Genomic DNA, 144,179 nt, shown 5'->3' with positions numbered 1-144,179 from the left:
TTGCTTTGAAATAGTTGAACATTTTTTTCATTGGAAATTTCTTGCTATGTATAGGAGCAGCAATAGTTTACTTGAAGCTATTGCATATGTACCTACTGGAAGTGCTACAATAGTCTAGAATGTACCGAATTCAACAGGTTCTTAATTTTTTTGTGAACTACTTTTTGTAATGATGTTGTTTCAATTTAAGTCTCAGACTGATGGCAGACAAATTCCAGTATTTTCCATGCCAAATTTGACTCCATTCTTGCAGCAAGTTCTCAGATCCGCAAAAGCACCTGGGAACTGGATTTGGTGTGCTTGTTAGGTGCAAGCTTGGGAATAAAGTACACTATTTATAAAAATGGCTAAAGTTGATCTGTTCTGGTATGTAAGCAAATTTTTAGCATTACCATCCTTTTTTTACACTCTCATTCTTCCCTGCTGCCCAAGTAGTCAAATAACCTGCTGACGCTCATTGTGTGGGTTGAAATATGAGATGGCCATTTGAATAAAGGTGGCACTAGGAATCCAGGGAACCATACTCCAGTGAGAGAACTTAACAAAAGAATTATGTACTTTGTTTGGGTTTTGAATGTTAGCAACAGTAAAATTACTGCTCTCTGTGCCTCGTTAATGGAAAACCAGCTCACCATTTCCTCTTTTTTTTAAAAATCTGCTTTCAAATGTTCCCTTTATTGATGACACAGTTGCTGGCTGATTTGCATCACTCGGTGTTCCCTGAAGCTTCCAGTGATTGGTTTTGGAATTTGTTTTTCTTTTAAAGTACACTCACCTGGCATTGAACTTTACTTCTGAACTGATAAAGTAAATGGCTGAGTTTTTTTTTGTCTAGCTTCTCTGATTTGTGTTTATCTTGGGTGTGCCTTGTTTGTTTGAGACTGTTTAAAGAATACTTTTTACAGGGTACATTGCCTTCCATATTGGTTCCCGAAGTCAGACTTTCTTTTGTACAAAAGTGTGACACGCTCAGCTACTTTTATTTGATTTTATTGAGATCAGTCAATAAATAGTTTTGGTTCAGGAGATTGTTGAAAAGATAGGAAATATTATTTCACGTAAACATGTCTGCATATTGAGTTATAGACTATAAAGCCCACCATACCAAACAAGAAAATATTAATGACTGTGGAATTTGAAAGTAACAAATTAGATTAAAACTGATTTAGAAGAGAAGAAATGGATTTCAGGAGTTGCTGGCAACTTGAGTGGTTTGTGTGTTAAGACACATTAGTGGGATCACCTCACCAGTTCTGCTGGCGAGGATCTGCTGATGTGGAAAACATGAGGGACCTTGTTGACAGTGGTGGGACTGGAAGATCACGCCAGGCCGTAGAACGCGCCACGTGGTGGAATGGAGGGATGTAAAATACTGCCCAATGTACCCCACAAGCCTGCATTTTATACATTTGTTTGAAAGCATCAATATATAAATGTAGGGTTAAAAGAATGTCCAAATGCAGTGTTAAAATAGGAGGAAGAGTTAACTTTTAAGTTGTGTGGGGCCAAATAGTCCTGGTTGTGCAATGGAATTTTCACAGTAACTTCATTGCAGTGTTAATGTAAACCCTACTTGTGACACTAGAACCATAGAATCCCTACAGTGCAGTCCCATTTGGCCTATTGAGCTTGCACTGAAAACAATCCCACAGAGGCCCTAACCCTGTGAATCTCCCTGACACTAAGGGGCAATTTAGCATGGCTAATCAACCAAACCCACACATCTTTGGATAATAAATAAAAAAAAAACATTGGGAAGAACTTCCAAGATGGAAATGCTGAAATGGTAGCGGAGGAGTTAGTTGTAGTTCTGCACATTTTGAGTTGGAGTACACAATTTATAGCCCTAAATAGGTTACTGTTAACCAATTAAACAAATACATAGATTAAATTGTATTCACTTCCATTGTTCAAATTGTTATCAGAATCACATGATTGATCTACTTTGCATTGCATTTTTGAGAAAGAGAAAATTCTACTCGAATCCATTAGATGTTCGAAGTTGCATGCCATCCTGACTTGGATCTATTGCCGGAACAGTCTTGCTTTGCCTGCCATGGAATCAGAGCGGGCAAGGGGTGGAGAATGGAAATATCAGTTAACTTTGGGAATTTCCAGTCTCACTTGAGCAAGGCTGTCAAGTTTCACCCTATAATCTGTTTCTTCAGTCACTGGATCAAAATCCTGGAACTCTTTTCCTGACAGCACTGTGTATGTACCTGCACCAGGTGGACTGCAGTGTCAAGAAGGTGATTCACCACCATCTTCTTGAGGGCAATAAGGGATGGGTAACTAATATCACCCTTGCTAGCAGCATCCTCACACATATCACTGAGAGAAAACTTACTGTTCCCTACCAGAGTCTGAACATAAAATTCAAAACCTATAACAGATCACCTTCTGTTTTGCCAGAAAAATTGGAACTAAACATTACACTCCTGCTTCACTCCTCACTAGCTTGTGTTCAGAGTTTCCTGATTAAGAGGAAGTTTTTGAACCCGTAACGTGCATCTGGGGAGCTCTGAGAACGTAATAGTTTAGCTGTGTGACCACACACTACGTAGTATATTTAAATAATCAATGATCAGGGTATTTGTAAAAATAAATTTCTCTGGAGTTACTTTCAAACTGGGTCTGGCAGCATTTACTATCAAGTCTAACTGGTGAGGAACATGGCCTCAATCAGATGCCCTCACTTTGGTAAGATGGTGACAGAATCTGATCAGAGTGAAACAGGGGGAATCGTAAATTGTGCAGTTAATGAGAGGTGTAGAGTCCTCAGTGGGAAGTATTGGGAAAAAAGCTCGATGGGAACCAGTGATGTAGCATTAGAATGTGGGAGCAGTTGGATGGTGTTGAGGGGGTGTGGCAGTGATGGGATGAAAGTTTCAGTGCTGGAAACTTAATGTTTTTTAACATTGTAGTTTTGGAATATTATCGTGAGGGCATGGAAGAATTAGGAAGAATGTATGGATTTGCAATTATGGCACCATGGAATGAAGAAGACATGGGGCACAATCTTGCCAGCTGTTCACACCATGCTCCCACTATAGCGAATTTGGTGTTTAACCAAAACTCCATTCACTGCAGCGGGATGGGAAAATCCTGCTGGTGTGAATGGCTGTAACATTCTGGCCAAAGAATCAGATGGTGTTGATATTGAAGGAGAAATAAAAACAGGAAGTGCTGGAAAAATACAGTAGGTCTGGCAGCATCCCAAATTTTCAAGTTTATTTATTAGTGTCATAAGTAGGCTTACATTAACAGTGCAATAAAGTTACTGTGAAAATTCCCTAGCCGCCACACTCTGGCATCCTTTTGAGAATACTGAGGGAGAATTTAGCATAGTCAAATGCAACCTAACCTTTCAGACTGAGGAGAAATGGGACCAGAGGAAAGCCCACGCAGATAGTTACTCAAGCCAGGCATCAAACCTGGGTCCCTGGTACTGAGACAGCAGTGCTCTATCTGAGGAGAATGAACCAGGTGCAAAGTTCCAAATCCAATATGACTCCCCTTTTGAACTCTAGCATCTGCATTATTTTGCTGCCATCACATTCTTCTAACTCATTTATCATGCTTTTGTTTTCAAAGACCCATTCATTTTGTCCCACTCCTCTGCACATCTTTTCCGATTATATGTTCAGTTCCCTCGTGAAAGTTGCTATTGCACTTACTTCTACAACTCTTTCAAGCAATGCGTCTCAGATTTTTTTAACAAAATAATTCCCATTGGCTCTGCTACCTGAAGAAATGGTATCTATTTATTTACTTAACAATTTTGAATGCCTCTCCTAAATCTCTTGTCCTGCTCTTGTCAAAAAATAATTCAATCTTCTCTGCATAATGCGGGTCCCTCAGCCCAGTGTCATTCTAGTAAATCTCTGCTGCAGACTCTCTCTAAAGCCTTGGCATACTTTCAAAGGTCCAGAACTGAACACAATACTCCAGCTCAGATCTAACCAGTCATTTACAAAATTTTGTTTATACTTTTGTGCCTATGTATGAAGTCAAGGATCCTGTGTCTACGTGTTTTTACCAGTCTTATTTCACCATCTTCACAGATTTGTGTATGTGATTTGGGGTGCCCCCGTTCCAGTATCCCCCTTCAAAATTGCAGCATTTTGTTTATAATACCTCAGCTCGTTATTCTCAATGTATCACTTTATACTATCTTAAATCTAATCTGTTGCCTGCCCATTTCATTGTGTTTTTGATGACAGGAACAGATTTCAGTGATACAATGTTTACTGAGTAAGGGCTTGGGTTTCTGGAGCACAAAAAGAATGATGGAGGATTGAGGTTTTTAATTTATTCATTTTGTAGGATGTGGATGTTGCTGGCTGGACTAATGTGTATTGCCCTTCCTAAGCACCCTCCATTGCAGAGGGCATTTATGAGTTCATCACATTGATGTGGAACTGGAGTCATATGTAGGCCAGACCAGATAAGGATGGCAGATTTCCTTCCCTAGAGTACATTAATGACTTCTGCAACTAGTTTTGTGGTGAGCGTTAGACTATTAATTCCAATCTTTCGTTGCATTCAGATTTCACCATCTACACTAGTGGGATGACCATGTTTGACCTGACTTGCATCAACTAACTTTGAAAGAAGTAGGGACGGACCTGAAGCCTTTCTATTGCTCAATATCTTGCAGGACAGGCGTAGGAGAGGGGAAATGTCCCAATGGAGGCTTTGGAAAATCCAGAAACTTTATCAGAAATTTGAAACAATTAAAATTCCGTGCAAGGTGGGCTGTCAATTTGCATTTCAATGCAAATCTATAAATGCATGCACTTCGCATGTGGTAGCAATCAAAACCCATCCTAAGGTAGTGGGTATTTACAGTTCAAATATCCATTGTCCTTTTCAAGGGATGACCAATTCACTTATTAACCAGAGCAAAGATTCTGGTTGATCTGTATATCAAAACATTCCCCTTCTTTCTATACATGATTTGTCTCTGTTAGAACTGAACAAGTGAATCAGAAGTTATTTTTTGCATTGGTAAGTCTTTGAAAAAAAGGAATTTTTTTAGCTTTAGGTATCTGAAACCTCTTTGAATTTGCCCATGCTCTATTTATCTGTTTAAAGTTGCATAAAATGAGTAGTATGGAAATGCTGGCTCTTTTAATGCATAATCAAAACTCTGCTGGTCACAATGGAGAGGGAATGGCATAAACCTGGAGTGCAATGGAGGTGATGTGCATGTGATAAGGCAGATGGATAAAATTGCAAACTACTGTTTGAGGTAATTTTGGAACACAAATAATTGATCAATATGCCCTCTGAGGTCTAACTTCCTGTGCAGATGTCGTTTTACCCTGCAGTCTGTGGTTAATTAAAGACAGTAGATAGCACTTTTTTTGAGTTGAGTCAATAAACGTCAGCCATCATTTAATTTAGAACTGAATTAAAAACTTAATCTAGGCAGTTTAAAAGAAAATTATTGTGGGTAATGATACTACTTTAAATGTGTTTGGTGTCGTGAGCATTATAGTATGACTTGTTTTCTGGATCATTTGCGTTGCAGAGTGTAATGTGTAAATACTGGACCAGATTTTACTGTAGAAATGAGGTCAAATGGCACAAGCTTTTATTAAAGCATAAATGGCACACAAGTGGTTTCATATGAAAATCACAAAATTGAGAGTGAGGTCCCCTGCTTTTACAGAAGGTATGCCATAATATTATCTCCCAGACTCAGTGTTGAAACATGTGAACAACAAACTTGCTGTACTGCATGATGTACCCACTAAACTGGTCAGGGAAAATTAAAACTTGTCCATTCTAGTGTAATTGCATCATAACCAGTGATCAGTCTTAATTACTGCAAATGATTTCTTTGGCATTGATGATTTGCTTAGGATTATGGAGTCAGGTTTACAGCATGGAAACAGGTCCTTTGGCCCAACTTGTCCATGCTACCCCTTTTTTAATCCGTAAGCTAGTCCCAATTGCCCACGTTTGGTCCATATCCCTTTATACCCATTTTACCCATGTAACTGTCTAATTCTTTTTAAAAGACAAAATTGTACCTGCCGCCTCTTCTACCTCTGGTAGCTTGTTCCAGACACACTCCACCCTCTATGAAAAAAAAGTTCCCCTCTGGATCCTTTTGTATCTCTCCCCTCTCACCTTAAACCTGTGCGCTCTAGTTTTAGACTCCCCTACCTTTAGGAAACAATATTGTCTAGCTGCTCTATGCACCTCGTTATTTTATAGACCTCTGTAAGATCACCCCAAGCCTCCTATGCTCCAGAGGAAAAAGTCCCAGTCTATTCAGCTTCTCCTTTTATAACTCAAACCATCAAGTCCTGGTAGCGTCCTAGTAAATCTTTTCTACATTCTTTCTAGTTTAATAATATCCTTTCAGTAATAGTGACGAGAGTTGCACGCAGTATTCCAAGTGTAGCCTTACCAATGCCTTGTACGACTTCAAGGTGTCCCATCTCCTGTGTTCAATATTCTGACCAATGAAACCAAGCATGCCGAATGCCACCTTCACCACTGTATCCATCTGTGACTGCAGTTTCGAGGAGCTATGAACTTGTACCCCTAGATCTGTTCTATAACTCTCCCCAGTGCCCTACTGTTAACTGAATAAATCCTGCCCTGGTTTAATCGACCAAAATGCATCACTTTGCATATATCTAAATTAAACTCCACATGCTTTTCATCAGCCTACTGGCCCAATTGATCACGATCCCATTGCAATCCTAGATAACTTTTTTCACTGTCCACTATGCCACCAATCTTGGTGTCATCTGCAAACTTATTAACCATGCCTACTAAATTCTCATCCTAATCATTAAGAAAAATGGCAAATAACAGTGAACCCAACACCGATCCCAGAGGCACACCATTGGTCACAGCCCTCCAGTTTGAAAAGCAACCTTCTACAACCACCCTGTCATCTGTCATCAAGCCAAATTTGTAACTGTTTGGCTACCTCACCCTGGTTCTCATGAGATTTAACCTTATGCAACAACCTACCATGTGGTACCTTGTCAAAGGCCTTACCAAAGTCCATTTGGGCCACATCAACTTCACTGCTGTCATCTGTCATCTTGGTTACCTCTTCAAAAAAACTCAATCAAATTTGTAACACATGATTTTCCATTCACAAAGCCACGTTGACTGTCCCCATTCAGTCCTGGTGTCTCTAAATGCCTGTATATTCTGTGTCTCAAATTACCTTCTAATATACCCACTACAGATGTGAGGCTCATCAGCTTGTAGTTTCCAAGTTTTTTCCTGCAGCCCTTCTTAAACAAAGGCACAACATTTGCCTCCCTCCAATATGCAGGCACCTCACCTACGACTATTGACGATTCAAATATCTCTGCTAGGGGACCTGCAATTTCCTCCCTAGCCTTCCACAATGTCCTGGGATACACTTCAGGTCCCAGGGATTTATCTACCTTGATGTGCTTTAAGACTTCCAGCACCACCACCTGTTGTAAGTAGACTCCTCAAGACATTATTTATTTCTCTATGTTCCCTAACGTCAGTGGTTTTCTCAACCGTGAATATTGATGAGAAATATTCATTTAGGAGCCCCTGCTTTTAGCAGTATGGAGTCTCAATCTTTCAGATCTTGATTATTGTGGGAGATTTACAAAATAAAGTAAAAGTTGTTCCTTCCTGTGTTGCCTCGCTCTCTTCTCTTTGCCTCCTTCCTTCATTTTCTGATTTCAATTTGATTTAACATGAATAGTAATACTCTCAGATTCAGACCCTTGATGTTAATTGCTAATTGGACAATATTCAACTTGACTGATTGTGGAGATGGACTGTTTCTTGCTCTGTTTACACAGATTCTAGGCCCTGATAGAGGGTGCTGCATTGAAAAGGCATTCTAACCACTCAGTGCCAATCTCAATCCCACTAGTCTCTGGGCAAGTGATGAAATCCTGGTGCCATTCGTTTACTTGCCACTGAGGTCAAAGTCCAGCCCAATGCTGTGCTCCTTCCAGCTTTAATTTTAATCCATGCATTGTGTGCTTTTTGTTGTCTTTAACAATGTTGTTACTGAACTTTAATTATTAAAATCATAAAACATTTAAAACTGGATGATCAGTTGTATTCACTACAATTGCTATAATTTCCTTAGCTAAAACAGCATCAATTCAAGTTGTCAAAATGCTATCATATTTTAAGGAATAAGGAAATGAAACCAGATACCAATGATAAACTCACCTTTGTTAATTCCTATTTGTAAGTACAACAAACTATTGTCATGTTACAAGAATGCTGCCTGGTGTGGTGGGTGTGAGCTGTGTGTAAAGATTGGATAAGTTCAGGCTGTTCTCCTTGGAGCAGTGAACTAATAGAGTTGTGTAAGAATATAAGGCACACAGGGTGGGTAGGAAGGCACTTTTTCCATTAGTAGTGAGATCAATAACCAGGGGGCAAAGAGGGGAGTTGAGGAGAAACTTTTCACTTACAGGGTGGTAGAAGTTGCAAACTCAGAGTGGTTTAGTTAGTAACTCTTCCAAGTATTTGGATATTCATTTGTGTTGACATAACTTGCAGGGCTATGGGCAAAATGCTGGAAAAAAAACCATTACTGTAGTTATACCTTTAATATTAAACACCTGTGTCTATTTACCCATCCTACCCAGGGGCGTTTCAATTTAATCAGCTGTTATTAATACATTGAGTATTATGGAGCTTTGAAGGAGTTCTGAACTATGTCCCTTTGTCTTTGTTCAAATTGTGTTCTTTGTAAATTGAGCGAGTGACATCATGAAAACTTCAGATATTTGATCATCTGAAGTTTACTAACAAAGTTCTTAACCTCACTGCTACCTTGGTCTTGTTCTGGAATTCATGTCCATAGAATCTCTACAGTGCAGAAGGAAGCCATTCGTCCCATCAAGTCTGCACCGATCACAATCCTACTCAAGCCCTATTCCCATAACCCCTCATATTTACCCTACTAATCCCTTTGACTGTAGGGTTAATTTAGCATGGGCAGTCAACCTGACCTGCACATATTTTGACTGGGATGAAATTGGAGTACCTGGTGGAAATCCATGCAGACATGGGGAGAATGTGCAAACTCTACACAGATAGTGAGCCATGCTGGGAATCAAACCCAGGTCCCTGGTACTATGAGGCAGCAGTGCTTGCCACTGTGCCACCCTGTCTCGAAAGATATGGGCACCCAGTAAACAAATCCATATCATGTGAGGTGTCTTCATATGGTGCACCTTTTCTGATGACTGAAGAGTTCAGTCCTTGAGAAGCAGATTCTGTGCTAAGTACCACACATGAAGCTACCAAGTGTCGTCATGGGTTTTATATTATTTCAACATTGGTATCTGTTGCCAAGCTGCTGTAGCCACTGGTCGTCATTGCATGCCAGCCCATGGGAAGTGTGGTTATTTTCTATCAGCTACTGACTCCCAAGATGTGATGACTAATGTCTGTGGCCTTCGTGTCATGCTTAAGTGGAGCTTTTGGCATCCTGCCAGTTGCCTTATACCGCCTACCATACCATACATAAAGTCCTTGGGTACGTGACCACTTTCTGATGTGCCAACGTGCCATAGCCAATGAAGCCACCTCTGAATGCTGATAAAATTGGAGTTCTGTGTTTCAGAGGACTGCTGCATTTAATGCTTTTGTCTTAGAATTATAGAATCTCGACAGTGCAGAAGGTGGCCATTCGGCCCACTATGGCTGCATCAATTCTCTGACAGGCCTTCTCCATCTGCCCTATTGCCATAACTCCATACGTTTACCATTGCTAACCAATCTAACCTAAGCACCATGGGACACTAAGGGATAATTTGCCATGATCAGTCTACCTAACCTGAACATCTGAGAGGAAGCAAGAGCATCCGGAGGAAACCCACAGACACGGGGAGAATGTGCAAATCCACACAGTTACCCAAGGCTGGAATTGAGCTGAATCCCTGGCACTGAGGCAGCAGTACTAACCACTGTGCTACCATGCATCTGCGAGGATATAACCATTATGTGCCACAGACTGTGCAGATGGGAATTGTTGAGCTTCTTCCTTGGTGTTTGTAAATCCACCATATTACAAAGCTGGAGAACAAGTTGCCTAAGAACACTGGCCTTTATAAACCAGCATGGTATAGGAACATAACTGTAACCTGTGGTGTTCCATTCTGACACTATCACACTTATTTCTATTTCTATTGGAGTTCAAAATATTTGTTGTGGTCCGCACAGATTTTCTTTTGCAAATAGTTTAATTTGTTATTGTGCATATGAATGTCTTTTTTTATTTTAAAGGGGTGTTTAAGCCGTTGAAAAATTGTTTAGTTAAAGGACCTTGTGTCAGAATGGAGCCATTTCCATTCAGCTCGTTTTTAAAAAAAAAACTGCATTTCACTTTTGAAATCACAAGAAATTTTTCAGCTTGCTTGTTTGCCTGCCTTCTGAAATCAGTGCTCCATCCTCCTGATGTCATCAGGCTGAATGTGTTCTGTGTTTAATTATGGCCTAAACTGACTGACTTTGAAATATTTGTCTTGCCTTGTGTCTTGAGCTATGAATAGGATGGGAGGCCTATTGAGTAAAATTACAGGGATGCTGAACGTTGTACAGCTGAGAATTTATCTTCATCTTGAACAAAAGAAAGGCAGCTCAGGCTGTATTATTCCAGACAATTGACTCATTACTTCAGATTAAATGCAATATTAATGGCTATTTCCCCACTGTCTCTTTGTGATTCTTTGAATTTGCATGTTTTTTCAGGGATGAATATCTGTTTGCTGTTTACAATTATTACTGCATAGTTTGTTTGCATACCTTTTGTATATATGCTGTTAACATATTAAACACTGGGAAACAAAATCTTCAGTTTAATTATTTTCATGTTTTTTCATTCTGTCTGATGTCTAACATCTTGAACTAAAACTAAGCAATGGCAGCTGTTTCTCTAAGGCTTTTGCCAATTTTGGTTTATATATCACAACCTCAAAGACATTTAATGAAGTGAATCAATGGTAAATTGCAGGTCAGAATAGTTTTGGGATTGCAAACCTTATTTGAATTCATGGTTAACTAGTTGTTTGTTTTTGTATCAAATTTGAATCTTACTGGAAAGAAAAGACGTGTTAAAACTTTTTTGTCAGAATTCTCTGGCCATTGATGCCGACAGAATTCTCTGGTCCCACTGACAATGCACTTCCTATGGGTTTCTTGGTCGAGTAGAGTGGCTTCCATGGGAATTCCCACTGGTGTGACTGGGAGGATGCAGCCATCAGTGAATGGCATGCCATCTCCCACTACCAAGAGAAATGCTGAGGTCAGGCCAGCAAATCTCGCCCTTAGTCTTGTCCTCACCAGGACAGCTCACAAGAAATGACCAACAGTTTGAGGAGACTGATTGGCTGGCAAGTGGAGGAGTTGACAGGGAGAATGCAACATGGAACAGTTAACTGCCCAACTTTGCTCAAATTCAAACTGGGCAGGTCAACTCTGGCCAAGGCGTTGTCCTGGGCATGAACCAGGAATGACTGTTCTTCAAGCTTTTGCTTTTTTGAAAAAGGTGCATTGTGTGGATATGTTCCTTCTGGTTGCAAGGACCAGATCCTGAGTTTGAACTTGTGGCTTCTAGTGTTTTACAATTGAGCCACACAGTTGTGTGAAACTTACTTTCTGAATATTTTACGGTCAGTAGCTTCTACATCAGCTATCAAATGTCACACTGAGCAATATTCACTTCCAACGTGGTCACTGTAGATGTTGCAGGGAAGGAACCTGAAGCCTTTCTACAACTTTTGTGGAGGGTGGTTTCTGCCTTGGCATCTCACTGAATTAAGTTATCTTCTTCCATTTATTCATGAATTTGTCTATAATTTTTATGAGACTGTTAACTGACAAATCAATACCCTTACAGCTTGATGTGCACAATCTTTCTGTCATTAATGGGAGACCAGCTATCAAATTGCTTATTTCCTCAGTTATGAGGAGACTGCATCAAAACTAGCTCATTAGTATCCCAAATATCTATCTTTTCAATCTTTATCTGCAGAAATACACTTTGCTTTTAAAACATAATGTTTAAAATAAATCAAACACTTTAAATAGAAAAATAATCAGAAGATCTTGCGACACCAATAACATTACCATCATTGAGGGAGCCCTTGGTTATTGCACAACTTCAAAATGTGTAAACACAAGCTTCCTCTACACATTTCTTCATAAAATTTCATTGTTAGCATATGTGGCAAACATTAGTACTGCTACCAGTTTCTCAGCAGCCGTAGAAAGTGAAGTCCTTAGTCCCTGAGGTACAGAACTACAGTTATTTTAAAAATCCTTTTTAAAATGCGCAACACAATTTAATTTTTCTTTTTCTGCTAGTCCTCATGATGAAATAGCAGACTCTATTCAGTTCTCATGCCTTTACGTTGTGGGTGAGATGGAGAGAGCCACAGATTGGAATCCAAGACGCACAACCTTACAGTACATTGGGGCCTTTTGTTAATTAAGACTTTCTCAGTGAAGTGATTACACAGGATAACGTTAAGCTATGCAGTCACAAAAACTCAGGTTGGACTCTTCTAGATGCTGTTATCCTCCTTTGAAGCAGGATAAGTGATATTGGGAATCCTGGATGAGGGATCGGAGAACTCTGTTCAAGTTCTAAAGTATTTTTTGTGGAACAAAGGAAGATTGGACTTGGTGGGGGAGGGGGAGCCATTCAGCCCTTCAAACCTGCTCTGCGATCATGGTTGATCTGGTTGTGGTTTCAATTCTACTTGCTCGCACCCTCCCCAATAACTCTTGTCTTCCTTGTCAAACAAAAATCTGTCTAATTCGGCCGTGAACTCTCCGACCCCATTTATTCCTACTGTCTCCTCATCATGATGATGTCCAAGAACAAGGAAAATTACAGTAGAGGAACAGGCCCTTCAGGCCTCCAAGCCCGCACTGGCCATGCTGCCCAACTGAACTAAAACCCTCTACCCTTCCAGGGACCATATCCCTCTATTACCATCCTATTTGTGTACTTGTCAAGATGCTCCTTAAAAGTCACTATCATATCTGTTTCTGCTATCTCCCCCAGCAATGAGTTCCAGGCACCCACTACTCTGTTTTTAAAAAAAAATCTGCCTTGTACTTCTCCTTTAAACCTTGCTGCTTGCACCTTAAACCTGTGCACCTTAGTAATTGACTCTTCCACCCTGGGAAAAACCTTCTGACTATCCGCTCTGTCCATGCCCCTCATAATCTTGTAGGTCGCCCCTCAACCTCTGTCATTCTGGTGAGAACAAACCAAGTTTCTCCAACCTCTCCTTGTAGCCAATGCCCTCCAAACCAGGCAACATCCTGGTAAATCTTTTCTATACCCTCTCCAAAGCCTCCAGATCCTTCTGGCAGTGTGGTGACCAGAATTGAACACTATATTCCAAGTGCAGCCTAACTAAAACTGCAACATGACTTGCCAATTTTTAAACTCATGCCCTGGCCAATGAAGGCAAGCATGCCGTATGCCGCCTTGACTATCTTCCCTACCTGCATTGCTGCTTTGAGTGACTTGTGTACCTGTACACCCAGATTCCTTTGCCTTTCGATGCTCTTAAGGGTTCTACCATTTACTGTATATTTCCTATCTTCCAAAATGCATTTCCTCACATTTGTCCGGATTAAACTCCATCTGCCATCTCTTCGTCCGTCCTTTATCATGAAAATGGTATTCCCTACTACGTGCTGTTATCTTGCATTGTAACCTCTTGTCGTGGCACCTTATTAAATGCTTTTTGGAAACCCAAGTAAGCCACACCTATAGGTTCCATTTTTTTCACCTTGTTTGTTGTTTTCTTGAAGACCTCTAATAAATTAATTAAACACTGGCAAGAACTCTCTGGCTTTTTGCTCTGTTGGGATCTTCTGGTCCTGCTGATGGCACACCCCAGTTCTGAGCTTCCCAGCAGCATGGGGTGGAGTTAATGAGAAATCCCATTGACACCGGTGGGACCAGAAGATCCTCCCAGTGGCACACTGCTTCCCATCACAGGATGGACACCAGAGGGAGGTCAGAGAATTCTGCCCACTATTTTCTGTTAACGCTGTCTGATCACATTCTGATTTTTGAGTATCCTGCTATAAAATCCTTAATCGTGGGTTCTAACAATTTTTTTTCTTCCTCCTTATGACAGATGTTCAGATGTTGGTTGAGAATATCTGGAGTTTGGCTGACATGCCTTCCACATGGAAGTGTTTGTCAACACTTCCTGCAGACGCATCCTTGACAATTAGTCACTTGGGTGAAATATCTGAAGGGTGTTTATATCATGGAACTGTTACCTAGATATGACTCCTTGAGCCCAGTTCATCAGTCAATGAAATCATGGCTGAACTTCTACATCAGCTCTGCTTTCTTGCCCTATCTGCATATCCCTTGATTGCGTATCCTCTAACCTGTTGATCTTCATCTCATACATACTCAACTGAGCATCCTTGTTGCTCCAGGGTAGAAAATTCCAAAGATTTTCGAATGGGAATTACTGTAACAATAGCAGTAGTTATTTAAATAATTTAACACAAGCACTATTTCATAAGAAAAAATTGGGGATTGTATGAGTGAACTGATTTGTAGGAAAACTTTGAACAAAGTTATTCTGTTTGTCTCTATAGCTCTTTTCATTCTACCTAGTTCTAGTAAGAATACTCTTTCTTGCGCTCCCATCTGCTTTCTCTTTCTCAATCAGTTAGAGGACTAGAAGGAGAAACCTTTCAGCTGGAGTTTCTGCTGGAGTTTTATTGCAGCAATTCAAAACTAGCCCCAACTATCCTGCTTTGTACCCCTGCTCTATATCTTCCCCTGCTATAAGAATTTCTGTTGTTCACTGTCCGCTTTGATCCTGTTGGAAAAGCATTGTGATCAAGCAGTCCCTTAAGTAAAAACGTTTCTCCTAACCCCTCACTACTTTTGTGATGCCTTATCAGTCATTTCTCACCTAGAGAACTCTTTTCCTATTTCTTATATTAAAGTCCTTCAAAACTGAAAAGGATTCATCAAATCTCCTGCAGCCTTTGTTCCTGTGGAAATTATGCGAGTCACACATGACCTATATTTTTTTCATCCTGGTCAATCACTCTGACTTGAATGTTTTTTATATAATGTGGTGCTTAAAACTGCATGCAGCCCTCATGTCCCTATTTCTAAAACCAAAAATGAAACTAGAATGAATTTTCTAATCAACTTATTTATTGACACTTGCATTCTTTAAAATATGCATTTAGAGGCAAACTGCAGTTGAGAGTCAACATTTAGAGCTCCATACATATGAAATCGGCCCAGTTGCCTGTGAGCTCGACGTGTGGGTTTTCAGTGATAATGTATAGACACAATTGTGTTGTTTTGTAATTGCTGGTAGCTGGAACTAAGTTTTATTTCCTGTTTGTAGGACTCAATCATTTGTCATATTTTCCATGGGCTGCTGCAATTCTAGTTTAAAAATATGTGGTATCTATGTTGTCACGTAGCTGTGGACTGAGGAAAAGTATCAAGCAGCTTTGTTAAAATTTTAATCTGAAAATGTTCTGTCATGTTTCATCCCAGCAGCCAAACTTGTCTGAAGTAACGTTTCTTGAAACAAACTATTTTAAGAAAAGTACACTATTGTATCAATCAAATTATTTTTTGGCACTTGTCATTAAATTTAATGGCAAGCCTTGCATGTATCAAACTGGATTCTTTTTACAATGCAACAGATAAAATTAATCATATCTGCATATTCTGAGTATGTATTGTTGGCAGAATTACTCTGCCATCAATACAGCATATCAAAAGGAGTTGACGAGTGGAAGTGTGTTCCCTTGTTTAGAATTTGGGCCTATTTTTGATCTTCCTAGAGACTTTCTTAATTCAGCCAGTTTTTATTCCAGACTTTTTGTCTTGCACAAATGATGAATTTATGTAAATATTTTGCAATTGTGTCATTCTAATGAATTTCTCATGGGAAGGGAGTGTGTGAACAGTAACAGGCTGTTATTTGTGTTATATGCTTATAAGCAACTGTGTATTTTCAGTCTGTACATGTATATGTTACGTTTTAAAAAGAAATTCTCCTACTTTGGGTGTAACATTTTTCACATGAAAACTCAGATTACTGCCTGAAGGTAATTTATGATCAGTTGTAATGCCTCTATTGAAGTCACTTCTTTGTATGGTTAACTAATCTATCTTGTGATCTTTGGAAGCCATTGGAAAATATGTCAAATGCGATACAGCAGGGACTATTTTTGTTTTTTACATTGGTACATTGATGTTCATATTGAGAAAGGGGGTTTCCTTGCAGCACAGCAGAAACACCTGATGCCAAAATCCCTTTTACTTCAGAATTTACTACTGTAAGCATTCTGATGTAGGTAACTGCTGAGGAGGAACATTTAGCTGGGTGATTAATTCAGCTTTTACAATTTAAAAACACTAGGGTAATTCTGGAGCAGAAGAACTGGTGCCTCACTCATTTCCTCATTTGATAAATATACTTGGCATGCTCGTGCAGCAGGAAGTAGACTTGTCCAAAAATACAGCAAAGGTGGGGTCTGTGAACCACAACTCAGTTGTGGCGTCTTCAGTACGTTTTATTTCTGTACTCGAACTCAATGCTAACTCTTCTTTCATTAGCCCCTGCTATTATCAATGCATGAATGGGGATTAAGAGTTATTTTAAATAAATTGGGAACAGTTCTGCTCTGTCCATGTACATTATGATGAGCTGAATAATTATGAAACATGTCTACAGTATTTGTATCCTCGACTCCATAAAAAATGCATGATTTGAAAACTCTTCCTAGTAACGTGATTTGCCACTGCCCTTCCTTTCACTCGGAAGTTAACCAAGGAAAAGCCGATTCAGAAAGTGTGAAAGTGAATCGTTACTATTTGCAATTTTACCATCTGTCTATGTAATGGCCAGTACTTCCTTTGAAAGATGATATTTATTCATGTACTCTTCTGTTCTGTTGCAAAAAAAAGTTGGCAAACTTTTTTTGAAGTCTCTATTTTCACCTTCAGACTGGTCAATTCAGATCATTGTAAATAAGAGCTGTATGGACAAGTTCAGGAAGCTGAACTTGAATTTTTTTAAACATTCAAAGGATTTGGCAATGAGGGTGATGTGAGAATACCAGTAAGATATCAACTTGTGTTGGAATGCCAAGGCTGCAATTATTGTCTGTTGCGAGTTGGACTAAATTGTTGGTGTGCTCTGCCTCTTTGTACTAGTGTGAAGATGCTGGCATTGAACTGTATGCCCAAGCTATCAGAGGTGCGTCAACACCAGATTCATCAACTGCACTAAGATAGCCCTGAACATCACCCAAGCACAACGCAATGCCAGCCGTGCTCTCAAGACCAACCACAACATTGTCATCAAACCAGCAGACAAAGAAGGGGCTATCGTCATACTGAACAGAACGGATTACTGCAAAGAAGTACACAGACAACTGAACGACAAGGAGCACTACAGATGCAGATCCGACCAAAGAACACACCCGTCAACTCAACACTCTGATTAAGACCTTTGATTTGGACCTTCAGAGCACCCTCCGTGCTCTCATCCCATGTACTCCCAGTGTTGAAGATCTATCTCTACTGCCTCCCAAAGATACACAAGGCAAATAGACCTGGCTGTCCCATCGTACCGGGCAATGGGACCTTGTGCAAGAACTCCTCCAGCTACGTCGAAGGCATCCTGAAACCCATTATACAAAGAACCCCCAGCTTTTGTCACAATGCTACAGACTTACTACAGAAACTCAGCACACATGGAACAGTTGAACCATGGACACGCCTCGTCACAATGGATGTCTCAGTGCTCTACACCAGCATCCCCCATGATGATGGCATTGCTGCAACTGCCTCAGTGCTCAACGCCAACAACTGCCAGTTTCCAGACGCAATTTTACAACTCACCGGCTTCATCTTGGGCCACAATGTCTTCACCTTCAACAACCAGTTCTTCATCCAGACACACAGAACAGCCATGGGGACCAAATTCGCACCTCAATCTGCCAACATCTTCATGCACAGGTTTGATCAAGACTACTTCACCACACAGGACCTTCAACCGATGCTATACACTAGATACGTTGATGACATTTTCTTCCTTTGGACTCATGATGAACAATCACAAACAACTATATGATGACATCAGCAAGTTCCAACCCACCATCAGACTCACCATGGACTAGTCTCCGGAATCGATTGCATTCTCGGATGCACGCATCTCCATTAAGGATGGTCACCTCAGTACCTCACTGCACCGGAAGCCCACAGAACTTCACCATGCTCCATTTCTCCATAAACATGTTAAAGAAGCCCTTCCATGTGGCCAAGCCCTCCATATACACAGGATATGCTCAGATGAGGAGGATTGCAACTGACACCTCCAGACGCTGAAAGATACCTTCATAAGAACAGGATATGGCGCTCGATTCATCGATCGACAGTGAAAAACTGCACCAACAACCTCAGAAGACAAACAAGGGACACAGTGAGGAAAGTACCCTTCATCGTCCAGTACTTCCCCGAAGCAGAAAAGCTACGACATCTTCTCTGGAGTCTTCAACATGTCATTGAAGATGAACATTTCGCTAGGGCCATTCCCACACCCCCACTTCTTGCCTTCAAACAAATGCACAACCTTAAACAGACTGTGTCTGCAGCAAACTAGTAAAAAGTCTGACAACACCAGGTTTTAGTCCAACCTATTTATTTGATAATATTCTCACTAGCTTTCGAGGGGACTGCCTCTTCGTCAGGTATTCACCTGACGAAGAGGCAGTCCCCTCGAAAGCTAGTGAGAATATTATCAAATAAATAGGTTGGACTAAAACCTGGTGTTGTCAGACTTTTTACTGTGTTTACGCCAGTCCAGCGCCGGCATACCCACATCATGCAGCAAACTACCCAGCCTTCAGGAGAACAGTAACACAACAACCCTGCCACAGCAACCTCTGCAAGACATGCCAGATCATCGACATGGATGCCATCATCTCAAGTGAGAACACCATCTACCAGTTATACAGTGCATACTCTTGCAACTTCGCCAACATTGTCTACCTGATGTGCTGCAGGAAAAGATGTCCCAAGGTATGGTACGTTTGGGGAGACCATGCAGACGCTACAACAAGGGATGAATGAACACCGCTCGACAATCACCAGGCAAGACTGTTCCCTTGCTGTTGGCAAACACTTCAGCAGTCATGGGCATTCGGCCTCTGATCTTCGGGTAAACATTCTACAGGGCGGCTTTCACGACATACGACAACGCAGAGTTGCTGACCAGAAACTGATGGCCAAGTTCCGTGAACATGAGGAAGGCCTCAACCGGGATCTTGGGTTCATATCACATTATCTGTAACCCCCATGACTTACCTGGGCTTGCAACATCTCTTACTGTCCTGTCTGGAGACAATACACATCTCTTGAACCTATGCTTTATGCTATTCTCCACTCAGCGTCTGCATCTTTAAGACTTGAATGGCTGTAAAGACTCGCATTCTAATCTACTAATCAGTATTCTGTAAACTGTGTGTGCCTTTTATATGCCCTGTTTGTGATCAGAACTCTCCACTCACCTGACGAAGGAACAGCGTTCAGAAAGCTAGTGCTGTTTATTACCAAATAAACCTGTTGGACTTTAATCTGGTGTTGAGACTTCTTACTGCTTAAACTGGAGCAGCTGTACTGATGGTGTTTCCACTGTGGTGTTGCTTTAAATCCATTCGTTTCCCTTTTTAGTAAAGTGCAGGATCCATTGCAATATTCTACACCGTATTCAACCGGTGTCTGAACATGATATGGAGATGCCAGTGTTGAACTTGAACTTGAATGGACAGATGAGAAGTCGCATGATACCAGTTATAGTCCAACTGGTTTATTTATAATCACAAGCTTTTGGAGCACTGCTCCTTTGTCAGGTGAAGTCAGATGCCTGAGTAAGATAACCAGAATTTTAGAAGCAAGGAGGAACTCAACAGCATGGGAGTGGAGCTGGAATTTGTTAGGGTGAGTGATGTGTTCCTGAACTTCAACAGAACTGGAATCAAGAGTGAATCTTAAACTATGGCAGACTGCAGAACAAGTGCTGACGGTTTACAAAATTGTGGCAGGCTCTGAAGGTGCATTGAGAGTGCAAGACTTCAGCCATTGGGGCTAGAATTTTCCTGTAACTTCTGAGTCCTGTGGTACTAGAGAATTAAATCCTTGCACGTAGTAGTAAAAAGCATTGAGTTGTAGTACCAGAGATTGGCAGCAATTAGGCTTAGATGACGAAGCACTAGGAGAAAATTTTATCATTTTGGCAACTAGCTTGGAACTTGGAATTTGACAGCTCTTCCAGCTTGGATGTTATGCTGAGCGTTGTGGTGGTGGGAGATAGAGGGAGTAATGGGGCTTGTGTCTGTTGCAAAAACACGTCTGGTTGGAAACCTGAAGTTACTTCCATGAAAGTGTGCAGAAATTGCCTGTTTGAGGTGCATTCTTAGTATTTCTAAGGTTGGACTCTCAAACTATACTACAAAAGAAACTTTCAGCAAAATGGGCTTCGATGGAATTGCTGAAAGTCAATTTCATGTTTGATGTGAAAACAATGTTATTAGAAAATTGTTCTTTACGATTAACAAAGAATGACATCAAGATGAAGATTACAAAGATGTGCATGCTAAATTACCTCTTAGTGTCCTTAGATGTGCAGGTTAGGTGGATTAGTCATGGTAAATGCACATTGCTACAGGGATAGTGCAAAGGGGAGGGCCTGGTTGGGAGAGTTGGTGCAGACTTGGGCTGTTTGGCCCCTTACACCAAAGGGATTCTGATTGCTTTATATTGGGGTTAGGCAACCTACTTAATAGATTTATCAAAAAAAACACCATTTCTAAGGCCTTTTTTCATGGCTGGGTTTCAATAACTGTCTTTTAAAACAATGGGGAATTGCTAGCCAACCATAATACACAACTTGCATTCCACCTAACTGGGACATAAAGGGAATAGACACTTGAAAGGCCTTTTCAGGAGTTTGCAAAAGCCCATCTCCTGTTGGCTTCCTTGTGCTCTGCTCATGCAGCCCGCCCCCTCAAGCATTGGACATGGATATGGCAGGGTGACTGTCAAGGGAGCGTGATGTATGAATAAGGGATGTGATTTACCTCGTTAAATTTGGGCAGTAAGGTCAACAAACCCGTTCTTTGATTTAATCTCACAAAATTTGTTGGATTTTTGCTGATCTGGAGTGTATATAGTGGGACTCTTACAATATTGACAAAATTTACAATTAAAACCCTGTGACAGCCAGATGTTGAATAGTAAATTTAGGGAATTAATTTTTACTCATCCTCGTGTGGTTGTAAGGGTCAGAGTTAGCCTCAAGAGGAAACAGCTTCTCTATGCCTACCTTGTCAATTCTTTTTATCATCTCAAATGCCTCAAATAGACTTAATTAGTGTAGTAGTGTACAGGTTATTTAGTGTGTGCTTTCTTCACAAGGATTTAATCAGGTTGTGTGTGTACACTTCAACATTTTCAATTAATTGGAAACTATACAAGGGTGATTTTAATCTTGTTACTTCATGCAAGTATGCTTTATTTATGTGTACAGTGCTATAACATATACAAGCTGTGATATCATTGAATCAAACTGACGTTCCTGGTATGTCCCTGTTGATCAAGTCACAGGTTTCATTATATTTATCAAACTATGAAACATATACAGCTATTTACTTGAGAAGGCCTGACTTGTGGGTTTCATAAATGTTAAATGGTTTTTAAAAAAATCCTTAGTTTGCATATCTTCACAACACGACATGTAGATGCACTCAGGATTGAATGTTGAAATGGGTGAACTTTTGTGTAGTGCTGAAATATTTAATTGAACATCAGCAATATTTTTCTTTTAATTTTTTTTCTAGTCCCAAACCATGAACTATGTTGGACAGTTACTGGTAACAGTCAAGGAATTGTACAAGGGATTGAACCCTGCAACACTCTCTGGATGCATCGATGTGATCGTAGTCCAACAACAGGATGGCACTTATCAATGCTCACCATTTCATGTTCGGTTTGGAAAGCTGGGGGTACTTCGATCAAAGGAAAATGTGGTAAGTTTCCAGTTATGATTCATAAAGCTAAAGGCAATGATTAAATGAACTTGAGCCAGTATATTCCTGAACTTGTCACATCTTTTTCAATTTGCAATGTAGTGTTAATCTTAGTGTAGTATTCCATCTTGGAATGATACAACCCATTATGATGTGTGATTATGTTGTTAATTTATTATGTTGCCAGTTCGCATATAGTTTTCAGAAACTGAACAGTTCCAAGGCTTTTCTACTGCTGTGCTGATGATAAAAACAATATCTGAAAAGTGGGTTCAAAACAAAAGATGAAAATATTGGATTGTCAAAATCTTTTAGTATCATGTATAGTATTAAGACTGGGGCCTAAATTTTGCTCTGTCATTTTGAAATTGAAAGTTTGAAGTTCAGGGTTGAGAAATATCTATCTGATTGCATGGAGACAACAGTCTATATGAATCAGAAACCTTTTGTAGAAAAATATAAAACCAAAAATGCAAGACTTTTGTTGGAATTTGTGGAAAAATTGTCCACGTTGCAGGGAAAGTTGTGCGATGGCAAATATTCTATTCAGAGTTTAAACAGCCCGCGTATGAATGACAACTCAAACCTCAACTGAACAGACCCAACTGAGTAAAAAGGAAGATGCAGGGATGTGGATGAATGAGTTTTGTTTATTTTTCACTTTATTATTTGTTTTTTCTCAGTCCTGTAATGAAATAAGGGAATCTCCATTTGATTCAGTGTGATGTAGAACTGTTTTGAAGATGTGAATTTTTTAAAAAGATGTTACACTGCTTTTTTTAACCTTCCTGCCTCCTGTGTTTAGAATAATCGAATATACAGCGGCAGAAAAAGATTAAAACAACCCACTCCCCTCCCCTTGAATCCAGTGACCCTCTATTCTAGGGACGAGGGTCTCTCTTATGAAGAGAGATTGGGCAGATTAGACCTATACACTCTAGAGTTTAGAAGAATGAGAAGAGATCTATGTGAGGCATTTAAGATGACAAAAAGGATTGACAAAATAGGTATAGAGAAGCTGTTTCCTTTTGTGAGGCTAACCGAGTGTTGTTCCTCACAATGCTTGTTCTCTTGTGTGAAGTAGTTAAATCAGAATGAGTTGTCTACCTTTCCTCCTTTTGGGTACAGATCTGTGTCATAAGAATTAATAGAGTAGACAATTCAACTCCTCGAGCCTGTTCCACTATTCAATGCGATCATGGCTGATCTCAATTCCACTACCCTTCAACTTGTTACTAATTAAAGATCTGTCTCAAATTTACTTGATGTCTTAGCACCCAATGCATTCTGGGATAGTGGATTTCACCGATTCATGAGAATTCTGAGAGAAGTAATTTCTCCATCTGTTTTAAATCTGCTACTCTAAACCGAGATTGCCCCACAGGAGGAAACATCCTCTCTGCGTCTACTCTATCAATCCATATTAGCATCTTGTACACCTCAATTAGATATCCCCTCATTCTTCTAATCTCTGGAGAATATAGGCCTAAACTGCTCAACCACTCCTTCAATCAATCTAACAAACCTCCTTTGAAGTACCTGTGATGCAACTACATCCCTCGTCAAATAGGAGGACCAAATCAGTGCACAGTACTCCAGGTTTGGTTTCACTAATGCCTAGGAAAGTTGTGGCAACACGTCCCTACTTTTCTACTCTCTTCCTTGAACAATAAATGCCAAAATTTCATTTGTCCTCCTTAATGGTGCATGGAGTGTACCACTGCACCGCGCACGCTGGGTCGGCCCAAGGTTTGATCGCTAATCTCAGCTACGGAAGCAGAAAGAACATTATAGCCAGCAAAAGAAGAGAAAAAATGTTCCTGTTCCTGGAATCCAGCTGGCTGAGCAGCCAGACGTTATAAGCATTTAAACATCTTGTGATGTTTCATTGCGTTAGACACAATATAAACATTTGTACAGAAATCAGTTTAAAGTTGAGGACCAACCTGGTTGCTTCAGTTTGTGCTTTTGGGACTGATTTTCCAGAACTCAAAAACCAATTTTGGGATCCTGGAAGCAGGCACGAAACCTGCTTTTATAACTTGTGTCCCCTGTTTAGGAAGTAAAGTTGAAAGAAAACAGAGGATTAATTGAAGGAAAGAAATGGGACAGACTGACATAAAGACAGTTTAAAATAATTCCCAATTATCATGTTTTCCTCTTAAGTAGCATCCATAGCTTTCCACGAGTCTTAAATGGGGAATTGAAGTCCAAATCCCAGCATGTTCTTTATTTAAAAATGGGAGGCTAAAGGTGAATGTTTGTGAACAACGCTTCAATACAAGAATGTAATAAACTCCCATATTGCAAAATATTTTTTTGGTTTTGCATAATGAATAAACATTGTCCAAATATTTGGCAAAGTTAGTATGAACAACTTTACTGGATTGAAATGCAAAATGCCTTAATAAAATAACACTGAAAGCAGTTTGAAATCTTGTAAAACTGGAAATGATTTGACAAATTATGACTTGTAATGATGTTTCTGTGCAGTCTCTGCCAAGTACATGATTTAACTGCTGTGAGATTATCTTGCTATGACTGCATATTGATTTGAATGAAGTGACCTGGCAATTTTGGAAAATGTACCAACTGTTCAGTAAAGGAGTAATTTCCGTCCTGACCCTGGGTATCACCTACTGTACACTTGCCATATTGAGTACGATTGAATTCTTTAAATAGGCAGTAATTGTTTAAAAATTAGTCCCAGCATGGAGATGACCAATTTAGATGACTCTTCGTCCGAGCTCCGATGAAGGGTTACCTATACTCAATGTTGGCTCTATTTTCTCCCACAGATGCTGTCAGACATACTGAGATTTTCCAACATCTGTTTGTTTCCAACATTTGTTTCAGATTCCAGCATGCATAGCATTTTGCTTTAATCTTAGTGCAATATTTGGTTTGTTTTTCTACACTTAAAAAGGGATTGTGTTTCCCCTTTTTCCCAAGACAAGCCAGGGATCGGTATAGCTGCTGAAAATAAACTATTGCTGTCCTAACATGGTCGTCACCTCTACATGTGTAATCCAAGACTTATTTTCGCTGATCTACCTTGTTTATCAAACATGCCTGTAGAATATAAAGAACTCTCTCTGCATTTTGCCCATTTCTTCCTCCCCATCGGATACTCTTTGTCTACCATTATGCATATAAAAGTTCAAGAGGTATTAAAGCACAGGTGTCACACCATTATCTAAGTGAACATTGTGAATTGCATAATGGAATGGATTATAGACTGGTATGATACTTCAACTCTAGCTAGTCAAACGCAGTCTAGAAAGTTGTGTGAAAGAACATCAGGAATCACAGCAGGAGTAGATTAGAAAATTCCTTGAGTCTGTTTGACCATTCTCTATTATTGTGGTTGGTCCTCTGCTTCCATCTCAATTTTCTGCAGTCTGCTGCATACAAAATGAGTTTGGGGATCCTTGATACAGTTTCTGATGGGCCCGTGCAGCATACATCAGCAGTGTGAATCATCAGTTGGCATTCTCGCTTAGAGGACACAGGACAAACATTGTGGGAAATGACTATTGTACACTAACAGGAAGATATGCTTTTCTCGGGATGGAATCTGAAGAATATTTAAGGGGTGTAACACAAGCCATGCTACCCTGACCTGGGAATGTTTGATATTGAGAACTGAAAAGAAAGCATTTATTCTCTAATGTCAAAGCCTTTGACCTTTTAATGAGCACAATATTCACAAATGTTTTTTAAAAAAATAGATGTCTGAAGTAAACATTTATGCCGTTAATTTATGCCAAAGACTCCTCTTCTGACTCAACTTTGACAGAAAACCCAAAGAAATGGCCAATTTTCTGAGATCTCCACTGATCGCCCACCAAAGCTACACATATTGCGTTAGCTGCATCTTGTTCTTCTCTCGAACACCAGTGGTTTTGAGAATCCTGTAATTAAAATGAAGAAATTAATTCTGACAAACGTCACTGCACAAATTCAGTTTCAGCATGTGACCATGGGAAAATAATTTTGTCTTTGTGCAGGAAATGGGAATCAAATACTTTTTCTAAAGGGAGAATGTTTTTGTTTGTGTAACTGCTATAATTGCATACATATTCAATTCCTCAACATCAAAGATCTTAAAGCAATTAGCTTTGTTTTATCACTAAATTACATACACTGAACTACTTGGCTAAGTTGAACCTTTTGCTTTAGGGGTGTCTTTAAAACTGTGGGGATTAAATATTGCAGCTAAGGTTACAAATGGAATCAATTTGCAATATAATTTATGCTGTGGAAATCACTTGCCAATTTTCTCTTGTTCGTATCTCATCTACACAATTATAGGTTACATGTACAAAATGATTAACATGTCAAATGCAGATACTAGCGCACAGAATAGGCAGAAAGCAGCTCTTCTAGTTGAACTTGAACTTGTATGACTGAAATTCAACACTAATTGTCGTAAAAATATTTGGCTTCTGTTGTACTGTTATGAACCCCCCCCTGATGTTGCATGCGAGGGGTATCCCAAAGCCAGAAAGGTAACTTGGAATACCGATTGTTAGTGGTGTATATTTTCAATTTGGAATATTGTGAGAAAAGATATGCAAACTGGGGAGGAACAGTCCAATCGTTTTTGATCAATTAATTAAGAATATTTATTAACTTGAAAGAAAATATACAGCAAGAAAGACTTTAGTACACTACAACAGTGCACTTAGCTACACTAATAGCTGTTCACATGCAGTGTCTCTTGAAATTAACCCTTGTTGCTAATTACCTATGTTTCCTTAACTCTGAGAAGCACCCCTTTTCCCAAACATGATCCAATACTCAAATAAATCCAGCAGAAAGCTGTCTTCAATATTCAGCATTGGGTAACACACTGGCACAGTGATTAGCACTCTGGAAATTTAAGTCTAATCACATTTATAAATCTTATTCCTCCTGTACCTTTTGATGTATGATTTAAAGCACTGTACAAGTCGATGAATCAGATTCCTCGCAGTGCCAGTACACTAATGTTCGAATTAGAATGTGGAAAACTGTACATGACCTCAGATGAGAGAGTGCGTTACTTCACTCATTGTTTATATGGAAATATATAGGGATTGTGCCAGAGGACTGGAGTGGCTAATGTTGTTCCTGTCTTCAAGAAAGGAAATAGGAATGACCCTGGTAATTATAGGCCGTTTAGTCTTCAGTGGTCAGTAAGCTAATGGAATGTTAACTTCCAGGGGATAGGACTTATGACCATTTGGAAAGATGCAGCTTAATTTGGGATAATCAGCATGGTTTCATGAGGGTCAAATTTCCTGCCTGTCAAATTTCCTGCCTGTCAAATTTGATTGAATTCTTTGAGGAGGTAACTAAGCGTGTAGACTAAGGTAAAGCAGTTGATGTCGTAAACATGGATTTTAATAAGTCATTTGGTAAGCTTCCCCATGGTAGGCTCATGAAGAAAGTAAGGAGGTGTGGGATATAAGGAAATTTGGCCGATTGGATAAGTAACTGGCTGGCTCGTAGAAGACAGAGTGGTGGAAGGAAAATTTTCAGACTGGAGGCCACTTACCAGCAGTGTACCACAGGGATCAGTGCTGGGTCCTCTGCTATTTGATTTTTATCAATGACTTGGAGGAGGGGACTAAAGGGTGGGTTAGTAAATTTGCTGATGACTCCAAGATTGGAGTAGTGGATGAAGTGGAGGGCTGTTGTAGGCTGTGAAGAGACATTGATAGGATGCAGAGCTGGGCAGAAAAGCGGAAGATGGAGTTTAACCCATGCAAGGTGATTCATTTTGGTGGAACAAACTTGAATGCGGATTACAGGGTCAACGGCAGAGTTCTAAAGAATGTGGAGGAACAGAAATCTTGGGGTTCATATCCACAGATCTCTGAAGTTGCCACTCAAGTGGATAGAGCCATGAAGAAGGCTTTATAGTGTGTTAGCGTTTATTAACAGGGGGTTTGAGTTTAAGAGCCATGGGGTTATGCAGGACCTTGGTGAGACCACATCTGGAATGTTGTGTTCAGTTCTGGTCACCTCACTATAAGAAGGATGTGGAAAGATTGGAGAGCGTGCAGAGGAGATTTACCAGGATGCTGCCTGGTTTGGAGGGTAGGTCTTGAGGAAAGGTTGAGGGAGCTACAGCTTTTTCTTTAGAGTGGAGGAGGATGAGAGACGACTTAATAGTGGTTTACAAGATGAGGAGGATAGATAGTCTCTGCATGTCCAGTCTATTTGCTCTGGTGGATGTAGCTGTTAGTAGGGGGCATAAGTTTAAGGTTCATGGTGGGAGATTTCAGAGGGATGTCTGAGGTAGATTCTTTACTCAGTGGTTGGGGTGTGGAGTGGACTGCCTGCTGTGATAGTGGAGTCAGACACTTTAGGAACTTTCAAGTGGTTATTGGATAGGCACATGGAGCACACTGAAATGATGGGGAGTGGGATAGCTTGATCTTGAGTTCACTTGTAGCTTGGCACAATATCGAGGGCCAAAGGGCCTGCGTTGTGCTGTACTGTTCTATGAGCAACTGTTTGGAAAATATAGATGTCCAAATATAAATGAGATGCACTGTCAGAAGTCTACAGATGTGCGGGTTAGGTTGATTGACCATGCTAAATTACCCTTTTCTGTCCCGAGATATGTAGGTGAGAGGGATTTGAGGGGCAAATATGTTGTGTTATTGGGATAGGGCCTGGGCAGGATTGTTGTTGGTGCAGACTCGATGAACAGAATGGCCTCCTTCTGCACTGTAGGGTTTCTATGATTCTATTGTCACTTTCTGGACAGGACAAATTCAATTGAAAGTACCAAATACAATAAAATTGTGTACTTGGGTGTATTTTGTTCCTAAACTTTGCAGTTGTAATGTTTTGTTCTGTAACAATCCATGTTATAGCTACCGTGCTACATTAGGGCCATGTTAGGGTGCCACAGTAGCACAGTGGTTAGCACTGCTGCTTCACAGCTCCAGGGACCTGGGTTTGATTCCTGGCTTGGGTCATTGTCTGTGTGGAGTTTGCACTTTCTCCTCATGTCTGTATGGATTTCCTCCAGGTGCTCCGGTTTCCTCCCACAATCCAAAGATGTATGGGTGAGGTTTATTAGCCATGCTAAATTGACCGTAGGTGCATAGGTTAGAGGATTAGTGGGTAAAATATGTACAGATATTGGGTGGGATTGTGGTTGGTGCAGACTTGATGGGCCGAATGGCCTCTTTCTGTACTGTAGGGTTTCTTTCTTTCTTTCTATGTTCTTTTGGACTGATCATATTCTATTCAGTGATGGGATTAGAAAATTAGTTAAGTGCTAATACATTTCTGAATGCAGTTTGTGATGAACTGCATGAACTGTTGCTATAATTTAACAACTCCAATATTGAAGCAGCCCATGCTACTAGGGTCTGAGTAATCTCCAAGTTTGGACAGGCAAATAGCAGAAACAATGACATTCAGGTCCCCCACCGTGGAGTCCTCCATAATAATCTTGGGATTCATGGTTAATGGCAAACACATCAATGATGCAACCCACATAATCAGGACAGATCAGCTCACCAGTCTCTCCAATGCCTGCAATGGTCAAGCTGATGGAATGTTCCAAATGAATGCACCAGCACCAAAATTCAAGTAGTATGGCATAACCTAGAATGGGGCATCTGTTTGCTCCCTGTAGTTAGATCTCGGCCCTCCATCACCAATTCATTGTGGCTGCGATATGTACAGGATGTATTGTAACCATTCACCCATGCTTAGTGACCTCTGCCAATCCTGCACCCCCTTCCAACAGAAGAACAAGCACAGCAACATCAAGGGGATAAAATCATCTCTTGATTTCCTTCCAAGTCGTGCAGCATCCTGACTTTGAAGTGTATCACTGTTCGTTCCTCACTGAGTCAGAATCTTGGAATTCCTGACCCAGTTAAAGAAAAGGTACCATGACCATCTTAGGCATGGATAATAACCACGTCCACGTTGTATTGTATATGTGATTATGATAGTTAACTATGAATCCTGTTTTCCAGTGCAGCTTTTATATTTGAAAGAAATCATAATGGCTTTAAACTTGGTGCATGGTCCAGGATTGTACTGCATCATTAAACCAAAGTAAGATGCACGGCTGGTGTGGAGAGTTCATAGAAACCCTACAGTACGGTAGGAGGCCATTCAGCCCATCGAGTCTGCATTGACCACAATCCCACCTTGGTCCTATCCCCGTAACCTCATGCACTTATCCTAGCTAGTCTCCCTGACACCAAGGGCAATTTAGCATAGCCAGTCCATCTAATCTGCACATCTTTGGGAGAAAACAGAACACCTGGAGGAAATCCATGCAGACATGGGGAGAACATGCAAACTCCACACACAGTGACCTAAGCCAGAATCAAACCTGGGTCCCTGACACTGTGAGGCAGCAGTGCTAACCACTGTGCCAGCGTGCTGCCTGTATACTCCATAGGCTCCAGACAGTGAACTACCCATACCAGCAGTTGGTAAACTGAGCCTGTTCAACACAATAACAGCAAGTGTTAACCTGGACCTTTATTTCTCTGAATCAGATAACAGAAAATAGAGTAAGTTCCTGTCTAGCTGCTTGTGTACTTCAACCAAACACACAAATGGAGTTTTGGTTAGAATAGGATTTTGAATCTAATTCTCCATTACTAAAGGTCAAAGAGGAGTTTTATTGTTGTGAAATCCTAAAGGCTGTTTGATTCTTGCCACCTATTGTGGCTTTGAATCCACAAGTGTTGAATGTTTTTAAAATGTGTACATTTTTGCTCCTTGTCAAACAGGTAGGTGGCTAAGATCCCAATAGTACAACTAAGGTTTAAAATTCAGAGATTATTCCAGGGCAATTCTGGTCATTCTTGCATGTTTTGCCCTCCATAAACTTGATGTCATCCAAAACTCGGCCTCTGTTTGCAACCCACCAAATTCTGGTCACTCTCTAAACCTCCTGTTTGCAGACCTGGTTTGGTCACTTTGTTTTTTAAAAAAATACGAGACCTTAGCCTTGTTTTTGAGTCCCTTCATAGCCTCAATCCTCCCCCTTTCTGTAACCACCAACCCCGACAATCATCTCAGCTATCTGCATACATCTAATTCTTGCCATTTGGGCATCCTGGATTATAGTTGAATGTCTTTGGTACCTAGGCCCTAACCTCTGGAATCCCCTTCCTAAATCTCTGACTGTCTAAAACCTGCCATTTTGACAAAGCTTTGTTCCCCTTTATTGCCTTATTTGACTCTTCAAGCTTGTTCTATAATGCTCCTGTGAAGCATCTTGGGACATTTTACCTATGCTGAAGGTGCTATGTAAATATGTTGTGACTGTGATATAATGTGTTTTGTTTTAATGCATGTTTTGGCATAATGGTTAAGGAATTATCTGCGGGGGTTTGTTTTAACTCTAAAAATTACTTAGTGCCATTTTGGGACTGATTGCAGATTGACATCGAGATTAATGGAGATCCAGTGGATCTGCACATGAAGTTGGGAGATAATGGAGAAGCTTTCTTTGTACAAGAAACAGAGCAAGAAAATGTATGTATCAATTTTAATTTCATTTGTGAATGTTTAATTGAAATATGTGGTGGTGTGTTTGTGCCTTATGACAATTAGCTAAGAAAACTGCTTGCTCATTTATCCAAACCTTTTAAGTTAAATGTTGACCTTAGCCCTCATGGCTGACGATGTTCCATGTACTGCATACTATCTAAATGAAATTCAATTGGAATCCACTTAGTTTCCCATTCTCCCCCCCCCCCCCCCCCCCCCCCGACTTTATTTGCCACAGTATTTAGTGCTGCAGTAAAGAGAAGAAGCATAGATGAAACCACCAGTGTAACAAGTACTGAAAAGGGTGGGGTGGCAAGATATTTGTGGGTGATGGGTATTTGATCGTGATCATGTGCATAGTTAGAAAACGTTGTGGTGTGAGTGTGGGTAATGAGAAAGAAAGCAGATTTAGTAACAAATGAAGAATGCTAAATAATTAGCTCAGTTACCATTGTTTTCAAATTATTTCGATGTCTTGATTTTAGAGCTATAAAGATCATATTTAAATAGAATTTTAATAAATAATTCGGTTCACTGAGGAAAAATGGACTGAGAATTCACTGGGAATCCAGAAAGTGTGTCTGTGGGTAACTTTCAAGAATGTGAAATTCCTGGGCTGCTGCTCCATCATCAAGCACAAACTTGACGGCTTTTTGGAGCTATAGATGACCAGCACTGTCCCAGGTTGGGCAGCCATCATCAATCACACATCTCAGTTGGCATTAGTAGCAGCAGCCAGGTGAAGAAAAGGAATATTGGAGCAGCTCAATACTCTTCCAACATGCCTGAGGAAGCCTGGGAATAACTCCCTGGAAAAAGAGCTGGGTACATGATTTCATCTTGTTCTTGTTGAGTTTCAAGGTGATCAGACCTAACTAAACAATTACACACACATGGATTTCAGAATTAGTTTCTTTTTGCCTTGGTTTCCCCAATACCATTGTGCGTGTTGATTGGTATTATTTTACTTAAATTTTTAAAAAATTCATTTGTGGGACGTGGGCGTCGCTGGCTGGGCAGCATTTATTGCCCTTCCCTCGTTGCCCTTGTTCAGAGGGCAGTTGAGTCAACCACATTGCTGTGCCTCTCGAGTCACCTGTAGGTGATACCAGGTAAGGATGGCAGATTTCCTTCCCTAAACGACGTTAGTGAACCAGATGGGTTTTTCTGACAACAGTTTCATGGTCTTCAGTAAATTCTTAATTCCAGGTTTTTTATATTGAATTCAAATTCCACATCTACCGTGACGTGATTTGAATTTGTGTCCCCACAACATTAGCTGAGTTTCTGGATTCATAGTCTAGTGATAATGCCACTAGGCCATCGTCTCGCTCCCCAGATATAACTGTTGATTGGATAATGAAAGCTGGGATTGTTTCTTCTAGAAGTGGGAATTAGTGCAGAAATTTGAAAAGCTGTGCTGCAAGAATTGTATGAACTTTTTTGTCTGAACCTCCTTCCTAATTTATTTTTGATGTTAAAAGATGTGGCAGAGACGTATTAGTGAGACTGCCACCCAAGTTGTCACTCTTATGTATGCACAGGGAAGAAGCTCTTTTCTGCTCATAATTTTGTTCAGTCAGTGACAAATTTAAGAATCCTGACAAGTTTTGATGCATTCAAGGCCAGTTTCACAGCACATGGGTAGAAGACAGGCTGTTGCGAGTTAGACTACGAATGTATTAGGCAGCCTGTCCAGAGTCATTAGTTTTCTGCCTGCACCCAAAATGAAAGTCACCCTCATTCAGTTTTGTTTCCCACATGTATTTGGTGATCAAACAAAATAAAACAGCTCCTTTTGAGGGGGGGGAGGTGAGGGGAAAAAAACTGGGATTTTTTTTATTGAAAATGTATGTTCCTGGTTTTATGGTCCTGATTAGATCCTTTCAAGATAGAGCAATACTGCCAAATGTAGGTAATATAAAAGATTTTTTTTGCCATTCCATTTTCTTCAGAAAGGAAAAAGTCGCCACAAGCCTATCTAAGGTCCAATCATACCTATTCCATTTTTAAACAAAAATGAATACTGCTGCCATTCAAACTAGTGCTCCTCAATCAGGAAAAATGCCCCCCATTGACTATTTTTTTGAAGGAAATGATGGGGAGCAAGAGATGAAAGCTTTGTTGAACTGGTGTAGTTGAACCGTTCCTTGCATGTTCGGAGACTGATCTGCAGCGATTACACTTGCAGCTGGTTGCTTGGGGCACGTCAATTCTTTCCTTTATTGTCTAAGAAATTGGATTTTAAAAAGCTAACGAGCACAGAGTTGGCTTTCCAGATATCCACTGCTCTTTAAAGAAGGCGCTAAGGCAGGAGGTTACCCTTCTGCTAAAAAGAGTTGCTTCCTTTGTTGAGAACATATGTTTTGAGCAGCAGCCAAGACATGTGCCTTTAATTAGAAGTTTTGAATAGACCTTTGTAAGAAAGTATTCTCGCCATCCTCTTGATATCATTAGCAGATGATTTCTATGGTTTCCTTCATTTTGCCTTTAATGCCCTTTCTAATGGCTTTGGGTCTAACAAATTTGTTCTACTAGAAAACTATGAACTGAAGCAAGATCTTGTACTCTAAAGGTGACTATGCTTCAGGAAAATAACCTTATTAGGATCATACATTGAAATTATGGAGGAGTTTTCACTATCAGTAGTTTTCCATCACTTCAGGAAATTACTAATTCCATTTGCATCAAGACATTTTGTATCTGACCAAACTATTAGTCATTCACAGAAATAAGCAATAATATATAAACATGCATGTGGACAAGTCCGCTCTGTCATGTATTAGGTTATGGCTGATCGGAACTGAGCTACAACAGATCAGCCATGATCTTATTGAATGGCGGGGCAGGCTCGAAGGGCTAGATGGCCTACTCCTGCTCCTATTTCTTATGTTCTTATGTTATGTTCTTATGATAGTAACCTGAAATCTGCATCCCGCCTACCCCCAATACACTATCATCCACTTGTTTGCCAAGCACCTACTCATCTCTGCCTTAAAAATATTCAAAGACACTGTTTCCAGCAACTTTTCAGAGTTCCAAAGAATCATGACTGAGGAAAACAATTTTGCCTCATCTCCATTTTAATCAGACAGCCCCTTAATTGTTGAACAACCCTTAGTTCTTGATTTTTAGAACTTCCTCAAGAAGAAACAGCCTCTCCACATTCACCCTGTCGAAACCCTTCAGGATCTTTTATGTTTCAATCAAGTCACTTCTTTCTTTTGTCTCTAATAGGTACAAACCTAGCCTGTCCAAACTTCCCCAAAAGACAACCCATCCACTCCAAATAATAGTCTAGTAAACCTTGTCTGAGCTGCTTCCAATGTATTTGTATTCTTGAATAAATTGACTAGTGCTATACTCTGTACTCCAGATTGGTCTCACTAGTGTCCTGCACACCTGAAGCATAACCTTCATAGTTTTGTGTTCAATTTCCATCATAGTTATTAGCTATCCTAATTACTTGCTGTAGCTGCACATGAGACTTTTATGTATCATGCTCTAGGACACCCAAATTCCACATCAGAGCTAAGTACCCTCTCGCCATTTGAATGATATGAAAGGGACTATATGTCTAAATAAAAATCGTATCTTCAGTAATGTAGAGTTGGATTTTCCTGCTTCATGACAATGGGATTGGAGGCAGAAGAGTGAGAAACTTGGAAGTTGCTGCATTGGGGCACCTCCCTGACTCATTTCCACCCCATGGGGTATTTCTGTTCCCTGCACAAGAGGGCAGGCAGCCAGTTAGAAGTTATTTTGCTGTCTGCGGAGGCTGCCAACTTGATGTTGAGTTGCCCTTGGATCCTGGATCTGCCTCAGCAGCACCAGCCTCAAATCTTTTTCCACTATCCTTAATAGGGATGCTATCTTAATTAGGAAACCCTCTCTGGGAAGATTGTGTTGCTGGGAGTCTTCCAAGTGTTTTGGGACCTCCATTTGGCCCTGCCTTTAGAATGCCAGGTCATATTGTAAAATCCATTTGTCTGAGCAATCTTTTAATTAAAAATAATTTTAAACATTAGCTCAGTTTAAGTGATTCGCCTCAGAATTGCCAGAATAATTTACAGGAATCTATTCTTTAATCAGCTGTAGGAAGGGCAAGCTCACCTGTGTAGTCAGAAATCTTCCCACATTCTCTTCCACCCCAACCTGCACAAACTCGCTTCCCAGCACTTTCCAGGCAGGTTGCATGTCTGATTCCATTGGTTGTAGGCTCCATTAGAAATATTCAGCCGCAAATAGAATATAACCAAGGCTGCACCCTCTAAAGGTTTGGGACAGCCCCCATGTTCTGAGTGATATGGCCTAATGGTGTTTATTTTGTATTTTTTTTTAAAAAAAGATGGTAGCTGCTTAATACAAGGTGCAGTAAAAGATATTCTTCAGAGGTTGTGTTTAGAATTTTTATTTCTATGGGCTTAAATGCTTGCTTTTAGGATACGCATCTGAATTTGAGCAAATCTAAAATAGACACCAGAATGGAACAAATAGTCTTTAGTTTACAATTGCAATGATTCTACATTTTAAAATGCAACATGCAAACTGCAAAAGAATTTATAGTTAAAAGGTGGTCAGTATTTTCTTTGAACTTGTAACTTTCCCCCTGCGTCTGAACAATATCGTAAAAAAACGATTTGCCACATTCAGTTTTTAAATTAAAAACTTGCAATTTTTTTGGTATGTTTGTAATTTATGCTGCAACGACTTTGCAACTTGTTTCTATGACTAGGAGAAAGTTCCTCCTCACCTGGCTACCTCGCCCATTCCTACAGAAGAAGGGCAGTTCTTCAAAGATACGCAGCTGAATTTGAGCAAATCTAAAATAGACACCGGAATGGAACAGGACTTGGCGAATACAGTTCAGGGCACAACTTCGGAGACCTCAATCTGTACCAACTCAGTAAAGAAGAAAAAACGGAGGAAGAAGAAATTTAAACCAGATGGCAAAAAGGAAGACCGTGCTCCATCAGCTGGCAGTGAAGACATATTTGAAATGGATATGAGTTCTGATGAAGACCAATCGACACATTCTCCCAGGTAAAAACTAACTTCTAGTTTGTAATTCTTATTCCTTGTGCCCTTTACTGAGCTATTTGTGATTCAAAAACTAAGTTTTCTAAAAAAGAAAAATATATCTTGAGGCTAAATATATCTTGAGTCTATTGTAATAGAGTTATGTAGTAGACCTATTTGAATGTCAACCAATTTAGTAATATTTGCAAATAACCTATTTTAGATTTGTCTTTTGTAGAGTTGCACAACTTCAGAGCCAGCAATTGACATTTTTGTAATCTGCTTACTAAATTAAACGATCCTTGTTATTACATTCATTTTCAGTAGTTACTGAATACAAGTCTATTTTTATCATAGTCATCACTATGTATTTACAATTCAATAGAAATAATGAAGTCTACAAGTCACTAAAATGTGTAGTTTGTTGATAGTCCAATCTATTCTTGCAGTCTTTAGTTTCTAAAAATGGAAGGTCACTGATCAGAAAGTTCTATTTTCTTGAGCCATTTGTAATGTAACGGGTCTGATTTTGATGAAAATGTAACTGTGCACTATTCAGACACCATTGTTAGTGTGCAAATTGGTCAGGAACAGATACCTGATGAACTGCAAGTTTCTGGTTGTTTGCATCTTGGCTTCCCCTCATTTTCAGAAAATTACTGCATTAGTGCATGAATTGAGATGCAACTTTGAGTAATTAATAACATAAGGACCTTCTACAATGTGATAATTGCCAGTGACTATAGAGCAACCTTTCATAAAGCAGCAATCAAGTGTTAAATCTCGGTCCTTCAGTTTTTGAATTGTTTTAGGAGACTTTAAAAATTTTTGGAAGAAGACCAGGGAAACCTTTTGATGGAAGCCTGATCTGTGTTTGATTCATTGGTTAGTTGGGTAACACAGTAGCTTCAGAGTTCAGGAAAGTTAAATTATCCAATGATCTTTTGCTCATCGCCTTCCAGTGAGTTCTGGTGGAAAGTGACCTACTTTGGCAGTTGTGATAAGACCAACCTTAACTATGATGGTCTATGTGATATAATAGCCTTCCTGTACTTAGTGTAGACTTGCGTCTTGGTGGCAAGACAAACTACTGGTAGTCACCATATTCTGACTGCACTTAGTTGTCTAGCTGGGTGCTGCAGAAGGACTTGGACAGGTTTGCAGAGTGGGCAAAGAAGTGGCAGATGGGATACAATGTGGAAAAGTGAGGTTATGCACTTTGGAAGGAGGAATGGAGACATAGACTATTTTCTAAATGGGAAAATGCTTAGGAAATCAGAAACACAAAGGGACTTGGGAGCCGGTGTTCAAGATTCTCTATGGTTTACATGCAGGTTCAGTCAACAGTCAGGAAGGCGAATGCATTCATGTCAAGAGGACTAGGATACAAGAGCAGGCATGTCCTGAGGCTACATATGGCTCTGGTCAGATCCCATTTGGAGTATTGTGAGCAGTTTTGGACCCCATATCTAAGGAAGGATGTGCTGGATTTGAAAAGGGTCCAGAGGAGGATCACAAGAATGATCCATGGAATGAAGAGCTTGTCATATGAGAATGGTTGAGGACTTTAGGTCTGTACTCATTGGAGATTAGAAGGATGAGGGAAGATCTTATTGAAACTTGCAGGATACTGCGAGGCCTGTTTAGAGTGTATGTGGAGAGGTTGTTTCCACTTGTAGGAAAAACTAGAACCAGAGGACATAACCTCAGACTAAAGGAACAATCCTTTAAGACAGAGATGAGGAGAAATTTCTTCAGCCAGTGTGGTGAATCTGTGGAACTCTTTGCAGAAGGCTGTTGAGGCAGGTCATTGAGTGTCTTTAAGACATAGGTTCTCAATTAATAAGGGGTCAGGGATTATGGGGAAAAGGCAGGAAAATGGAAATGGAAAAAAAAATCAGCCATGATTGAGTCTGCTCTGCCATTCAATGGGCTGAGTGGCCTAATTCTGCTCCTATGTCTTATGGTCTTATGATTATGGTCTTAAGTCACTGCCTTCTGGAGAACTGGGAATCAAGTATCACCTTCACTTAATTTAAAGCATCTGATATTCTGTGTTTAACGATTCACTTTTTATATGCAAACTTTTGTGACCAGAAGCCATGATGGTGTAAGGGGACGGACCGGTTGATTATGATGCCCGTTTAATGTACTCAATAGTAAAGATTTCGGAATTGTTATTTTCATTCCTTGTTTGTCCCTATTTATTTTGCAATGAATTATTTCTGGATCACTAATCATTTGGTTGCTTTGCTTTGTGTCAGAGATTTAACTTGAGTACTCATTAAGTGCAACTTGAATGGAGCTTTGTGCAAGTGTTTGTTTCCCACCTCCAACTTTGTTTCTTTAGACCTATTGTTTGTTCGAGTGAGAGAGGGAGAAAAAGCGTACTTTCGATACTCAAAAGGACATTACAGTTTTTGTTCCTCGGCGTTTGAATCCAACTCTACAGTATTTTTCAAAATTCATTGTAACATTATAGTCCTCCCAATTGCATTTAGAGGCTTTTTGAAGTTTTAATCTGCCTTTTCAGCACTGTCTGTTGCCAGAATGTTCTTGACGTTGTTGAAAGCAATCATCATGGAAGTCCAGTCATTTAGAAAAATTTGAAGCACTTGCAAATATTTTCAGTCTATTATATAATTGTCACTCTATGAAAGAACGTGCTGATGTTATAAGGGTGAATAAAAAGCATTACACGTTATTGTTTATGCAGGGGGTTGACATACACCTCTTTAAAGGACAATGAGTTGAAAGAATCTGCAGCCTTTTCCCATGAGGTCAATTACCCATTTTCTGATGGTGACTGGTCTCCGATTGGGAGGTATGTAATACGATCTTGTATCAAAGCATGTTATAACTTTCTCCATTGATTGTCCTGTAAAATCTACATTTTAATAAAACATATAATTCATTGGTGGCTCAGACTCTCAAATTGCAGACATTTTCCCTTGTGATATATAGCCTGCAATTGAATTATGTTATCTCAGTCATACTGATCAGTCTAGAACAGATTGGACATTCTGGCTTCCCCAATTCTTGAAATACCAATGCCATGACACCAACAAGTAATGAAATCATAGAATCCCTACAACGCAGAAGGATTGCCGTTGAAAACTGACTCTCTGACAGAGCATCTTACTCTGGCCCTTTCCCTATAACCCTGGACACTAAGGGGTAGGTTAGCATGGCCGGTTACCCTAACCTGCACATCTTTGGACTGTGGAAGGAAACCGGAGCACCTGGAGGCAATCCACACAGGCACGGAGAATGCGCAATCTCCACACAGCCACCCAAGCCCAGAATTGAATCCAGGTCTCTGGAGCTGAGAGACAACCGTGTAATCACTGTCACTGTGCTGCCCATGTATATGTCGTACATCATGCAAGTGTCTGTAATGACTTTGAATTTCATTTGAAACTGACGTGAGCATTGTGATTTCCATGCAGAAGGATTATATTGCTGAGCACAAAGGGTCAGCTTAACTGCTAGGTGCACCAGAAAATCCTAGCATAAACATTTGTTCATGCCGAAATACAGTAGGTTGAGAATCATTTCTCACTTCAAGTCTTCAGGCAATTAGCTTAGAAATGTTTAGAATATTGTATTCACAACTTGTTCATTCATGTTGAATCCCTTGAGCACCTCTGGTTTTTAAAATAGAATTAGTATTTGACAAAGTTCCGATACTGTTTACAAAATAGCTGTATTTTCCAATTGCGGCAATCCGTTTGTGCAGAACTGTGTTCATGAAACTCTCCCATAGATTTGCCACAGTTGCATACTTGGTGCAAACTTTGCTTGCAAGAGTGGATCTGATTTAGCTGAAGCTCATTTTGTTTTTGTCCAGGAAGAAATTTTGAACGACTTTTACATAAATATTTTGGCAATTTTGCAAGTGCTCACTTTAGCTAAGTGGGCAGATACACATCCTGTACTGCACCAAGCCAACAGACCAGGAAAGTTCCAGCTTTGATCCTTGATCTTATCAAGTTGGCAGGTCTCATTCTAAATAGCAGTGGAGTCCTGTAATTGGCTATATTTCTTACTCCTAATTGCTATTCAGGAAGTTCCCATATGATCGTTGTTGGCAGCTGCATTCAAATACTGTTAACTACTTTTGAGTTGCTACTTACATGAGAACATAAGAAATAGGAGCAGGAGTAGGCCATCTAGCCCCTTGAGCCTGCCCCACCATTCAATAAGATCATGGCTGATCTAAGTGGATCAGTTCTACTTACCCACCTGCTCCTCATAATCATAACCCCATAACATTTAAACCCTTCTTTGTGCTCATTTCTGGTGAAGCATTCTGTCATCTTGTTACTGGGCCAGGGGTCTTGATTCTTTCGGCTGCCATTGCAGTAATGTGTGGGTAGGATGACTTGTGTTGGCTTGGGCAAGATCCTAAAAAGCCCACTGTATGTATAAAAAAAATTACCTAAGCTGTAATTTTTAGAAGGAAGATAAAAGGAAAAGTGTTACATTCCAGTTCTATTTTGAGCCATGACTGCAGAAAACCCTTGTGCATAGTCATATTGAGAAAAATATAGATTGCCAACTTAGCCCAAGGCTCTCCAGTGTCAGTGTTTTAGATTCTGTTTAAATTAACTATGGTACAAGACATTTAGAACTGTTACTGTCAGATTTGTTTGCTTGTTCCAAAGTATGATGTATTCCATTGAAAATGCAGTTTCTCTCTCCTTTGTTTTACTTTCATTTAGCATGTCCATTTCCCAGCCCTCTTCTCCTAAAAGTGACTCTGAATTAGTGGTGAAACCATCTGATATGATGATGGAGTCCCACATGCGGTGGGCGTGGGGAGGATTTCCAGAATCAACAAGGGTAATTAATGAATTTAATTGAATTCTTTTGCATTACATTTCCTTCTGGAGTTACATTTTGACATCATTAGAATGAATATTCTTAAATAAAACTTTCAGATATACGTTAGATGGTTAGCATGTTTTCTTATTGAGATATTGCCTTAAATGTAAATGCTAATTTTGACATTTATAAAGCTCTTAAGGGGGGAAAGCATCACTTGTAGAGTCAGAGGTTTACAGCATGGAAACAGGCCCTTTGGTCCAACCTGTCCACGCCGTTCTTTTTTTGAAAACCTCTAAGCTAATCCCAATTGTCTGCATTTGGCCCATATCCCTCTATACCCATCATACCCACGTAACTATCTAAATGCTTTTTAAAAGATAAAATTGTACCCGCCTCTACTACTACTGGCAGTTTGTTCCAGACACTCACCACCCTCTGAAAAAATTGCCCCTCAGGACACTTTTGTATCTCTCTCCTCTCACCTTAAACTTATGCCCTCTAATTTTAGATTCCCCTGTCTTTAGGAAAAGATATTGACTATCTACCTTGTCTATGCCCCTCATTATTTTATAGACCTCTATAAGGTAACTCCCTCAGCCTCCTACGCTCCAGAGGAAAAAGTCCCAGTCTATTCAGCCTCTCATATAACTCAATCTGTCAAGTTCCAGTCACATCCTAGTAACTCTTTTCTGCACCATTTCTAGTTTAATAATATCCTTTCTATAATAGGGTGACCAGAACGGCACACAGTATTCCGAGTGTGGCCGTACCAATGTCTTGTACAACTTTGAGATCCCAACTCCTGTGTTCAGTGTTTTGACTGATGAAACCAAGCATGCTGAATGCCTTCTTCACCGCTCTGACCACCTCTGACTCCACTTTCAAGGAGCTATGAACATGTACCCCTAGATCTCTTTGTTCTGTAACTCTCCCCATCACCCTACTGTTAACTGATTAAGTCCTGCCCAGATTCAGTCTACCAAAATGCATCACCTCGCATTTGTCTAAACTCCATCCGCCATTCATCAGCCCAGTGACTTATTTGATCAAGATCCCATTGCAATTGCAGATCACTGACTGTCCACTATGCCACCAATCTTGGTGTCATCTGCAAACTTACTAACCATGCCCCCTGTGTTCTCATCCAAATCACTAATATAAATGACAAATAACAGTGGGCCCAGCACTGATCCCTGAGGCACACCGCTGGTCACAGGCCTCCAGTTTCAAAAACAACTCTCTACAACCACCCTTTGGCTTCTGTCAAGAAGCCAATTTTGTATCTGTTTAGTTACCTCACCCTGGATCCCATGAGATTTAGCTTTTTGCAACAGCCTACCATGTGGTACCTTGTCAAAGACCTTTCTAAAGTCCATGTAGATAACATCAACTGCACTGCCCTCATCTACCTTCTTGGTTACCCCGTCAAAAAACTCTCTCAAATTTGAGAGATGTGATTTTCCACTCACAAAGCCATGCTGACTGTCCCTAATCAGTTCTTGCATCTCAATGCCCGTAGTTCCTGTTTCTCAAAATACCTTCCAACAATTTACCCACCACAGGTGTGAGGCTCACTGGCCTGTAGTTCCCAGGCTTTTCCTTGCAGCCCTTTTTAAACAAAGGCACAACATTTGCCACTCTCCTATCTTGAGGCATCTTGCCTGTGACTATCAATGATTCAAGTATCTCAGTCAGGGGACCCACAATTTCTTCCCTAGCCTCCCACAACGTGCTGGAGTATACTTCATCAGGTCCTGGGGATTTATCTACCTTGATGTGCTTTAAGACTTCCAGCACCACCACCACTATGCTACCATATGCTAGGAAGTCAGATAAATTAGCAGTTTTCAGAAGGACAGTGGTTTAGAAATAATGGTCATGAAGGCATTTTAATGGTTAAGTTTTTTTTAAAGGTTGAACTGAAGACGCTGGAATTTTTAAATCTTGGTGTTAACTGTACTGACTGTAGAATTGAGATCTTGCAAATAACCTTCAAATTTTAAAGTGCAAGGGAAGTCATTTTCATGATTACTCCTGGTGTGACATACTACTACATACAGAAATAAAATGATAAGGAATAAATGGAAAGAAATATAGGAGGAAAAGGGGTTGTGTTTCTGGAACATGGACAAATTCTAGAATAATGTGTTCTGTAAAGATTGGGCATCACCCCAATAGCATTGAGACCAATACCCTTGCTAGGGAAGCAACTACTGCTTATGGAGACCCATTAAATTAATATGGGAAGGGAGGGTTGAGGAGAAAGAAAAGCAAATGCCAATTTTCTACATAGTGAGCATTGAAGGCAGAAGCAAAGAATTCATGATGAATTTGTACAAGTGAATCATGAGATCACTTAACTTTGAAGTGAAATGAAATATGCTATCACTGGAGAGAAAGGTTAGGAGTGATTTCTTTATGTAGATGAATTGCTTTGTCACAGGATGTAGTTAAGACTGATTATTGCCTTTTCTTGGGGACTAGTTGAATAAATATTTTTAGATTGATTACCAATGTATGTAAATGGTGCAAGGATAGTGTTTCTCATTGATGCATCCTAGCATGTGGTTTTGCACCTTTAGTTTTGGGCATTCAGTAAGTCATGCATAAATTCCTCGGGTCCTTCCAATACTCAGCATCGTTGAATGCAACCCTCCATGCTGCACTATCTTACATGTAATGCAGAATGACATGCGTCATTCTGCATTACATTGAAATCTGTCTGTATTCTTTTCATTTAAGTTTCTTCCATCCAGCTGCATAACCTGCATACTTAAGTTTTCCCTACCACCTGACCAGCCAAGGCTTCCATTTGGATTATTGATGGCAAGGATTGGCCATTGGTACATAACACTGCATCTTTCTTTTCGTTCACTGAAGAGGTTTGATGTGCAACCATTTTTGATTAATTAAATTAAATGTTTCATTCATGCTTTTTGTAAGTCAGCAAAGGTGGAATTGTTTCCTTAACGTACATGAAATTACAGAATCTTTTGGTTTGAACTTAACAGGTTAACAAAAGGGAGAGGCTAGAACAGCCAGAAACCTTCAATATTACGCCATCTGAAAGCACTCACTTCAGAGTCATCCTTAGTTCTGATGCCATGGGTGTGGATGTCAATGCTGGGGAAGTCGAAACTCATCAAGTGCTGAAACCTGAGGCTAGAGCACTTATGAGCATTGGCCAGACAGTTGCTGACAGCGAAGTTGCATCTTCTGAGGAAATTCCCATTGAGACACACTCTCAATCCCCACAGAGTATCCCAGCAACTGGAGCCTCTATAACGTCTCAGATGGACAGCGCTCCTACAGTATCTGAAACACAGACTCCAGCTGTTACAAAATTAGACTCACCGTCAAAGACAAAAGGTAATGGCTTTGCAAACTGGCCCCACTGCTTATTTTGATTCTGTATAGGGGCATGAACAATTACTAATTCAGCTGTAGTACTGATTAGTATTGCTCGTCGAGGGTGAGATATCCAAAAGAAATGTTTTTTTGGAGATTTTCAAAAGTCTAAAACTTTAGTTGATTTCCTTCCGAGTGTTGCTGGAGTCCTGAGGTATCTGTAGAAAAGCAGTGATTAAATTCGACTGAAGCAATGATTATTTATATTGTGGTGTGGACCAGTGCTTTCTGGTGTTAAACACGCCTCAAGGTCTGAATTTTGCCAGGTTTCTGGACTGGGAATCCAGAAGTGAACATAGCGGGATATTGTTCGCAATCTTCCTGGAAGTGGCCAATTAAGAAGTCAGCTCTTGAGTCCTGTCTGATTTAAGGTGAACCAAGAGGATTATAAAAAGATTTAAAGACACCATGCTAGCATCCTGGGTTGGCCACTTCCAGGCAATGGCTGGGCTTTGGTCATCGTGAGGATTCTGTCCACTATAAGGATGATTCTGGCAGTGCCACTCATTTGGATCCAAGTGAAGACTTATTAAGCCTAATTAGTACCCACTGCTGCTGGACAAGAACCTGGCTCCAGTCAGACCCTGCCTCTGGCATGAGATTTTCCTACTTTCACACCTATCTCTGCAGGACTGAGAAGAACAGCCCAAGGTATCCATGTCCACTTTGAAACAAAGTTGTGCTTTTGTAGTTGACTGTCTTGTGTGCTTTCAAAATATAACAAAATTGTGGGATTTGTTTTAAAGGTTTTAAAGTGTGCAAGACTATAGCCAATATTATGTTTAGTTTCAGTTAATCTTGGATAGGTCATTAATAAATGTATGACATGTTCACTCCTCTTTGCATGCCAATGACGCGAATCATATACATAAGAACATAAGAAATAGGAGCAGGAGTAGGCCATCTAGCCCTTCGAGCCTGCCCCGCCATTCAATAAGATCATGGCTGATCTGTCGTGGCTCAGTTCCACTTTCCCGCCCTCTCCCCATAACCCTTAATCCCCTCTCTTATCAAAAACCCATCAACCCGCGTCTTAAAAATATTTAGCGAGGCAGCCTCCACCACTTCAACGGGCAGAGAATTCCAGAGATTCACCACCCTTTGAGTGAAGAAGTTCCTCCTCAACTCCGTTCTAAACCGTCCCCCCTTTATCTTGAGGCTGTGCCCCCTAGTCCTACTATCCTTACTGAGCCGGAAGAGTCTCTCCACCTCTATCCTATCCATCCCATTCATCATCTTATACGTCTCAATGAGATCTCCCCTCACTCTTCTAAACTCTAACGAGTACAAGCCTAGTTTATTCAGCCTCTCCTCATAGCTCAACCCCCTCAACTCCGGTATCAGCCTAGTAAACCTCCTCTGCACTCCCTCCAAGGCCAAAATATCTTTGCGCAGGTGCGGCACCCAAAACTGCACACAGTCCTCCAGCTGCGGCCTCACCAATGCCCTATACAGCCGCAGCAAGACCTCCCTACTTTTATATTCAATCCCCCTCCCTATGAAGGCCAGCATCCCATTTGCCTTCCTGACCACCTGCTGCACCTGCAAGCTGGGTTTTTGCGACTCATGCACAAGGACCCCGAGGTCCCTCTGCACCGTCACCTGCTGCAGTTTTTCGCCACGTAAGTAATAGTCCTTCCTACCATTATTCCTACCAAAGTGGACCACCTCACACTTGCCAACATTTAATTCCATTTGCCATTTCCTGGCCCATTCGCCCAGCCTATCTAGATCCTTCTGCAGACTCTCCACACCCTCTGCACAATTTGCCGTTCCCCCAATCTTGGTGTCATCAGCAAATTTCGACACCCTACACTCGGTTCCCTCCTCCAGATCATCTATATAAATGGTAAAAAGCTGAGGCCCCAGCACCGACCCCTGGGGCACTCCACTAGTCACCATCCGCCAATCCGAGTAGCACCCGTTGACCCCCACTCTCTGCCTCCTATTTGACAACCAATCCTCTATCCACGCTAACACCCTACCCCCAACTCCATGTCCCTCGACCTTCTGCAATAACCTCTTGTGAGGTACTTTGTCAAACGCCTTCTGAAAATCCAGAAAGACCACATCCACCGGCTCTCCTCTATCCACCGCCCTAGACACATCCTCATAGAACTCCAGTAAATTTGTCAGACACGACTTCCCTTTAATGAAACCGTGCTGCGTCTGCTCTATCAAGCAATTCCCTTCGAGATGCCTCGCAATTTCCTCCTTAATGACGGATTCTAACATTTTACCTACCACAGACGTTAAACTAACCGGCCTATAATTCCCCGCCTTTTGCCTGGCACCCTTCTTAAACAATGGCGTAACATTAGCTGTTTTCCGATCTTCCGGCACTTCCCTGGAATCCAGTGACGTCTGGAAAATAACCACCAAGGCATCCACATATACAAGATCTGATCCCTGAGCTTTCAAAATTCTTAGACCTGTGCAGTGGGCAAAAGGGCGTACAGAATTCAGAGATTTATGAATAGAGGTGGGATGAATGGCATCCTTCTGTAGTTATGTTGTGATTAACTATTCCTTACTCCCCTTGCACCAGGAAAGCAAAACATCACAAGGAATTAGGATGTTTACATTATTTAAGAGTCTGGAAAACTGTTGGATTTAACACTTATTATTTCTGTTATTTAGTGTAACATTTTGTATTTGTGTAGGTCTCCATAAACGAAGTCAGCATCAGGGACCAAATGACATTTATTTGGATGATTTGACTGGTTTGAAACCTGAAGTTGCTGCTCGCTACTTAAGGTTTGTGTTTTTGGGTTTTGACAACTTCCAAACTGGTTAAGCAATCCACCCTTTTTTCAAATTATTGAACAATTGCTGGGATTCAGTTTTCTCTTGTGAGCAGAGTGATGAGAGATTCAAGGGTGGAAATGAATCCACCCTTGAATGAATCCATGGTCTGGCTTTTACTCCGTGTCCATGCAAGTCGCTTGTACCTTACTTGTCTGCTGAAAGGAGTTAAATTCCATTGGATCAAGAAGCTCACTAGTCATCAAAGTATCATGTTTGGTTTTATTGTATATTTTCATGCCTAATCTGAAATCTTGCTTCATGTTGGTCAACTACTGTGGTGAACAATCTTCGGAATATCTGTTCTGTTGCCAGTAAAATCAGCAAACAAGTGAATTCACCAAGCAATTATGCAGGGAGGTTACAAAGGGACTTCTGCCCGTATTTCCCTTTGTTCATTTTTATCCTTTTTGTATAGATAATGATTGCTGCTACCTCTTGAGCTGCATGTTATTTAGATGTTACATTTATTTGATGAATCTGATGTCCATGTTCCTTCCTTCCTTGACTTATGACAGTATCATTTTTCTTATTAATGATGGTTTAACAATCCAGTAACTATAAGAGGGGTGACGTGGCTGTTACTGTTCTTCTGATTGCTTCCCCATATTTGTGACTGTTTCTACAATCCCACATTGCAATGTTCCTTGATTAGCATATGTACCACTTTGGACAGAAATGTTTCCAATAAAACACATTAGGGAATGGAGAGAAACAATTAATCCCCAGCATGAAGCAATGGTAAATATAGCCAATTAAAAAGTGACACATTGTTATTGGTTAGGAAAGCTTTGGAAAACATTTGTTGTCTGCCATCTTGATTTTCCCACTAAGGTGAGGACTTGGTACCAACAAAAAGTGAATTCCATAAGGAAGATGTCAGAATGATGGAGATTAGGTAGCAGAGGTACAAAGTTTGAAAGGAGGGAAATTAAGGTGACATGAATGGGATAGCTGGGAGGAGCGACGATGAAAGGCTACGAGATCCGTTAAGAGGGCAAAAATTGGGAAGCCAAATAACGTGCTTGGCTGGAGAACAATAATTGAAATTTCTAAGTAAAAATAGATGTAGGGTGAATTTGGACTAAACAGGTAGCATAGAAAGATAGAAAAACTACAACACGATACAGGCCATTTGGCCCACAAAGTTATGTCGAACATGTCCCTATCTTAGAGATTACTTGGCTTACCTATAACCCTCTAACTTACTAACTTCCATGTACTTACCTAAAAGTTTCTTAAAAGACCCTATCAAATCCACCACCTCCACTGTTGCCAGCAGCCATTCCACGCACCACTGAGTGAAAAACTTACCCCTGACATCTCCTCTGTACCTACGCCCCAGCACCTTAAACCTGTGTCCTCTTGTGGCAACATTTCAGCCCTGGGAAAAAGCCTCTGAATATTCACTCGACCAGTTCCTCTCAACATCTCATACGCCTCTATCAGGTCATCCCTCATCCTTCATCTCTCCAAGGAGAAAAGGCCAAGCTCACTGAACCTATCTTCATAAGGCATGCTTCCCAATCCAGGCAACATCCTTGTAAATCTCCTCTGCACCCATTCTATGGCATCCACTTCCTTCCTGTAATGAAGCGACTAGAACTGAGCACAGTACTCCAAGTGGGTTTGACCAGGGTCCTATATAGCTGCAATGTTATCTCTCGACTCCTAAACTCAATTCCTCGATTGATGAAGGCCAGTACACCATTCGTCGTCTTAACCACAGCTTCAGCCTGCGCAGCTGCTGAGTGTCCTGTGAACTCGGACCCCAAGATCCTTCTGATCTTCCACACTACCAAGAGTCCTACCATTAATTTTATATGCTGTCATCCTATTTGACCTGCCAAAATGAACCACTTCACACTTACCTGGGTTGAAGTCCATCTGCCACTTCTGTGCCCAGACTTGCATTCTATCAATGTCTCGCTGCAACTTCTGACATCCCTCCACACTATCCACAACACCTCCAACCTTTGTGTCATCAGCAAACTTACCAACCCATCCCTCCACTTCCTCATCCAGGTCATTTATAAAAATCACAAAGAATAAGGGTCCCACAACAGATCCCTGGGGCACTCCACTGGTGACTGATATTACAACATGTGGTCTGGCTTTTACTCCAAGCACCATGCTTGTATCTATCTTGTCTGCTCAAAGGTGTTAAATTCCATTGGATCAAGAAGCTCACTAGTCATGAATGCACTCCATGAAACAAGGTTCACATTCAATGGAAGTTCTCTCTTTCAAGTCTCCCAATGCTATTTACAAAATGTCCATTAGTAATGCACTTCCAGCACATTGCATAAAGCTGGAGACCAAGTAAGGAAGGATGGTCATGTAAAGTTAGTGTAGTGTGATTTATTTGGGCCTTGTAGTTACCAGGTTGTCTCAGTCCTGACAGATTTCTCTCTCTGGGTGAGAGATGGATTGGCTGCTTAACTCATCAACTTTTTTGTCAATTTGATCTCAACAATATACTTTACTTCAAAACAATAAGGTTTGTTGATGTGAGCGGTACTGGAAAGGTGATACAATTGCTCGACACTCATTTCCCTGTAAAGATGGTGGGCCCCTTAACCTGCTCAGTTCCTATTGCCCCTATAATGAGTTGGGTGTGGAATTCCAGGATATTAACCTCAGTGATGCATGGCAAGTTACTGGTATAGCCCTTTCCATTAATGCACTGAAAATGACCATCTTTTTTTCTCTGTAGTGAGTTTGACAGCAATTCCAAACGATGGACTGAATCAGACACTCGCTCTGATTCTCAGTCGCCACAGTCGGTGGGAAGTGCAGCAATGGATAGTGGCACGGAATGCCTCTCTGATTCAGCAAATGACCTGCCAGATCTTGTGTTCTCACTCTGTGGAGGCCTCAGTGAAAATACTGAGATTTCCAAAGGTACAATAAATGATGGAAACTGAAGACTTAGAAAAATTGTGGAAAACTTCAGTGCATGTTTTATGTTTTCACTCATTCTTAAATTTAAGAGGAAGGAGATGTCTCTTCGTTGTCCTTCTGCTAACAAGATTAATAGTGTGCCTGCAATAGAAACAAACCATTGGCTTCACTGGTCAATAATGGTGTTTTTGTTTCCTTCCACCCCTCTTCATCTCACTGTCAGCCTAACTTCAGATGACAAGAGTGTGTCTGAGACAGAAGGTGAAAACTGTTCAGCAAATATTTGACCGTGTTTCATTACTGTTGAGGACTGAGCTGAAGGCACAGACTCGGTCGACTCACTTTGATGATCTCAGCCAGGCTGCTGTTGTCCAACACGCTCTTGTGTGACTTGAAAATATCAGCTGCAGCTTTTGTGATTCATGTGTCGATTTCAGTATCAAGTGACAGATTGGTGGTGATTGTAGAGCCTGTGATATGCAAAGCTATCAGCATCCCCCAGTGTCGGTGCTGGTTGATGTAGGTATGACAGCATTCTGGACCATGACATTTGTTGTCCTGGTGCTGATGGTCAAACAAACCACTTTTTTTGGGCTACATTATAATAATTGCTGCTTAAACTGTCACTGATCAGATTTCTCTCCATTTTTTAAATATGGAAATGATAATAGATGAGTAATCCATTAATGGCACCTTCTCCAACTGCCCTGCCCATTCTTCTTTTTCAGATAACAACCCAATTCCCTCTTGAATGCCTCAGCTGAATATGCATTCAGGCAGCATATTCCAGATCCTAGCCACTTGCTGCATGAAAAAACCTCTTCCTCCTGTCACCACTGCTTGCTTTTTGCTAATTATCTTAAATCTGTGCCCTCGTGCACTGAGCCAATCTGAAGGTGAATGTCAGAAACAAAAGGGTGAATTTCATCTGAGTTTTTCACGAACAGCTTGGGATCAGGTTTTGATCCAGAGAAAGGCAGGGCAAGGAAGTAACTTGGATGAAAATGGCATTCACCTGCATCTCTCAAAGGGAGAACAAGAGATAGGTTAACATATTCAAATAGCTCCCTAGTTAATAGGTAGTTAACATCTAAAGGGACAAAAATCATTCAAGTATTGAAATAATTGTTAAATGGTGTCTTGCATTCTTTTGCAGAGAAATTCTTGCAACATGTTGTTACCTATCATGAATTTGCAGAAAATCCTGGGATTATTGATGACCCTAACCTTGTTTTAAGAATTAATAACAGGTAGGGTATTTAGTAATATTGTCTTGTGTTCTCTTTATTGCATGTGTGCTTGTATGAAGGGAATTTATATTTGAACTGAAACCATGTTTTTTGAGCACAATTTATGTACAAGTTGCTGTCTTCTCTTTTATTGTTATCAATTTTGTATACTTCTAATGAAACATACCTTTCACTCTCCAATTTTAAATCATTAAGTTAGAAATTCTGACCAACTAGGCTTTATTTTCAAATCCAACAGTTTGTATTGCCTTGTACAATTTTGAGTTTTTAGCAAAGACATATTCAAGTTTTTTTTAACTATTGAATTGAAGGAATTAAGTAAAAGCACTTGAGGTCCTGGACATTCAGAACACTTGGGAATGGCAGGAAATGCAAACATTTAAAATAGGTGAAAAATGGGCCCAGTCAAATTGCTTAATGTATGTTTAAACATGTCGCATTGAAAATGAGGCATTTCACAATGTATTGTGCTGAATTAAACAGATAGAGCAGTTATATGCAGCTTTTGACTTCTATGGATCCCATACGTATGTATTAATCCACCCCTGAATGGTTCAGTGGGTAAATTCCATATCCATTGCGGTACTGAGGCATAGCATTCAGAAGCATTCCAGTGGTTGACTCTGGTTTGTTAGCTTGTCTGAACTGGAGAGGTGAGGGGGTCACAATCGTCTTGGCATTCCTGGGCTGGCTCGCTGGAGTAGAATATGAACAATTGTATTGCTGGCCGTTGTATTATGGGAAAGATGGGGATTGTATGCCAGCTGGAAATGACGAGGAACCTGGAGTGTTTAAGCATAGCAACAAATGGACTTTTGTTTCTCAGTTATGCCTGTGTATGCCTCTTCTGAAATTCTGTGAATGACATTGAGTTGAACTTTTGAGATGCAGCTTGTTTCTTTAATGTAACCTTTTGATTAGTGAAAGACCCTTCTCAGCTTTATGTCCAGTATCCTTGCTACAGCCAGAATTATGACAATCCCACATGTTTTCTTTTTTGCTGCAGACACACAGTTTAAGTTCTCTTCTTTTTTCTGGAGTTATGTAAAATATCTAATTTTACAGATACTATAACTGGACATTAGCTGCTCCCATGATTCTCAGCATGCAAGCTTTCCAAAAGTGTCTACCTAAGGTAAAGAAAAACACCTTCAATCTTTTTGAGATCACTTCATATTCAATTTGTTGCAAATAAAATTAGAATCTAAATATAATTGGTAATAGTGTTTGAGCAATGAACCATCTGTATTATGAACAGAATTGTGTTTCAAAATCCATTGTATTGGTTGCAACACTAAAATCCTCCACGTGACTCCCTGCAAAGATTTGCAGGAAATAAGGATGTCATGATGCCAGATCCATTGATGACTCTGCATAGAGACAGAAATTCCCTTCTGGATGACTATAAAAGGCCAGTTAAGTCCGGTGTTGGCTGGTGATGATGGCCAAATTTACAAGAAGTTACAATTCAGAAAGAGACCTCTTGGCCAAATGTACTTGCATTTACTCTCTCAATAATCGACTTAATCCTATTTTCCGGCCATTCCCCCTACCATTTTTTTTACTAAATATTTATGCACTTCCCCCTTGAAATATACAATGGATTTGTTGGCAATAGTCTTTCTAATAAGCTATCGTAAGTTCGAACAGCTCCCCAGGCTTTTAAAGTAAATCAGTTTGATTATAAATTTATACCCTTAGATTACCAAGCAGTGAAAATAGTTTATTCCAGTTTACATTATCAAAATTCTTAAGGTCACCTGCAAGAAATTTTGGACATGCAGTAAATGAAATATTGAGGTGGATTGTTTTCATTTGGTGCTCCTGTGCTGATGGCTGTGAAGGCTGATCCTTGAGAGGCAGTTTCTGCCACAAAGTGGCACATAGTAAATTGCTTAGTGACATTGTTTTTGGTGTTGGCATTTGATGCCACCCTGCTGTAGCTACAGATTGTCATGTTAACCTAGAGAAATGTCACCATTTCCTCTTGCCAGCTGTGTATTTGTCAGATGTGATAGTTGATGTTTAGGGCCTTGATGTTGTGTTTTCGAACATGCTTGAAGCAGAGCCCCTGGTGTCTTCTGGTCACCTGACTGCAATGTTCTCACAGGAGGTAGATTATAGAAAGAATAAACTGTGCCGTTGGTTCTTAACCTTTCCACCAGAGGGCACCAATTTAAAGTGGTTAAAAAAAATCAAAGGCATCATGATGAAAACTATTGTGCAGTGAGTGGGTAACATCTGAAATGCACTCCCTGAAAGTGTAATGGAGGCAGGTTCAAAATGGAAGTGGATCTCTAAAGAGAGATTTGCTTTGCCACAGGGGGAATGGAATGGAGGCTACTTGAGCTGCTCTTGTAGAGAGCTGACACAGGTGTGATGGGCCAAATGGTTGCCTCTTGTGCTATAACCATTCTATTATATATTAGCAAGTTAAATAATGCAATGTAAATTACTTCAGCTATCTGCAAAGTATCCAAACTCTCTGAAGAAACTGGAAAATATGATAAGTTAAACAAACCTATGAATGGGAAACATTGTTTTTGTCTAATTTTGTTGTGTCTAATAGATCTCTTGTCATGTTTTTTTAAAAAAACACGTAACTTCTATACCTGTAGGCAACAATTGATGATTGGGTGAAAGTGAAGATGCCAAAGAAGTCTGGCAGGTGGTGGTTTTGGCGCAAGAGGGACAATGTTGTCAAACAGGTATCAGTATTGCTGATTTGTTCCAATATGGATGGAATGGGGTAAATTGGACAGTTTTTATAGTAAGAGGTGTGTTTTTTTCCATCATTGCTCTTGGTGATTACATTGTGGGTTATAACTTCTGAGTTTCCCAAAGTACCCTGAGGATGTGCTCAGGAACCCCTCTGAGTTTCACAGATTGAGTTTGAACAGCAGTTGCCCAGAACCGCATATCCATTTGGCAATTGCCCTGCGCTGGAAACCATTGGAAAATGTGATTGAATTGCAAGCTTCGGGTGGCCTGATGGTTATACCATTAATAAAACCTCTTCTAACTCTGGCTAACTGTTGTAAAGACCCAAACCGAACAACACACCCCCTTCCACCCCAGTGGATTCTTTCTCCCCTTCTCTTTCCCCTTTTCCACTCCCTCCAAAGAAAAACACGGATTCTCCCATACCTGACTCCAAACCCACCTTAACCCCAAGGTTTGATTTTTTTTTTCCTCCCAACCTTCAATTTCCCCCTATCCTCCAATTCCTATTGACTTGGACATTTACTCTCCCTTGGTCTTTTGAGAGATTTTAGGGTTCTAATTAAATGTCTCAGTTGTGCTTGACCTAACAAGATATGAATAACTAGAATGCATGAATCAGTTGAAGTTGTTAAGCAAAATTCTATATAGTACTTAACACAAAGTGACAACGTACAAGGAGTCTGTGTTGCCAGTTCAGGTGATATCTTCCTCTTTTCTGTCTTTGAGCTGCTCCCAGAAGTCACAGTGACATTGTGCCAACAAAGATTCTGATTTTGCAACTTTTATTCCTCCTCCTTTACTTGGGAAAAGTCCAAATTCACCTCATTCTTTGACTTAGGGTGCACCCTATTTCTGCTGTGGGTCACCCCCACCTCTAGTCGTGGATATGACATTAGCCACAGTGACTAGAGACAAGGGAATTAAGGGTTATGGGGCGAAAGTGGGAAAGTGGAACTGATGCACTTCAGATCAGCCATGATCTTATTGAATGGTGGGGCAGGCTCGAAGGGTTAGATGGCCTACTCCTCCTATTTCTTATATTCTTATCATCTTATAAAGACTAAAGACAGACTTTCATCCCTTGCTTCCATTGGCTCCTAGAGTTTACGTTCTGTTGCAAGACCAAATTACATTTCATTTAGATACAATAGTCACAACCAAAGTCATGTTCTTTGTCAACACAAATACTGAAACCATTAACAGAAGTGGTTAAAAACATTTCCTATCATATTATCAGGAAAAATAATAGTTTCTTTCTGGTACAAATCAGTTCAAGTAATGCATGGTTTGCTTAAACATAAGGGGCATGATTTCTCCCCAAAAAGCTAAATGCCCAGCAGGCAGGAATTTGTCCCACCCATTTTTTTTGGATGAGCTTAGTGGAATGAATTCCAGGTGGAAACTGGCAATAAATGCCAAATGACAGGATCAAAACTTTTTAGTAGCCTTCACTGCTGCCAGATGTGGGCAAGAAGGGAAAGAGAGGATTTTTGATAACCTTTCCTGAGCAGATTAAAATGTTGACTGGACTGTGTATGCTCTGTGAATTGTTAAATTGAAGACGCGAACAGCATTTTCTCATTCTATGGTTTCTTGTGATGATCGCTATAATAATGGTTTCTATGTGCTTTTGCACAGCCTGAAACAAAACAAGAGAAATCGAACGAAAACAACAAACCTGATCAAAACTCTTCCACCAGCAGGTAAGTATTAACATTTCATTTTAACTTCTGGTAAAAAATGATTTTAATTAAGCTGCATTAGAGTTTCTTTATATTCAGGCATTCTTGCTTGTGGAGGATTTTTCACGTTTTCCTCACCAGGAGCCACATGGTAGAAACCTCTGCTCCTGTTCTGCAATGTCCATAGGTTGGGAGGAAACTCCTCTCTTTCCTAGAAGGAATACATGTATCAATGTAGTGGAGGGTGAGAGGAAGGAATGTTCTTAAGCTGATTAAAGAAATGCTATTACTTGCCCTATTTACATGAGTACCCTGTGGAGGACATCTTTCCAATTTGCATTTCTAATCGCTTCAAGTTCAGTGGAAGAGTCCATTGAAAATCTATGGACAAGCATAATGAACAGTAGCATTGTTCATATCTACTGTTCTGTCAGTTAAATTAGGTTCTGTTCAATTTTAAAATTGAGCAATTTTACAAATTGAAATGAAAAAAAGTTTCTATTTGTTTACATCAATTAATGTCATATCCATGAGATTTGTGATTCCACTTGAAGTCAGCTCTCATAATAGAATTATGATATTGGATACTCTTATGAAGATTATAAATTCTTGCTTGCTCTTTTCCACCATTTCTGTGAATGTGTTTTTAACCCATTTATCAACATGTTGATTAGATCCAAAGAAGGTGACTCCTCGAGTGATGAAGATTCAACTAACTTAAGTGGACCAATTACTAGTGATCTTAGTATGTCAGAGAGCACAAATCAGGGATGTTCCATCTCTTACAAGAAGTCTCTGCGATTGTCCTCGGAACAAATTGTAGGTATTTTTCTCATTATATGTTGGCCTGTTTTAGTTAATTAGAAATGTGCTGGTGCGCTATTATGTTTTACCCACTGGTGTTGGATAGTCAGAACTACATTGATCTTTTCCTCTTTCATTCAATGCAGAGAGTCTGCCTCTAGAAAGGATTGAGTGGTTAGTTGCTATTCTGAGACATTTGTGCTTGTGCATGTACTGAATTGCAATAATAATTGTCAGATAAGCTCAATGTAACTGAAATGGATTGTTGTCAGTATGTTTACTTTCAGAAACAGACCCTACAAAATCCTTGTTGGAATATGATTGCAAAGCAAATTTTTCGTCTTTTGAATAGACCAACAACTGAACAGACATAAAATAGCATTTACTTCCCTGGAGATTTTCTATCAAAGCTCGTGCAAATATGAGGGTTTTGCATTCAAATTCAAGTAACCTTTTCCATTACACCAGCCGCCGTTTTCCAATCCTTTCTTGATGCAGTCATGATGTCAGAGGACTAATGTTGTACCTTTTTGAGGATAGACTGAGTAGTTAAAGGCCAGTCAACCTAACCTCAATAGTGGGCAAGTTTTTGGAGCAAAGCAAATTCTGAAGAACAGTGTTCATTTACAAAGGCAAATATCAATCGTTGAAAGTTAGCATTCTTTTGTCAAGAAAAAGTGGTGTCTGACTTGTTTGAATTTTTCTGAGGAGGTTAGTATCGCTGCCTCTCAGCGCCAGGGACCCAGGTTCAATTCCAGTCTCGGGTGACTCTGTGGAGTTTGCATGTTCTTCCTACATCTGTGTGTTTCCTCTGGGTACTTCTGTTTCCTCCCATAGTTAAAGGATGTGCAGGTTAGGTGGGTTGGCAATGTAAATTTTCCCCTTATTTTTCAAAAGTGTGGGGGTTAAGTGGATTAGCCATGGTAAATGCCTAGGGTTACAATATAAGGCAGAGGAAAGGGCCTGAATGGGATGTGCTTTTGGAGAATTGGTGCAGATTTGATGGACTGGATGACCTCTTTCTGACTGGGCTTCTCTGGTTCTATGTCTTATCGGAGCTGAGATGGCAACAGAAGTGCAGCAATTGACCTTGGATGTGAGTTGAATAATAAATCAACTTAGAATTCTGATTCCTATCCTGTCATCTGTTGTTGATATGGATATTGGTCATGGGGCACCTTTGGGCATCTGCGGAATGGACATTACAGGAGTATGGCTGTTATCAGTGTAACCCTGCTCCAGGATGTCATGTCAGGAGGATTGACTTAAAAAAAAACTTGAGGTATGTTATTTATGCAGAACAGTCTTGTTTTTTGTTTTAAATACTGTTGTGTTTGCATTCCCTAGGCCAGCCTTAAATTGAAAGAAGGGCCAAATGATGTGGTATTTAGTATAACGACTCAGTATCAAGGTACCTGTCGCTGTGAAGGAACCATATACCTCTGGAACTGGGATGATAAAGTCATCATATCAGATATCGATGGAACAATAACCAAGTAGGTTTTGTAGATGGAAGCACCTGTATTTTAACAGCACTTTATTTTTATTGGGTGCATACATGGAACATCATATACAAGATAATAGTTTTTAAAAAAAGTTGCTTGAATGCAAAGATCTCTCTAATCCTTGTAATTTATGTGGGCTTTGCTCCTGTTTATGAATAAAACAACATCATATACAATGTAGCTGGTTGCATAATATAATTTAAAAGAAATATATAATATACCATCAGTCCAGAACTTTGTCCAATATGACTTCAGCCTCCAATCCAGTTTACTGGATTTTATCTGGTTTTATCTTTTGTCAGAATATGCACATGTTTTTGAATTAATGAATTTCCTGTATTGGTGGACTGTTTTAACACGTGCAGTTGGAAATGTTTTTGGTTTCCTGCACTTCCTCTTGTTAATTTGCTTTTTGAGCTATATTTTTCATTTTTATATAGCTTGACTGTGCTCTGTGGTCATCATTAACCCTACCCCTTGAACGTTGTACAATCTAGTTGCTCTTTTGTTCTGTTTCATTGTCTTTTTTCAGTATCCATGCCCCCAGAATGTTTCTATTACGACACTGAACAGCTTCTCGTAGTGATGTTTATAAGTTTCCACTCAACAGAACCAAGATTTTTCAAAAGGTCATCTGCTTTATAGCTCTGTTCTTCTCCTTGTCGTTGCTGTTTGTATCTGTTCTGAAAATTGTGTGCGCGCGCGCAGTGTTGTTAAATTTGATTTAATTCCTGCTCTCCTCTTTGGCATTATGGGGTTGCTGCAAATCTGTGGGTCTTTGAACCCTAGCAAGTGCTGGGATTCTTCTGACAGAAACATCTCTCAGGGCCTCAAAGAGATTCCACAATTTTTGGTAATTCATCTGAGTGCTCACCATGGATACATCTCTAGCACCTAACAAATCAGTGAAGGTGGAATAATTAGCATTGATCACTAGTGTATTCTCCCTTGTTTACCAGACCAGGGTATCTGAGAGTGCCTTGCATCCTGTGGCTCGTATTCATTCCTCTGCTCATTTAATGCACCATCTAGTTGGTGAGTCACAAACCAAGGCTTCATAAGACCAACAGCTTGGGTGTTTTTTTTTTATTACACCTCCCCCCAAGTGTGATGCCTTCAATTGAAGAGACTGTGTACTCCTTTACTGGATAAACAGGCATCTTTCAAGTTGTTGTAGATTTCTTAACTTACAAACTAAGAAATCTACACTCACCAGATACTGTCATCGTAGGTTGGAATTTCCATGTCTGTACAACAGTATGATGAAAGGATCTGCATAGGGCAGTCAGTGTTGTGTGCCAGCTACACACACAGCTTCCCATCACCAGTGATTTTAGTAGGAATTTTGACAGCCCTGAGGGTAGCTGGTTCCTCCAATATCCTCTGACAGATCTTACCTCTCTCTCTACATCTGCTTCTCCTTTTGCCCCACACATTTTCCTTGTGGCTGGGTCCTGAACCTAGTACTTGCTCCAGAGAAAACACTTCCATTGGACTCATAGGAATGCATTGCATAGCATTACAAAGTATATCAGTTAATCAATGATATTGTTGAACTGCCTACTTTACCACAGTCTGATATCTTAATGGTTAAGTGTGTTACTTGCAGTGTTACAGTTTGTATCTTACCTCATTTAATATTACTTGTGATGGGCCTATTTAAAACTTAAAATAATGCATGAATCTATTTACAACTTTAGACCTTAGTTGTTTTAGATAATTTGTGATGTTTGTGTTTTTGTAGGTCTGACGCCTTAGGGCAGATTCTTCCTCAGCTCGGCAAGGACTGGACCCACCCGGGGATCGCCAAACTTTATCATAAGATTCACGAGTATGTCTGGCAATTGTAACTTAGCTAAGAGTTTGTAAAAGGGTTGAATTGATTTTTATTTTATTTCCCTTCACCTTTGCAAGTCACTTTACTCCTTAGTGAGAAATTGCTCCATGGCATTGACTGCCCTGAAATTCTCCTCCCCAGTGATCTTTATTTATTTAAGTCTTGACTGCTTACCCACTTGGAAAGCAAAGCTAAATGTGATCTCGCCTGGCATCCAGAAATGCAAACTTTCAGAAGTGGTGCTGGACAATGATCAAATGGGTAGCTTGGCAGACTTTCTCTTGCTCTCTCTCTTTTTGTGTGGCCTAATAAATATAGCATTGACCATGGACTAAATTTCTCATCTGTATGATTCAACTATTGCCTGGATAAGCTAGTTAAATGATTCAAAAGTATTAAAAGTATTTATTGTGGCTATTGAAGAGTAATGGCATTTCTGGCCCTCAACGTTCCTGAGAGCTATGCTGATATCTATAACAAATGCAGAGATCTGTTGTATACCAAATCATTATGCTTCTATATTTTAACATCATATTTTGAAATATAGCTGGTCCTAATTTTGTTTGCTGTAACAGATGGGTGAATGGAAATCTAAGTTATTTGATAACATCAGTATCCCTTCCATATTCGCTTGCAATTATACTCTGATTGTAAAACAAATAGAAACCACTTAAACTGCAAGCTTTCAGTCTATTATTTCCAATGAACAGATCGCTTTGGCTGCCATCTGGTTGAGATTCAGGAAACATGCCATTATTCATTTGGTTTTGTTAAATCGTTGAGGACAATTTTAATTTGTTTTCTATGCTTGATTGCTTTGACGAGTTGGAGTTGCACCTCTGGCAGCAAGCATAGCAGCCTTAAAGCTATGGTGGAAAGTGTGGCTTATTCATGACTAAATGTTGGACAAGCAATCTGATAGTAAGGAGCAGTACAGGTGTAAAGAAAAATGGCAGAGTAGTATTGTCAGCATACATGTGGAATGTGACCCCATGTCTGTACATAATGTCTCTGGGACAGCAGATAAAGGAGAGGGAGCTAAGGATGATTCACAAGGGACTCTGGTTGTAATGGATGAGAAGAGAAAGCATTGCTGGAGATTGAGGTTCAGATGGAAATGAATGGCACTAAGCTGAAGCAGTTTCCCGATCTGGACTACAGAGGAAAGCCATTTGAATGAGATGGTGTTGGCATGTGAATGATTATAAACAGGACATTCTTGTTTTCAAATTCCACCATTGCCTTCCCTCTCCCTGTCTGTCATCTCTTCAAACCTAAGACTTTTCATTTGTGTTTCTTCAGTTCAGATCTATTGAGCATCCACAATTTTAATTGATTCTTCATTGGACAGTCATGCCATCAGCTGTCAAGTCTTTAAGCTCTGGAATTCTTTCTCTGAATCTGTCTCCTTCCTCCTTTTACTAGCCCTCCTCAAATAATACCTGATTGGTAATCTGTTCTAATACCTCCTTGTGTGGCTTGGTATCACATTTTGTTGAATAACTTTCCTACGAAAGCCTTTGGAATGTGTTAAGCGGACTGTATAAATAATAATAAAGAAGACATGCAAAAATATCTGCAGTTCCAAGAAATTCAGTGTTTGTTGAATTGAACCCAAATCCATTTGCCAATTAAATGCAAACTCTTTTTCCTAGACCACTTGTCAAGGAAGCAATCGGGTTTTCAAAACTGAATATGTTTGGATGCGGGTTTTTGATCATTTATATATTAAAACATGGATTGTTATTGCATTGCAAAGTATAGAATTTTGGCACATTTTAACATTGTCTATTTTTGGTGAGCCAATCATTTAGCAGAGTCAGTGATGGTGGTGTGAATAGCAAAGTCAATAACATATGCTGTATAACTACAAGATCAAACAATATTAATATTTTATTTGTCTGTAACAAAACTGACATTTCTTATGGTAGCAACGTCACAGGATATTTCCCAAAGGACAGCCCTTGATTTTCCAGAAGGGAGCAAAAATAAGTTTAAAAATAACTATTTCAAGACTTGTTTTGCATAAATCATCTGGTTGCTCCCTTTAACTAGGAGATGTTGTTTGTCTTGAGCATAGTGCTGCCCCCCCCCCCCCCCCCCCCCCCCCCCCCGCCACTGCTTTGCATTTTCTACCTGCTTTTCCAGAAGATGTGAAGAACTGTAGCTCCAGTAGCATGGCCACACTTCATATGATGGCCAAAGCAGTTGGGAAAAGCCAAAACTCCAGTTTCCTCTAGATATCATTTGGGAACAAAGTGTGTAAATAAAACATTAGATAATGAATAACCTTTGCTGCATAGGAGACTTAGAAAAGGATCCAGAGGGGCAATTATTTCAGTGGTGAATGTCTGGAACAAACTGCCAGAGCTAGTAGTAGAAGCGGGTACAATTTTTGTATTTTAAAAAGCGTTTGGACAGTTACATGGGTAAGATGGGTTTAGAGGGACATGGGTAATTGGGACTAGCTTAGTGGCTTTTGGAAAAAAAGGACAGCATGGACTAGTTGGGCTGAAGGGCATGTTTCCATGCTGTAAACCTCCTGACTCTATAACTAACTGTGAGATTTACAGGTGGTGTAAACATAGTCCAAAGATATATGTTAATTATATACCATGTGGTGATGCTTATTGTTCTCTGCTGTTTGCTTAAAGGAATGGCTATAAATTTCTCTACTGTTCGGCACGTGCCATTGGTATGGCAAACATGACCAGAGGGTATTTGCACTGGGTGAATGACAAAGGAACTATCCTTCCTAGAGGACCCTTGCTACTAGCTCCGAGCAGCCTTTTTTCAGCATTGCATAGGTATGTGACAGCATCTTAAATAAGGAAATATTTTTACAGATGAATGACAAAAGGTTATTTCATTAGCTGTTTAAAATGATAGCATTTTGATGCTGGTTAGAATGATGCCATTGAAATGTAGGCTGCATCTCCCTGATTGCCAGCAAGTCCCACTGCCAGGGCTGAAGGTGAGTAGCAACTCGGCGTTGGCAAATGGCAGATCCCAAGGTGGTATGTTTCTGTTGGCGCTCAATTAACAATGAAAAATTACACCCATACTAAGAGCAGTTGGCCCAATTAGAGGGCCAACAACTCAGTTGTCTCACTGGTGGCCGTTGCTGAGTGCAGGGCACCTCAGTGGCATTGCACCAAGAAGCCCAGGTTGAGGTAGATTGTAGGATGCTGGGGCCAGGCTCCTCTGTGGGTAATGGAGTATTTGTAAAGGTAACCCCTTCCTCATCCCAACCCCAAGACCCACTGGGTGGTCACCATCACTAGGTGAGTTTACTTGATATGTACAGGAGGAGGTAAAAGTGGCCTTAACGAGTGTCCCGAGGGTGTCTGTTGAGGTGTTGTCCAATATTGAGTGTTCTCCATAGACATACACCACCTCCCAAGTTCAGAGAGCTTTGTTGAGCGTTTAGCACCCCAGTTGTTTTCACTGAAGTTTAACCAGGCAAAACAATGTAGCTTTGCAACAGAGTACTGGAAACTTTCAGATGTCCAGCTACTTCCACGTACTGAGGCATTGGTTTTGAAAGTGATAAGAGATCTTGGCTAAACAGGAAGCATACTGGCTGCCCACTGTTAGGCTGATCAGACATCATAGAAACATCTAAAATAGGAGCACGGGTTGATCATTTGGCCCTTGAAGCCTGTTCCACCATGCAATATTATCATTGATCCTCTCTCAACGTCATACTCTTGCAATTTCCCCTTACCTTTTGACACCAAAAAGAACATCAGCATTGCCCTACAATACCAAAGAACATCAGCATTGCCCTACAATACCAAAGAACTGTTAGCTGGTTTAGATGTTGGATTACTGAGTCTGCCACAGTGGGTCTGAATTTCTGTTCCAAACGTGATCATTGGGGAGCTGCCCTCACCACAAAGGTACTTCTGTGGATAACCACTAAGTGGTATTTAATTTTGTTCTATATAATGCTACTGGGATGTTTCATTATGTTAAAGACTACATGCACTGTTGCTGTATATATGTAGCCTTTTTAAAAAATGGAGTTAAGATTGCATTTATTTAGAATGCAGGGATAATTTTGAATTAACTTTACCAAGTTTTAAAAATCAATTTAAATAAATAACATTTTCACTGTTACGGGCAGCTGGAGTTTAATCTGTCTAATGGCAGAATTCCAGACCATAACCATTGCTAATCATTTGAGCAGTACATCTTTTTCATAGGTAGGAGCAACAGACCAATATCTATCTGTCTTGTTTATTTTGCTAGCAATGGCAAGAATGAGAGCTACATTCAGAGACTAGGAAAGATTGCTGGTAGATACTGTGTACAATGGGAAATTGTTTAGCAACATGTACTTAATGATGCATTATTGAATAGTCTACATTTTGGTTAAAACAGTGTGCTATGTGGCAGTGTTTTAGTCTGACACTATACCTGTCTGGTTGCAGGGAGGTAATAGAGAAGAAACCAGAAAAATTTAAGATTGAATGTTTGAATGACATCAAAAATTTATTTACTATTTACAACCAGCCTTTCTACGCTGCTTTTGGGAACCGACCGAATGTAAGTAGCTAGCAAACCTGACTCTTTAATATTTATTACTCTAGAGATTGAATGTCATGTCATAGACAGGAGGGGGTTTAACTTAAACAGCCATGATTTTTGCTCTCGCCAGCCATCGTCAAACAAATGTTTTGATTTTGATTCGCTCCCCCCCGCCCCCCCAAATAAGTGATGTGTTTCCTCATCGCTCAAATTTAGTATGATCCAATCTCTCTTAATAACTCCACCACAAACTCCTCATAGGATGAGCTACAAATTATATATTTTATATGCACACAAATGTGTGAGAAGATAGGAATATGGACCTCCCTTTCATCTGTATAGTGAAAAAGTAAAGACTACAGAAAAAAATTGTTTCATGTGTCTAAAGACCAGAATCAAAGTCCAAAAATATGTTCCTTCACAGTGGTTGGCAGGTTGAAAACCAATGCTGGATAATTCATTTTTCCAGTAAAGTTGGCTTCCATGATGAGATAAGCACGCAGAGATTAATTCATCTTGTAGGCGGTGGTTCATAAATTCCAGGAGTAACACTAAATGAGGCCAGGCATTCAGTTCTGAGTAAAGCCCCTTTTCTGTTTGGTAGATGGAAAATTGCAGAATGTGCTTTGCAGTTCCGCAAGGCAAGGTTACAGATTCCACTGGCAAGGAGAGTCATGTCACATGACTTGCACTTCCACTTTGGTTTTGACAAAGGGTGTATAATACATACAAAGGATGTATACTCCCTTGGCCTGGGTTCCTGAGATTGTTAATATTTTAAAGTTTAACTACAAATTGAGTCCTTTGTCCTAGCAGATGAATCAGCTCTGGTTGGCCAGGCCTGGTTTATGAAATCCAGATGGCCTTTGAATAATTCCCTTTGAATTTGGTCTCTGCAGCCCACAGGAATCATTAACATTTGTTTTGAGATAATGAGATGAGAGTTACTGGAATATTGCCAAATAGCCCTTTTGTTCAGGATCCCAGATTGCCATAGCATTACCTGCTCTTTTTAAAAAAAAAATTTCTAGTTTTAAAATTTTAGAAATTATCCATGAGGGTATAAGTACTGAGAGGTTTTAGCCTCGTTACATTAGCCTATTATATTTGAACTGCTTCAAAAAATGTACAGTTGTTAAAAATTGAAGTAAAAATGTGTTATTGCCCTCCAGACTTGTAATTGATAGTGCTTAGTAAATTTTGTCTTGAATGAAAAATATTGTGCAGGACAAAATTTAATGCCTTTTTTGACTTTCAACTTGCTTTTTCAGGATGTTTGTGCCTATCAACAAGTAGGAGTTCCAGATTACAGAATTTTTACAGTAAATCCGAAAGGTGAACTGATACAGGAGCAAATCAAGGGCAATAAATCTTCGTGAGTATTTTGATTAATGGAATTCCTGAGTTACTCCCATAGTGTGGATCATCTTTTGATCCAAGCACAAGAGAAATTCCAATTTGGAAAATAATGATTTGCAACTTGATTTATTGTCAAATGTATCAGTATACACTGAAAAATATTGTTTCTTGCATGCTGTACAGACAAAGCATACTGTACATAAGGAAAAGAGAGGGTGCAAAATGAAGTATTAGTCATAGCTAAGGTATCGAGAAAGATCAACTTAATGAGGTAGGTCCAATCAAAAGTCTGATGGCAGCAGGGAAGAAGCTGTTCTTGAGTTGGTTGGGACGTGACTTCAGATCTTTGTATCCTTTTTCCCAATGGAAGAAGTTGGAAGATAATATGCCCAGGGTACATGAGGTCCTTGATTATGTTGGCTGCTTTTTAGAGACAGTAGGAAATGTAGATAGAGTCAATAGTTGGAAGACTGGTTTGCGTCGTGGACTAGGCTTTGTTCACAACCTTCAGTTCATTTGGATCTTGGACAAAGCATGAGCCATACCAAGCTGTGATGCAACCAGAAAGAATGCTTTCTGTGATGCATCTGTAAAAGTTGTTGAGTTGTAGTGGACATCCCAAGTTTCCTTAGTCTTCTAAGAAAGTAAATGCATTGGTGGAGTTTCTTAACTATAGTGTTGGCATTGATGGACCAGGGCAGGTTGTTGGTGATCTGGACATCTAGAACCTTGAAGCTGTTGACCATTTCCACTTCATCCCCATTAATGTAGACAGGGACATGTCCTCCACTATGCTTCCTGAAATCAATAACTATCTCCTTTGTTTTGCTGACGTTGATTGCCATCATTGCATTTCTGAAGCTTACAATATTGAAGTTCCTTATGTATAGAATTATCCAATTGTAACATTGAAATAATGACTGTGACTAACCTTGCTAATGTAACTTTAGGGAGGATTGTATGTATTATTTGCATCTTGCAGTCATAACTCCCATGTCTATTCTATTTGTTTTGCTCATGTTTTAGCTCCCCACCCTCCTGTGATTCTACATCACTGCATATTAAAAATAACCCTAAATTTGTGTGAGCTGCGTATGCCAAATCTCCACAGCCCCCAATGCCTACACTTGCAAAACAATTTTTCCATTGGGCATATATCTTGTGTGCAATTGCTTTGTCCTTTGCTGCAGTGATGCACTTCAATTCTTGCTGCCTTGCAGATTGATGCTCCAATGTAACCCCCACAATGTTTAAATCCCACATCTCCTCCTTTTTCACAAATGTTCTGTTCATTTGTTAACTGTCTCAAATACAGGCATATAATATGTTGGGTAGCAAGAAAGATTTGTTTATTGATTACCTTTCATAACGAATGCATGTCCCAAACTACTGTACAGTTAATTATTTTTTGAATTTTAATCACCATTGTAGTATAAAAGTGACAAATTGCATATAGGAAGCTCCACAAACATAATTGTGTTCATGACTGAAACTGGCAACCTTGTCCTTTTGATGAAGGAAAAGATATTGGTCACGACAATGGTGATAACTCCCCTGCATTTTGATCTTCCACACTCACCTGAGGACAAGTGGGGCCTCAAATTAATCTTTCACTTGAAAGATGGCACATTCAACATTGCAGCTAGGCTGGAATGCCAGCCTAGATTGTGTGCAAGTCTTATGGGTTGAAATGATGTGAGTTGGTAACTGTGATTAGAGCGATTTGCTCACATGGAGGGAGAGTACTGATGTAAGCTGAGCCAAATGGCCTATTTCAGTGTTGGAATTTTTCAGTACTATGCAACACCTCACTTTCTAAAGCCACTTAATTTGCTTCTTTGTTGTGCTTAGTTCATTGCAAACTCAAGAACCCTGCCTCCTATGAAATACTTTCATTGTGTAGATGAGGATAAGAGATCATTGTTATTTCACACGTGAAAATATGGAAGTTGTTAAAATGAGACTCTCCCAATTACTGTGCTGTAACAATCCTCATCAATAGACTCGGCACTGAAATCAATTCAGTGGCATGAAGTTAGGATCCTTGCTGCTAGTTTCCTACCAAAATCCTGAACATGTTAGCACTAGTGAATTCTGGTGTAAGTGAATGAGTAATGTCTTCATAATTATCAAGCAACCCTTCTGGCCCTTGCAAGTTTAATGTTTCATTACTTTGAAAGTTAGCGTATGTTGAAGATTTTTAAATAAAAATTTCTCTTCTCTTGATTCTTTTTCTTCCTCAGCCTTTATTTTGCTTTATATATATCATGATTTAGACTTGCATGTTACAGCAAGCATTCTGCACTCTGGTTGAAGAGCCTCGCTGTTTCTTGTTCTGATTGCACACGATGCCAGTGCTCTGTGGTGTGCCGTTCTGGATCGGACACCAGACTATGAAACTTTGTGGGCAATTCTGCTTTCTCTGTCTTCCCCCATTTGAGCGAGTTTTCCACATAGACGGTGAAGGATTCCTTCACATTTGGGCAGTGCTGTTGGAACACACCGAAGCGCTATTCTGGCACCTGGGCCACAACTGCCTCGTGCTTCAGGCCCCAAAACTTGCCTCCATACTTAGGCTGATTTCTCTGTAGCTTGTTGCTGATAGGAGTAAACCAGCCTGTGATGGGATCTGAGCAGCTTTACAGCATTTTGAAATACCCGTCAGTTGAATGTCCAGGTTCAACGGGCCACATCGAGTTTATAAGTCTGCTTCAAATTGAAGGTGCCAGAGCAGTGCTTTGGTGTACTTGGGCAGAACTGCCCAAATGCGAAGGAATCCTTCACCGTTTGTGTGGAAAATTTGCTCAAATCTGTATGTAACAATGCGTCCAACTATTTGGCTGATTCATGTTGTGCATAGCTGGCCATAGGTAAAATTGGGGGTGGGGTGGTTAAAGGGGCATCACATACATCCATGTGGATGCAGTGAACAGCGAGGACAAAACCTTTTACATCTATCACGCAGCAGCTCATTGCTCTTGCAGAAGTCGAGTAAGTGATTTTTTTACCCTTACTTTGGAGCAGGGCTGTCTGGCCAGTAATACTCTGTTCACCTGCTAAAAGCAGTGCTCCAACAGATCCATTTAAAATCTCTGGTTCCCTTGTAAAACTTCACATAAAATCAATTAGAAATACAATGCAAAGTCTCACCATATGTACATTCTGTAAGTGTAACTATGTATTTTTGTCTAATTCTATCATTGGCTGAGTGTTTTGAATCCAGTAATTTTACATAAGCTATCCTTTTTAACATTGTTTTCATTGTGTGCTGCTGTGTTTTAAATCTACTTCTTTTTATATTTATTCCAAAGTGCATCCTTACTGCTGTCCTATTTGGTACTTTGACATATTGCTTTTCCTCAATACTTGCTTCCCCTACCTTTTTCTCCAAGATTTCATTCTGCAAACTATTCGCTTCCTACAAATTCCCATTGAGTATCTAACAATACAAAATGTTTGCCCTCCCCTCAGCTGCCTTTTGTCTTCTACTTGCTACCCACTCTTCTGAATTCATTGCATCCATTATTCTATGAACATTACCAATGGAATGTTCTAAAGTTACAAAGTGCTCTCAATACCAGCTATTTCTATCTTTCCTACAATGTCATCCCAAAAACTCCTTAATCCAGTCTTTCAGGTACTGTCTACGGTACTACCTACCCCTCTATTATTCACCTACACTCCATTACTTAGTACTGTACCCAACTGCCTTTATTTTCCCCAAAATTTTGAATACTCACACACCAAATAATTCCATTCTTCCTAACATTCCTCTCCTGAGGAGCTGCTCCACTACAATTTCTTCACTTTCTGCTTAAAACAAATTCCCTGGTCCCTTTCTCTTGGGTTTTTTCTGGCATCAGACTAAATCCCAAGTATCCTAATTTACACACCAAATCTGTCTTGTGATTCCTCAGAGGTGGCACTGCCTTTTTCAGTCGCTTTCTGAAGAATACTGGCAGAGGCTGGATATACATAAGGTAGTGGTGGTTGGTAAGTCACGCAATCAAAAAGCAGGACAAGAGGCAGGAAAATCCTCAGATTTCACAGCGGACAGATGCATAGCAAACTGTTATTGAACTAAAACCATAAATTCAGTGTTTTGTTTATACTGATGGATTGTGCTGATCTGATCCTGACTGGGGCAGTAAGTCTGCCTTGTGCCTTGGGCTCAAAGTTAAATATTTAACCACGATAGATGCTTCTAATTATTTATCCTGTGACTTTTCAAATCCCTTATTGGGACATGCCCATCACTGGCTAGCCCCTTAACTTTCAGTTGTCCTAGAGAAGGTGATAGGTCTCCAGACAACATCTATGTCAAGGCTGGTAAGGGTCATATTCAGCTTGTACCTCCTTTACCCTCTCTCTAACCATGGAAAGGGTAGCCTGGGAAGGTTTCTGGCTCATTGGTATCTGAATAAGCACTTGAGTATAGTAAAGGAAAGATGCCTACTTGTGAAGTTTCAGTCCCTTCCAAAAGGAGGGATTTGAGGGAGAATTTGGGAAGGTATTAAAGGTACATAAGCAACTGTCATAAACAAAGTGCTTTTTTTAATTTCATTCAAGATTGAGTCAATGCTTTTTCTTCAGTTGATGATTAACTGAGTTTCCATTTATCTCCATTACCCACGACCTGACTCTCATCCATGCAGCACATTTATTTTGCTTTCTAGCTAACTGAAACGTCATTAATGAAGATTTATTGTTATCAGGTTTTCTATAGAAATGTTTAGCTGCCCATTCAAGAAGAGCCAGCCCTCCTTTAATTGTAATTATTTTCTGATTTAAAGGTACCTTCGGCTGAGTGAGCTTGTTGAACACGTCTTCCCTTTGCTTAGTCAAGAACAATGTTCAGCTTTCGTTTATCCTGAATACAGCCATTTCAACTACTGGCGAGACTTGCTGCCAAATATCAGCATGGAAGAGTTGAATTAATTATTTCTAGTGGTAGAACTCAGTCAAAGATATTGCCAGTATTGTTCATACTTTTTAAACAGTCTTATTCAGGTATACATTAACAAAGCTAATCATTTTGTGTTTATTTCATGTATTAATTCTATTGTAGAAGCATGATGTTTACACAAGTTGATACAGTTAATACCAGCAGAATTCGCTCAGGAATATAGCCTTAGTCGTTTTTTTGCCTATGGGTTGCACCAGAAGGAAAATCAGTGAATTTGATCATGGATTTGTGTCTTTACCCAAAACCATTGCACATAACATTAGTCCCCTGCACTCATCTTTGCTACTTATAGTAATTTTTAAAGAAAACCGGTAGTTTGGCTTGGATTAAAGCATTAACTCAATTACAAAAGTGTGATAATCTTTTTTAAATGCTATAAATGGAGATGAAAAAAGAGACCAGATCCGTTCTGTAGCAATGGCTGAATTTATGTCACATCTCGCACTATTTGATGCTGCTTCGCCCATGGTGAGAATACTTGCCAATATAGAATTTGTTGTTTTTTAAGTATCAACAAATGATGCTTTAATCCTAAAATTAGATTAACGTTAGCAGGTACCTCATTATAGATAAAAGTCCCACTTTAACCTGATATTTTATTACAGACTGAAGGCTATTGTGTAGTCAGGCTACTCTACAATTTTTTTATTTTGTGACCTGCTGTGTCTCATTTAGTCCATCCTTTCCTGTATGCCTTCAATTGGTAAGATTTACTAAGAGTTTTGATCAACCTTTTACAAAAGGGGTACATGAAACGTTTTGCATTCTGGCATTGCACATTATTAACAGCAAGTTCATTCTTTCTATGAAAGATGTGGATTGATGTGTTACGAGAACACAATTATTCAAAAAATTAATTGCTTATACATTCTATAAAGTAGTTAAAATGGATGTAATATACTGGTGATTGGGAAATAGAAATCATGATTTCTTCTACCAATTGTTAATCACTTTAAACTATTTGTGCTGCAAATATGTTCATATTTTTGAAAGAAGAGAAATTGAACTAATGTATTGTTTTAATAGCCCATGCCAATATAGGAGATATTTGATTGAACATCCTACAAGTTCTATGGGGCCTTTTTTCTTTAAAACAAAAGCAATTTTAAATCCCAATAAAAATTTGCAGAATGTTCTCAAACTCCTATTGACATTTTTGATGAGGATAGTGAATTAAATTTTCCACAGAGTAATTGTTTTAACTGTAAAAAAAAAAATTACCTGGTCAGTGATTTTTATTTCCTCTCTGATCATTTTGTATTTTTTTCTGACCATGGGTAAGATTTCCCTACCAGAGAAGAATGCAAGTACTGAAATTAGAATTATTGTTTGTGTGGACATTTAGGATAACCACAGCACAATTGCTTTGTCCAGCTTGGGTTACAGTGATTGTAAGAAATATCAGCAAATGTATCAGTATTATATATTAGATTGTGAATCAATCATGCTCTGTATTTAACACAATCTTAAATATAATGTTTGAGTTTGTATGTATGTGTACATGCACACATACTATATAGTCTTGCTATGAGACATTTCATCTTTGAACCATGGAATAAAGAATGACATTAAAAACGTTCATTTTGTATTTTTGTGGTTTTGGAGTTCAACCTTTGGGACAAGAACAGAGGACACTGGGAAAACTCAACAGGTCTGCCAGCATATACCAGGAGAGAAGCAGTATTAATGTTTCAAATCCATGGGCTTTTTGGGACTGAAAGAATGTAGAAACTATCATAAAAAGCAGCAACTTCAAGAACAAACAAGAAGTGGCTGCTGAGGGAGGAGGTTTTTCATTGAGGCAATATATATATGGAACTTTTTTAAAAATAGAAGTTTAATTGGAAGAAAATTGCCTCACTTGACATTGAATCCTGAGAGCTGCAACATGCCCAACCGGAAGATGAGATGCTGTTCCTCGAGTTTGTGCTGGTCTTTACTGGAGCATTGCACCAGGCCAAGGATGGACGTGTGAGCATGAGAGCAAGATGCTGAGTTAAAATGGCAAGCTACCAGAAGGTTGTGGTCATGCTTGCACACTGAGAAGGTTTTCCCCAAAGCAGTCACCCACCCACTCAATGTTTAATCTCCTGTATGTAGAGGAGACTGTTGGGAGCAGAAATAGAAATAACCAAACTGAAAGAGATGCAAGTCAAATGCTGCTTAACCTGAAACTACTAACTGGGGAGCTGAATGGTGAGGAGGTAAAGGGGCAGGTGTTTCACCTTCTCTGATTGCAAGGGAAATTGCTGTTGGAAGTGAATGTGTTGTTGAATGTGATGGAGGAATGTACCAAGTTGTCACAAAGGGAGTGGTCCCTACCAAATGCTGACATTTGGGGAGTGGGGGGAGACAGATGTTTCATGGTAACATCGTGCTTTAAATGGCAATGGTGATTGTTAAACTGAAGACAAGGTGGATCTTATATTGGTTCCAGGAGGGTGGGGAAGGTGTGAGGATTGACATGTTGGAGATGGGTTGAACTCGGTTGTGTGTCCTTGTTAACCTCAGATGGGGGAAGCCCTCAATTAAGGAAAAAAGCAGACTTGATATATTTGGATGTTGTAATTTTCCAGTGCATTTTTATTTTCTTTGGTCAGCCATGATTATATACTGAGTCAAATACCCACAGGATGGGAAATTCAAAGATCACTTGCTAGCAAAGGTGCAGGTTTAAGTAACCCTGAAATAATCTCCTTTTGCCAAAATCAGCACCAGTTGTATAATTTAAATGTGGTGCAAGATGACTAGGTGCTGGGCAAACTAGATCAGCAAAATGCAGTGTGATAAAAGTATTGTTGATTTTAGCCCTTGTATACATTCCAACTATTTAAAGAGGCCAATGACCAGTTAAATATTGCCAAACTGAACAGTAATAACTTAAATTTTATATTGTGCCTATAATTCTAAAGCTCATGGGAAACAATACGAAGTTTATAATTGGCCTAAAAATCCTGAGGCGGCTGCCCCGGGGACACTGATTCTGATCTTAGAATGGCATCTGGTGGCATTTAAATTCAATTAATAAATTCAATTAGCTAAATCTGGAAATGAAAGCTAGTCTCGGTAATGGTGACCAGGAAACTATTATCGACTGCCGTAAAAAAAAAAAATCTATTTGGTCTTGCAGGGAAGGTAATCTATTGCCTTTATCTGGTCTGGCCTACATATTTTATTCCTTCATGGGATGTTACTGGTGAGGCCAGATTTGTTGCCCATCCCTAATTGTGTTTGAAAATATGGTGTTGAGATGCTTTTTTTTCAACTGTTTCAGTTCACGTGGTGTAGATGCACCAACAATTCAGAAGAATGTTCCAGGATTTTGATCCACTGACAGAAGGAATGGCGATTTTATTCCAAGTCAGGATGGTGTGCGACTTGGAGGAGGTGCTGTGCCCATGCAGCTTGCCTGCTAAGTGGCAAAGGCTGTTGGTTTGGAAGGTACTGTTGAAGGAGCCTTGGTGTTCCTCCATTGGTTGGAGTCATAACTAGCAAAGGAAGATGATTGTGATTATTAGAAGTGAATCATTTAAAAAAAATCAATATATGAGCTTCTCGAGGTAGTGTCCTAGCTCCAACTAGCATTAGCATGTTTGTCAGTTTTCCTAAAGGTCAGAAGTGGGTATGTCATTTGTGAAACTTCAGATACTGAAGCAGTCTGTCAGTATGCGTCAAGATCTGGACAACATTCAGGCTTGGGCTGATGAGGGTGTGATTGTCATTTGCTATTTAAGTGCCAGGCAGTGACCGCATCCAGTAAGAGAGAATCTGATCATTTTCCTTTCACATTCAATAGCATTGCCATGATTGAATCCCTTGCTATCAACATCCTAGGGGTCACCATTGACCAGAAACTCTACTTGGCCATCATATATTGTGGCTGTAAAAGCTGGGAATTCTGTAGTAACTCAATTCCTGACTTCTCAGACTGTGCACCATCTCCAAGGCAGTAGTTGGGAGCATAATGGAACACACCACTTGCTTGGATGCATGCAGCTCCAACAACATACGTGAACCTTCATAAGAAATAGGAGCAGGAGTAGGCCATCTAGCCCTTCGAGCCTGCCCTGCCATTCAATAAGATCATGGCTGATCTGTCGTGGCTCAGTTCCACATTCCCGCCCTCTCCCCATAACCCTTAATCCCCTCGCTTATCAAAAACCCATCAACCCGTGTCTTAAAAATATTTAGCGAGGCAGCCTCCACCACCTCAACGGGCAGAGAATTCCAGAGATTCACCACCCTTTGAGTGAAGAAGTTCCTCCTCAACTCCGTTCTAAACCCCCCCCCCCCCCCCTGCTTTGTCTTGAGGCTATGCCCCCTAGTCCTACTGTCCTTTTCTGAGTGGGAAGAGTCTCTCCACCTCTATCCTATACATCCCATTCATCATCTTATACGTCTCAATGAGATCTCCCCTCATTCTTTTAAACTCTAACGAGTACAAGCCTAGTTTATTCAGCCTCTCATAGCTCAACCCCCTCAACTCCGGCATCAGCCTAGTAAACCTCCTCTGCACTCCCTCCAAGGCCAAAATATCCTTGCGTAAGTATGGCGCCCAAAACCGCACACAGTACTCCAGCTGCGGCCTCACCAATGCCCTATACAGCTGCAGCAAGACCTCCCTACTTCTATATTCAATCCCCCTCGCTATGAAGGCCAGCATCCCATTCGCCTTCCTGACCACCTGCTGCACCTGCAAGCTGGGTTTTTGCGACTCATGCACAAGGACCCTGAGGTCCCTCTGCACTGTCGCCTGCTGCAGTTTTTCACCATGTAAGTAATAGTCCTTCCTACCATTATTCCTACCAAAGTGGACCACCTCACACTTGCCAACATTTAAATTCCATTTTCCAGTTCCTGGCCCATTCGCCCAGCCTACCTAGATCCTTCTGCAGACTCTCCACACCCTCTGTGCAATTTGCTGCTCCACCAATCTTGGTGTCATCAGCAAATTTCAACACCATACTGGCAACCATTGAGGCACAAATTATTTCCTTATGAAGTAGAAGATAGCATGCTGACAATTGCTGACCCCTAATACGCAAATAAGATGCACCTTAATGGCACAAGACAGTGCTTCACCTTAGTCAGGAAATGCAGCTCGAGATCCATTACAGTGTGAGAAATTGCACATGCACTGGTTAACATAGGAGTGATCAGCAAGGCATATCAATGTCAGGAGCTACAATGAAAATAAATGCATTCATTGGTGTCAGTCACTCACTTAACTCTGGTTGCGTGCTTTCCTGTTTCAGTGCATTGCAGTTTGTCCAGGTCCTGAATAGAGGGATATTAATGTTGCAGCAAGACGTTCAGTGTTCATGCCATGCCCAGGTATTATAATGATTTGATATACGTGTATCTTTACGAGAGTGCTGTCCTTCACTATTCACAAGACAGGATGTGATGTGCAATTCTATGACAGATTTATCACAACAGCAGCACTACCTGGTTAACCATGTCAGTATGTAGCCTTATCTGCAAATAAACTATGTCACTGTTTTACCAATCCTTGTCATATGATTGACATGTTTTGCTTAACAGAACACAACAGGTATCTAGAAAATTTCAGTACTGACTAAAAATGTAGAAGATAATATCAATCTTACTTTATTTTGTGATGAAAAACATGTCAAAGTTGATGCCTCAAAAAAAATTTAAAGACGCAGGTTAAAGACCATTATCTTGATGAAGAATAGTTGCAAGTCCTGTCACTCGAGTAGCCCTACATATTTCTCAGTCAAATGAATTGGAAGCAAAACCTATAGTTTCTAATACTCTGGCCATGATACTAACAGTCAGTGCTGTATAGTTTGCAACGAGCATGTTTTTCAGCCATTTTCCAATGGTAACATCCCTCATTAATTGCAGAAAAACATGACCCTAAATTGTGGATGCTGTACTGTTTTGTATAGCCTCAGAGCTACATTTTATTAAATGTGTTGATTGACATGCAGCAACATTATCTTGTTCAACTGGTAATATTTTGTACTGGCTTGTCAATTACAAAGATCTATTATTCAAGACTATCAAATTTGCATCTCCAGTTAATGGTTAGGGTAGCACAGTGGTTAGTGATTACACTGCTGCTTCACAGCGCCAGGGACTCGAATTCAATTCTCAGCCTGGGTCACTGCAGATTCTGTACATGCTCATTGTATTTTCTCTGGGCGCTCTGATTTCCTCCCACAGTCTGAGCAATGTGCTGGTTAGGTGCATTGGCTGTGCTAAATTCTCCCTCGGTGTACCCAAACAGGCACCAGAATATGGCACATTAACGTTTCACATTAACTTCATTGTGTTAATATAAGTGACACAAAAAGATGTATTGATACAAACTTTAATGCTTCAATTATTTCATTAATGACAATTAAATATTGCATTAAGACAGACATGAAATCAATAACAAAATACAAAAAAGTTGTGTGCAGATAAATTATAATTTTCACATTGTTTTGTAAAGCTGGATATTTATTAACTTTTTAATAATCAGGTGAGAGTTCTTTTATTCAAGATATTTTGAAAGGTGGCTCATTAATCTAATCTTAATGGTAACCAAGATACTTGCCTCAGGTTTTTCATCTGAAGACCAGATCAGAGATCTTTTGATATGAGACTCATCAAAAATAATTCCAACTTTACCTTAAGTAGAATAATTTTTGTGTACCTATATATTCTCATTAGTAGGGGGTTTTAAAATACTGTTACATTTGTGTGAACATTTATTCAGAAGTAATGTTTTTATAATATTTTGATTCTTCAGAAAAATTACTTTATAAAATCACACTTGTGTTGATGCTTAATTGAATCAATGCATATAGGTTTATATATAATTACAATTAATAGAATTGGACATATTCCTTAAATAGCAAGAATTTCATTATATAGTTCATCTCAAAAGGCTACAAATGTTTGCATCATTCCATGGGCACAATCTGTGAATTGGATTTTTCAGTTATGAATACCAGTATAAGTATACAGGATTCAAAAACAATATATTAAAACAAAAGAACTGGTGTTCCAATTCACTTCAAGTCAAATATTTATTATTACAGGGTTCAAATAACCTATACTCTTTCTAGCCAAGATTAAACCAAAAGGAAAAATCTTTAGAGTTGATTTTTCAATCGTGGTTTCCAACAAGAGTCAGGCCTGGACATATAATACGTGGCGTGCTCACTTAGAAAGGAAAGCATTCTGAATATAATTGGCTAATTATATAGGAAATAGAGAAGTTGTATCTAACCAAAAACCAGAAGTCAAATTCAAATATGTTATATAAAATTCAAACTTTGTAGTTCTGTTAGTCATAGAAGCCCTACAGTACAGAGGAGGCCTTTGGCATATCGAGTCTGCACCAATCACAATCCCACCCCATTCCTGCAACCTTGCACATTTACCTGCTAATTCCCCTGACACTAGAGTCAATTTAGCATAGCCAATACACCTATCCTGTATATCTTTGGACTGTAGGACAAAACTGGCACACCTGGAGGAAACCCACGCAAACACAGGTAAAATGTGCAATCCACACAGAATGACCCAAAGCCGGAATCAAACTTGGATCCCTAGATTTGTGAAGCAGGCCGGAATCAAACTTGGATCCCTAGATTTGTGAAGCAGCAGTGCTAAACACTCTGCCATTTTGCTGCCCTGTCACACCCCTAAGAACAGTCTAGATGAGCATAAAGTCAACTTCAACTGCAGGAAAATATCATTGAGCTACAATAAGTATTTATTGTTCTGACTACAATTTCAAGTGTAACTTTTTAATGTGTTTTTTAATCAATTTAGATCTTTACTATGTCTTGTAGTGAGACTGTTGTAATAGACAAGTTTACTTAAAGCAGATTAAGCTAGGTATCTAATTTATTTGTATGTGGGAGAAGGAGAGAAGTTTTCAGGACATTGATCTATGTTAATTTTCAATGGATACGGAACTTCTGCAGTCTCCAGTTACATTAATGTAAATTGCTAACAAAGAAACATCATGCACCATGCAGTACATTCACTCAGAAATATTTCACTTAAGGGTGGCTGAGAAAATAAAGCCATGGTAACCCAAAATACACAGGATGTGATGAGTTAATTGTGGATTATTGTCCACCTTCTGCAAGCTCCTACCATAGAAATTGTTTATTTCACAAAAGTAAAGCAAAGCTCATTTTACTTGTTCCACTTTTTTCACAAAAACAGATACCACCACCTGCCCCTCACTATGGTAGTCCCACCTACTAATTAATTCAGCAAATGTTATTTAGTTGGTTATAGGACCCACTTCTACATTGTTCACATTTCATTCTTAATATTTTCTACATCTTTGCTTTTAAAAGAATAATGATAGTGGATGGAAAACTAATTAGTCTCAGCACTTAATTTATTTTTGCTGAAAAATTAATGCAATTCTGTAACTTTCATGATTTGTGAACTGTGGCTCACATAATACCATGATGTTTGTAAGAAGCCATGAGGGAAGGTTTTTCCTATGCTGTGTATATCAAAGTTATAAGCAATATTCATACTCTTTTGGTATTGACATTGTTGCATATGGTATACAAAGTAATTAGTCCCTGCTTGCCTGGCTTATTGCAAGTTGAAAAGGCTAAGTTGACTGATTATACAATTACCTTGCATTATTTAATGCACACTCAGAACTGGCAAGAGAAGGAAAGGAAGGTTGTAACAACTTATCATTTTCATTTTATTTCCCCTACCTTTAGAACTAAGATGCAGTTTTATTTGTTTGATGTCTTTCTGATCTACCTTGTCTGATGTACCTTTTCTACCAAGAAAGCTGCTACTGAGTGAGCAATATGGTAGATAAAACAGCACAGCAAAAACATCACAATTTAAATAATAATTCAAGGGCAGACTTCTCCAAAATGTATGCTGCAATCTGGTTAATATTTAAATAATTATACATTTCTCAATGGTGATTTAAACAGACACCCACTTTGAATATTATATACAATGACATGTGAAAATTATTCCTATCCTCCAAATTAAGACCAGACATTCACCTATCATATGATCGAAAATACAAAAGAACCATCCAGATGAATGAAAGAAATTTAAAAAAAATCAAACTCTGTCACCAAATGTATCATCATGCATGTAGATTGCCTTAACTTTATTAAGATTATGGGTATTACATATCAATATTCAGGCTTTTATTGGCATTACCTGTAAAACACTGAATAGCCTGTATTTTACTGACTATCTATTGGTAAAAGCTGCCAACAAAATAAGTGTAAAAGCAATTTGTAAAAAGTTAATTATAGATCCAGTGATAGGAATTAAAAAATGTGTGGCTACAGCCAAGTAAAAAGATTAACTTCATTCACCTTCTCTGAAATATATCTCTTTTAAAAGAACCAATATATTTAGCTCCAAACTAGTAATATCATAAATCACATCAAGCCTCATCCAGAATTCTACCTTGGTGCAATTTGTCTTTAGCAAAGTTGAGTCGGTACTTTATAAGTATTTTCTTTGACAACGAGTCCCAGAAATTCAGGAAAATCTACATCCTCTTCACACCTCAACTCCCTCAAGGTCAGTATATTTTAATAATCTGGTTGACCAACGTTTTCTAATTGGCTAGCTCTGAGAGGATGTTTCGTATAGAAGAGTCCCACTGAAGGTTGAGTACATCTCATCTGTGTCAACTAGTTTACCATCAATCACTATGACACTAACTTCATCTTCAGCTTTGAGGTTGAGAATCAGATTGAAGACTCCAACACCTCCACAGATCTGCCTTCCCAGTGAGGGTCTTTGAGATTCCAGCAGTTCTATTCGATAACCGGAAGTGTCCATCTGTGTGATGCTTTGATTAGAGACTGAAAGTATAGCTTCAATGTGCTCATTCCTCTGAGGAGCAAGGACCGCACTGATGAGATACTGTCCCTCGAAAGGAGCTGTAAATACACCTGAAATAAAGGAAGGTAATTAAAGAAGACAATCCACAATCAGAAATTGGTTCATATTTCTCAATCTATGGTCTTTTGAAATTCATATTAAGATACTACATCACTGTTAAAACTGAAGTGATTGTTTTTCCCAATCAGTGAGGTAATCTTAACTTTGTGACAGTGTAACATAGGTGATGGTGAGTCTGTAATTTTACGTCTCTCCCAGTTTGGCTTCAAGGAAATAAGAATGCAGAGAGATTAGAACAGACTACCAACTCGCTATCACCTGTTTGTAGTGCTGCAAAACAAACAATGCACTACAGCTGCTAGAAATCTAAAATAAAACCATAAAATGCTAGAAACAGCAACATTCCCTTTTATTCTCTTCAACTTCCCTCTTTTTTCTGCCTCGTTACTTCCTTGAAAATGACTCTCATTTCTAGTGTGGTGAAAGGTCCAAGATCTGAAACAGTGGGTGGAATTCTCTGGCCGTTCATGCCGACAGGATTCTCTGCTCCCACTGCAGTATCGATAGTAGTCATGACGTGGATATGCCGGCGTTGGACTGGGGTAAACACAGTAAAAAGTCTTAGAACACCAGGTTTAAGTCCAACCGATTTATTTGATAGTAAACTCACTAGCTTTCAAGGTTTCCCTCTTCTTCAGGTGAATGGAGTGTCCTGGCCTCAGACAGAGCATATAAAGCACAGACAGCTTACAGAGTACTGATTAGAACTGATCAGTACTGATTCTAATCAGTAATCTGGAAACTGTCTGTGCTTTATATGCTCCGAGGCCAGAACTCTCCATTCACCTGAAGAAGAGTGAAAGCTAGCGAGTTTACTATCAAATAAATCGCTTGGACTTAAACCTGGTGTTGTCAGACTTTTTACTGTGCCCACTGCAGTAAACAGAGAATTGATTGAGTAACAATTTCTCCATCTACACTGGTAGCAGTGGTGGGGCGTGAATGGCCACAGAATTCCGACTATTAACTCTATTCTTTCTCCACAGAATCTGCCAGATCTGCTGAGTCTTCCTGCATTTTCTGCTTTCATAACTGTTTTACATTATCACGCCAAGTCAAGATCTATCCCAATGTATCAAAGAATTCCTACAGTGCAGAAGAATGCCATTTGGCCTATTGAGTCTGCACCGAACACAATCCTACCAAGACCCTATTCCCATAACCCCTCATGTTTACCCTGCTTATCCTCCTGACACTAGGATAAAATTCTGCATAGCCAATCAACTTAATCTGCACATATTTGAACTGTGGGAGGAAACTGGAGCACCTGGAGGAAACCCACATAGACATGGGGAGAATGTGCAAATTCCACCCAGACACTGACCCAAGGCCAGAATCGAACACAGGTCCCTGGCACTGTGAGGCAGCAGTGCTAACCACTGTGCCATCGTGCTATATCCTCTATCTACAGCCTGAAAGTATATATTGTACTTTTGTTAGTTCAATTGCAAACTGATTTTGTACTTTTTCAATATATTTGTGCATTGTAACATTCGTTGCTTGTTCCCTACTACCAGGCAGTTTTCTTCCCATTTCCTAGGTGCAGTCAATCTTTGTGTGAGCCTATAACACGCATGAGAAGGCACAATGTCTACCTGTGAGTCTCATCACCACAGGTTATCATTGCTGTGGTGTTAGAGCAAGTGATAAACATGGTGAATTTCTACATTTACTACATAAAGTAAAATACACTGCCCAAGTGCTCTGATTTTGTTTAAAAAAAAATGGAGTGAAAATACTGACTTCTGAGTGTATCTGGGCACCAGTGTTACTTGCCATACTTATCAGGACACCTGTGATTTAGTAAGTCATTGCTTAAAATCCATGTAGTTCAAAGATTATTTTCAAGAGTTCAATGTGCTGCTGGCTCCTATATGAAATCTGAGTTTTTTCTGATCTTTTTCGGAGGGAGGTCATGTTAACAAAACGGATTAAATTATTTGAGGAGGTGATCGAGCGTGTAGATGAGGGTAGTTTTCTTTATTCATTTGTGGGACATGGTTGTCACTGGCTGGCCAGCATTTATTGCCCATCCCTAGTTGGCATAGGAGGGCAGTTAAGAGTCAGCCACATTGCTGTGGCTCTGGAGTCACATGTAGGCCAGACCAGGTATGGATGGCAGATTTCCTTCCCTAAAGACATCAGTGAACCTGATGGGTTTTTCATATTTATTTAATCAAGTTCAAATTCCACTACCTACTATGGCAGGATTCGAACCCAGGTCCCCTGAGCATCAGCTGAGTATCTGAACAATCTGAATATCTGTCTATACCACTAGGCCATCGCCTCCCTCAAGTGCAACTGATGTAGTTTATATGGATTTCAGCGAGGTCTGTGACAAGGTCCCACATGGGATACTGATAAGGAACATAAAGGCACATGGGATCCAGGATAACTTGGTAAGATGGAGTCAAAACTGGCTTAGTGGTGAGAGACAATGGTGGTGATTGAGGACTGTTTGTGTGACTGGAGACCAGTGTCCAATGATGTACTACAAGGTTCAGTGCTGGGCCCCTTATTAATTGTGATATATATAAAGGATATAGATGAGAACATGAGGGAGAAATGATAAATAAGCTTGCAGATGACAAAGATGGGCATGGTGGTTAATAGTGAGGAAGAAGGTCTTAGATTGCAGGAAGATACAGACAGGTTGGTCAGATGGGCAGATTAGTGGCAAAGGGAATTTAACCCTGAAAAGTGTGAGCTAATGCACTTTGGAAGGAACAAGATGAAGGAGTACGCAACAAACGGCAGGACACCAGGAAGCTCAGAGAAACAGAAGGATCTCGGGGTGCTTACCCACACACCTCTAAAGGCTGCAGAACAGGTTAACAGAGTAGTTAAGAAGGCATAAGGGACACTTGCCTTTCAGTTGCGGCACTGATAAAAAGAGGGACGTTATGTGGATCGTACAGAACTTTGGTTAAGCCACAGTTGGAGTACTGTGTGTAGTTCTGATCACCTCACTACAGGAAGGATGTGATTGCACTGGGGAGGGTGCAAAGAAAATTGACCAGGATGTTGCCAGGATGAGCAGTTGAGCAATGAAGTGAAGCTGGATAGGCTCAGGTTGTTTTCTTTAGATCAGAGAAGGCTGGGGGGGGGGGGGGCCTCATTGAGGGATTTGGACAAGGTGGATAGGAAGCAGCTTTTCCCCTTAGTTGAAGGACCAATAACAAGAGGACTTAATTTTAAGGTGAAGGGCAAGAGGTTTACAGGAGATCGAAGGAATTGTTTTTCACTTGGAAAGTGGTGGGAGTCTGGAATGCACTGCCTGGGAGGAAGTAAAGGCAGGAAACCTCACAGCCTTGAAAAAGTACATGGATGAGTACTTGAAATGCCAACAGTCAAGGCCTATGGGCCAAATGCTGGAAAGTGTGAATAGTGTAGATTGTGTAGTTTTATTGGTGCAAACTCAATGGGCCAAATGGCCACTTCTGTACTGTATGACTCTATTGTATTGAAACTTCACAGTTGTTGATATAATTGAGTGGCACAGTGATTGGCACTGCTGCCTCACAGTGCCAAGGACCTGGGTTCAATTACAGCCTCAGGTCACTGTCTGTGTGCAGTTTGCATGTACTCCCTGTATCTGCGTGGGTTTCCTCCAGGCACTCTGGTTTCCTCCCACAGTCCGAAGATGTGTTAGGTTGATTGGCCCTGTTAAATTGACCCTAGCGTCAGATGAATTAGCAGGGTAAATGAGGATTACGGGAATAGAGCCTGGATGGGATTGTGGTCACTACGAACACGATGGGCTGAATGGCCTCCTTCTGTATGGTATGGATTCTACGATTTTATGAATTATCAGGATCAGATAGAAGGCAAAGCACACTTTAAGGAGAGTATTAGAAAAGTCTTCAAGCCATTGATATGAACAAGTGAAATTAATTTTAATAAGATTTGTCTATTTGCAGAGTTCAGAAGTACACGGAAAACAAAAATGGGGCATTTTACTGAGATAATAACTTTGGGACAATGTCAGAGAGTCATACAAACCATCAGACTGTCAGCTCTTAACACATGGACACAAACACAAAATAAAATCTCTGGAAGACCTCTTACCTGTATTGGGATTGTAATGGTGGCCATCATTAACTAGAACTTTGTTGAATCGGATTATCCCTGTGTTACCTACGAAAGGTTTTTTGGTTAGACCCACAGAAAAGGAAACGTGATTTTGAACAGCTTTGCTTTCTGAAAAAGAACAAAGGAATGATTTTCTAAGACAGCATCACAGATGAGCAGAAGAAAAACACTGAAAATATAACTATTATAAATATTGTACAACTTAAAGAACAGAATTCTATTGCATGGAGCACCAGTCACTTTGGTATTGTAAAAAGCACTCTAAGAAATCACAAAAAATACTGTATCATTTTGATACATATAGTATCTGGCCTGATATGCTCAATATTACATGTTGAAAACCTCATTCTATACGAGAGATAAGAAGCAATTAGAACATGGAAGTGACAGCCGAACATGTTTACTAATATCTAGCAAACAAAATGGGACAATCCAGGGTCTGTAAATACAGTTTTATAATTTGTGCATCTTTAAACATAGAGGAGTTGTATCCACTAAGCATTTGGCTCTGACATTGAATGGACTGGAAACAGACTGACCTGACAGGACTAGGGGTGTGTGTGTGGAGTGGGGTGGGTGGACAGTACCAGAGTTTCTGCTTCTGATTGTCATCAAGTGATTTACACTGGGAAGTGTGTATGTTACCAGCATGAATAGAGATGTCTGCCCCAGCCAGGTAGCCCATTGCACCCCCACAGTCTAATGGGAGACATCACCAAATTGCTTCTGTTACCCAGTGTGCGTCAATGCTTTCAAGAGGGGCTGAAAGGAAGAATAGAAACAAGCCTGAAGGCAACTGATCAGTGCAAAGAAAAAGCACAGACATGAAAATCAAGTGCAATGCAAAATCTAAGCAGAGAGAGAAGTAGGAAGATAAAGTTCAAGAGAAGCAGTGATGCTATATTCAAAAGATATGAAATGTAAATGAGACAAGTTGCTACTTCTGCCTTCAGAGGTGGGATGCCCACCTGAAAAAGAGGAAGTCCTAGGGAGGTATGGTAGCACAGTGGTTGGCACTGCTGCTTCACGGCTCCGGAGACCTGGGTTCGATTCCCGGCTTGGGTCACTGTCTGTATGGAGTTGCACATTCTCCTCGTGTCTGTGTGGGTTTCCTTCAGGTGCTCTGGTTTCCTCCCACAGTAAAAAGTCTGACAACACCAGGTTTTAGTCAACCGATTTATTTGATAGTAAACGCACAAGCTTTCGGGTTAGTCCCTTCGTCAGGTGAATGGAGAGTTCTAGCCTCAGACAGAGCATATAAAGCACAGACAGTTTACAGATTACTGATTAGAATGTGAATCTTTACACCTAACCTGCTGTTCAAGTCTTGAAGTGGCCGACAATGTGAGTGGAAGGAGCACTGATCACAGGTTACAGAGATGTGTATTGTCTCCAGACAGTACAGTAAGTGAGGTTTTGCAAACCCAGGCAAGTGTTGGGGGTTACAGATAGTGCGACATGAACCCAAGATCCTTGTTGAGACTGTCCTCATGTGTGTGGAACTTGGCTATCAGTCTCTGTTCAGCGACTCTGTGCTGTCGTGTGTCATGAAGGCCGCCTTGGAGAATGCTTACCCAAAGGTCAGAGGTTGAATGCCCGTGACCACTGAAGTGTTCGCCAACAGGAAGGGAACAGTCTTGCCTGGTGATTGTCGAGCGATGTTCATTCATCCGTTCATGACACACGACAGCGCAGAGTCGCTGAGCAGAGACTGATAGCCAAGTTCCACACACATGAGGACGGTCTCAACATGGATCTTGGGTTCATGTCGCACTATCTGTAACCCCCAACACTTGCCTGGGTTTGCAAAACCTCACTCACGGTGCTGTCTGGAGACAATACACATCTCTTTAACCTGTGATCAGTGCTCCTTCCACTCACATTGTCGGCCATTTCAAGACTTGAACAGCAGGTTAGGTGTAAAGATTCGCATTCCAATCAGTAATCAGTAATCTGTAAACTGTCTGTGCTTTATATGCTCTGTCTGAGGCCAGAACTCTCCATTCACCTGACGAAGGGACTAACCCGAAAGCTTGTGCGTTTACTATCAAATAAATCGGTTGGACTAAAACCTGGTGTTGTCAGACTTTTTACTGTGTTTACCCCAGTCCAACGCCGGCACATCCACATCATTCCTCCCACAGTCCAAAGATGTGCGGGTTAGGTTGATTGGTCATGCTAAATTGCCCCTTAGTATCATGAATTGTCCCATTTTGTTTGCTAGGTATTAATAAACATGTTTTGCTATCACTTCTATGTTCTAATTGCTTCTTATCTCTTGTATAGAATGAGGTTTTCAACATGTAATATTGAGTATATCAGGCCAGATACTATATGTAACAAAATGATACAGTATTTTTCACAATTTCATAGAGTGCTTTTTATGATACTGAAGTGACTGGTGCTCCATGTGGTAGAATTCTGTTCTTTAAGTTATGCAATATTTATAGGGATTAGTGGGTAAATATGTGGGGATATGGGGTAGGGCCTGGGTGGGATCCATGGGCCAAATGGCCTCTTTCTGCACGGTAGGGTTTCTATGATTCTACGTGACTGGAGGCTATGACATTGTAGTTGGCTCTCCTGCTCACCAGTAGACTGTGGATAGTGTTTTAACCAGTTTAACAGTCTAGTCTAACAGTGACCAGATTTCTACATACATGTATATAAATGTTACAATTTATAGTTGGTGCAGACTCATTCCCCTTTCATGATCCAACAGATACACCATATAGAAGCTCATTAAATGCAACCTTAAGTCAAATGCATTTAAAAGTAACAGTAAAGTCATGGAGACAGTTGTGGCGAAACAAACTATCACCAATGAATTCCTCAGTGAGCACTTACTCTAAAATTGAAAGCGAGTATGTTTTTAGGTAAGTCTCTGATCTTAAGGACCACAAGTTCTATAACTAATGATCAATGACCAAGACATACCTGAAGTTCCTGGAGCTCCAAAAGTCATGAAATGCCCTGGAGGAGAAAATAATTATTTAAATGTTAGTGTTTACACAGTTCTTCTTGTGAAGTAGCCAGGAACATACTTCAATGAAAGTGAAACCAATGTAGAGTTTTGTTACAAGGGCCCAGATGATTCGCAAGCTTACAATCCCTGAAACTTGGCCAATTGGTAACCTTTGGCATTGACCCCAAAATAAGTTCCAGGGTCAATGGGCAGACTCACTTTTCTGCCCTCTGAAATTTAAAGCCTGTATTTCTTTGGATCCGTAGTGTGGGTAGGCGGAAGATGTCATATTGCCTCCCCCCGCATCCTGCATTTTGGGCCAGCCCTTGGATCACTTGGGGACCCTCATGAACATCCACTGGTCCCCAGACCACACTATAAATCAGGGGACTCCTGCTCTCCAACCAGACAACGAATAGTAGCCTCACCATTTTCTCAACCTCGCTAAACACACATCATTGCACTTCCCAATCTCAGCCACCAGAGGGAACACTTTAGCCCAAAGAGGCAGTTCACATCCTGGACAAAATATACAATACGAACCCTGTCCAGTAAAACTTGTCCAAAAATAACACAAGCACTGAACCCAGCTGAGAAGTCTACAACTCTGGCCATTGTGTCTTCAAAACCGTGGGAATGAATCTCAGCAGGTCCACTGGGGTGAGAAGAGAAAGGTCATTACCACCATTTGTCAGTATTTTAATGTAGCGTTGAATTAAATCATACCCATCCAAATACCAAGGAAATCCATGTTTTAAGCTGACGGGGAAATCATACAAAGTTGGATTCAAGGGAAACATATATATTAAATCAGAAAACATCACAAGGGATAGTAACGATGCATCTAAGATTAAAAAGCATCGAGCAAGAAAAGACCACTTAGCCTTCTAGACTTCCTGGGACCCTTCAGGAATTCAATTCTACCTCATCCTATGCATCTTCTAGCAACACTCATATCATAGATAAAGATACAAACTTCCAAAGTAGAGGTGTAAATTAACCAACTCCTACTCGAGGTGTAGCACCTTCCCCATCAAGTCTGTGTGAAGTTTGCACATTCTCCCCATGTCTGCGTGGGCTTCCTCCGAGCGTTCTGGTTTCCTCACACATTCGAAAGATGTATAGCTTATGGGAATTAGTGGGTTAAATATGTGGGGTTATGATGATAGGGCCGGGGGTGGGGAGAGGAGGTGGGATGGGTCAGGGCGGGATGCACTGACGGACAGTTGGTGCAGACTCGATGGGCTGAAAGGCCTCTGATTCACAGGATCATAGAACCTGTAGGGATTCTATGATTCTACGTGAACGCTGTGCAATTTTCTTTATAATGTTGTGACGTCTACTTCCAGGCATGCACCTCTTAACTGGGAATAGAGTTAAGTCAAATACCCCATTATTCATTTATATCAACATTTTCCCAGCCTACAACATTACACCATGTTTACTGCCCCTTTACTGCCACCCTCCCCCCCCTGCTTTTGGGGGAGTTTAAACTAATTTGTCAAGGGGATGGGAAAATGAAATGTAGGCCAAACGCCAGTGTTGAGGGTCGTGAGGTATTGAGGAAGATATCAAGGGGTGTACAGGCGGACAGAATGGTGGGCTGAAGTGTATCTACTTCAATGCAAGGAGCATCAGGAATAAGGTAGGTGAACTTGGAGTGTGGATTGGTACTTGGGACTATGATGTTGTGGCCATTACAGAGACATGGTTAGAACAGGGACAAGAATGGTTGTTGGCAGTTCTGGGGTATAGATGTTTCAGTAAGAGTAGGGATGATGGTAAAAGAGGTGGAGGAGTAGCATTGTTAATCAAGGATAGTTTAACGGCTGCTGAAAGCCATTTCAAGGGTGATCTGCCGACTGAGGTAATATGGGCTGAAGTTAGAAAGAGGAAAGGATCGGTCACGTTGTTAGGAGTTTTCTATAGGCCCCCAGATAGTAATAGAGATGTGGAGGAGGAAATGGCAAAGCAGATTATGGATAGGTGCGGAGGTCACAGGGTAGTTATCATGGGTGACTTTAACTTTCCAAATATTGATGGGAACCTTTTATAGGTCGAATAGTTTGGATGGGACACTTTTTGTACAGTGTGTGCAGTAGGGTTTCCTGACACAATATGTGGATAAGCCGACAAGACGTTTGGCCACATTGGACTTGGGACTGGGCAATGAACTGGGACAAGTGTTAGACTGGTTTGTGGGAGAGCACTTTGGAGATAGTGACCACAATTCGGTGTCCTTCATTATTGCAATGGAGCAGGATAGGGTCACACAACAGGGCAAGGTTTATAATTGGGGCAGGGGTAATTATGATGCAATTATGCAAGAATTAGGGAGCATAAGATTGGAACAGAAACTGTCAGGTGAAGGCACAAACGAAAAGTGGAGCTTTTTCAAGGAACAAATACAGTGTGTCCTTGATAGGTATGTCCCTGGCAGGCAGGGAGGAAATGGCCAAGTGAGGGAACCATGGTTCACAAAGGAGGTTGAATGTCTTGTTAAGAGGAAAAAGGAAGTGTATGTAAGGATGAAAAAACAAGGTTCAGTTGGGTCACTTGAGTGTTACAAAGTAGCTAAGAATGAGTTAAAGAAAGAGCTTAAGAGAGCTAGAAGGGGGCATGTGAAGTCCTTGGCGGGTCAGATAAAAGAAAACCCCAAGGCTTTTTACTCTTATGTGAGAAATAAAAGAATGACCAGGGTGAGGTTAGGGCCGGTCAAGGATAGTAGTGGGAATTTGTGCATGGAGTCAGAAGAGATAAGTGAGGCATTGAATGAATACTTTTCTTCACTGTTCACTAAGGAGAGGGGCCATGTTTTGGAGGATGAGTGCGTGATACTGGCTGATAGGATGGCGGAGGTAGATGTTCTGAGGGAAGATGTATTAGCAATTTTGAAAAACCTGAGGGTGGATAAGTCCCCTGGGCCAGATGGGAGACATCCTAGGATACTTTGAGAGGCTAGGGATGAGATTGCGGAGCCTTTAGCTTTGATCTTTGGGTCCTCGCTGTCCATGGGGATTGTGCCAGAGGACTGGAGAGTGGCGAATGTTGTTCCTCTCTTCAAGAAAGGAAATAGGAATGACCCTGGTAATTATAGGCCAGTTAGTCTTACTTCAGTGGTTGGTAAGTTAATGGAAAAGGTCCCGGGAGATAGCATTTATGACCACTGGAAAGATGCAGTTTAATCCGGGACAGTCAGTACGGTTTTGTGAGAGGTAAGTCCTACCTCACAAATTTGATTGAATTCTTTGAGCAGGTAACTAAGCGTGTGGACGAAGGTAGAGCAGTTGATGTCATATACATGGATTTTAGTAAGGCGTTTGATAAGGTTCCCCATGGTAGGCTCATGAAGAAGATAAAGATGTGTGGGATAGAAGGAAATTTGGCCGATTGGATAAGTAACTGGCTGTCTCATAGAAGACAGAGTGGTGGAAGGAAAATTTTCAGACTGGAGGCCAGTTACTAGCGATGTACCACAAGGATCAGTGCTGAGTCCTCTGCTATTTGTGATTTTAATCAATGACTTGGAAGGGGTGGCTGAAGTTAGTAAATTTGTTGATGACACCAAGATTGGTGGAGTAGTGGATGAGGTGGACGGCTCTTGCAAGCTACAATGTGACATTGATAGGATGCTGAGCTGGGCAGAAAAGTGGCAGATGGAGTTTAACCCTGATAAGCGTGAGATGATTCATTTTGGTAGGACAAACTTGAATGCGGATTACAGGGACAATGGCAGGGTTCTGAGGAAAGTGGAGGAACAGAGAGATCTTGGGGTTCATATCCACAGATCTCTGAAGGTTGCCACTCAAGTGGATAGAGCTGTGAAGAAGGCATATAATGTGTTAGCGTTTATTAACAGGGGTTTGAGTTTAAGAGCCGTGGGGTTATGCTGCAACTATACTGGACCTTGGTGAGACCACATTTAGAATATTGTGTTCAGTTCTAGTCACCTCACTATAAGGAGGATATGGAAGCATTGGAGAGAGTGCAGAGGGGATTTACCAGGATGCTGCCTGGTTTGGAGGGTCGGTCTTATGAGGAAAGGTTGACGGAGCTAGAGCTTTTCTCCTTAGAGTGGAGGAGGAAGAGAGGCGACTTAGCAGAGTTTTATAAGATGATGAGGGGATAGATAGAGTGGACTTGCAGAGACTATTTCCTTGGATGGATGTAGCTGTTACTAGGGGCATAACTATAAGGTTCATGGTGGGAGATATAGGAGGGATGTCAGAGGTAGATTCTTTACTCAGAGAGTGGTTGGGGTGTGGAATACACTGCCTGCTGTGATAGTGGAGTCGGACACTTTAGAAACTTTCAAGCGATTATTGGATAGGCACATGGAGCACACCAGCTTGATAGGGAGTGGGATGGCTTGATCTTGGGTTTAGACACAGCTTGGCATAACACTGAGGGCTGAAGGGCCTGTACTGTGCTGTACTGTTCTATGTCTATGTCTATCTCCATCTCACGCCCTTCACATACAGAGATAGGGCTATGCACAAGAGACATTCCACAAGGGATATCTGGATGTCTTGTGAACTGAGCCTATATTTAATGTTTCTGTATGTATCTGCATCATTAATAATTTGTTATCCTTCACTCTTTCTGTAAATTACAGAGACCATTAGTTTAAGCTTGAATGTGACGGTCTGATTGTGTAACATGTTTCGAATAGACTGTAGAGTCACATACCACTGCTGGAATCTTACAGCTATTCACGTCAGTGGGATTTACCCATCCCACTGCAGTGAATGGAGATTTGGCTGGATGCCAAATTTTCCGGCCTCACTGCAGTGGGAGCATGGTCTGAACAGCTGGTAAAATTGCACCCCGAGTTTTTGTTTGGTACAAATTACTACAGTTAAGGAACAATTACTACTCCCACAGTCTGTTAAAGCAATTGCGACATACAAAATCACTGCAGATTTTGGTTCACAGAATCAGTCTGCTTATGGAAGCTACCTCTTTGGCTGGAATATAACTTACACTCCCAAACATTCCCTATCAGCCGCCTTTTTCTACGAAAAGCTATTCAAGTCTGTAAGTCTAACCTCATCGCATTTGAAATCATAACTTGGGCTGCTGCACAAATGTACTTCCGGAGGAGCGGTACCTAAAACTCTAAGTAATATTCCACAAATAATTTCATTACAGATCTATACAAGTTCGAATAATTTTTTTTAGTGAATTACCCAGGGGTGCACTTGATTATTTCAGACCATCTGTCACTAAAACAACCTTTTTTAGCACCTGACTGAATTATTCAAATAATCTCTTGACTGGCTTCCCATTCTCCTGAAACATCAGATCATTCAATACTCCACTCTCCATATTCTATCAACCTGAACTGACTGATTAATATGAGTCTCCCCACAATGCCCCAGATTTCAAGTTCTCATGTTTAAGTCCTGCCATGTCAAGTCGTGTCACGTCCTCTCCCTTCCCTGCTACTACATCTTTCTCCTTATCCCTTTTCCATAGTCTTGGTTTCCAACTGTGAAATTTCAGTTTTATACTTCCCTACAACTGATCATAAACTTGACTGCATTCTTCTGCGTCTTGGCCAGTTTGATTTGGACTTGCTTCGTACATTCTGCTCTCATAAGTGAACCAGAATTAAGTCTTTGGGTAGAAGGCACTACATAATTGGTGCTCTGATAAATATAGTTCTTCCTTTTCTTTATCTGCTTTGCCTTTTAAACATTCTGGTGTCCGCTGTGGATCAATGGGCAGCAATCTTTCTTCTGAATTTGAAAGTTGTGGGTTCACGTCCAACACAGACATGAACATAAAAATCTAAATTATCACCCCAGCGCAGTACTGAGGGAATGTGCTACTGCCTAAGATATTCAGATATTCAACCAAAGACAACACTCCCCCCTCTCCCTGCCAATCCCCACCTGTACTCTTAGAGAGTGATAACTCCAATGGCACAATTTTGAAGAACAGTGATGACCTTATCCCTCAATCAACATCCACAACAAGCCCAGATTGTGTGGTCATTATTACATTGCCATCTTGTGAGACTTTGCTATATGCCACACAAAGATGCTCAACTGGCTGTCAAGCGCCTTGGGTCATGCAAAGGTCATGAAAAGGGCTAGATCACTGGGTGGAATTTTCCGGTCACATCCGCCCTAAGATCAGAAATTCCTGCCTGAGGACAATGGATCTTTAAATGGTCCATCAAATTGACCATTCCACTTGTGACGGTTCCCACATTAGGTGGGACTGGAATATTTACTCCTTTATTTTTTTACAAACATTTTTGTATTCATAGGGAAAAACATGCTGAACTTAAGCTTAAAGGCAGATAATTATTTTTAAGGGAACAAACAGGAGGGTATTTTATTAGAAAAGAGTTGGAAACCACATTTGTATGCGCATCAACAGTTAAGTTATCCAGAAGACAACATCAGTCCTTCTGCACCAGACTGTGTACCAAAGTAACAATGCATGGGATTCTCTGATCTCATTTGTGCCTGCCCCGCTGCGAGAATGGAGGATTTGACGTTCCAACCAGAACTCCATTCATTTTCAGCGGCACTGGAGAATCCCAGCGGCGAGCGGGGATGGATGTTTTCAGTAAATATATCATTCTCCAACACATGATGAGGCCTGAGAAAGACACTGGCTGTCAGCTACTGCATTTGCATCTAAAAGTGTGGTTCTTTCGAATTGCTAGAAATCACAAGATATAACATGGCGGCAGCAATGAGAGTAAAACCCAAGCATTGTAAATAAATAAATGTGGAATTAAATTGTGAAAAATCAATTCGAATTAGAAAGAGAAAAAATGAGTAAATTGTGCAAAAATAAATGGCCTCCAATGCAACAATGAACACTCAGCTTCAGCTCATGATGAATTATACGGCTGATTATGTCATCAGGACAGTTGAGAAGGTTAAACAAAAGTGCAGATTGAAATTCAAGTTTTTTAAAAAGTATTAGTGAAAAGGAAAGGGTCAGCTATACCCTTCTGTGGTCAGGAAAAAAAGAACTTGATCTTTTCAACAGCTAGGGGATGAGTGAAGATGACACTAAAAACCCATTTTTTTTGAGAAGTTGAGCACACATCTCTGGCCAAATCAAGGCATCAGTTCCATCAATATAAATTTCAAAGCCTGAGGCAGGAATCAGGTGAACCTGTTGATAATTGCTCAATGAGATTGAGAAATGTAATCAGCAAGAGCAAATTCAGAGAAATGGCTGAAAAGCTGGCAGACCAGCTCATTTGGGACTCTGCACACCCTGGTGTAAAATGGTCTGATAGAAAAGGCTCATAATATTGCCAGATGTTGACATTGCCAGTGCATATTAAGCCACGAGTTGACAGCTGAAGATGCTTGGCTTCCGCTAAGACAGAGAAAAGGGTTGATGCGGTGAAACAGGAACAAAATAATTTAAAGCAGACAGAGAAAAAGGTGTGCTGGAGCTGTGAACAATCGCATGAGTTCCACACACAAGGAAATGTCCTGCATATGGATCAAACTTATTCAAAGAAATCAGGAGACAGAAAGCAGGAAACTACACACTGGTTACTTTAACATCTGTCATAGGGAATATGTTAGAAGCTATTATTAAAGAAATTGCCTAATTCTTTTGTCTGTCAAATGCGCAGTGCACTCAGGAGCAGGCACAAAACTCGCTGCCGGTCATGATCGGGCCCCGGATATTACTTCATGCTAGCTGGCTAACTGATAGTTAGCCATACATAAAACACATTGAGAAAGGCTCAGTGCTGCCAGGGCGGTTGGGAAGGAAACAGGCTCAGAGAAAAGGGATGGTGTAGGTTGACATTTGTAATATGTTCCCTCACGGGATTGTGGACCTGTCTCAGGGAGCTGCAGGTCTGTATACCAACAACTTATGGAGGCACAGATAGTAAGTAGTCAACACTTTAACAGGCACGTTGAAATCCTGCCTGACTTGTCGGTAGGATGTACAAGATCCAATTCTGAGAACCTGGAACCCAGCAAAAGTTGTTGGTGAAGCAGAGACTCCAAAGTCTTACATCATCAAGAATGACAAGTGGATGAGAAGAAAAAGGGTCAATATCCTACCCATACCTGAGCTGGTAAAACAGGGACTGTCATCAATAACACCAGCAACATCACTAACGAGTGAGACAACATCATCAAGAAGCCACGAAACATCAACAACATCATTAACAAATGACATGTCAGCAATGTCAAACACAACTGCTACAAAACTAGAAGCAGCACACAGAGCGCTCCCAGTCCAGCATTCCAACTCAATGCTGAGAGCAATGACAACCAAATCCATTCGATGGGAACATCACACGTTATCACCTAATTGATAGTGAGAATAATGGTTTTGAGAATACATTATATTGAGAAGTATTATTTAAAGAGGGATGTTACATTATAATATTGTAGGGAAAGTGTTACACATATTGTTACATGCATTTATACTTAAATATCCAGGATGTCACATCACTCACTACTGCACTTCCGTCTGTATAGAAAATTAACAATGTATCGCTCTGCGGCACATGGTGAAATCTGAGAAATACACCTGATGTCAGCTCCAGTAGTGGTGTATAAATGTTTTTTTTCAATCTGCTGGGAACCACAAAACATGACACCATTTAATTCCAGACCAGTTTTCACCGGGCATCAGTGGGAAACATACCCACTGCTCCAGAAATTAGGGCCTCATTTATTGCCAGACCTCATTTAAATCCTGCCTAACTCTTCTGGACAAGAATCGGTGGCAGATGATGGAAAATTGCATGGTCTGCACACTGAGATTGGCTCCCAGGGTGAGCCCTGGAGGGTCTGATGATTGGAAGGTAGGGGTGGAGTCCACATTAAAGGACGCTTCAGCTTTCACTGTGGGGTGAAGTGGAGCAATTCTTCTTCTAGCCATGCAAGAAAGGTAAATAAAAATTCACGATTATAGTGTATCTTCTTGTCCCAATTTGCTATACTACTGGGATAACCTAGCAGGGAATCTCATTGGCCTTTTCTCATTCAGTCTGATATGTTAAAATTGCACTCATAGCCCAGTGACTATTTTAGATGGGTGCCTTCACTGCCTGCTCAAGAAAACTGGCGAAAACTACAACCACTAACCAACTCCCAGAGCCTCACACATGGACAAGCTGTCTGGACAATTTCCTTCCCCCACCCACCTAGATTTCAACTAAACTTGCTCCAACATTATAATTGGTTTTTAACAGATTTAAGGTTGTCTAATTAGATCACAGTCTTTTAATGCATTGGAGGTATAAATAATTATTAGACATAAATTTGGTTACGTTGATTAAAAGATCAGTTAATATATTATCGTGAGGATTAGAGAAATGAAACTTTCATGTGTAGCGATTCACCTTCTACCCAGATATCGAGTGCATGTTGTTTTAATTGTACTTTATGTTCCACATGGCAAGCTTTTCTACTGATCCATAGTTCAAATTTAGTTGACAAGATCACAATAAATCGGGTATGATGCCAAAAATTCTGGTATGCTGTGGCAGCAAGTCAAGTTCCACATGAAGCTTCTTTCTATGTGTTAGTAGACTAACTGTAACATCAAATACATCGCCAAAGAATAAATATTTTATGGTCTCAATTATGTTTGATAAAACATTTATTGTAAAAATGTTGTTATTACATAGGAAGACACAGGAGTTGGCTATTCAGCCTCTTGACTTATAGAAACATAGAAGATAGAAGCAGGGGAAGGCCATTTGGCCTTTAAGCCTGCTCCGCTATTTGTCATGAACATGGCTGATCATCCAACTCCGTAGCCTAATCCTGCATTTTCCCCATAATCTTTGATCCCATTTGCTCCAAGTGCTATATCTAGCTGCCTCTTGAATACATTCAATGTTTTGGCATCAACCACTCCCTGTGGTAATGAATTCCAAAGGGTCACGACTCTTTGGGTGAAGAAATGTCTCCTCATCTCCGTCCTAAATGATCTACACCAAATCCTCAGACTGTGACCCCTGGTTCTGGACACCTCACCATCGGGAACACCCTCCCTGCATCTACCCTGTCTAGTCCTGTTAGGATTTTATAACTATGAGATCTCCCCCATTCATCTGAACACCAGCAAAAACAATCCCAACGTAATCAATCTCTCCTCATACATCAGTCTTGCCATTCCTGGAATCAGCCTGGTAAACCTTTGAGAGCGAAAACAGCCTTCCTCAGGAAAGGAGACCAAAGCTGCACACGATATTTCAGGTGTGGCCTCACTTCACTGTTCAGTTAAATCACAGCTGATCTGTACCTTAGCTCCATCTACCTGCTTTCATTTTATAACCCATAACCCCTTGCCGAACAAACATTTACCAGTCTCACTTCTGAAATTTCCATTTAGTCTAACTTCAACACAACATCTTTTTGGGAGACAGTTCCAGATTCCCATTATCGTTTTTGTGAAGGAATTATTCCTGACATCGCCCCTGAAAGGCCTTGTTCTAATTTTGCCCCCTTAGTTCTAGACTCTCCCCTCAGAGGAAATTTTTTCTTGCCATCTAGCCTATCAAACCATTTAATCAATTTAAACATCTCAATTAGATCATCCCTTAATCCCTGCACTTAAGAAAACAGATGCCCAATCTATGCAAGCAGCCCTGACTATTTAACCCTTTTAACTCCAGGATCATTCTGGTGAATCTGGGCTGCATCTAAAGTAAAGTTTATTTATTAGTGTCACAAGTAGACTTATATTCACACTGTAATGAAGTTACTATGAAATTTCCCTAGTTGCCACATTCCAGCTCCTGTTCGGATACACTGAAGGAGAATTTAAAATGACCCAGAGCACCTAACCAGCACATCTTTGGACTGTGGGAGGAAACCAAAGCATCCGGAGGAAATCCACGCAGACACGAGGAGAATGTGCAAGCTCCATACAGAAACTGACCCAAGCCAGGAATCAAACCTGGGTCCCTGGCACTATGAGGCAGCAGTGCTGACCACTGTGTCACCATGCCAACCCATCTTGGCCAAGGCCAACTACCCCACATAACCCGGACATTCTGTCTTCTACCTTCTTCCGTCGGGAAAAAGGTACAAAAGTCTGAGATCACGTACCAACCAACTCAAGAACAGTTTCTTCCCTGCTGCTGTCAGACTTTTGAATGGACCCACCTCACAATAAGTTGATCTTTCTCTACACCCTAGCTATGACTGTAACACTATGTTCTGCACTCTCTCATTACTTTCTCTATTAATGGTATGCTTTGTCTGCATAGCACAGGAAATAATGCTTTTCACTGTATACTGATACGTGACAATAATAAATCAAATCAAATCCTTCCTGAGGTACAATATCCAGAACTGAATGTAATTGTTCCAGATGAAGCTCTGTTCAGCTGTTACATTACTTCCACACTTTTTTGTATTTCAGACCTCTTGAAATAAAGTCTAACACGTCATTTGACTTTTTACTGATATTAAATAATGCTCTTGTGAAGCAGTTTTGTGTAATTTACATGTTTAAGGTGTCATTTAGCACAAATTTGTGTTGGTGTTGATTATTTTTGCATCTGTCCACTAACATTTCGTGATTTCACTATTTAGACCCCTAGGTTCCTTTGCTCCTCCAGTTCCAAGCTTCTCATATTTCTGGCTCTCTATCTAGCGCTCGAAGTGGATGATCTCACACTTTGCCACACTGATCTCCATCTGCCACATTTCTGTTCACTTATTTAATCTATCAATCTGTGTTTGCAACTTTCTGCTCCCATCTGGACCATTTACTGCACCACCTAACTTCATGTTGTCAGTGAACTTAGATATTCTGCTCCTTCATGCAAGTGGAAATATACAAACTATGAAATAAAATATAAATATATAGTGAAAAGTATCAGTATAGCTCCTTAGAGAATATTACGGGAAATGCGTACCATATCCCTACCCTGTCTCCTACCTTTAATTAATGCCCTATCCAATAGGTTGCTTCCGATTCCACGTGCTCTCACTTTTGCTAACTCTGATCTGTGAAAGCTTGCCAAATGCCTTCTGAAAATCCATTGGAATAACATCAACAAACACTCTTTAGGTCATCCACACCAGTTACTCCCTCACAAAATTCAGCTAAAGTTTATTTATTAGGCACAAGTAGGTTTATCTTGACACTGCAATGAAGTTACTATGAAAATCCTCTAGTTGCCACACTCTAGCACCTGTTTGAGTACACTGAGGGAGAACTTAACGTGGCCAATTCACCTAACTTGCACACCTTTGGACTGTGGGAGGAATCTGGAACACCCAGAGGAAACCCACGCAGACATGGAGAGAACACAGACTCTGCACAGTGTGACCCAAGCCGGGAATCGAACCTGGGTCGCTGGCACTGTGAGGCAGCAGTGCTAACCACTGTGTCACTTGATGAACTATATTCATCACAAAGACCTTACCCTTTACAAAACAATGCTAGTTTTCTCTGATCAACTCATATTTGTCCAAATTCTTAGCCATTCTATTTCCATTAACAAATTCTAACAATTTCTCCACAATTGGTATTAGACTAATAGGTCTATAATTTTCAAATTTATCTCACCTACTCTTGTTAAATATTGAGGTTACATTTGCAGATTTCCAAGGGAACAATTTTATTTTCTGTTTGCATAAACATGAGAAATGATGGGTGGCAGTTTACTCAGAGGCATACGTTTCCTGAGGCATTCCAAAAAACTTCAGCGGTCAGCTTTCATATCATCAATTGATATACTAAAATGCAACACAAAATTCCAGCAGATGGAGCTCTTGTAGTGAATGAACATACAGCTCAGAATAGGGGAAGTCACAGGATTAGGAAGGAAGAAAAAACACGCATTTATGTAGTGCTTTTTGCATCCTCAACTGCCACAAAGTGCTTCATAGTCAATGAAGTCCTTTTGAAATGTAATCACTGTTGTAATGGAGGGAACCAGGGCAATTAATTTGGGCTCAGCAAAGTGCTGCAAAGTGATGAAATTGTGCCTTTAAGAAGCATATTTATGTCATGTCTCTTGTGAGGGGTTTATTTAAAATTCAACTGTTTTACACAGTGCTGATTTGCCTGAGGAACCAGCCAGCTCCCATACTGAGAATGCAGGCTAATGATTGATCTTAACTTGGGATGTCTTGTTTTAATGCATTTTTGTTTATTTTGGTTTTTCCCTGGGGTTTCAGAGTAGGGTTTTGATTAGGTTGATTGACAGAGACAGAGTCACGCAAACAAATGGAACTAAACTTGCAGAGAAAACACATAGTTCTCTCTGATCTTAAAATAGTCAATTTCTGCTAAGTTGTAAAAGAAGCAGCAAGTGTCTGTCTTACTCTCTCTCTCTGGAGGCTGCTGTTTGAGGCTGTGAGAAAATACGTGTCTCTTTGTCTCTCTCTCTTCCTCTCTCTCACTCTCTCCCCAGAGATGTTTCAAAGACTCTAGGACAATTAACAAACACAAGCACGTAAGCCTGTGTGTTGCTAACTGATTTTGAAGAGGCGTTTAAGTCTGCAAGAGGAATATTGCTTGAACTGGAACTAATAGAGATAGGTTAGCAGTTAAGAACTGTATCTTGTCACGTTTAAGTATTTCAATTGGTAAAAGTTAAACTAATTCATTTGTTATAATAAATTATATTGCTAAATAAAGTTTATTTTAATAAAAGCTTCCTAGTATGTCAACTGAATCACACCTGGAATGAAATACTTTCTCCTCACACTCATGCCAAGATTTTAAAAAACTGTCAGGGTCTAGTCAGGGGTCACAACATACTTTGGGTTTCTGCTCTGGTACCCTAACTAAACAATGAGATAAGTGACCAGTTGGTGTTGCTAGCAGCATTGGTTGAGGGAGGAATATTATCTAGAGAAGTTTGCTTTTCTCTAAATAGTGCCTGAAATCTTTTACATCCACCTGGCAAATGGAGCATCAGTTCTCAGCTAAAAATCTCCAACACTCCCTCAGTGTTGCCTTAAGGAGTGAGCCAACATTTAAGTCTCTGGAGGGCAGCGTAAAACCCAGGACCTCTTAACTTAGAGGTAGTTGTCTCTGCTGAGCCAAGAGTGATATCATGACAACATAGTTATACATAAGAAAGGCCAGTTGGTGTTAACGAGCCAAAAAAAATGATGTAATCCACCATCACATTTATGGCTTTCTGACAGTGTCACCATGGGACAATCTTGTGTGATGTATGCTACAATTGTTACTAGTCCATTACACTTGGATCTCAATGAGTTAAGTTCACAAGACAACAAAGTAAGCACAATTAAATTGGATTTCAGAGAGGCCACCTGAACCAGCATGCCAGATACAATGGAAGATAGTTTGACATTCCATTGATCATTCACACTAATTGCTGCTGCATCAACTCGCTTCAGTTGAACTGAGTAGAGGTCAAATGTTAAGTCAGGCCAGTGGATTCTGCTTGGGAGAACAATCTCTGTTTAACTAAAGATTGACACTGGAATCAAGCTTTAAATAGAAAGAGAGAGAGCTGTGAAAGCAAGTGGCACTCTGTCAGGATGGGACACAAGAAAAAAGAGTTCAGAAATTAGTTTTAAGTCAAGCGGCAACCCACTAATGTGGGTTAACAAAAGGGTGTTCATTATTTTTACATCATTATGACAGAGTCCAAAATCATAAAACATAATAACTCCATCAAAACATTTGACAATTCATCAAACAAGTCTAGAAATGCTGCCTTTCCTATCAGGAAAATCCATTCTTCTTATTCAGTTAGGGATAGAATCACTTCAAACAGTGCACGTATGTGTCAGCTCCCCGTACAACCGGAATTTAGCCATTTATATTGTGCAATGACTTTTAGAGCATAAACAGTACAAACAGAGTCTGGTTTAAAAGTGGAGATCACCACTTTAAAGTTTCTGGTTGCAATCATTTCCAGATGTTGTGGAAAGGTCAGCCGCCAGTACTGTATCTTTGATAAAACCAGTTGCAGAAGTGACACGATATCACTGGACACACTAGCATTGTCCAATTTCTGCATGACGCTGAAGTTAGACTTGCTCCCAGTGACAGTTCTGAATTATAAAGGCACCATTCAGATGCATAAAATTGAAAGAGTGCAACTGCTCAACAAACAGTTTATTGTGACCGGAACTTTAAAAATAGCAGCGTATCTAACACTAAATTAGCAAGGCCACGAAGAAAGTTCATCCTGCATAATTATGATGCCATATACATGTACGGAGAGAAAATTACAGTATATTACAATAACTGTACTCACCGGAAGCTTTCATTTCTTCATTTGGAGATGGTGTAGTTTGTTGTTCTTTTGTTTTACGAGCATTATTAGCATTCACTGTATCCATTGATCCTGGTGGGCCTGCATAACCTACCTCCTTAATGACACGATAGCCCGTCCCTGTCATGGGCGGAAATCTTGATACTTTGGGTGGGCCTGGAGGTCCCGCTTGACCTCTTTCCACTAATTAAAAGAAACAGAATCTCCTGTTACTTCACATGTCTCATCTTGGCAAAATGATGCCTTTCACTGTTTGCGTTTGACATGGTAAATACTCCTAATATGTAAATGCAGACCAGCAAGGTTCAAAGATTTCTTCCTGGTCTGTGCTGAGATACTCAATCTCATGCAGGGCTGAAAAGTGTTGGATGACAACAGAATTGGCTATGATGACCTCCACAGCCAAATAGCCTGATGACAAATCAGATGTATGCCTAACAATAAGGCCCTCCATAGTCCAACAGCCAATACACAGAGTCCCATAAGTGAAGAATTTCTCTTTGTGTAGTTGCTAAGGGCAGCCAACATAAATGGGATTGTACAGCAGTTTGAATCAGTACCATCACAATAAAAAGTTAATCGGAATTTAAATTACTCTGAAATTGGTTTTGATCTCACTATGAGAAATTTTGTCTGAAACTAAGACATTCAAACATCTAGAATAGGATGCTTTCAATCAATGCAGATTAGTTCATTAAAAATTATACTAGTAAGTTTAATTGTTGATTAATACTTAATGAATTTGATTGAGAATTGTAATCCACCATGCGGAATTTCATTGGCATTGGCTAATTCACAACAAAATATCATATTTCACATAAATTCAGCATGTCTTATTAGGCTGAGAAGTGAAAAAAACCTATAACATGTGATACGACACAATGCGGTATACGACAATCCAAAGTACACCATTTAACATTTGTTCCATTATTTTATCTAGACATACAGTGAATTTTGGCTAAAGGGTTGATACGGCCTGTCTCCCAGCAGAAAGCAAAGGCAGTATGTACTCACAATAATGCTCAAGTTCCAGTTGTTGCTGTGCTGCTGCCTCCACAGGAACATGTAAACATTTCACAGGGAGGTGTTCATTGTACCCCAGCCTTATAGACATTAAAACACTGTCAATTAGTGGTGGTTAATGTAAGTGCCACAACTCCAGCGGTATTTTAGATTGCATAATTTTTTTCATGGGATGTGGGTAGTTTGCAAGGCCTGCATTTGTTGCCCATCTCTAATTGCCCTGGAGAAGATGCCCACCTTCTTGAATTGCTGCAGACCATGTGTTGTAGGTATATCCACAGTGCTGTAAGGAAGGGAGTTCCAGAATTTTGGCCCAGTGACAGTGAAAGAACAGTGATTTATTTCCAAGTCAGGATGGTGCACAACTTAAGAGGGAACTTGGTATTTCCATGTATCTGTTGCCTTTGTCCTTCCATGTCCTTCTAGGGGAGGTTATGACCTTGTGGTACTATCGCTTGATTATTAATCCAGGAACTCAGTTCAAGTTTTGAATCCCACCATGGCAGAATTTGAATTCAATAAAAATCTGGGATTAAGAATCTACTGATGACCATGATTGTTGGAAGATTATTTCTTGATCACTAATGTCATTTAGGGAAGGAAACCTGCCATCCTTAACTTGTCTGGCCTACATGTGACTCCAGAGCCACAGCAATGTAGTTGATTCTCAATTATCCTTGGGTAACTAGAGATGGGCAATAAATGTTGGCCATCCAGCAATGCCCATGTCCCATGAATGAATAAAAATAATGTGGTAAAGGTCACAGGTTTGGAACATGCTGTTAAAGGAGACTAGGTGAGTTGTTGCAGTGCATTTTATCAATGCTACACTCTATTGCCACTGTAATATTGATGGGGGGAAAATCGCTGTTTAAGAGGATCGATGAACTGCTGATCAAGTGGGCTGCTTTTTCCTGGATGGTGCCAAGCTTCTTGAATGTTGTTGGAGCTGCACTCATCCAGGCAAGGGGAGAGTGTTTCATCAGACTCCTGACTTGTGACTTGTATATGGTGGATTAGCTATGAGGATTCAGTAGGTGAGTTACTTGCCACAGAATTCCTAACCTTTGTGCTGCTATTGTAGCCGCAGTATTTATATAGCCACTCCAATTCAGTTTCTGGTCAATGATATTCACCGACATGTCAATGGTGGGAATTCAGCAATCGTAATGCCATTAAAGTTCAAAGGGAGATGGTTAAGTTCACTTGTGTTGGAGATGGTCACTGCCTGGCACTCATGTGACACAAATGTTACCTGCCATTTATCAGCTCAAGCCAGAGTGCTGTACCATTCTTGCCCCATGGACAGGGACTGAGGAGTTACAATTATATTGTATATCAATTCTCTCAGTATCTGGTTGGGTTAATAGATGAAGTAGAGGGGGAAATATAGATGCCTGACTCTACGGTATACGTGCATTTCACACTAACCAAATATTAATTATTCTTAAAGTGCTTCACTAAAAGCTGGAGTGAGTCACAGAGTTACATTTCATTAGAGAAAGAGGCCACAGTGGGGAGTCGCCTGAACATTCAACTGAGAGAAAATGGAGAGGGAGGATGATATTTTGTGTTTCAGAAGATTCAGTACATCATTCAAGACTCTTAGCGTGGGAAAAATGTCAATTCCAAGCTATTAGATACAGTGGGGGAGGGTGACAAAAACAATTGGGAATAATTTGAAGTAACTAGCCTAGGGTCAAAAACTAATAAACATTGTCGTTGGATCAAACTGGCCATAATCCAGCCTATATCAACAGCCACAGCTGCATTACCAAATGTACTATTAGTTGCCAGTGAATGAATTACTTCAAAGAAACCATAGACTTAATGCTGTAGTTAAGTTTAGAAACCCAGCTAGCTGTGCAAAGCTGCTGGAGCCAGAACCTGCAGACAGACTGTGCCCTTTAGCCTCAGTCTAACACAGATTTGTAAACTTGTTCCTTGTTCAGATGCAGCATTCTTACAATGAATAGGGATTCCCCAACAAACTAGCAAAAATGGCTTCAATTTTAAATATTCAAGTAACACTGCTAATATTCAAAGTTAATTTCTGCCAAATTGAGTTTCCAAACTCTCAGTTGAAAAGCCCAAATAGAATACAGGAATTATTGTAGAGAAATTTAATAGTACAGGTCGAGTATCCAAAAACGGAACACATTAGAAACTGAACTTATCCTGAACCTCATCGACATTCAGGAAATCCCTGACTTGAGGTGGCATGAACTTTACTGGCCACACCTGAACTTCAGCTCAGGAAGTGCCTGATGTAAGCCAATATGAAGCTCATTGAAGACACCTGACCTTTAACATGACAATATCAAAGCTGCTGATGAGATGACATTGGGATGAACCCTCCTTACATTTGCTGTAAATACTGACCTAAAAATTCAAACATTGGAACCCATTATTAGTATCTTAACAGCTGTTGCAAATGAGGGCTAGCTTGCTCTAACATATGTGTGTCTGACAACAAAGTTGTGAACATTGAGTTTACAGTTAACATCCCCTTTCTCTGCTGTAAGTGCGGTGTGAGCAGCTGTGGCTCAGATCTTATTAAAAGAAAACTCATCTCAAGGACCTTGTATGAAGTATAATAAGGGGTTCTGAGGTAATTGGAATCAGATGTTTGAAAGGAGTAACTTGCTCTGTGCTAATGGTATTACATGTAAGATACAGACACACTTAAAGGAGTGGAGAGTGCTGCTGTCAATTTTGGGATTGAATATTATCCAAACAGCTGTAGCCAAAAGCAGATTGCTTAAGGGTCTTTGAAAGGAGGTCTTACGTATTGTGAAAAGATGTGTAAAATATTTTTTGATGTTTCATCACTTTGCCCTCTTATTCTTTCTCTCTCTCAGATAGATGCAACACAAATCACTCCTCCACACATTGAACACTGGGGAAGTACACTTGCACTGAATAAGATAATTGTATTAATGGATAAATGTAGCCTTTACCTCATGGGGTGTTGCAGTCACAAACTAAGAAGATTTGGAAAAAATGTGTTCCATGTTATTCCAGCATCATTGAGGCTTTAATGCAGAACCATCTGGTTGGGAAGCAGGCATTGTACTGTCTAGGCTACAAAATGGTCATGATTTATTAAATCCAACAGATGTTTGGATGATGTAAGTAATGAACTCCATATAGCATAATCGCATGAGGCTTGTGTCTCACCACTCCCAAAATTCCCACCGACTTCAGTGCCTGCTTTTACAAGAGCACCTGCTATTAACTTCCTTCCAGAGTTCTCCACTGGTGTTTTGTCCTGATTCTCCGGGTACGTTTTGTCAGAAGATGATTACGCTAACACATTTAACTCAGTGTTTTTAAATATTAAAAGAGCCTGGGATGACATGAGGATTTTTTGTTTCAGCAACAGATGATTAGGATTAAGCATGCTGATACCAGTGATTATGGCCACGATTCTCCTGAATCAGAACAAACACCCACACCAGTGGGAAAACTGAAGTGTCGGCTCACCTTCATACCTACATGGTGTGGGTGGGGCTGATCTGTTACTTGGGTGGTGGGGTGAGGATAACCTTCTTTGCTGAGGGGTTGATGGTGCTCCCCTGGACCCTCAGGATCCAGCACATCAAATACATGCTGATCATTACCACTACCGAAGCACGCCCTGTGCATTCCACCCCCCACCACCGCCTGGGACAGGCAAGTGAATGGTGGAAGGGGGCTGATGAATGGGCCATCAAACCCTCTTATTGTATTGAAATTCATGGGTTTGCATAATTATCAGGTTGTCACCCACTATGAGCAGGAACCTGATTGTGACCGGTGGTGAAAAAGAATCAAGAAGGCTTTGGTCTTGTTTTTTTACTCAAAGTCCTGTTCCCCAGGACATTTTATTCTCACCAGCAGCCAGCTGACCTGGAGAATCCCCCCTTATCAGTCCAATTGTAGCTTTCAGAATGAAACTGGATAAATATACTTGAGAAAAAAAACATTGCCAGGAAGGGTACAAAGAGGGATGAACTGGATTATTCCCCCAAAGAGTCAGTACACACTCAATAGTTTGAAAGGTCTCCTTCTGTGCTGTACCATTATAAGGTTGTATGGACTGGATTTCGCAGGATCCACATGACCCTGCTGCAAATGTTGGGAGAGAGCCCCTCCCACTCTAATGGCTTGGCCAGAGGCTTCTCATTGGCTTAGAGCAAAACATCTGCCCCCATCTGGCCACTTCTGAGAGTTGCTGACCAAACAGCCAGCAGCTCCTCGGTCCCAGAGGCACTACTAGGATATTGAACACTCCTGGGACATTGACCACTCCTGGGATTGCAGCCAGTCCCAAACCAAGTTGGACTGGGCTGGAAGATTAGGCAGGAAGGAAGAATACTGTGGTTTGGGGAGTGTGGGGAGGGGATGGAAAAAGGGGCTTAAGACTTTGTAGTGGGATCCTAGCTAAGCCCAGCAGCCTATAGAAGGGGTTGGCCACGTCTTACTTGCATCTTCCCTTAGGCTGCACAATGAAACCTGCTGAGTTTCACACTTGCATGCGCCTCCACCCAACACAGAAACATTGTGGTGGGGATGGGAAGAGTCATGGGCAGATGGGCCATCTAAGACTGTCCATGTAAAATTGCAGCTGGGCTGGGAGTGGGCAAGTAGGTGCTGGGAACAACACCCAGGGCATTGTGCCCAATTTTGCACCAACTGCCTGCCTGCCAACTCATCCCCATGACAGCATATAATATAACCCTATGATTCCATGATGCTGCCATATTTAAAGGGGTAAATGAAAATCCGAAAAAAACTGTTGGGCTGCTAACTCTTGTTTTCAAATGAAACTTCTTCCTCACAAGTGTGACCAGGGTTCAGGATGAAGCAGAATTGAATATCTAGTTATAGATATCTTCTGATCAGTAGTCAACTTGACCAACTTGTGCGATAACTATAAAGTTAAAATGCTGCAAGTAAACAACAACAATTTTCACCGGGTGATAATTTTTTTTGTGACTCTAAATTACCAATCAGCAGAAAAATAGATTCAATGACTTTTGAGTCTATTTGGCTATAAATGACCTAAAAATGATACATTTACCTAATAATATCTGTTGTCTAGTAATAGGGGTTTACCTAAATCCATTCCAAACGACTCCAGGTACAAAAGACATCAATAGCAACTGAGTGATATGTCACTTTTTGAATGTGAAAACCAAAGCAGCTTTCAAACAAAAAAAGGACAAATGGATTCGGAAATTCTGTTCAGCAAACCAACACTCTGCTTTCCACGTTCACAATTGTGGGCAATGTGGCTTTTCCATATAGTCAATAATGTTTGAAGAACTTCAAAGGTGTAATAGTTCTCTCCTGGCCCTTCCCATCAATTCGACTCTCTAAAGATCTCTTTAATATGGTCCCAGAGGTATCAACTTTCCTCCAGAAGTTTCAAGTAAGTGTGTTCAGAATATTTCACTGTGAGAGGAAGGCATTGACTACAATCTTTGCTCATTCTTTTTATTCAGTCATGGGACATGGGCACCATTGGCTGGCCAGCATTTACTGCCCATCCCTAGTTACCCTTGGAGGGCATTTCAGAGCCAACCACATTGCAGTGGATCTGGAGTCACACGTAGGCCAGATCAGCTAAGGATGGTAGATTTCCTTCCCGAAAGGACATTAGTGAACCAGATGAGTTTTTCTGACAATCGACAATGGTTTCATGGTCATCAGGAGGATATTAATTCCAGATTTTTTTTATTGAATTCAAATTCAACCTGTGCCCCCAGAACATTAACTGAGTTTCTGGATCAATATCTAGTTGTAATACCACTAAATCATTGCCTTCTCTAACATCAAGACACATACCGTTTCTAGCAGGTACCATTGGGTAGCATTCAAAGTCACTTATGTAATATCTCCTCACTGGAGCCACTCATAGTGTACCCAATCATAAAGTAAGACTTGCATTTATATAGCACCTTTCACAGCTACTTGACATCCCACTGCACTGTCCAACCAATGAAGTATGCATATTTTTGAAGTAGTCAGAATAACTTAATTCACTGCAGATTATCGATTATGCAGAGGCCTTACAGATGTCTCAGGTCTCAGGACTGAGTATGGTCAACAGCTGCTGGAAGGCTCTTTGGTTACTGAAGGGTGTAAGAGATTACAGATGCAGAACTTAATGAAGCTTATTTCTATCCTCCTTCAACATCCGCACACAGACAATCTTAACAGGGGTCACTGCATGGTAATTAAGAATAGGAATTCTAGCCAAAGTCAATCAGCCAAAACTCGATCAACTGAATGACGGTTGATGTTTAAATTCTTGAGCAAGGAAACCACAAAGTTATTCCGAACTATAGTAAAGATCTAAAAGTAAAGAAACATTAACTAACAGCACATTGATTGAAAAGTTTAGACTTGAAGAATATTAGGAACTTAGAAAAAGTTAAAAAATCTAAACAGAAAATTATGGATATTGAGAATCCCAAAGTGGCTATGGAAGCATTAAAAACAGATTTTGAGTGAACTGTGGAAACAGACTTTGAAGCATTAATAACTCCTGTTTCCACTCAACCAAGCAGCCTAAGTTTTCCATTTCAAGAACACTGGCTTCCAGGTGTAATTTAAACATAAAAATCTTCAGAACCCTTCAGTGATGAAGGAAGTATAACATAATACATGAACCTAATTATGTGCAGGCTTTTTATACCACTATTACTGCAACATTTGTACTACCATAGCATTAAATCCATTATCACAGCGCATTTAAATAGTTCACTTAAAGTTAAAAATGTCCCAGTGTTTCACAGACATGGTGCCAATGGTGATGAGATTAGTAGGGTAGTCAAAAGCCTGGTCGATTAAGTTGATTATAAGGATCCAAAAAGAGGAGAAAAGAATGAAGGTAAAAGAACTTGGGGGGAGGAGAAGGTTTATGGCAGGACCTGGGCTGAATCCATGGCTGCCAAGAGTGGGAAGTTGGGATGCAGGATGCACATAAGGCCAAAGTTAGAGTCGGGACAGTTGAAGGGCTGGAGGAGATTACAGAGATCAGAGTCAATGGAGGGGTTTAAAGACAGGACCAATTATTTTAAATTTGAGGCTTTGGGGATTCGGGAAGCAAAGTGCACCAGCAAGGATGAGGTGATGGGCAAATGAGCCTTGTTAGTGAATATGATACAGGGGACAGAGGTTTGGATAATTGGGAGTAGTACATTGAGATGGATAGAAAACTGGTTGGCAGACAGGAAACAACCAGTGGCGGACCAGAACCAATGGCGTACTGCAGGGATCAGTGCTGGGACCACAGCTGTTCACATTATAAATGATTTAGATGAGAGAATTACATGTAATACCTCCAAATTTTCAGATGACACAAAGCTGAATGGAAGGGTGAGCTGTAAGGAGGGTGCAGAGATCCTTCAGTGTAATTTGGACAAGTTGAGTGAGTAGGCAAATGCATGGCAGATGCAGTACAATGTGGATAAGTGTGAGATTATCCACCTTGATAGCAAAAACAGGAAGGCAGATTATTATCTGAATGGCTATAGATTGAGAGGGGAATCTCCAGTGAGACCTGGGAGTTCTTTTACACCAGTCGCTGAAAGTAAGCATGCAGGCGCAGCAGGCATTAGAAAAAGGCAAATGGCATGTTGGCTTCCATAGCAAGAGGATTCAAGTTCAGGAGCATGGATGCCTTGCTGCAGTTATACAGGCCCTTGGTGAGGCCACACCTAGAATATTGTGTGCAATTTTGGTCTTCTTATCTGAGGAAGGATGTTCTTGCTAGAGAGGGGATGCGGCGGAAGTTTACCAAACTTATTCCTGGGATGGCAGGACTGACATATGATAGGAGAGTCTGAGTTGGTTAGCATTGTATTCATTGGATTTTAGAAGAATAAGAGGGGATCTCACTGAAACCTATAAAATCCTAACAGGATTGGACAGGGTAGGTGCAGGAAGAATGTTCTCAACAGTGGGGGAGTCAAGACCTAGGGTTCACAGTCTGAAAATACGGGGTAAACCTTTTAGAAGTGAGATGAGGAGAAATTTCTTCACCTAGAATGGTAAGCCTGTGGAATTCACTACCACAGAAAGCAATTGAGGCCAAACATTTTCAAGGAATTAAATATAACACTTGGGACTCAAGGGATCAAAAGACATGGTTCTCCATGTCCAGCAGTTCTCCTTCTCCAAGCAGGAAAAAATTACTGAGTTGGACGGTCAGACATGATCATAATGAATGGTATAGCAGGCTCAAAGTGCTGAATGGCCTATCCTGCTCCTATTTTTATGTTAAACTTTGATTGGGATTCCCTACCATGGCATGTTTTCCTGGCTCTCCAAAGTCAATGGTATTTTGTGTGGGTTGGCAGCCCTGCAGTCAGGGAACCCATTGCGGGAAATGTCTTTGGCGGGACCAGAAGATCCTGCCAGTGGAAGAGCGGGAAAATCCTGCCCGTCGACTTCCCTAGTCTTAGCGTTGTCAGTTTTTCACTATTCATTGACTGTTTAACCGGAATTTTTGTTTTAAAACCAGGCTCCCTTAAAACTTGATATTAACATAAGCAGCAGCTACCTGTCAGAGAATTGTTCATGATGTGGAGATGCTGGCGCTGGACTGGGATAAGCACAGTAAGAAGTCTCACAACACCAGGTTAAAGTCCAACAGGTTTATTTGGCAGCACAAGCTTTCAGATCCTCAAGCTCTTTCATCAGGTGAGTGAGGACTTGTGTTCATAAACAGGACATATAAAGACACAAACTCAGTTTACAAGATAATAAAGGTACAGACAATGTGAGTGGAGAAATGTACCTTTAAGACTTAATTACTAGTAAAGACTCACATTCCAACCATTATCTTGTAAACTGAGTTTGTGTCTTTATATGCCCTGTTTGTGAACACAAGTCCTCTCTCACCTGAAGAAGGAGCTTGAGGCTCTGAAAGCTAATGCTGCCAAATAAACCTGTCGGACTTTAACCTGGTGTTGTGAGACTTCTTACAGAAAATTGTTCAGTAGAAGGCCCCCACCAGGGCCCAAGGTACAGTGCCAAGCACTCAGTTAGGCTGCAATCAAAACAAATATGCATGTATAAAGGAGGACCCCATCAGCTTCCTGCAGTTTTCCATGACTCACAGGAGCAGGTTAAAATCATAGGCTATGGAATCAGTGTGGGACATCAGTGGCTATGTTTTATGGCTGGTTTACTCTGAGCAGCAGTATTATAATTCCACCTAATATCTGTGATGCAGGGAGCTAACCCAAACTTCCTCTAGGAAATAAAGCTCAAGTATTCATGCCCCTTTTCAGAAACAACTAAAACTGCATTGTCTGCAATACTGGAAAGCAGGTTTCCAGTGAATGCATCCCTGACTGCAGGGAAGCCCATAGTGGGGTGCGCCGAATGCAGGACTGGAAGGATGGCCGGAACGTTCTGGGCCCAAGTATATCACCTTAAGCGCAATGTATTCGATAATGCATTAATGTCAAAATGTTGCACATATTGATTAACAGTATTGATGATAAGTATTGTACTAATTAGATACTTAGTAAATGAGCATGTTGATGAAACGCCTAATGAACAAAATATTTGGATATTCAAAGTTAGAGAGAAACAGAATACAGTCAAGGTCAATGAATCCTACCTGGAATAAGCTGAGGTGGAACTAAATCTTCTGCTTTGGGAATAATTTTGGGAACTTGGCTTGGACATCGATGACCGGCTCTTTTCAACATAACCATTTGTTTGGAGTGTGATTTCACGGTTCCATTTATCTGATGGACACAGTTCCAAAGGCTGCTGACATGTCTGTTCAGACCATCTTTAATTCTCTGCAGGCTGCCTGAAATATTGTCCAGCTTACTGCAAACGTTCTCAATGTGAGCCACTCTCCTGTCAACATGGGAGATTTCCCTCTGGATCCCCTGTGTGCCGTGTTTACACTTATTAATGTCTTTAGCAAGCTGACTTGTCAGCTGTTCCAATCGTTCCTTCATTTCAATTAACTGACTGCTATTCATCCCCTTGAATTGTGATTTGAGGTTTCTGTCTGCTTCCTCCAGTTGGTAAATCTTACCCAGGAGTTCCTGCTGTTTCTTTGTTAAAGTGGACTCAACCGTTGAGAGTTTTTCAGTATTCCTCCTCAGACCTTCCCACTGTGCTTGTACAGACTGCCCCATATTGTTTATGGTGACTTTTAGTGAGATGATTTCTCCTTGCACCATCTCTAACTCTTCATTTTCTTCCATTTTCCTGAGTCCTTTGTGAACGGTATCATTCAGAGAATTAAAAAGAACTAAGTTTTGTTCTGTTTTTAATAATAAACCCTTGTTGTTGCTTTTGCATGTTTCTAAATCCATTTTGATATCTTGCATCTCCCTTGTACCAGAGACACAACCAGTCAGGCACACATTTTCTAAATTCTGCAACCTGTTTTCGAAACGATCCATCTTGCCATGGATTTGATCATTACTGGAATTCAGATCACTTTGATGTAATGATCCTAGTTCAGTGATCATTGCTTCAGTAGAAGTAATGTTACTAATTAACGTAAAATCATTGTTATGTTTATTTTCTAACAATTTTAGGAGTTTCTTGATCCCATCAACCTCAGTTTCAATGAGTCCTCTGAGGCTATACTCAATATAAAAACAATGTTCTTCAGCATTTTTCTCTGTTACATTTATCCTAGATTCAATTTCTTCTAACCTCTCCCTAAAAAGATCTTCCAGGCTAAGGGTAGTGAAACGCTCCAGTTCATTATCTAATCGGGCATTCAATAGCCTGTTGGCATCAGCAATTCTGTAGACCTTTCGATCCATGTTGTTCAGCTGCTGTTTTAAAGTGCCTATGGGAGCACAACAGTTGAAATGGTTCGGTGATTCTTGTAGAAGTTTTCGGAGGTCATGGATCTCCTCTTTCAGTTCAGCCTCTTTTTCATGAAGCATTTCTTCTACATGCTCATAGTGAGATTCATTTTGTTCGCATTGTTCTTTGAGAGACATTAATTTATACTCACAAGAATTTTTCAGATCTGCAAATTTCATGTCAATGCCTAAGATTAACTCATCTCTGAGAGTTTTAAATTTACTATCAATATACGACTGATATAAGTCTCCATTAGCAAATGGGGAATAAGTAGAGACAGGTCCTTCAACTGCTTCCATTAGCTTCTTCAACTGCCCATTATGTCCAGTAACCATTCCATGTAGTTCATCCAGCATATCACTCTTGGTCTTCAATGTGTGCTTAACTTCTGAGAGTTCAGACAACATTTCACCCATTCCCGGTTGATAAAATGTGTCTCCGTTCTCTCGGATGACTGGAACGTGGGGTGTCCCTAAGCCAAGAGCACTGTCAGGCAGTCGAAGGTTGCTCAGTAATGTTGCAAACAGTTTGCTGGTATCTTCCTGGACACTGTGCCTCAGATTGTCACTCATTCCTGTAACTGAGGCCTGCACTTTTTCCAGCACCTGGTTAAGGCGTTGTACCTCATATTCCAACTGTTGAATTTTCTGTCCTTGGGCATCAGTGGATGGCCATTTATGAGTTTGGCTATCTGTAGATTTGGGTACTAATGGAAACATGCAATAGTTAATACCATATTATCCACAGAAAATATGCATTTTTATCTGTACGGTGAACATAAATTGTCAAACAAAATAGCTGATTTTTAAACATCCACCGATCAACCATGCATGTAACACAAAACCTAATATTATTATCTTGAGTCTGCCAATAGGGGGTGTTAGTTATAACGAGAACAGAACTCACTGGGAAAACTCAGTAAGCCTGCCAAGTCAATGTAAGACTGATACAAGTATCCACTGGAAAATGGAGAATAAATAGCAACAGGTATTTGAATTGCTTCTCTTAGCTGCTCAACTGTTGACTGAGACCCTTTACTTCTATTATCGTGGTTCTCCAATAATCTTACATGGCTATACTCATTTATTGAGAAATATTAAGAAAAGCAGATGTGTTTTAATTTTAATCTTAATTATTTGACTACCTACAATTGCCCTATGTCTACCTTCGATCGGTGTTCAATTGGTTTCCACTGACAGAATGAAGCCGTTGCAGGTTAATAATGGTGAGCCCGTGGAATTCTTTTCCATAGGAAGTAGGTGATGCTAAAACATTGAATGTATTTAAGAGGTGGCTGGATATAGCGCTTGGGGTGGACGGGATCAAAGGTTATGGGGAAAAAACAGGATTACTGAGTTGGATGATAAGCCATGATCGAACTGCATGACGGAGCAGGTTTGAAGGGCCAAATGGCCTATCTTCCATGTTTCTATGTCTATAAATACAGATATAAATGAAGGAATATTGTTAAGAATCAAACTCAACCTGAGTTAGGCTAATGCACAAAAACATCCCTACAAGAAATAGAAATTTCCAATCCCCTGTTGTCAAACTGATTTCACATGTGAGCCACGATTCTTCCATCCCGAACCGCAACTTTTCTGGTGGGTCGCGATGGGAGATGCGCGACACTGGCCTTGTTCCGGGATTTGTGCATGCGCTGGGAATACATGCGCATTTCCCGGAGCTGGAGAACAATGTTCAGGTTCAGGTCACAGGCCAGACCACGCTGGAAAACAGCAAGAAGGTAGTAAGTAATTTGAATCTATTTAAAATATGTTTTAAACGTCTTTTAAATCTAATTATCGGGAACTTGCCAGTCCCGATTGAAACTCCCATCCTGTCAGGAGTACTTCATTCTGGCGGGGTTTAGAATAGCTCCCCACATTTGGGGGACTAGCGGGAAATCCCCCCAGGAGGTTGGGCAGCAGGAAACTGGTGCCCCCTGGGCATGGACACCCTGGCACTGCCCACCAGGCATTGGGCAGTGCCAAGGGGCAGGACATATTGTGGGCAGGGCCTGGGGATGATCGGTGGAGATGGGGAGTCTGCATGGCGATTGGTCTGGGATGGAGGGAGGGCAGCGATTGGGGCAGGCTGGGAGGGTGAGTCATCTGTTGGGGGGGGGGGGGCCTGCCTGCCGGGGTGGGGGTGGGGGGGTCCTGACCCTGGGGGAGGGTGTGCCAGAGTGAGGAGGGTGGGGGGATCGCCACTACTGAGGGTGTGGGCTGGACATCAGGGCGCTCCAGGGAGGAGGTGGTCAGGGCTGGCCTGGAAATTGTTGTGGGGGCTGCAATCAGGCTGGAGGGGGTCCCGGGCTAGCCAGCAAATCGAGCTGGCTAGCAAACGGAGAGACTGACAAGATTGGGACCACTGCACATGTGTAGAGTTCCAGAACTGTCAAACTCCAGTGTGAATAGGCCCCACTCCTCTGGGTTTTTAATGATATTCATGATTGTGACCTCTGCAATGCACAGAGTGCGGAGGTTTGGGTGAGAAGGTGAAATGCCGAAACAGTCAGGATCTAGAACAGTTTTTCTGCCAATTTTGGGAGAATTGCGGCCACGGTTTGTAAAAAACCTCATCATATCATACTGTATTGTGAGACTGAAGTCTCTCATGCCTCACCAGTGGGTTCAATGGTGGGCAGGGTCGGAGGGAATTCGGCAGGAGGTCCTAAAATAGGATTTATGTTGGCCATGATTGATTGGGAAACCTGGAGGCTGGTGTGAATCTCATTTAATTCCCACTGATGGGGCACAGGCGAATGCCTAACAACCCATGCCTGATTCTCCATGGCACCAGCAGGAAAACGCGATGGTCCAGAAAGGTCCGGAACAACATGGCCTGCAGAAGTCGGATCTTAGCTGAAGAATGCCTGGGGCTGTTTCCAGAGTTTGGGTTGGTGGTCCCCCAGCAATTCTGGACCCAGCAACACCTCAACAGTAGTTGTGGGAGCATCGATCAGGTGGACCTTCCAGCTTGAGTGTTATTGAGGAGGTTCACCTCCCAGCCTCAGCATGTTCCTGGAGATTCACCTTATTTTTCAGTGCTGGGTCAATGGTGCTGGATTCCTTTCAACAATGGCACCCATATATATATGGGGCACACACAATCCCATCCCATCATAGAATACAGCACTAAATCCGTGGATGCATAATTAATGAGATTCGGCTGGAAGATATGGCTTAGTTTTCCATTGGCCTCCACCCTGGGAAGCAATCCTTGTCACTGGCTCTGCCATGGGTCTTAGTCCCAGATATGATAATTCTGCCCATAGAATCTTTGAATAGTTATAGCACAGTTAACCCATGTCAGTACAGGCTTTTTGCAAAATCAAATTAACTAGTCTCACTTTCCCAACTCTCATCCCTTTTCCCATAGCTATATAACTATCTTCTGTTCTGCTGCTGTTTCAGCAGCTCTGGTTATATCTGCCTCCCCTACACTCTCAGTTAATGTTGTTCAGATCCTAGCTGCTTGCTGCATTTAAAAGGTTTTCATCATTAATCCAATTTAAGACGGCTTTTTATGCACCACATCATATGGACTGTGTAGAATATGTTAAAAGATTTATTAACCTTGTGGATCTCTCTGGCTTTGTGCAGGGAAAGTTAGAGCTATTGGTGGTACTGTAGGCACAGATTTGGGGATCCACAACTTTTGGAGCATTTTGAAACATCATCTCATATTCAAAATGAGCACCGGTAGTTGTAATTGTATAGCAGAAATAAGACAAGTGCCACATGATTGTAACTTTGATCTTGTGTGGTTAATAGTGATGTTGTTGTTTGCATTTGTAGCTTCTCTCTATAGGTCCTGTGCCATTCGATCATTAGCTATATACTCATTAACTGACGATGGGTCAATGCGAGTCATTTTTAACAGGGTAATTTGGACTTAGTCTATACATTTTCTGTACAGGATACACACCGTGGAACCTCACACATTGTTTCATGACTAAGTTCCTTCTACTATGATAGACTCATTGTGCCATAGGCAAAAAAACCTCTGAGACATTTGAGTGGGTCACCCAGGAAAGAGCACAGGGAAAAGATTATTTCAGACCATTTACCACAGTTACGCATAAATAGTCTAAAAATGAGTATGGGGCATTATATCCATCTTCCAAGATACCTTTTTTTATCTAAATATTACCACCCTTCCAGCCATGGATTCTGCATCCTACTTCTAAGCCACAACCATCATTGCTTCCCTGTAATATTTGGTAGATTCAAGGAAAATAATAATCTACTCAAAAAGTAACTGTGCATTACACGATTCTTGTAATTTGAAGCAATTGCATATGCAGACTATGGTAAGTAGCTGCCATTTGAAATGAAGGCCTCACTGTTCTCTTTCTATTTGATGTGTGAAATTGGATTGAATTTATCTGAAGAGATGCAATAATATCTTCAAAGCAACTCCAAGAAGGACTGGGCCTTGGTCTGACTTGGCACTTTCTTTTTAACAATGTGGGGTTTTATTTAGTCCAGTGGTTCTCAAACTGGGGTCAGCAGATCTCTGGGGTTTGCAAAGGCTTTCTGGGGGTCCACCAGATAATGTATACAGGACCCATTGGTGTTGGTGGTCCTAATTACTTGCGGTATCGCACGGGCAAAAATGCTGCTCACCTGGCAGCGTGCCAGCAATATTCTATTGCAGACAGGGGTGGCCGGAGAAAGCTCTGAAACATCAGCAGCTGCAGAGTGGGTAAATGGGGAGTTGGGAGTTGGGGGGATACATATGAAACAGGGCCAATGTTCCCAGCAGAAGCTGCTAACCCTAATCCCATTTCAGGGAGAGAAGAATGGTGCTGTCCTGTGAAGTAGCATCTCTAATCTTCCAGCAGAGGGAGGGTAAAAGTTCACACATCACCAATCACATCGATATACAGCCGATATCCGGCGGCTGTGACAGACTTTCATATCAGCTTTCACCAGACACTGGTGTCCCTCACACTCAAAAATTGAAACATGCAAGAAATTCATAATATAGATAAATTATTCACCTGTTTGAAAAAAGGTCCATAAAACAAAAAGTTTGAGAACCACTGATCAAGCCAATAGAATGCAAGTGAGGAAATGACTATCAGTGTCATTGAAACAAATTAAATACAGTCAAAATTAATGAAGTGAAATCCAAATAATGAAACTAGAACCAAAAGCAAGGACCCTTTTATGGGCTGCGGCTAGTGCATTTTCTACATGATATCGAGGCCAAAGGGCCAAAGTCCCGGGCTCCTCGGATCTTCTTATTTGAATGAAGGCTGCTAGTGCTCTGTGACTGACGCACCCAAAAATGTACGCTGCCAAATTTCTAGGCCAATAACTTTTAGAATATTGTTCATTTGTTATAGCAATATAAAAATAAATTTCAGCAAATCATAAACAAGGGACCATTTGGACTTTAAAATCTGTCTCAGATGTAAAGCTAGTCTTGGGGTAGGATTTTCCGTGCAACCCGCTGCATGTTTCGCCATGGCGGAGGCAGCACACCATTGGCCAGTGGCAGGATCTTCTGGTCCTGCTGAATGCACCCAACACCGCCAGGAGACCTATAACAGGGGTGCGCTGTAAGCGGGACTGCAACATCCCGCTGGCATCAACAGCCGGAAAGTTCCGGCCTTGATATTTAATAAATTATAAACAGATAAAATGCTGTCACTTTGGCTTCCTCCAGAATTCAGGGGCTGACGCTGCTTATAGGCTGCCATATTGATGGCAGCTTTCATATGAGAAAATGTACCCAGCTGTAAAATGATCATTTTTCTTTTACTCTTTTCACAGCATTTGATGCCCATCCCTAATTGCACATAAATGGAGTGGCTTACTAGGATTTCAGAGGGCCGTTAAGAATCAGCCACGCTGCTGTGGGTCTGGAGTCACATGTAGAGTAGATTAGGTAAGGCTGGCAGGTTTCCTTCCCTAAAGGGTGTAATGGACCAGATGAATTTTGACAATTAATGAGAACTTGAGGGCAGCATTATTGAGATAGCTTTCAATTACAGATTAATCAATTGAATTTAAATTCCACTGCTGCCAAGGCACATGTTCCATGACACATAAGGATGTGTTCCCAGGGCATTAGTGCAGTGACATTATCATTAAACTGCTGTCTCTCACTGGCCAATGGTGGGCTGCCTCCGCCATGGCGAAACATGGGTGGGTTGGACAGAAAATCTCACCCCAAGACTAAATTTACATCTGAGACAGATCTTGAAGTCCAAGTGGTCCTTTGTTTATGATTTTCTTTGCTGACATTTCTTTTCATACTGCTTTAATCAGTGAACAGTACTCTAGAAATCTGGCAGTGTACATTTTTGGGTGTCTCAGTCACAGAGCGCTGGCAGCCTTCATTCAAATAGGGAGGTTCGAGGAGCCCGGGACTTTGTACCTTTGACCTCAATGCCATGTAGAAGATGCACCTGCCAGATTCCAAAAAAGGGTCCTTGCTTCTGGCTCCAGTTTCATTATTTGGATTTCATTCCATTGTTTTGATTGTATTTAACTTGTTTCAATAACAAAAGTTAAAAAAAAGTTTTATTTATTAGTCACAAGTAGGCTTACATTAACAGTGCAATGAAGTTACTATGAAATTCCCCTAATCTTCACAGTCTGGCGCCTGTTCAGGCCAATGCACCCAACCAGCATGTCTTTCAGAATGTGGGAAGAAACCAGAGCACCCAAAGGAAACCCACACAGACACAGGGAGAATGTGCAAACTCTACACAGACAGTGACCCAAGCCAGGAATCGAACCCAGGCCCCAGGTGCTGTGAGGCAGCGGTGCTAACCACTGTGCTATTGTGCCACCCCTACCTTATACTATCTTATGTACCTTATATACACGTTAACCAATTTTACCATAAAGTAGAGAATATGTAGCAGGAAAAAGGCAATCAAAAGAGAGCATACAGTTTTTTAAAATCTTTCTCCAATGGCTGAATAATTAAAGAAAAGGTTGAAATTGGAGCTTTCAGTCAAATATTGGCAAATCATCAGGAATGACGTAAGTTCCTTAATTCTCTAAAGCATCCTTTGAGCAAACACTAATTGTTCTGGATTTCATACTAGCTTTGTTCTTTTAAGATAATTCTTTGCAGCGGGCTTTAGTTTAAAAGATGAACATCCTGTTTACTGACCACTGTTACCACATCAAACAGAACCAATATATAAACTAAACAAAGCAAGCTACTGAATATGAAGGTAGATACATAACTTTGGAGTTCCTTATGTAAAGTAGCGTATTCACTGTTAATTATGTAATTATGTAAGTTAAACTACTGCAACCAAAAGATAGTTTCAAATAGATAATACACATGCCAGGTTCAGATTGCAGTGAAAACTGACTGCTTTGGTGAATACTGATGCTTTTGATAAATTCGTGATCTGGATAAGCTGTGAGAAAGGCTTTATAAAGCATAATTTTCAAATAACATATAATTTTGCAATGATGTCCTTAATTTAGCATGATCAGATTTAGTAATATTCTAAAGTAATAATCAGGCACAAGTCATAATCTTACTAAGATTCCTTTGTCTGGAGGTAGGAGACGGCAGGGGGACCTTTGCAGCCTGTCCTGATCGGCCATTCTTGCAATCTTCACCCCTAAATCCGGGGCAACACCTCCATGCCAACTGAGTCACCGTCTTATATGCAATTTTATATGTAGGCCGAAAATGTGTGCGATATCTAATTGGAAAAACGCATTAAAAAAAGTTAATGAATACAAATACAGAGGGTGGGATTTTACGGCGACGCCCATCCCAAAACCATAAAATCCCGCCCGAGCTCAATGAACCTTATAAATTAGCAGGGATAGGTCCGCCCCTTGCCCGCTCCAATTATTGTGGTGGGTGGGACCATAAAATTCCAGCCAGAATCTTAAAAACCCTTCTTAAATCCTCTTTATCCTAAGCTGTTTGCGTGAGAAAGCATAAACATTGCTTCAGAATTAGAAGATCTTATTCTTCATAATATTTTAACGAATCATCACTGATTCCTTTCCTCGGCTCCAAAATTTCTCTTGTATTATTCAGCAGTGGTCTAGCCACCCATTGACTCTCCCTACACTTTCCGCTGCCTCGGAAAAGCAGCCAGCATAATTAGGGATCCTTTGCACCTCGGATATTCTCTCTTCCACCTTCTTCTGAGAACACATATCAACCGTCTCAGGAACAGCTTCTTCCCTGCTGCAATCAGACTTTTGAATGGCTCTACCTCATTAAGTTGATCTTTCACTTCACCCTGTCTGTAACTGCAGCACTATATTCTGCACCCTCTCCTTTCTTACTCCACTATGTACCCAGTGAATGGTATGTTTGTCTGTACAGCGCACAAGAAACAATACTTTTCACTGCATCCCAATACATTTGAAATAATAAAGCAATTCAAATCAAAAAATACATTTCACAAATTTAGCATAATTTCCTTCCTATAAATGTGTAAAATCTAGAGTACATTTGCCTTTGTTACTGCCATTCTGATCTTTAACATATCAGCAACTTCAGCACACTTTGTCCCTTCATTCTCTGATGAAGCTTGCAGTTAAGACTATGGCCTGGAGTTTATGGCTGTTGTAATGGCAAAATTGTCAATGTTTCCGATCATTACGCCTCTGAAGTTAACAACAACTTCTGGGTCTAAAATTACACAGTTAACTGTGGAAATCCAAAAGTTTCTGTCAGTAATTCTTTGTTTTCCCAGGAGTACACTGCTGAAATCTTTGAAGACTGCGATCAATTAGAAATCATGAAGCTAACAATAACTTCCACTTTTACAGTAGTAACCTGTTGCAAAAACCTGTGAAATAAATTATACCTCATTGATTGAAGTGTAACTGGCTTTCTAATAACTTACTACGTTAATAGTTACTGATGAACAACTTCTCTGGCTCTTGAAAAATTAATTTTATATTTGTGGAATGTAAAATTTCTCCATTATGAAGAAGAAAATCCACATATTTTTCAATAATGATGTTTAAGTTTGTTTGATATTTCAGTTTCAACCTTAATCCTATGTGTATATCAGAATTTTATTTCATTCTGTGCAAAATGGCATTAAAAAGTGAGGGTTAGTTAGTGTTTTTAACTCCCTGATTTGCTGTCTGTGAGAATTCCTCAATGTTATTTGACTGCCTACCCTGACTGATGACATCACCAAGCCAAAGGGACTCCTGGTGATCCCCTTGGCTTGGTGTGTTGATTCAAATTAACAGTGGGAAAGGTGAAATCCACACTTTAGAGATGCGGCACGGTGGCATAGTGGTTACAGTGGTTGGCTCACAGTGCTAGTGACCTGAGTTCAATTCCAGCCTTGGGTAACTGTGTGGCATTTGCATGTTCTTCCTGTTGTTGCATGGGATTCCTCTAGGTGGTCTAGTTTCCTCCCACAGTCCAAATATGTGCAGGGTTGGTGGATTGGACATGCTAAGTTGCCCCTTAGTGTGAGGGAAATTAGCAGGGATAGGGCCTGGGTGAGATTGTTGTCGGTGCAGGCCTGAGGGGCCAAAAGGTCCCCTTCTTCACTGTAGGGATTCTGTTATTAGATTGCTGTGGGCAGCTTTCTTTGAGTCATTGGCAAGTGCTGTGCTTTGTGACTGACTGCAAAATGCAGGCATTATCTTTTGCTGCTCTTTCTTCAGAAGTATTCTGTCTCAAATTTCTATGTATTGAACTGTATCTGCCACCTATATGCCTATTCAGCTAATACCTAAATGCTCTGGCATTCTTGCTCACAATTCACTATGACTCCAAATTTAGCATCAGCACACTTTAGTAATAGTCATTATTTCTATGTCCAAATCATTTACACAATTGGAAAACAAAAATGAATCTCAGTTAAGTATTATCTTTGCCTAAAAATTAATTACATTCCATTAAGCCACATTGCAGGAAATCCATAGGTTAGATTTAATATAAAACAAGCATTTATTTATATGATCAGCACAATTGAAGTCATCCCCAAATATATTTTATTGTCTGCTATTTTCTATACTTGTTTTATTTTACTTTAAAACAAGTATAGGAAAAACAGAAACATTACAGAACTTATTTTGTTTACTTTTTTTAACTGATTTCAATCTCCACAGGACTAAGAAAACACAGTTTAACTGTCAACCTGCATATAACCTCAAAATCCAAATTTAATGTTAGGAACTTGGAAGTTAAGGAGGTCAACAGTGAACCTGACAAAACAAAAATAACAGACAAGTAATATGATTAACAGGTGTCCAGATAAATAGTGAGATGTGATTTGCCCAGTAACAAGATTAGCAGGCATCTAGAGAAATTGAGGTGCCTATAGCCAAATCAGAAACATTGTTTACCAGAGATCAGTGCAGCTATATAAAATTCATAACGTCTAAATTAATTTGAGAGATAGACTGCCGAATCTACAGGGTGGAAATTAAAGCACTTGAACAGTATGCCTGTTACCATCCTCATTAGTTTTTCCATCCAATAGCCAGACAAACCAAAATCTTCAGAGAGTCCAATTCTATCAATGATGAGAACCACAGACGCCTGTTCCATCTAACATTTAGAGCCACAGCAGACTGCAGATATTCTCTGCTAAAAGACGCAGCTTTGTACCTTCACTGAACCAGCAAAAGACATTTTCCAAGACTTGGTAATCTAAGCTGTATTATGTGGTAAGTATGAGCTGGATTTAACTGGACGTACTAAAATGGATGCTGCGTGGGAAAAGTGGTATCCTAGTGAGTTTAGGTAACGTGGATATATTTTGGGAATAAAAGATAATTTCAGATAAAATGCTCTGTTTTGTTTGTAATATATTTAAGTGTCATGCATTTTTATTTTAATTAATACTCTTTATTAATTGTTTACATAATGACTGGACTGGTTCCCCACTGGGTTGTACACTATTCCTCACATTATTCCAAAAACCACTAAGAACAGGTGGTTCAAGTTATCTTTTAAGGTCTTGAGACACTCTCGCAGGTAACATCAGTGAGGTTCTTAATGAATTGCTGAATTATTTGCATTTCTGAGTGTCTCCCCAAATATAACAGAAGACAAAGCTGGCAGAATCTACACATCAGTAAAGATGATTACAGAGTAACGATTAAAAAACAGGAGAGTCATGAATCAAAGTGCAGTCAGTTCATTGTGTTCCCATGATTATTTTTGCAGCACTTTTCAAATGTTTAGGCATATTTGCTTTGATTGTCCGTCTGCTGCGATACTGTTCCTCAAAAGGTGTTGGAAGCAGAGTCTTTGAATATTTTTAAGGGCAGAGGTAGACAGATTTTTAAGCAATGGTGTGAAAGGTTATCACAGGTTGGCAGGAATGTCGAGTTGAGGTTACCATCAAATCAGCTATGATCTTATTGAATGGCAGAGCAGACCTGAAGGGCTGTGTGACCTGCCCCTCATTGGTATGTTCGTATGAAATGTACAGGGTTCACAAGTTACAGTCTCAAACAAAATAATGCTCTACTGCAAGTTATTTAATATGCGCACCTCAGAATCACTGTTAGTCTGTACAATGAGGGTGTGGGAGCCTTATTCTTTCGGCTATTCCTTACAGTCCATGTGTTCCCTACATCTTTGAGAATCTCTCTCATTGATCTAAGTGTTTGTTGTGTCAAGTCTCAAGAATCTGAAAAACTACAGTAGGCAAATCTATTAAATGAATGGAGTTTTTTAAAGGATTATTAACTTACCTTTCAGCACTCAAGCGGTTAACCATACCTAATCTGCAAGTACTTATATGTAATTTCTTAATTATTTCCCTGGAGCTGATGCTTCTTGTAATTAGCTGAAGGGTATGAGGGCCACAGAAAGATTAAAAGGTATTTCACTTTATACTGATTCCTTCAGCTGTTCAATCCAAATAGCTTCTTATCAGTTTTAATTACAGGGTTAAACCACAGAACTACTCTGGAGAATTTGAAAGGATTTCTCTCGGAGAGACTCTCTATCTGATCAAAGCTGGCAGAATCAGGCCGAATCAGGCTGTGTTATCTCAACACAGACATAAGACTTTTGTGTCCAAGAGATATTGAGCAGCCTTTCTCTGGTTTGGACTGAGTGTATTATTGTCATCCTTCAGTTGCTATTTTTTTTCATATTATGCGTGAAATGGTTCAAGTATTCATATTCACACTCCTCTAGTGTTGCATCCCTCGAGATAAAGCAGAGATGAAAGATGTGACAGATTACTCATTGTCACCCTGGGACAGGGGTTCAAGATGCAGGTGGGCAGAAACATGCAGCTGTAGTCAGCTCATCCTGTTCATGATTTACATAGAGGCCCTACTAAGGTAACACTTCCATTGTATATTTTTGTTAGCAATTGAATTACAATGTCAGAGATTCTACTGCCAACTCTAATAACCAAATAACTTGTATTTAAACACAGTATTTCATGACCGCAGGACCTCCCAAGGCATTTCACAGCCAATAAAGTGCTTTTGAAGTTACGAAGGGAGTTAAAATGAGGAATTAATTAAAAGGAAAAATCATTTTTATGCTACAAAAGAGCCGATAAAAATTCAGCAACACCACTCACAACAATGTTTCAGTGTAGTGAAATATTTGCAACATGGAAGAGTTTTGCTAAACATGGCATTTTTCTGGCAAGTTTACAGCAGGGGCAACCACTTTTAAGGCACATTATTTCTTTGAAATACAATAACTGTATAAATGTTCATGCCATTACTCCAAAGGAATGTTGTGGTTTACAAACTAATTACTACAGTCAACATTTACTTTTCCATCTTCTATCTCCTTGTTCTGAAAGAACTGGCTGTGAGAGAACATGGACATGTACAGTTCCCTAATACCTGCCCAAATTCACAATGGTTCATGTATTGTCTGGTCAACAAGTGTTAGCACAGTACAATAAAGGAAGATATCTCAGCCAATTCTGCTCCCCTGCTTCTCAATCCCCACACATTGGTATTTTCCTGCAGAATTCGCTGCATTGCAGACATAAATGAAAACTCAGACTAATTTTCTCCTCACTCATGAAGGTTGCTGATACCAACAGTTAAGACCCCTGATCCTGCCCCTGGTTAGATCTGTTTACGAAGATATATGGTCCCATTTTTAAAGAATGATGGGCTGAATTTAATGGGGGCATCACATCCCACCAGCAAAAGGTGCATTACTTAACTGGAGGTGGAATGGTTCCCCCTCTTTCAAGAGACAGTCCTACCTCAGGGAGCTGCTGTCCAATCTGATTGGTCAGTAGCTCTGAAGTCCCAGCAGACTCACTGGGTGCAGTGGCCACTGCTGGGGCTACAGGCAGGCCAACCAATCAAAATGTCAGAACCAGTATAGAGGTATGTACAACGGGAAGATATTTGGGAGAAATCAGGGTTGAGGGGAGGGTGGGCTTGGATCCTGATGGAGAAGCTAGGGAGAGGGAGCAGATGGGAGTAGTGGGGGAGACCCAGGAGTGAAGGGGGCAAGGGGCTGGGGGCTGAGGGGTGGTGGGGGGCTGGGGAGTGGGGGGGGGGGGCAGGGAGCGGGGGGGGGCAGGGGGCAGGGTGGCTAAAGGTCCCTATAGGAAAAGGAGGCCAGCGATGCAGTGACCCTCCATTTCCCTCTCAAAGCCCAAGCAGGGTTACCTGCTGGGTTTCCACAATATCACTGGTCTCCTCCTGCTGTCCTTAAGAATGAGGCTGGACAGGAAGTAGCCTTAAGGTCTCAGTTGGGGTGATGGAGGATGGGTGGGCTGTCCCAGGTCTTGCTCGAGCCCATCACCCAAATAAAATTGCAGGCAGGTTGGGGATGGGTGGGAGGAAGGACAGCAGGATGGCCACCCAGGGAGTTTTCATAAGCCCCCTCTCTGCCCACAAGCTAGGTCCCCATAAAACTCTGCTTTTTGAATTAAAGATTTCTGCAAAGTTTTTTTTGTCTTCAACTCTGAACCTTAAGTATTCTTGAGGAAACATTAAAGAGATCATATAGCGTTATTGTTGGAAGAATTTGACGCTGACCTACCTTCATTTTTATTCCAAATTAAAAATCAGTGTATTACTGGACTGTGATAAATGGATCAAAGATTGTGCTGATGATCTGTAACAAAGAAAGAAGTCTCACAACACCAGGTTAAAGTCCAACAGGTTTATTTGAAATCACGAGCTTTCAAGAGTGCTGCTCCTTCATCAGGTGAGTAGTTACTCCAAAAGCTTGTGATTCCAAACAAATCTGTTGGACTTTAACCTGGTGTTGTGAGACTTCTTACTGCGCCCACCCCAGTCAAATCTCCACATCGTGCAACAAAGAATGCACTGGCCTAAAAAAACAATCGAGTTCCATCTGGCCTGATATGCGATCATGGTTCATGTAGCAACATGAAGAATTGGCACTGCCTCAACACATGATGCGCACAGAAAATGGTCCACTAATTACTGGCGAGAGTCTGACCTTGGGTGAATAGATTTATGAGTTTGGTGAATGTGGTAGGGTGCAGTGAGCCACCCACAGTGGATATTCTAGTTTCTCCTGTAATCTGGTACACACACATTTTTGCCATCATGCATTATGGACAGAAAACAACGATATTACCACCGGAGCAAGGCTTAAATCCGTTGACCTGTGTAAAGTTTAATTTATTTATTAGTGTCACAAGTCAGCTTACATTAACACTGCAATGAAGTTACTGTGAAAATCCCCCAGTTGCCACACTCTGGTGCCTGTTTGGGTAATTTAGGGAGAATTTAGCATGGTCAATGCACCCAACCAGCACGTCTTTCGGACTGTGCAAGGAAACCGGAGTACCTGGAGGAAACCCACACAGACATGGGGAGAAGGTGCAAACTCCACAGACAGTGGCCCAAGCCAGGAATCGAGCTTGAAGGGAGGCAATATTCATGCATGTTTATATTACTAAAGCTTTCCTCATCCCAAAAGCATTTCTATGTGTCTACACTTCCGTCCCTGGAATGATACAGTCAGTTTTAGCAATATAATTACTAGGAGGGAAGGCCTTCGAAGCTGATGTGAAACAAGCTACAAAGTCGAAACAAAGTGACAGCAGGCCTCAGAGGTGTTGTGACAGTCCTCCGCCAATCAGGATTTGACACTGGCGCCAAAGGCTGTAAACATTTTGCTATCAGGCAGGGTACTGTGGGTCGCTTTGGAAACGTGTGCTGGTTTGAAATGTAACCCTAAATCAATTTGGAGAGGAAGTGGACTCTCAGAGAGGGGGTGGGGGAGGATCGAGGCTCGTACTGAAATCAGTGTGTGGATTATAGAGGAGGAAGCAGTGTCTCAGACTCTCCTGAGCGTTGGAATTGAGATAAGCGGATGGCAGCAGTGCCTCTGTCTGGTTCCACGAGACAAGTTTAATTTATGGATCAGAAAGAGCCCCTTTGGATGTCAGAATTTCCAAACGTGGCCAGATGCAGTGGATCTGGGCGTTACTGAATTCAAGCCAAAGACAGCCCGTTGTATCATTGCATCAATACTTAGTTTATAAAAGAGGTAGTATTTGTTTGGTCTTCAGGCCGGCAGATTTACAATTCGGAAACAAATGGTTTTGCGGTTTGTAATTGGGGGCACGGTGACTTATCCAGCTGTTTAGCCAGAAACATATTACATCGGGTTAATCCAGGTTTATCAGCTGGAAAGATACGGTGTGTTTATTCATGGATTTCTGTAGTTCTTGGTTACATACTTTATGAAAATGAGTATATCTGTGTGTGTGTGGCTGGGTGGAGGCAGATTAGATCCAGAGCCTCTCTGTGTTGTGTGGTTTTTGCAGAGCAGAATTCTCATGTTACTCTGAATTGCTATCAGCCGGAGTTTGTGAAGGATGCCGTCTCCCTGGGTGGGTGGCTGGGTGATTGGCCCTTACTTACAGCACAGCAGACGGACAGTTGCTCTGACCCCAGGGACACGGCTGATATTCCGCCCTGGCGTAACTCTCCGCACCGTCCAGTACCGAGCAAGTAACGTTCTTGGTTACAATGTAAGCACACCAGTTTCTGCAGGAGAGGGAAAGAAAGCACACATCAGCGCAGGCAAAGGGAATTAGCTGCATTACCCTGGCTTGGCGGCAAGACTACAGCAGACATACTGAAACATCTCCCCTTACTGCTGAGCGTAACAACTTTCCCACCTGGGATTCTTTTGGAACGGGGATTTTACATAGGGTCCGCCCTATGGATAAACCTTACCAAATGCAGCCAGGTCAAGGTGCGATAAATAACGAAATAATCAAATTACCCTCAATGTAAATGACTTGTTCAGCATTCTTAACATCAATTTATTTTACTAGCAAAGTGTATACAAGCTGCTGGTGTAAGTGTAGGGAGAGGAATACTCCTTGTGGTCACTGTTTGCTGCTAAAGTTCCCCCAAAGTGGACTGGCCTCAGAGTTGACTTACTTGTTGCGTCCCGTGGCTCTGTTGGCAGCTTGCTGGGGCGTGGATCTGGAGGAATAGAGATTGTATCTGGAAGAAGGAAGAGTTGCTTCCACATCAGACAGCAGAACGCTGATCAGAATCAGAGAGCAGCTCAGCAAAATCATCTCGCTCTCGGCCACTCTTCCGCTCATTGTAACGGGGACAGTTCTTTTTCTTCTCCCTCTCCAATATTCACCTCCTTTCTGGGCAGAACTGCCCAGCACTTTGAACCGGGAGATGGCGGACCAACTTTGTCTTCAAAGCTGCAGCAAGAGTCCCGAGCTTGGGCTTGCGGCAGGGAGCAGGCTGTGGTGGACTTGGAGTGGAGCTGCCTTGTGGAGAGCTCTCCAGCGGGGAGTTGCTCTGGGCTCCGGTTTTTCCTGTAGCACAGTGGGCTGAAACTTTTTTTTGCGGAATGACGTTAATCTTTTTTTGCACTGGAACTTCGGGCACACCACTGGGAACTCAGTTCCTTGTTTTTTTAAAAAACAAAACTTGGCTTAAAGCTCTATTCCAATGTCTTGATGGGAGGCTGCCTGGTAACGTCAGTGCATAAGCATAGCGAGTGTGTGCGCTGGAAATCTGCAGCAGAGTAACTGAGGTACAAAAAGTACGCGAGAGACTTAAGACATCAGCTGAAGGGAATGTGAGTGGGATGCCAATTCAGCGTCCCTCCTTGTTCAACATCTTGTCCGCCACGAAAGTAACTTTCTCCTACCAACACCACCCCACCCCCCCGGACTAGCTTGCCAAGAAACATTCAGTTTAGATTGTAAGTTCAAGATAAAAATAGCACGTTTGTAATCTTGCTGGAACACCTCATTTATTTAGTATTTCAATTTGAGCACGATATCGGACATATTTTACAGAAACGTCCAACATCTAAAATTAGCATTAGCAAAAGCACAAAAAGAAATGAGCAAACAAATTCATGCTGTCAAGAATAGTCCAGGAAATCTGTATAATGAGGAGTATTCAACGCACCCATCTACCATTTACCCTGTCAACTGTTTCCACTGGAGGTTAGTAGACTGCATTAAAATATAGAAGGTCTAGCGTGAAACCAAAAGGGAAAACGCTGGGAAATCTCAACAGGTCTGGCAGCATCTGTAAGGAGAGTAAAGAGCTGACGCCTGGAGTCCCCATGAGCCTTTGTCAAAGCTCAGCTGAGATTTTCCAGCATTTTCTCATTTGGTTTCAGATTCCAGCACCCGCAGTAATTTGCTTTTATCCAATAAGGTCCAGAGCGACCTGGACAAGGTGGAGGTGGGAAGGATTTTTTTCTTGTGGGTGCAGCCGGAACTAGGGGCCACTGAAAATTAGGGGTCACGCTTTTCAGATAGAGATGAGAAGTTTTTTTTCCCTTGGAAGAAGTGTCTCAGAAGGCAGGGGTCATTGAATATTTTTAAGGTAGAGGTCGACAGATTCTTATTAGGCAAGGAAATCAAAGATTATTGGGGAAGATGGGATGTGCAATTCAAAACACAGTTAGTTTGGTCTTGATCTTATCAATTGGTGAAACAGGCTGGAAGGGGCCGAATGGCCTACCTCTCCTGTTTCCTGTTTGTATTCATCAGTTACCAACAGCTTTCAATGCTGATTGATACAAAAGGGGAAAATATAATGCACAAAACTAAAATGTTGCCAATGCTGGAAATCTGAAATAAAAACGAAATGTTGATAATACTCAACAGACCAGGCCACACTGCAGAAAAATATAGATAACTTTTCAGGTCAATTATCTTTAGTCTGGACTCAGGAAAATATGCTGCAATGGACCCAATGGCAAGCTCTGAGCTGCACTTTTATGTCCTTGTAAAAATTGCAGCTTCTTTAGTTTAATCCACACAATCCTTGTGCTGACTCATTTTGCTAAAATTGCCTCCCTTGTCTTTGAGGAAAGTTCGGTAAACCCATGGGATGTCACCATCTAAACTAATGAAGTTCTCATGCAAAGTCCTTTAATGTAAGAAATCACTTCCAGAAGTGGTTTGTGTTCCACAGCAGCCTTGTGTAAATGCAACCAAGTGTAAAATAATTTTTTTCAAAAAAGACCACCTGGGAAGTTTTAAAAATTAATTTTGAAATATTTTAGTACTGGTGGAAAGCTGACACTCTCATTGCATTGGTCTGAATGTTAGCAATTTAGGTGGTATTCAAAATGTTCAAAATGAACCTCTTACACATCACTATATCATCATGCGAGAGATTGGTGCAGAGCCTGACATTATAGCTGAGTAGAACTTCCCGTGGCTGGTCCTGTTCTTACTTATCCAGTAATAACCAGAGAATCTTCATAATAACTTCTGTTCCACCCCTTTTTCAATTCATTTGGGAATATCATAGAATCTCTACAGTACAGAAAGAAGCTATTCGGCCCATCAAGTATGTACCAACCACAATCCACCTGGGCACTATTCCCATAATCCCACACATTTACCCTGACAATCTCCCTGACACTAGGGTCAATTTAGCACAGCCAATCAAGCTTCCTCACGCATCTTTGGAGTGTGGGAGGAAACCGGAGCATCCGGAGGAAACTCACACAGACACGGGCAGAATGTGCCAACTCCACAAAGGCAGTGACCTAAGGCTGGAATTGAACCTAGACCCCTGGTGCTGTGAGGCAGCAGTGCTAACCACTGTGTCACCATGCCTCCTTCTTGTAGAAGTCTACAATTACATAACAACATAAGAAATAGGAGCAGCAGCATCTAGCCCTTCGAGCCTGCCCTGCCATTCAACAAGATCATGGCTGATCTGAAAGGAATCAGTTCCACTTTCCTGCTTTCTCCCCATAACCCTTAATTCCCTTGTCTGTCAGAAACCATGTAAACCCCAAGCTCTGGAATTCCTTCTCAAAACCTCTCTTCTTCCCACTTCCTTTAAAATGTTCCTGAAAACATACTTCTTTGACCAAGCTTTGGTCACTTGTCCTAATGTGTCCATCTTTGTCTCTTCGTGATGTGCCTCAGGACATTTCACTCTGGTAAAGGCACAATACAAATGTGAGTTGTTGCTGTTCAGCTTAAGTCTGCTGGTCTGACATTTCACTCTTAGGGTCCAAGACCAGTGTTTGTTTCATAAGGATTAAGAAAGATGACAAAAGGAAACCAGAGTCATTGTTAGCTTCACATGTAAGGTGTTAGCATGGATAGAGGATTGGCTGTCTAATAGGAGGCAGAGAGTTGGTATCAATGGGTGCTATTCTGATTGGCGGTTGGTGACTAGTGGAGTGCCGCAGGGATCGGTGCTGGGGCCTCAGCTATTTACCATTTATATAGATGATCTGGAGGAGGGGGCTGAGTGTAGGGTATCGAAATTTGCTGATGACACAAAGATGAGTGGAAAACCAAATTGTGCGGAGGGTGTGGAAAGTCTGCAGAGGGATCTGGATAGGCTGAGCGAGTGGGCGAGGACCTGGCAGATGGAGTACGATGTTAGCAAGTGTGAGGTTATCCACTTTGGCAGGAATAATAGTAGGAGGGATTACTATTTAAAGGGCGAAAAGCTGCAGCATGCTGCGGTGCAGGGGGACCTGGGGGTCCTTGTGCATGATTCGCAAAAACCCAGTCTGCAGGTGCAGCAGGTGATCAAGAAGGCGAATGGGACGCTGGCCTTTATAGCGAGGGGGATTGAATATAAAAGCAGGGAGGTCTTGCTGCAACTGTACAGGGCACTGGTGAGGCCGCAGCTGGAGTACTGTGTGCAGTTTTGGTCGCCGCACTTGCGCAAGGATATTTTGGCCGTGGAGGGAGTGCAGAGGAGGTTCACTAGGCTGATACCAGAGATGAGGGGGTTGGACTATGAAGAGAGACTAAATAGACTGGGTCTGTACTCGCTGGAGTTTAGAAGGATGAGGGGGGGATCTTATCGAGACGTATAAGATAATGAAAGGGATGGATAGGGTAGAGGTTGAGAGATTCTTCCCGCTGAGAAAGGACAGCAGGACTAGAGGGCACAGCCTCAAGATAAGCGGGGGGGGGGTGCAGTTTAGAACGGAGTTGAGGAGAAACTTCTTCACTCAAAGGGTGGTGAATCTCTGGAATTCTCTGCCCGTTGAAGGGGTGGAGGCTACCTCGCTAAATATATTTAAGTCATGGGTAGATAGGTTTTTGGTAGGCAAGGGAATTAAGGGTTATGGGGAGAAAGTGGGAAAGCGGAACTGAGCCACTTCAGATCAGCCATGATCTTATTGAATGGCGGGGCAGGCTCAAAGAGCTAGATGGCCTACTCCTGCTCCTACTTCTTATGTTCTTAAAGCCAGCATGGACTTATTAGGATAGGTCATGCCTGATAAATCTGATTGAATTTTTGGAAAAGGTCGATGACTGAAGTAGTGGATGGGGGGGAATGTCTATGGGTGTCGTTTATATGGAGTTCCAGATGGCACTTGACAAAGTTTCTCATTTTTTAAAATTCATTTGTGGGACATGGGCACTGCTGTCCATTCCTTGTTGCCCTTGGGGAGGGACAGTTGAGAGTCAACCACATTGCTGTGGCTCTGGAGTCACATGTAGGCCAGGCCACGTTAGGATGGCAGATTTCCTTCCCTAAAAGACATTAGTGAACCAGATGGGTTTTTCCAACAATCAACAATGATTTCCTGGTTAGCAATAAATTCTTAATTCCAGATATTCTTTACTGAATTCAGATTTCACCAGCTGCCATGGCAGGACTCAAACCTGGGTCCCAGAACATCAGCTGAGTATCTGGATTAATAGTCTAGTGATAATTCCAGTAGGCCATCACCTCCCCTGACTGTTTGCTACAGTTGAAGTTCATGGAATTGAAAGCAAATTATTGACCAGGTTGGGAAATGGATGAGCAGCAGGAGACAGAAAATAGGGAGAAGAGAAAGGATCAAACTGGCAGGATTAGACAGGCGGTGTCCCACAAAGATCAATGCTGGGACCTCAACTATTCAGTGAATTCAATAGTGACTTCAACAGAGAAAACCACAACTCCAAATTTGTCAATGACACAAGGCAGGTGGTATTATCAGCAATATATATAGAAAGTAGAGGATATAGAAAAGAGATATTGAAATATTAAGTGAATGGACAAAACTGTGGCAATCGGATATCGATGTTGGCAAATGTGAAGTCATTCACTTCCGACCTAAAAAGGCTGGAATCAGAAGACAGATCATTGAAATATGATAAACAGGTACAAAAATATCATAAAGGCTAATGGAATATTAGTTTCTTTAGCTAGACAGATAGAATATAAGGGGGTTTGCGTGCGCAGTGGTTAGCACTGCTGCCTCACAGTGTCAGGGTTTAATTCCAGCCTTGGGTGATTGTGTGGAGTTTGCACATTCTCCTTACATCTGTGTGTGTTTCCTCCGGGTGCTCCAGTTTCCAACCATAGTCCATAGGGGGAGTCGTGTTTGACGAATTTACTGGATTTTTATGAAGATGTGACTAGTGCAGTAAACACAGTAAAAAGTCTGACAACACCAGGTTTTATTTTGTCAGACTTTTTACTGTGTTTACCCCAGTCCAACGCCGGCACATCCACATCATGACTAGTGTGGTAGACAGAGGGGAACCGATGGATGTGGCGTTTTTAGATTTCCAGGAGGCGTTCGATAAGGTGCCTCACATAAGGTTGCTGCAGAAAATTAGGGTACGCGGAGTTGGGGGTTAAGTGTTAGCGTGGATTGAGGATTGGCTAACAGGAAGCAGAGAGGTGGAATAAATGGGTGCTTTTCTGGTTGGCAGTTGGTGACTAGTGGCATGCCACAGGGATCTGTGCTGGGGCCTCAACTGTTTACCATATATATAGACAATCTGGAGGAGGGGACCGAGTGTAGGGTAACAAAGTTTGCTGATGACACGAAGATGAATGGGAAAGCGAATTGCGTGGAGGACACGGAAAGTGCAGAGAGATTTGGATAGGCTGAGTGAGTGGGCGAGGATCTGGCAGATGGAGTATAACATTGGCAACTGTGAGGTTATCCACTTTGGAAGAAATTATAGTAAAATGAAATATTATTTAAATGGTGAAAAATTACAACATGCTACTGTGCAGAGGGACCTGGGAGTCCTTGTGCATGAATCGCAAAAACTCAGTCTGCAGGTGCAGCAGGTGATCAAGAACGCAAATGGAATATTGGCCTTTATCGCGAGGGGGATAGAATATAAGAACATAAGAAATAGGAGCAGGAGTAGGCCATCTAGCCCTTCGAGCCTGCCCCGCCATTCAATAAGATCATGGCTGATCTGTCGCTGCTCAGTTCCACTTTCCCGCCCTCTCCCCATAACCCTTAATCCCCTCTCTTATCAAAAACCCATCAACCCGCGTCTTAAAAATATCTAGCAAGGCAGCCTCCACCACTTCAACGGGCAGAGAATTCCAGAGATTCACCACCCTTTGAGTGAAGAAGTTCCTCCTCAACTCCGTTCTAAACCGCCCCCCTTTTATCTTGAGGCTGTGCCCCCTAGTCCTATTGTTTTTTTTGAGCGGGAAGAGTCTTTCCACCTCTATCCTATCCATCCCATTCATCATCTTATACGTCTCAATGAGATCTCCTCTCATTCTTCCAAACTCTAACGAGTACAAGCCCAGTTTATTCAGCCTCTCCTCATAGCTCAACCCCCTCAACTCCGGTATCAGCCGAGTAAACCTCCTCTGCACTCCCTCCAAGGCCAAAATATCTTTGCGCAGGTACGGCGCCCAAAAATGCACACAGTACTCCAGTTGCGGCCTCACCAATGCCCTATACAGCTGCAGCAAGACCTCCCTACTTTTATATTCAATCCCCTTCGCTATGAAGGCCAGCATCCCATTCGCCTTCCTGACCACCTGCTGCACCTGCAAGCTGGGTTTTTGCGACTCATGCACAAGGACCCCGAGGTCCCTCTGCACCGTCGCCTGCTGCAGTTTTTCGCCTCGTAAGTAATAGTCCTTCCTACCATTTTTCCTACCAAAGTGGACCACCTCACACTTGCCAACATTAAATTCCATTTGCCATTTCCTGGCCCATTCGCCCAGCCTATCTAGATCCTTCTGCAGACTCTCCACACCCTCCGCACAATTTGCCGTTCCCCCAATCTTGGTGTCATCAGCAAATTTCGACACTCTACACTCGGTTGCCTCCTCCAGATCATCTATATAAATGGTAAAAAGCTGAGGTCCCAGCACCGACCCCTGGGGCACTCCACTAGTCACCATCCGCCAATCCGAATAGCACCCGTTTACCCCCACTCTCTGCCTCCTATTTGACAACCAATCCTCTATCCACGCTAACACCCTACCCCCAACTCCATGTCCCTCGACCTTCTGCAATAACCTCTTGTGAGGCACTTTGTCAAACGCTTTCTGAAAATCTAGAAAGACCACATCCACCGGCTCTCCTCTATCCACCGCCCTAGACACATCCTCATAGAACTCCAGTAAATTTGTCAGACACGACTTCCCTTTAATGAAACCGTGCTGCATCTGCTCTATCAAGCAATTCCCTTCAAGATGCCTCGCAATTTCCTCCTTAATGACAGATTCTAACATTTTACCTACCACAGATGTTAAACTAACCGGCCTATAATTCCCCGCCTTTTGCCTGGCACCCTTCTTAAACAACGGCGTAACATTAGCCGTTTTCCAATCATCCGGCACTTCCCCGGAATCCAGCGACGTTTGGAAAATAACCACCAAGGCATCCACTATCACCTCCACCATTTCTTTCAGAACCCTCGGATGCATTCCATCCGGTCCTGGGGACTTGTCCACAATCAGCCCCTCCAGTCTGTCGAGCACCGCCTTTCTAGTAACAGTAATGTCATTAAGACCCTCCAGTCCTACCACCTTTCTATCGCTAACACCCGGCAAATTATTCATGTCCTCCTCCGTGAAGACAGAAACAAAAAAGTTATTCAATACCTTAGCCATATCCCCATCCCCTACCACTAGGTCCCCTTTCTCATCCTCTAAAGGACCAACATTCACCCTAGCCAGCCTCTTCCTTTTTATATATTTATAAAAACTCTTGCTATCCTTTTTTATATTAAGCGCTAGCCCAGCTTCATAGTTTCTCCTACCCTTCCTTATCAACTTCTTTGTCAATCTTTGTTGACATTTAAACCTCTCCCAATCCTCTTCTCGCCCACTACTCTTAGCTACTCTAAATTCCTCCGCTTTTAGTTTAACACTTTCCTTCACCTCCTTCGTTATCCACGGCTTATTACCTCTCCTCTTACTATCCTTTTTGACCATCGGAATAAATTTCCGTTGAGCACCAAGAAAGATCTCCTTAAAGATCCTCCACTGCTCCTGAACAGACCCTCCCTCCAACGCGCTCTCCCAGTCCACATTCGCCAATTCTTCTCTCATCCTACCGTATTTCCCTCTATTCAAACAAAGGACGCATGTCCGGGAACCCACTTTCTCCTCCTCCATCTGCACCAGAAACTCCACCATACAATGATCACTCTCCCCAAGAGGATCCTTCACCACAAGGTCCCTAATTCTACCCGCTTCATTACATAGCGCCAGATCCAAGATAGCTTGCTCCCTCGTCGGCTCCAACACACACTGTTCGAGGAAACTATCCCGGCAGCATTCCAAGAACTCTTCCTCGAGCCCCCCACATCCAACATGGGTCGACCAATCAATATGCAGATTGAAATCCCCCATAACTACGGCCGTCCCATTCCTGCACGCCGCACTTATTTGCGCGTTAACAGCCCGCCCCATCTCCAGATCATTATTCGGGGGCCTATAGACGACACCCACCAGCGTCTTCCTCCCTTTGCTGTTCCTAATCTCCACCCACAACGATTCCACCCTCTGCTCCTTGGCTCCAATATCATCCCTTGCTACCACCGTGATGCTATCCTTAATCAGCAGAGCTATGCCCCCCGCTTTTCCCTCCTGCCTATCCTTCCTAAACACTTGATAGCCCTGTACATTCAGCTCCCAGTCCCTGTCACCCTGCAGCCACGTCTCTGTAATGGCCACCAGATCGTATCCATTTGTGTCGATCTGCGCCATCAGCTCATCCACTTTATTCCGAATGCTTCGTGCATTCAGATAAAGTGTTTTCATCCCAGCCTTCACCTGGACCCTATTTGCCGCAACGCCACCAACTATACTCACGCCCCCTACTCCCTCTATTATTGGGACATCCTCGGCCTCTTCCCTTACATGTACACTGTCCTTAACTTTAGACCTCGTAAGGTCACCTACCCTCACACCCTTCCCCCCCCGTAATTAGTTTAAAGCCCTGTCTACAGTCCTCTTTACTCGATTCGCCAGCGCTCTGGTCCCAGCACGGTTCAGACCAACCCCATCCCTCCCGAACAGGTCCCACCTACCCCAATACTGGTGCCAATGCCCCATAAATTCAAACCCATTCCTCCCACACCAATCCCTGAGCCACCCATTCACTTCTTTAATCCTGTCAACCCTACGCCCATCTGCACACGGTTCAGGCAGTAGCCCAGAGAAGACCACCTTGTCGGTTCTACTTTTTAATTCCATTCCAAGCTTTTCATACTCCCGCCCCAGATCCTCAGTCTGCATTTTGCTTACGTCGCCGGCACCCACATGTACCACAATGACCGGATTCTCACCCTCCCACTCCAGGTTCCTCTGCAGCCCAGCTGCGACATCCCGTACCCGAGCACCAGGCAGACAACACACCCTTCTGTGCACTTTGTCATTGTGACAAAGGACAGTGTCAATACCCTTCACCCCACTATCCCCAATCACTACTACGTTCCTTTTCCTTTTCTCTTTGCCTATGTCCTGCTGCAGCACTGTACCGTGTGCAGCTTGCTCACCAACCTCACCTGCCTCGTTCTCGTCCAACTTGGAAGCAAGAACCTCAAACCTGTTATGCAGATTAAGAGGCTGAGGCCTCCGCTCCTCACCCCCCTTCCTCTTCCCAGTAGCCCCCTCTTGTCCCTGACCCTTAGAGTTAGCCAGTCTAGGGGGGGTGGATGTCACTTGCACCCCATTGACAATGGCACCCTCTCTCCCCTTGATGAGCCTCAGTGTCTGTAGCTCAGAGGCCAGCTCATTTACCCTGAGCTGGAGCTCCTCCAGCAACCTGCACTTACTGCAGACATGGTCACTGGGATGAACCCTAGGGTCCACCAGTTCCCACATCATACAGAAACCACACATCACATGCCCCTCCATTATTTACTGTAGTAGTTTTGAAAAAATTTTTTTTTTTTTGTTTTTTTTGTTTTTTTTTGTTTTTCAAACGAACTCACCTGGCCTTTTCTCTTCAAGCCCTTTTTGATATTAAGCCCTAGTAGCTCACTCTGCTTCCCTCTCACTCCACTGCCCGCTCAGACGCTGCCCGCTGTCTACACCAGGCCTCCTTTTAAACCTGGCGCTGATTTAAATCTGATGGCCCACAACTGCCTGCTAACCACTCCCTCAGAATTCTTAAAGCAGTAAATACAATAAATAAATGCTTTAAACAGTTCTACAAAGAACAAAGTGCTTTAAACTTATTTTAAACTGGTTTTTAACAGGTAAAATCTTAGCTCTCTCTCTCTGCTCCTTCACTCGTCTGCTCCAGCAAACAATGGAAGGCATATAAAAGCAGGGAGGTCTTGCTGCAATTGTACAGGGCATTGGTGAGGCTGCAACTGGAGTACTGTGTGCAGTTTTGATCCCCTTATTTGCGAAAGGATATATTGGCCTTGGAGGGAGTACAGAGAGGGTTCACCAGGTTGATACCGGAGATGAGGGGGTCAGCTTATGAGGAGAGATTGAGTAGATTGGGCCTGTACTCGTTGGAGTTTGGAAGGCTGAGGGGTGATCTTATAGAGACATATAAGATAATGAATGGGCTAGACAGGATAGAGGTAGAGAGATTCTTTCCACTTAGAAAGGAAACCAGAACTAGAGGGCACAGCCTCAAAATAAGAGGGGGGGGGGGGGTCAGTTTAGAACAGAGTTGAGGAGGAACTTCTTCTCTCAGAGGGTGGTGAATCTCTGGAATTCTCTGCCCATTGAAGTAGTGGAGGCTGCCTCATTGAAAATGTTTAAGTCACAGGTAGATAGATTTCTGATCGATAAGGGAATTAAGGGTTATGGGGAGCAAGCGGGTAAGTGGAATTGATCCACTTCAGATCAGCCATGATCTTATTGAATGGTGGGGCAGGCTCGAAGGGCTAGATGGCCGACTCCTGCTCCTATTTCTTATGTTCTTATAGATGTGTAGGTTAGGTTGATTGGCCATGATAAATTGCCCCTCAGAGTTCGGGAAATTAGTAGGATAAATACATGGGGTTACGGGGATGTGGCCTAGGTAGGATTGTTGGCGGCGCAGGCTCGCTGGGCCAAATGGCCTCCTACTGTACTGTAGGGCTTCTACGATTCTTTGAGATGTCACACTTCAGTTATACTAAGCCCTAGTTGATCATAGCTGGAGTACTGTGAGCAGTTCTGGGCACCAAACCTAAGAGAGGATATATTGGCCTTATAAGGAGTGGATTGCTTGATTAATACCATGGCCTGAATGCTACATTTGGGGTGTTCCCAATTGGCATGGATCTAAAACCCATCCCAGGCCAAGATCACGTTGTTAATGCAACATTAGGCTGGGTGCCCAATTAAGGCCAGTCCAGTGTGAAACACATCCACCAATTGGGCTGGAAACGTGTTGGACATAGGGTCCAATGGGGTCCCAGTGGGGGAGGGGGGTGGTGGGTTCCAAACAGAGGAAGCAGCTCCCTGAAGGCTACCAAGAGTTGTGGGGGAAGCTGAGGGAGCTATATGCAACCATTACAATAACTTCCCTGTGGCATCAGAACCTGGTGGTTTTGGAGGATGGGAGGCCAAGTTGGATGGGCACTCTGCCCCATTTCTCCACTGAGTGTCTGGGAGTCCAGGGGGAGAAGGTCAGTGCCGTGCAGCACATTCTCACGCCCAGAGATGCTAAGAAAAGACACTTGACCATGAAGGCCTGGGCAGAGGTCACCAGCCAGGTCAGTGGGCACGATGTGATGCGACTCACGTGGCTTCAAAAGGTTTAAAGATCTTCTGCAGTTGGCAATGGTTAGTGCAGAGATGGCATGGACCTGTGCAAAGAAGTGTAGCCTGGTGCCCTGTCACCTGTGTAGTCAGAGATCTGAGTGTGTATGCCAGCTGGCACTGAAGTTTGCCCTGCCAAAGCTGGACAGTCAGCACAGGAAGATTCAGTGCATTGGAGAGGGTGGTGTGTCCCAATGAAATAGCTCGCTTAATGCTCGGGTGAGGGGAGAGGGTGATCTGGAATGGACTGTCAGAGAGACGGAGCAGTAATGAAACTTCCCATTGTTCCCTGTCAGGAGCACTTAACATCGTGCACACAACCTCCTCCATTGAGAGAGTGGCAATGTTCATGGAGAGGCAGCTACAGGAACAGAATCACGATTCCTGGGGTGGCACTCAGACCTGCAATCCAACGCCCCAGCTGTGATGTGGGGAGG

General features: G+C 41.1%; 2 protein-coding genes across 3 annotated transcripts in view; one reads left to right on the top strand and one right to left on the bottom strand.

The window, feature by feature from the left end:
* The window catches only part of lpin2 (lipin 2), a 90,410-nt gene extending 17,574 nt beyond the window's left edge, over positions 1–72,836 (top strand). For both annotated transcript variants that reach the window (XM_080194309.1, XM_080194308.1), the window contains exons 2-20: positions 21,916–22,104; positions 31,525–31,620; positions 36,371–36,678; positions 39,371–39,478; positions 41,379–41,499; positions 44,496–44,853; positions 47,556–47,649; positions 50,414–50,601; positions 51,758–51,851; positions 52,917–52,986; positions 54,470–54,559; positions 56,214–56,278; positions 56,932–57,076; positions 58,409–58,557; positions 60,311–60,397; positions 63,058–63,210; positions 64,840–64,954; positions 66,208–66,311; positions 71,089–72,836. In XM_080194309.1, the coding sequence (XP_080050435.1) occupies positions 21,925–22,104; positions 31,525–31,620; positions 36,371–36,678; positions 39,371–39,478; positions 41,379–41,499; positions 44,496–44,853; positions 47,556–47,649; positions 50,414–50,601; positions 51,758–51,851; positions 52,917–52,986; positions 54,470–54,559; positions 56,214–56,278; positions 56,932–57,076; positions 58,409–58,557; positions 60,311–60,397; positions 63,058–63,210; positions 64,840–64,954; positions 66,208–66,311; positions 71,089–71,233 (2,670 nt within the window). In that variant the 5' untranslated portion in view covers positions 21,916–21,924 and the 3' untranslated portion in view covers positions 71,234–72,836. The remainder of the gene's footprint in view (positions 1–21,915; positions 22,105–31,524; positions 31,621–36,370; positions 36,679–39,370; positions 39,479–41,378; positions 41,500–44,495; positions 44,854–47,555; positions 47,650–50,413; positions 50,602–51,757; positions 51,852–52,916; positions 52,987–54,469; positions 54,560–56,213; positions 56,279–56,931; positions 57,077–58,408; positions 58,558–60,310; positions 60,398–63,057; positions 63,211–64,839; positions 64,955–66,207; positions 66,312–71,088) is intronic.
* A 4,780-nt stretch (positions 72,837–77,616) lies between these two features.
* Positions 77,617–132,149, bottom strand: LOC145346699 (EMILIN-2-like). The gene is made up of 8 exons (XM_080194306.1): positions 131,728–132,149; positions 131,200–131,325; positions 122,890–123,056; positions 114,141–116,069; positions 103,478–103,678; positions 88,233–88,268; positions 85,272–85,403; positions 77,617–81,193 (listed from the first exon to the last, which is right to left on the bottom strand). Exons 1-8 carry the CDS (start codon positions 131,895–131,897, stop codon positions 80,862–80,864), a joined length of 3,093 nt encoding a protein of 1,030 aa, XP_080050432.1. The 5' UTR covers positions 131,898–132,149; the 3' UTR covers positions 77,617–80,861.
* Positions 132,150–144,179: the final 12,030 nt, after the last annotated feature.

This window comes from Carcharhinus amblyrhynchos, chromosome 8, assembly GCF_965287045.1.
Source record: "Carcharhinus amblyrhynchos chromosome 8, sCarAmb.v2.hapA, whole genome shotgun sequence".
NCBI classification, from domain to species: domain Eukaryota; kingdom Metazoa; phylum Chordata; class Chondrichthyes; order Carcharhiniformes; family Carcharhinidae; genus Carcharhinus; species Carcharhinus amblyrhynchos.
The sequence above is the reverse complement of the archived record's forward strand: the minus strand, read 5'-3'. Positions and strand labels throughout refer to the sequence as shown.

Coding starts and splice junctions, on each gene's coding strand:
- LOC145346699 (XM_080194306.1), bottom strand. CDS start 131,897: ATGAGCGGAAGAGTGGCCGAGAGCGAGATGATTTTGCTGAGCTGCTCT. Junction 123,057..131,199: donor AACTGTCCGTCTGCTGTGCT/GTAAGTAAGGGC, acceptor TTTTCCAATTAG/ATATCGCACACATTTTCGGC. Junction 116,070..122,889: donor CTCCAGACAAAGGAATCTTA/GTAAGATTATGA, acceptor TGTTTCCATTAG/TACCCAAATCTACAGATAGC.